The 134,513-nt window shown below is 45.8% G+C and overlaps 16 protein-coding genes, 1 long non-coding RNA gene and 1 pseudogene across 46 annotated transcripts in view; 9 read left to right on the top strand and 9 right to left on the bottom strand.

Annotated features, from left to right (window-relative positions):
* The first annotated feature begins 8,808 nt into the window (after nt 1–8,808).
* On the top strand, nt 8,809–11,355 carry LOC119116621 (G-protein coupled receptor 151). Its single transcript, XM_037242125.1, has one exon. The coding sequence runs from the start codon at nt 9,245–9,247 to the stop codon at nt 10,352–10,354; it is 1,110 nt and encodes a 369-aa protein (XP_037098020.1). The 5' UTR covers nt 8,809–9,244; the 3' UTR covers nt 10,355–11,355.
* A 2,255-nt stretch (nt 11,356–13,610) lies between these two features.
* On the top strand, nt 13,611–17,550 carry LOC119115955 (sialidase-like). 2 transcript variants are annotated; one of them, XM_037240926.1, is made up of 5 exons: nt 13,611–13,739; nt 14,650–14,772; nt 14,944–15,124; nt 15,335–15,837; nt 16,160–17,550. In XM_037240926.1, exons 2-5 carry the CDS (start codon nt 14,650–14,652, stop codon nt 16,580–16,582), a joined length of 1,230 nt encoding a protein of 409 aa, XP_037096821.1. In that variant the 5' UTR covers nt 13,611–13,739; the 3' UTR covers nt 16,583–17,550. The 2 variants fall into 2 exon arrangements, with proteins under 2 accessions (XP_037096821.1, XP_037096822.1); XM_037240927.1 differs by having other exon boundaries at nt 14,944–15,115.
* A 224-nt stretch (nt 17,551–17,774) lies between these two features.
* On the top strand, nt 17,775–22,201 carry LOC119115954 (mitochondrial antiviral-signaling protein-like). 4 transcript variants are annotated; one of them, XM_037240923.1, is made up of 7 exons: nt 17,776–18,050; nt 18,272–18,379; nt 18,715–18,833; nt 20,069–20,193; nt 20,431–20,611; nt 20,828–21,336; nt 21,689–22,201. In XM_037240923.1, the coding sequence occupies exons 4-7, from the start codon at nt 20,071–20,073 to the stop codon at nt 22,106–22,108; spliced, it is 1,233 nt and encodes a 410-aa protein (XP_037096818.1). In that variant the 5' UTR covers nt 17,776–18,050; nt 18,272–18,379; nt 18,715–18,833; nt 20,069–20,070; the 3' UTR covers nt 22,109–22,201. The 4 variants fall into 4 exon arrangements, with proteins under 4 accessions (XP_037096820.1, XP_037096818.1, XP_037096819.1 ...); XM_037240924.1 differs by having other exon boundaries at nt 18,741–18,833; XM_037240922.1 differs by lacking the exon at nt 18,715–18,833 and having other exon boundaries at nt 20,071–20,193.
* A 1,231-nt stretch (nt 22,202–23,432) lies between these two features.
* Nucleotides 23,433–26,605, top strand: pank2 (pantothenate kinase 2). Its single transcript, XM_037240921.1, has 7 exons — nt 23,433–23,859; nt 24,418–24,770; nt 24,843–25,096; nt 25,263–25,439; nt 25,558–25,681; nt 25,919–26,044; nt 26,118–26,605. The coding sequence occupies exons 1-7, from the start codon at nt 23,634–23,636 to the stop codon at nt 26,166–26,168; spliced, it is 1,311 nt and encodes a 436-aa protein (XP_037096816.1). The 5' UTR covers nt 23,433–23,633; the 3' UTR covers nt 26,169–26,605.
* A 413-nt stretch (nt 26,606–27,018) lies between these two features.
* Nucleotides 27,019–36,466, top strand: loxl3b (lysyl oxidase-like 3b). Of its 5 annotated transcripts, XM_037240911.1 has the most exons (17): nt 27,019–27,304; nt 29,018–29,361; nt 29,497–29,660; nt 29,756–29,973; nt 31,121–31,186; nt 31,801–31,851; nt 32,026–32,236; nt 32,327–32,507; nt 32,862–33,016; nt 33,353–33,523; nt 34,119–34,274; nt 34,449–34,608; nt 34,701–34,944; nt 35,048–35,163; nt 35,317–35,453; nt 35,849–35,960; nt 36,041–36,466. In XM_037240911.1, exons 2-17 carry the CDS (start codon nt 29,025–29,027, stop codon nt 36,112–36,114), a joined length of 2,553 nt encoding a protein of 850 aa, XP_037096806.1. In that variant the 5' UTR covers nt 27,019–27,304; nt 29,018–29,024; the 3' UTR covers nt 36,115–36,466. The 5 variants fall into 5 exon arrangements, with proteins under 5 accessions (XP_037096806.1, XP_037096809.1, XP_037096808.1 ...); XM_037240914.1 differs by lacking the exon at nt 33,353–33,523; XM_037240913.1 differs by lacking the exon at nt 34,119–34,274 and having other exon boundaries at nt 27,020–27,304.
* A 220-nt stretch (nt 36,467–36,686) lies between these two features.
* Nucleotides 36,687–38,196, bottom strand: mrps26 (mitochondrial ribosomal protein S26). Its single transcript, XM_037240930.1, has 4 exons — nt 37,841–38,196; nt 37,428–37,574; nt 37,046–37,169; nt 36,687–36,959 (listed from the first exon to the last, which is right to left on the bottom strand). Exons 1-4 carry the CDS (start codon nt 38,053–38,055, stop codon nt 36,828–36,830), a joined length of 618 nt encoding a protein of 205 aa, XP_037096825.1. The 5' UTR covers nt 38,056–38,196; the 3' UTR covers nt 36,687–36,827.
* Nucleotides 38,197–43,756: 5,560 nt separating this feature from the next.
* LOC119116342 lies at nt 43,757–48,100 on the bottom strand. Its single transcript, XM_037241649.1, has 5 exons — nt 48,078–48,100; nt 46,905–47,203; nt 45,407–46,489; nt 44,944–45,112; nt 43,757–44,861 (listed from the first exon to the last, which is right to left on the bottom strand). The coding sequence occupies exons 1-5, from the start codon at nt 48,098–48,100 to the stop codon at nt 44,735–44,737; spliced, it is 1,701 nt and encodes a 566-aa protein (XP_037097544.1). The 3' UTR covers nt 43,757–44,734.
* A 468-nt stretch (nt 48,101–48,568) lies between these two features.
* si:dkey-33c12.3 (uncharacterized protein LOC335380 homolog) lies at nt 48,569–50,780 on the bottom strand. Its single transcript, XM_037240928.1, has 4 exons — nt 50,096–50,780; nt 49,601–49,978; nt 49,360–49,484; nt 48,569–49,130 (listed from the first exon to the last, which is right to left on the bottom strand). Exons 1-4 carry the CDS (start codon nt 50,660–50,662, stop codon nt 49,070–49,072), a joined length of 1,131 nt encoding a protein of 376 aa, XP_037096823.1. The 5' UTR covers nt 50,663–50,780; the 3' UTR covers nt 48,569–49,069.
* Nucleotides 50,781–50,937: 157 nt separating this feature from the next.
* On the bottom strand, nt 50,938–52,523 carry LOC119115960 (nanos homolog 1-like). The gene has a single exon (XM_037240931.1). The coding sequence runs from the start codon at nt 52,410–52,412 to the stop codon at nt 51,816–51,818; it is 597 nt and encodes a 198-aa protein (XP_037096826.1). The 5' UTR covers nt 52,413–52,523; the 3' UTR covers nt 50,938–51,815.
* A 3,898-nt stretch (nt 52,524–56,421) lies between these two features.
* On the top strand, nt 56,422–64,657 carry alms1 (ALMS1 centrosome and basal body associated protein). Of its 6 annotated transcripts, XM_037240895.1 has the most exons (20): nt 56,424–56,683; nt 57,828–57,965; nt 58,059–58,179; nt 58,299–58,728; nt 58,849–59,011; nt 59,134–59,748; nt 59,832–59,947; nt 60,393–60,640; nt 60,711–61,183; nt 61,358–61,498; nt 62,050–62,208; nt 62,284–62,519; nt 62,731–62,988; nt 63,186–63,276; nt 63,353–63,499; nt 63,584–63,798; nt 63,900–63,993; nt 64,075–64,132; nt 64,205–64,304; nt 64,394–64,657. In XM_037240895.1, exons 2-20 carry the CDS (start codon nt 57,866–57,868, stop codon nt 64,451–64,453), a joined length of 3,825 nt encoding a protein of 1,274 aa, XP_037096790.1. In that variant the 5' UTR covers nt 56,424–56,683; nt 57,828–57,865; the 3' UTR covers nt 64,454–64,657. The 6 variants fall into 6 exon arrangements, with proteins under 6 accessions (XP_037096791.1, XP_037096788.1, XP_037096787.1 ...); XM_037240896.1 differs by lacking the exon at nt 64,394–64,657 and having other exon boundaries at nt 56,422–56,683; nt 60,726–61,183; nt 64,205–64,387; XM_037240893.1 differs by lacking the exon at nt 64,394–64,657 and having other exon boundaries at nt 56,422–56,683; nt 57,831–57,965; nt 64,205–64,387.
* dctn1b (dynactin 1b) lies at nt 64,548–79,084 on the bottom strand. 11 transcript variants are annotated; one of them, XM_037240907.1, is made up of 32 exons: nt 78,967–79,084; nt 75,848–76,087; nt 75,635–75,713; nt 75,462–75,493; nt 73,400–73,420; nt 72,070–72,087; nt 71,134–71,154; nt 70,843–71,016; nt 70,725–70,748; nt 70,272–70,469; nt 69,997–70,201; nt 69,836–69,914; nt 69,603–69,762; nt 69,345–69,449; nt 69,073–69,264; nt 68,882–68,998; nt 68,652–68,804; nt 68,418–68,578; nt 68,184–68,352; nt 67,946–68,014; nt 67,667–67,879; nt 67,431–67,592; nt 67,224–67,355; nt 67,029–67,157; nt 66,671–66,813; nt 66,469–66,611; nt 66,308–66,319; nt 66,000–66,112; nt 65,753–65,933; nt 65,455–65,528; nt 65,305–65,394; nt 64,548–65,169 (listed from the first exon to the last, which is right to left on the bottom strand). In XM_037240907.1, exons 2-32 carry the CDS (start codon nt 76,076–76,078, stop codon nt 65,032–65,034), a joined length of 3,738 nt encoding a protein of 1,245 aa, XP_037096802.1. In that variant the 5' UTR covers nt 76,079–76,087; nt 78,967–79,084; the 3' UTR covers nt 64,548–65,031. The 11 variants fall into 11 exon arrangements, with proteins under 11 accessions (XP_037096802.1, XP_037096793.1, XP_037096796.1 ...); XM_037240898.1 differs by lacking the exon at nt 78,967–79,084 and adding an exon at nt 77,334–77,476; XM_037240901.1 differs by lacking the exons at nt 73,400–73,420; nt 78,967–79,084 and adding an exon at nt 77,334–77,476.
* A 94-nt stretch (nt 79,085–79,178) lies between these two features.
* On the bottom strand, nt 79,179–92,810 carry LOC119115945 (otoferlin-like). The gene is made up of 43 exons (XM_037240891.1): nt 92,357–92,810; nt 91,170–91,221; nt 90,675–90,741; nt 90,435–90,561; nt 90,175–90,229; nt 89,980–90,111; nt 89,753–89,815; nt 89,591–89,675; nt 89,306–89,465; nt 89,054–89,240; nt 88,748–88,934; nt 88,457–88,680; nt 88,078–88,186; nt 87,779–87,956; nt 87,578–87,698; nt 87,401–87,501; nt 87,227–87,317; nt 86,996–87,112; nt 86,776–86,928; nt 86,508–86,697; nt 86,294–86,418; nt 86,024–86,158; nt 84,891–85,052; nt 84,570–84,689; nt 84,290–84,451; nt 83,872–84,034; nt 83,572–83,645; nt 83,437–83,463; nt 83,225–83,356; nt 83,073–83,145; nt 82,469–82,557; nt 82,249–82,386; nt 82,047–82,172; nt 81,795–81,922; nt 81,558–81,728; nt 81,265–81,425; nt 81,058–81,200; nt 80,894–80,982; nt 80,723–80,821; nt 80,390–80,631; nt 80,089–80,267; nt 79,802–79,902; nt 79,179–79,648 (listed from the first exon to the last, which is right to left on the bottom strand). Exons 3-43 carry the CDS (start codon nt 90,718–90,720, stop codon nt 79,468–79,470), a joined length of 5,346 nt encoding a protein of 1,781 aa, XP_037096786.1. The 5' UTR covers nt 90,721–90,741; nt 91,170–91,221; nt 92,357–92,810; the 3' UTR covers nt 79,179–79,467.
* Nucleotides 92,811–92,877: 67 nt separating this feature from the next.
* Nucleotides 92,878–99,024, top strand: LOC119115952 (ensconsin-like). Of its 4 annotated transcripts, none has more exons than XM_037240918.1 (14): nt 92,878–93,224; nt 93,407–93,481; nt 93,559–93,722; nt 93,907–94,006; nt 94,120–94,236; nt 94,416–94,849; nt 96,164–96,291; nt 96,352–96,557; nt 96,634–96,799; nt 96,866–97,037; nt 97,644–97,748; nt 97,876–97,926; nt 98,017–98,227; nt 98,426–99,024. In XM_037240918.1, the coding sequence occupies exons 1-14, from the start codon at nt 93,161–93,163 to the stop codon at nt 98,434–98,436; spliced, it is 2,004 nt and encodes a 667-aa protein (XP_037096813.1). In that variant the 5' UTR covers nt 92,878–93,160; the 3' UTR covers nt 98,437–99,024. The 4 variants fall into 4 exon arrangements, with proteins under 4 accessions (XP_037096813.1, XP_037096814.1, XP_037096811.1 ...); XM_037240919.1 differs by having other exon boundaries at nt 92,880–93,224; nt 94,440–94,849; nt 96,352–96,560; XM_037240916.1 differs by having other exon boundaries at nt 92,881–93,224; nt 96,352–96,560.
* Nucleotides 99,025–99,419: 395 nt separating this feature from the next.
* ahi1 (Abelson helper integration site 1) lies at nt 99,420–109,310 on the top strand. 2 transcript variants are annotated; one of them, XR_005096211.1, is made up of 25 exons: nt 99,420–99,833; nt 100,307–100,413; nt 100,631–101,049; nt 102,304–102,386; nt 102,490–102,679; nt 102,756–102,948; nt 103,042–103,137; nt 103,313–103,498; nt 103,582–103,737; nt 103,813–103,945; nt 104,016–104,139; nt 104,468–104,697; nt 104,859–104,962; nt 105,081–105,199; nt 105,277–105,548; nt 105,713–105,876; nt 105,971–106,004; nt 106,152–106,180; nt 106,288–106,374; nt 106,462–106,506; nt 106,592–106,754; nt 107,072–107,118; nt 107,404–107,492; nt 107,900–108,155; nt 108,774–109,310. XR_005096211.1 is itself a non-coding variant. In XM_037240910.1 (25 exons), the coding sequence occupies exons 1-24, from the start codon at nt 99,824–99,826 to the stop codon at nt 108,090–108,092; spliced, it is 3,273 nt and encodes a 1,090-aa protein (XP_037096805.1). In that variant the 5' UTR covers nt 99,420–99,823; the 3' UTR covers nt 108,093–108,094; nt 109,110–109,310. The 2 variants fall into 2 exon arrangements, 1 of the variants encoding a protein (XP_037096805.1); XM_037240910.1 differs by having other exon boundaries at nt 107,900–108,094; nt 109,110–109,310.
* A 2,605-nt stretch (nt 109,311–111,915) lies between these two features.
* LOC119115961 lies at nt 111,916–113,119 on the bottom strand. Of its 2 annotated transcripts, XR_005096213.1 has the most exons (3): nt 113,035–113,119; nt 112,253–112,347; nt 111,916–112,170 (listed from the first exon to the last, which is right to left on the bottom strand). It is a non-coding gene; the product is annotated as an uncharacterized LOC119115961 (long non-coding RNA). The 2 variants fall into 2 exon arrangements; XR_005096212.1 differs by lacking the exon at nt 111,916–112,170 and having other exon boundaries at nt 112,208–112,347.
* LOC119115958 lies at nt 113,118–118,702 on the top strand (annotated as a pseudogene).
* An 8,928-nt stretch (nt 118,703–127,630) lies between these two features.
* Nucleotides 127,631–132,860, bottom strand: slc18b1 (solute carrier family 18 member B1). Of its 2 annotated transcripts, none has more exons than XM_037242063.1 (13): nt 132,678–132,860; nt 131,706–131,830; nt 131,236–131,331; nt 131,047–131,120; nt 130,309–130,456; nt 129,708–129,864; nt 129,392–129,630; nt 129,236–129,319; nt 128,691–128,786; nt 128,534–128,608; nt 128,252–128,345; nt 128,025–128,074; nt 127,631–127,901 (listed from the first exon to the last, which is right to left on the bottom strand). In XM_037242063.1, exons 1-13 carry the CDS (start codon nt 132,712–132,714, stop codon nt 127,872–127,874), a joined length of 1,305 nt encoding a protein of 434 aa, XP_037097958.1. In that variant the 5' UTR covers nt 132,715–132,860; the 3' UTR covers nt 127,631–127,871. The 2 variants fall into 2 exon arrangements, with proteins under 2 accessions (XP_037097958.1, XP_037097957.1); XM_037242062.1 differs by having other exon boundaries at nt 129,236–129,327.
* A 286-nt stretch (nt 132,861–133,146) lies between these two features.
* The window catches only part of tulp4b (TUB like protein 4b), a 9,368-nt gene continuing 8,001 nt past the window's right edge, over nt 133,147–134,513 (bottom strand). The window contains exon 15 of the mRNA XM_037241838.1: nt 133,147–134,486. Coding sequence (XP_037097733.1) covers nt 134,370–134,486 — 117 coding nt within the window. The 3' untranslated portion in view covers nt 133,147–134,369. The remainder of the gene's footprint in view (nt 134,487–134,513) is intronic.

Raw genomic sequence — 134,513 nt, forward strand, 5'->3', positions numbered from 1 at the left:
AGGCATCTCAAAAGTAGCCAAACAGAAGCCAGAAGGCGTGACCCGGGAATATGTCAATCACGTGATGGGCAACTGAGTCCATACCTCGGTCGAACACCTAAACATGCGGAATTAAGACTTTTTCTGCGCCACAGGTAAATCAATGATCACCTTTTTTGGTTTTAAATCAAAAATCTAATCTAAATTGTTGCTAGAAATCGATCACACTGTGACACTACATAACGACATAGCAATGCTATTTTATTGAAAGGTGAAAATTGTGCTGTATGTTTTTTTCTGTGACTTTATCACAACTATATGTGCTGGGGAATATTTTCTAACGATAGTTGCCGGAAAGGGCAAGAAAAGTCTTGATTTTGCGCCCTGCAAAACCGTGTTTAAGACTAGCGAGCAGGACATTTTGAACATGTTTGTTGCAATCTATAAGAATTCAAAGTACAGGCTATTGCACTGACGGCAAGTGGCTCCATTGTTGGCAATTGCAACCCAGTTTCTCTCGGCACTTCGCTTTGCCGTCGCCCACGTTAGCTCAAGTGTGTCGACAGGAAATGATTTTATATTTTGACAGAAGCACTTGAGGTGACGACAGGAAACTCAACAATTGAAATTCTTCATGTTCAGTATGTAACGAAATGCAATTCATTAGTTCCAGCCTCCCTAAAAACCACATTGTGCATTTGTTTTGATAAGAAAAAATGGCACTCAATAATATTGTGCTTTACAAAAACTCGACAATTTTTTAGGGGGAGCCTTACGATATGCAAGACTGGAAAATAATACCTGGACTGACCATTTTCACTGATTATTGTGAAATTCATCAAGCAAGTATTTGCTTGCTTAGTATATACTCTACTGTGGCAATTATAAAAAAGAATTCCATGTCAGGTCTGGAACGCATCACCTATTGGTCACATAATGAGAAAATAAACATGTAACAGTGTACAAGAAGAGAGGCAATTTAAGTGAAATGAGATTTGAGTGAATGAAATAAAATGAGGCGAGTGAGCGTAGAGGCAGTTAACGAGAATTTAAAATAAAAACGTCTGACCTTTCCCAGTCTGAAATGAAATCACAAGACAAACATGCGTGGATAATTGAGACAATTTTGACCTTGATGGAAAAAAGTGGAGGACAACGTGATGACTAGTGGATAGCACATCTGCCTCCAAATTTTGTTCTGGGTTCAAATCATGGGCTCGGGCCTTCCTGTGTACTCAGGTTGCCTCCCACGTACTTCAACTTAGAGTTATTTTCTTGGACTTCATTTTTTCCCCAAGCTCTCTTGAAAGTACCACCTCCACGACTGAGGGTCTTCTTCAGAACCTCTGACACTAGCGCCGTCACTCCTGCAAAAGTTTCTAGTTGTGCCTAAAGTTCTCGTCGTGGAAACGTGCCATTCGACACGTCAGTCAGCTCGAGCAGTTGACTTGTCAGGCGGGACTTGAGCGGACTCAAGAGGCCCCCGAGACTGACGTGTAGCGTCGGCTAAAGTGTCTTCTTTGACAACCTAATCTGGCTCATTAGCAACTTCATCCCGTCCAATCGGTGGGATGGCGCGTAGATTCCGACACCGATGAGTGTCTTCTATTCCGGGATGCCGGGTGTCAATCATCCCCTCATCGGGACGCCGATCTGCATGGCACAGCTGTTACATAACCGCCGATAATCCGCATGGACGCGTACACGCACGGTGATGAAGACAATGACAGAAAGCAGCTGCCACGCGCACACACACGCGCGCACACACGCACACCGCCAAGAGAAACAGACGTAAGAGTGCAGAGTGCAAATGGCCTACTTAGAGTTTAAAGTGGCTAATTAGAAAGCTAATCAAGGCTCACTTTCTCACCCCCGACATTCGTAATGAAATGCTCCCGTCCTCGGTATGTCCCGAGACAGCTGCAGAGGATGGGCTACAAAAAAATATCAAACAAAATCACTTGTTTGGCAAAATATATTTTAGTAGAAATTTTGTTTGAGTTTTTTTAAATAGGACTTCAAGTCTCACCATCATCTTGATCACCATTAAAATACAAACTGGCAGCATGCTAAAAGTACATTTCATTTTATTGTCAGTCACTGTAGCGTTGTGCACAGATTAAAAGTGAAAACTGTCTGAATGGAAAATTAAAAAAAAAAAAAAAAAAAGCCAGCCTCATTTTGCAACTTCGAATTTGGCCCATAGCGCTTTCATGTAAAGACCCACAAAAACCTCAAAAGTCATGCTCTTTTGTCATGGCCTCATTTCATGACGCTGATCCTCCCTTGGCGTGATGAAAACATAAATGTCTAATATATCGTCTTAGATAGCTTAGATTAAGCGAGCAGCTGCCTTACTGGTCTTACTGGTCTTATTGGTCTGACTGGGCGTCATGTGTAAATATTTAGGCTACAGCCACAAGCTCAAGTATCCCGTGGGGATCATAAAGGACATATAGAACAGGTGCTTTTTGTTGTTCTTTTTTTTTTTTTGTCTAGTGAACATTTTATTCTAACGAGGATTTGCACGGCAAATGACCGAAAATCAACAGTGCATATCAAAAGTGACATTATTGTGGCATATGATAAAATGGCTCCCACCAGCCAATTAAATGGCAATAATTGGGCTGGTGATCAGGAGGAAGTGCTGGAGGACTTTTGTGTGCGTGTGCGTGTGCGCATGTGTGTTATCGAGGCCGAGGAGATTAACTCAGCGCCACAAGCCACAGAGGCGTAGCAGCACAGCAATAATCACCTGCTGCATTCAGGTGCCGGCAGGAAAAATGGAATTTGCGATACAATCGAATGGATTCAAGTCGACCTTTACACAAGGGTACTTGCGCGCCAGCTGGAGTTTAAAACGTACGTAGACATTTAGGTCCGGAGTTGGGTGGACTTCTTCTTCGTCCAAAATCAGACCCTCATTAAATCATCTAAGAGCCAGATACTGGAACTACGTATGATATCGGTACCTGGCCCAATGTAGCCACTGATACATGTTTGATATTTAATGCAATCATATTGTTTCATTCTCATGATATTAGTGTAAGATCAAGTTGTAGTAATACCGTAACCTCCGATATCAATATCTGATACTTCATATCCATAATAGCTGCTGATATCGATATTTGATCGGGTCATTTGAATACCCCAAGCTAACCCAATGCCGTCAAATCAGGACTGGGAAAGCCGACCATTGCTAAGTGCATATTTCCGAGGGGCGCCTGAAAGCAGCAGCGGCCTGCACCATGGCGCCAGGCCACCGAGGCCACCGAGACCATGGAGGCCAGCACTGCTCCCTGGAACAGCTGTGGCGGCTGGCCGTGTTTGTCTTGTCGGAGTCATGCCTCGCGTCTCCTGTGTCTCATCTCTCGTTTGCTTTAGCAGCTGTGCAGAAGACGAAGAAGGAGATTCCTCCTTTGTCAGGCGACTTAGGCGCGCTTTGTCCGCTTTACATTTTAATTAGCTGCTAAACGGCGGCCAGAGGACCTCCGGCCACCTGTCAATCACTCCCTAAGCACCCACCAGAAAAAACAACAAGCAAAAAAAAAAAAACCGATTAGGTGTCTCAAGTGTGTCTGTAACGCCACCTGTTGGTGGTCGACTGCATCTGCACAGCGTTTGTCCATGCCAAGACGGACTGACTGAAGTACACGCTCGATAATACAGATTGTAATTTAATTAAGAAATCAAATGATTGAATTATAGCAAAATTATTTATTAATACATCAGATTTACCGAAATACATTTTATTGACATAAAACAATCAAATGGATGCCACATCTTGGGTAGTCAAAGCATTTGTTATGCAATGAAGCATGAGGTAAAATATGTATTGTCTAATGTCTTTGTCTGCCTTGTCGTTTTATAAGGTACACCTAGGAGCCACTCCATTAGGTACACACACACGCCACGCCGAATGAAGACACGAATGATGTGCGCTCCGGGAGGGGATGACGGAGTTAATACGGCGCAACAAAAGCAAGGAGCGCATACAAGAGGAGCCCCCACACTCCCCCTCAAACCAGTCTTTGGTCCTTTGATGTCCCCCAGGGATGTGAGTGAAGGGGGGTGGGGGGCGCCAGAGTCCGCCGGTAAGCCCCCCGTAATTGAGTGTTTGTCGTTGCCCGGGCAGAGATCATTTCCCACGAGGGTCTTCTCTCCTGCTGCTTGTATAAAGGGAGGATTTGTCGAGACCCCTGGACCTCTCCTTCCTTTTCTCGTTGACGCCCCGCGGAACAATGAACTCACGCGCTCGCCAACCACGATGTGCGCGGCGGTGCATATCGAACCAGATAAATAGGCAATATTATGAATAGAGACACGGGTATCGTAATGCATTCCAATTTCTTTCAGGTCATTGTTTTCAAACTGGGTTGTTGAGTTATTTACATAATTTTTATATACATCTTCATGATTTGTTGTTATTGTGAAATCTTTTTGATTTCTCATTTAGACTTCAAAAACAGTTGTCTTCCCCCCAAAAAGAATCTAATTCTCCTCAGACTACCTTTTAAACAGAGAATTTTAGCCTTCAGGATTACAATAGTTTGTTTTTTGTCACGAAAACTGTCCTCTTGGAAATTTGCAATATTTGTTTCAACATATCCTACATTTATGGTTACAAAAATGCGACATTGAAGCCAAGGCTAGCGTTAGCTAGCTTTTGTGTTCATGGCCACTTTTAGCTGAGTTAACATGTTTGTTGGCTTTGTTTACATCCTGGCTTCATCATTTTCACTCGCACGTCTGGCTAAATCACTTGACAAACACGCAGCTTCTTAGCATTGTTAGCATTTTTAGCAAGCGGCCTTTTTTTCTTCTCGAATCCAGACGTGTTGCTAGCCGTCACGGTCAACTGTGGACCTCGTGGGGATTAGCAGAGCCACCGTTTGCTCTCCGGGGACCCGTGCGACCTTCACCCTAACCCTGCGCGGCAACCCGCGCTCAATGAGACACACTATCAACACACTAGCGCCACGTTAGCGTTAGCAAACTGTAGCATTTGGTCACGTTCCACCTCAGCTGTTATTTACACTTGTGGCTAGTCCAACTATCTCATCTGCATCTTAATGGATCTTTTGTGTTGGGGTCAAAAAAATTGACTGGTAGTAATCTAGGAAAAAAATTAAATTTTAGGGAGAGGAATGTAGTCCAGAGATTATGACACGCAGTTGTAATTTTCAGAGCAGTTCATTATTTATTCTTCATGATGTATTTTTAAAGTTAGTTAGTAAGTGTAACAAGAATTTAGAATCAAGGGGATTGTTTTATATTTTGTGTGTGTGTGTGTCATAAACAGAAGTCAAATGTTTTTGATTTATGGGCTTTCAGGGCACAAGAAGAGATGTTTATTTTATTCATGCGCACACGCACACACACACACACACACATGCGCTCTCTCCCTCTCTCGAACATAATCTACGTGTGCATCAGGCCGTGCGCATAATGAAAACGTTATCTTGATGCTGGCCCGAGGCCGACGCTCCCGTTCAGCAAAACAGGAGCAAGCAAACAGCCAGCCACTTGACGTCATGTGACCGGCGGGAGAAACTAAAATCGTCAAAGAATCTCCCGGGAATGCGGCGGCACGGCCAAAGCCCGAAATGGGAACAATAAGCGCAATTGTCAAGCCATTAAAATAAAGGCCAGCTTTGAGCAGATAAGAGCTGCGTGGCCTTGCCTCCATCTATTTAACATTCATTGGATTGAATAATCCCGTTTTATTATCGTCAATAGTCTGCATATTTACCCTCAATATGCTAATTTATGCTAGCTGCCAGCGCCGGACGGTTTAATAAGTTTTTTTTTCTCGTACCTGCTCCAACTTCCCCCCCTTATTGTTTTTTGTGGCGCCCCGCGGCCCCACCAGTTACATTTCAATCAAGTACGTCATTGGAAAGTCATTATGGCAAACTAGGCGTCGGTAATTGGGGCAGCGTTCTACATAGTGGCGCCCCCGCAGGCCGGGGGGCCAAATGACGACACGAGGGCTTATCTCACTTGCTTTTTAAAAGGGCAAATAATGGACAATTTATCCTTCATCTGCTTGGGGAAATAAGAACGTGTTCAATGTCGGAGAGGAGCTCACATGTCGATGACCCAATGTGAACCCGTAAATAATACATTTGTCATTGTACCAGCAAGAAGTCAGATTTTTCTCAAGAAGAAAAAACAAAGTTTTTGTGTGGGGGGCGCGTCAAATTGGAAAAAAGTCATTTTTTTCATGCGTAGTTTATGTGATATTAAGTGGCGTTGTATTTTTTTAAAAAATAATCTGAAAATTAGACACTTCAAAACAACTTTTCGGATTTTGACGTGATTTTGGTGGACCACGTGGGTTTTATGACACGACTGTTAGCATGTTTCGCAAAAGTGGTAAACAAAACTTTTATAATCCTTGACGTAAAAATAATCGTAAAAACATCGTACGCATTAGACAATGTCGGACCACATCTGCAATCGCGGCTAATCTTCCAAATGATGCCGACTGCGAGCCGAACGGTCGGCGACCTCTCTAAACGCGGTGAGGTCGAGACGGCCGCCAGCTCCCATTCGCCATCGGGATTAAAGGCGCTGCGGAGCCGTCGCGACCCGCTTGGCATTCAGGAGGCGAGCCGGCGCTTTTTGTTTGCGTTGGGATCAATCAATGAGGCGCGTTGACAAATAAGCTGACCAATGAATGCGTGCCGACGGACGCCTTTGAGTTTGACACCTTGACATCTTGGATGCCTTTGGCGTTGACTCCCGCTCGTGATGCCTCTGGCGCGGACACTACATTACGTACGCCATGTTGACACATGTCCATTTTATTTCCTAACTACTACAAAACACATTTCCAATACCGTGGACCGAGCTAAGGAGAGGAACTGTGTATTCATGCGTACAGCTGATTTTTGTTCACGTAGCATAAAACATTCTGCTTTCTCTGGATATATTTCTGTTCCCTGATTTTTTCCAAATCAAATGGTAATTTCTTTGCCAAATAGATGAGTTTGGATTTTTTCACGATTTCTGAGCAAAAAATGTGACAAATCTTTGGGGAGGTTATTTTTTGTTGATGCTGTTTGTTGCACTAGTCAGTTCCGCCCCCTATAGGTGGAAATGTCAGCGTCTGTTTTGCATGCAATTACAAAAGCAAATAACCGTCTGCTGCTCTCTCGTGGTCATTTCGAGTTATCACACACGTCTCAAACGGCAAAAACCCGGAGAGGTGTGTATTTTGAATGAAAATGTTTTATCTTAAATCAGAATAAAACATAAATATAATATAAATAAATATATAATATACAAAACAATAAAAATAAATATATAATATAAAAAAAAAACATATATAATAAATATATTTTCTTTATATGCTGTATGATATACAAAAAAAAAAAGGGCGGCTCGTTGGCCCACTGATTAGCACGACCGCCTCACAGTTAGTAGGGTGCGGGTTCGATTCCACCTCCGGCCCTTCCTGTGTGGAGTTTGCATGTTCTCCCCGGGCCCGCGTGGGTTTTCTCCGGGCACTCCGGTTTCCTCCCACATCCCAAAAAACATGCTTGGTAGGCCGACTAAGCACTCCAAATTGTCCCTAGGTGTGAGTGCGAGTGCGAATGGTTGCTCGTCTCTGTGTGCCCTGCGATTGGCTGGCAACCAGTTCAGGGTGTCCTCCACCTACTGCCCGATGACTGCTGGGACAGGCTCCAGCACGCCCGCGACCCCCGTGGGGACAAGAGGTACAGATAATTGATGGATGGATAATATACAAAATGTAAAAAATATAGTTGTATAATTAATATATTTGGAATATGTATATTTAAAAATAATCAAAAAACAATGTGTGTGTGTGTATAACATAGTACATTAATAAATAGATAGATCATATAAATATATATTTTTTAATTAACCATACATACACATTGCGATTATTAGTGACAGTTTCTCCAACCCACCACACCAGGGCGCACTTTAATCAAATTCTGGTTGGTTTCACCAGCTCCGTTCGGAACTGCACCAACCCACCGAAATTTTGGACAGGCAATCAATCAGTCATCAAGACAGGAAGACATCAAGAAGACATTCAAAAGCCCTTTTTACTCGGAATGTCCAGTTTAGTGTGCAGGTCGTCCCAAAAGTGAGGCATGTATTGAAGAATGTTCAAATTGCCCAACAACAGCTTTCGTTGTTTATTTCATTCTGATTAAAAAATTAAAAGCACCCCCTACCCCCTTTTCCCCCAAATGCACCCCCACGAGGCTGCCATGAATTATTTGCTGTTTTGCAGGCGGGAGGGGAGCTTGCCCTTTCGCCAAAGGCACCCGCTCATTTATTAGCTCTTTGCGTGATGCCTGACAACGGAAAAAAGAAAAAGAAAAAAAGCAGTCGAGCCTCGCATACTTACTGTTCGGCACCCACGGATCTTTTTTGGGGCGTGGGTTCAGGGTTGGTACGGTTTTTTTTTCACTGGCAGGAAGATATGTGGATTACATTCATCCTCTATTTGTTCAGCCTGGGAGCAGGGCACCGAATTTCCCAATTGAGAATAAAGACCATAAAAAATATGGTCTTGCCACTTGTCGCATCATGCAGGGCAGCCTCACCTCTGCGCTCCACCACGCCGCTTAAGCGACCAACGCGGTCGCCTAGCAACCGGCCTTCTCCGTTGAAGTGACAGCATTTGAGTGGGCGCCCCCTCACCTCTCCGTGCCGTCCCGTCTCATCCGCGCGCGCACCCCAGATGCTCGTCGAGTAAACACCTCGCCGTGTGCGGTCGGTAACCGTGGCAACAGTCCTTCCAACAGCTGCTCCATACGCGACCTTGATGATGTCGCTCAGAAGACTGTAAATATCTTCAGCGAAGTGTCGCAGTCGAGCGTCTGCGCGTTTGATTGGACCTCCACTCAATTAAACAGATTCAGACAACCCATAATAACAAAATAGCACAGGAAGCTCACATCCTCATGGATGAAGAGCCACGGGTTCGACACCCAAGGTTTTTGTGAATGTGTGGTGCACCACTACATAATTTATTTGATTTCTTTGCTGAATAAAAGTTGCGCCGTTTAGTGACGTCACGGTTTGTCTGCCTACCAGTCATGACGCACGCGCTCAAATGGTGTCACGCTGCGACGCGGCGCGATCCTTTCGGGCTCTCGGGCTTCATGACGTCGACGCCGCCGAAATGGCGGCGCCGTAAATAGTCCCAGTTGGCCCGCCTCACCTCAGACGCGCGCTCGCAGCCAGCCGACGACCTCCTTCGAACACTTTGCGCAAAGAAATGGATTCCGATCCCAACGGGACTTTGGTCGACTTCGCGGGAGGAGTCCAGCTCCTCGAAGGGGAGGACATCCGGACGGCCGTGCCGGCGTTGCTCGTCGGCATGTGCGTTTCCGGCGCCGCGGGCAACCTCCTGGTGTTGCTGGTTTTCGCGCGCGACTTCCGAGCGGGTCAAGGCTCCGAGGCCAAGGCTCTGCTCGCTTCAGTGGCCGCTACGGATGCGCTCCTCCTGGTTCTGTGCGCCCCCGTGCGCGCTCTCGCCGCCTACAAGCAAGCCTGGGTCCTCGGCCGCTTCGCGTGCGCCACCGCCGACTGGTTCCAGCACGCCTGCCTTGTGGCTAAGACGCTCCTCCTGGCGGTCAGCACCCGGGCCAAGCACACCTCGGAGGGCGGGGCCGCCGCACACTGTGGCTGGATCCTCTGGGCCGTGGCATTGGTGTGGCTGCTGTCCATGATGTTGCCCATCCCGCAGATGCTGTTCTCCGCGTTGCAGCCGCGCGGTGCGCACGACGTAGTGTGCGTGTCACAGATGCCGGCGTGCGCGTCGCGGTTCATGGCCGTCTTCTACAAGATCTACCCCACGGCCACCTACGTGGCTCCAGTGCTCTTCACCGTGGCTTACTACACTAAGAGCCTCCACCGGGCGCTCAATTACGCGCCAAACCCGCGCCGCCTGAGCAAGGTGACGCTGGTGCTGCTGTGTCTAAGCACCACGCTCGGGCTCATGCTGCTGCCCGAGTGGGGCACTTTCACCTGGGTCCGACTGGGCTACCACAAGCCCCCCGCGGGAGTGCTCCTGTGCGCGCAGGTGCTGGTGTACGCCTGCGGCGCCCTCTCGCCGGTCCTGCTCGTCACCATGTACGACGACGTGCGCCGCGGCTTGGTGGCACTCTGCATGGCGGCCGCCTGCCGCGGCGCCAAGGCGCCCGGAGCCTCCAAGACAACCGAGGGCAACGGAGCCGAGCTGGGCGGCGCGGGTGCCAACGCGGTGCTCGCCAACGCTGAGAAGACCTTCCCGGATGTGGAGCACTTTTGGACAGGGCGCAGGAACACGCAGGTGGAGGAGGAGCAGGACCCCATCCCCTGGGAGAAAGAAGAGAAAATGCTCTAGTCTCATCGTCGTGCATTCGAGATTGCTACTTGTCACGGAGGAAGAGAAGCAGCCTGCTCCCACATCAGGGGTGTCCAAACCTCCAAGAGGTGCCATGTCACCTCGTGTTTAGAAAACAATGGTCAAGTCAGTTTCCTATTGTATATTTATAACTTAACACACAAAAAAGGAAAAAAAATCATTGTCATATTTAATATAACAGCAATATTTATACATGTGTATTATATACTGTTTACATGTGTAGAATTTACTGGTAGCTTTTTATTCCGTTTTTATTTAAAAATTGTTATCTTGTAATATTCAATACTTTTTGATTGAGAAATACTTTGTGAATAATAATAATTTGTGAAACTGTTCATGTTTATTTTATTTTTGTGTTTAACTCTCCTGCCACGAAAGCAACATATGTTTCCTTTTCTAAATTAAAATCTGAGATTTGTGTGGACTGTTAACCTTATTTTAAAAATGATTTGCACTCGCAGTATTAAATATATCTGCATTTTTGAACGCGGATGATCAACAAAACATGATCAGGTATATGGACTCATCCCAACTAAATCCGAGATTAGCTCGCTTTTTAATCGCAGATAAAAACACACTCCAATCGTTTTCAGATATGGAAACATCTCACATCTTCGCACTGCATCCGCCACTAATCTGTCGGGTCAAAATCCTGCCTCGGCGATTACATGACGAAGCGCGGCAGCTCAAAAAAAGTCAATAGGGTGTGTGACCTCATTTTTATTGTTTTCCAGCAACTTCGACACGATCGATAGTTGCAGACTCGCATCAAGTCTTGTTGTTGTAGCTTGTGTTCATGCTTGCCAATCAGAATCTCACTTCCGCAAAATCTGCATCATGAAATGTTCCAAATTAATTTCCTATTTCAAAGTGTGCTGATACGCCCATAACGTCTGGCCTAATTAATCCGGTTGAACGCTGCAATGCGGCTTCTTGTCACGTGGTAAAACTTGTTGAATAAACAAGATATACAAGTCTGAGTATTGACATGTGTCGTACACCCAAGGGTTAATGTGTAAAAATGGGGCAGCATGGCGTTTTCCCGCCGCTAACCTTTCTTGGGTTGTGAAAGGGAGGAAAAAAGGAGCAATAAGTGGTCTTGTGTGTTGAGCCCCATGGCTGTGGCGCGACGGCTTTGACATTTCCCTCGTCTCGAGTGTAAAGAAAGGCTAAAGGTGGCGGAGGAAGACGGAATTCATGACAAAAAAGGGGGGGAGAAAAACCTCTTGAAAAGCTCTTGACCGCGATTGTGCGGCAGCACATCATTTATTCATTGATGGATGGTTGCCGCGAGCGTGCATGCGCCCTCGGGGTCGCTGCCTCGTCGCTTCTTATTCTCTCTCGTTTCGCACTCCATCAGTTTGCCACATGTTTTAAAAATGATTGCAAAAAGATTTTGCAAGTCTTTGAGTCATTATACTTGCTTGCCCAACTCACAGGCATTGTACCATATTTGGTCAATCGACACGCGTGAAATACACAATTTTACAAATCTTCAAGTCATCAAGACTGTGCACCATATGGATATGAGTTCATCCGGCGGGCGGGTCAAGGGTCCCACCATCCGAGCTAATGTAAAGTTTGTGATAATACACTGCAGCATCCCTTACGCTTGACTTGCTATCAAAACATTGACGGCTGGCCGCCATGAAAGAAAATGGGCCTGGGGGGAGAGTGCGCTGAGCAACCCCCGTATGTCAGGGTGGTGCATGGGATGCGGACTTTGTAAGATTGAAATTAGGAAGAATTTTTGTCCAGATGAAGCAAATGTTCGTCCTGCACTTTTCGGGCGACGTCACCACTGCTTTCTCCTTTCTGTCGGTTTGCGTCTCATTCAAGCGTGACGGACGCGTCGTCGCCCGCAGCTCTCCACTCGTCTATGAAGTTCCTGTCCTGTCTCGCTAAGGACTTTTTTCCTTTCTTTTTTTGTTAACTAGGACACATCAACAAATGTTTGTTTTGGTTTTTGCCCTGAGAGCAGCTTGGAGGATTCTGGGTCAAGCTACCTTGCGTTTTCCGGCCGTCCTAAGTGATTTTTTTCCTTCTGTATTCTAACAGGGTGGAAAACATCACAACATCCACATTTGCACTGGGTCAAGCAAAAACATTTTTTGGTCAAACGTCTGATACCATTTGCTTGGAAACACTCCTAATGTAGTCTGAGTTGTTCTTATTACTGTACTACTTCTGACGCCATTTTTCTGAGGTAAACGCGGCATGCTCACACTCTTGTAAAATGGACACCTGAGTTAAAAAAAAAAAAGGCCACTCGGCAGGAAAAAGCAAAGCTGTTTAATTGGAGTCTCTTTCTAAAGAGTACATATCATCATCATCTTCATCATCATCAATGACATTTACATTGCACCACTCGGCCATCTTTCATCGTGTCACCAAGTCAACATCCTGCCCGTTGACGTCAGCCCACACAATCATGGGTCCTGTTTATTGCTCTTGAACGCTTATATGCTTGATGCCTTGTTTTTGTCTACCAATTTACCAGTGTGAAAGCGGCGCCATCGTGTGGTTACAGAAGAGCACTGCAGACTATCATGGGTCCTGTTTATTGCTCTTGAACGCTAGTGCCTCATTTTTGTCTACCAATTCAGCAGTGTGGAAATGGCGCTATCGCGGGGTTACAGAAGAGCACTGCAGACATTTAGCATTTACTACATTTCTTTTTCGCCGACATCCTGTTTTATTTATAGACAATCATTTTTGGGGGTAAAAATTATTTATATTTTACTTTAATTATTTTAAATTCAATGAGTTCACTCTCAAAGCCAAGCCATTTTACGACGTAATGGCGCATGTGATGAATATTTGATTCTATATTTGATATGGTTGAGATTTAGATATGACCATAATATTTCATGTTTTTTTATTTTATTTCATATTTACTTATTTTGTTTCAATTCATTCTAAAATGTTGAGCTGTTTTTAAACATTAAATACAAACATTTCCACATATTTGTACTTAATACTTGGCGAAAATATTCAAACTGTAATAAGAATACATTATTTTTTATGGCTATGTTTCTATAGTGTGCCTCGTCCTTGTTCGTGTGCGCGGATTATCTTGACGGGATTAGCGACAGATGTAAAGCAGAAATCGAGATCAAATCTAATCCTAACCGCAGAGCCACATTGACATTGGATTAAGAGCCGTCAAACCGCACCCATTCTGATCATTACCGCACTCTGATTGGCCCTTGCGTAGACTGACGGCTTCTTCGTCCAATAGAAAGGCCGAAAGGTGGCACGGGGGCAGATGTGTGTGGAAAGGAGCAGCGACGGCGCTGTTCGGTTTTAGTGTTGTATTTGGTCTTCAGGTGACACTAGCCGCAGCAGCCCACGCACGCCAAAGGTGAGTTTGAAACACGAAAAATTTCACGCCGTTTGCTGCTCGTCGCGTCGAAGAAATTATGTTTTATTCCCGCGACTGCGGTATAGCTGTGTAGTGCTTCCGAGTCAGTAGTTCAATGTTGACCTAAAAACTTTACATTGTGAATATATGATCAAAATTGCTTTTAGGGGAGTTTCACACAGCTCAGTATCAGTGTGAGTCATAGATTTGCTGCTAAACGACTTTAAGAAGTGAATTTCATTGTTATTTATATTTATCTATTTATATTTATAATTATCAACCTTGTCAACCCGGTTGTTGTGATCATAATCATAATAATGAAGTTATAGTTGCATCAAAATGAAAAAGACACAAGACGTGTTTTGGAATATTGCACAGAGGTCAAGCATTGCCCTTGTGTTAAGGAGTTGCCACCGTCCTTGCATGTGCGTGTGCTTCCTTGTTAATCTGCAATCTGTCATGACACCACACACTCACAAACACGCACAGACGCACTTGCACACAAATCTTTTTACACAATGCACCTGCCTAACTTTAGTGTCGTGACACCTGATCACCACTTGAGTCCAGGCGAGTTGAGGCGATTGTTCAAGCCCCAAAGTGACAGCAGGCTTTTTTGGCTGACATTTACGAATGCATTGTGCAAACAAAACGAAGTGGACACACAACAAAGGTGTGTGTGTGTGTGGAGGGGGGGTGCTGTGACGTTTCCATAGGGAGCTATTAATAAGTGACAAATTTGACATTCTCCCCCTTCTTTTTTGTAAAAGATCCATGACAAATCTGACCTTGTGTTCTAAAGTCCTTTTTATGCTCACTTTTACTTTCACTTCCATCTTGTTCTTCTCTTAACATTGTTGTATCAGGAGGGAAACAATTGCGCAAATGTACAATTGTGTTCTCCTTCTAGATGTCGTTTGCTAGCGACAAGCTGTACAATGGCTACCTGCGCACTCGTATGCCAACCATCGTCACCAAGGTCAAAGTGCGCGAGATCGTGCCCCACTTGCCGTGCCTGACCGATCAGGACCGGGTGAGACTCTTATGTGCTAACGAGCCACATGCTGCTTCACCAAGTGTGAAGATATGATCTGCTTAGATTATGTCTCCAGACTTGGTGAAGCAGCATGTGGCTCATTCGTTCTGTTCCGAGTACGGTCCAAGTAACCCAGTTGAATGTTTGTCACGTGACGTGCGTTGGCAGGAGACCATCGAGGCCAAGCGGGAGATGTGCGGCAACTTTGACAGCATGGTGCTGCTGCTGGACTGCCTGAAGAGGCGGGACAGTTGGCTCGAGCACTTCATCCGCGCTCTGGACATGTGCGAGCACGGCGCCATCGCTGCCGAAATCCAAGCCGAGTATGACAAGCTCCAAGGTGCCAGTAGTAAGAGCCATTTCACTTGCTGGCTAAGTCTTGCTTTTTTGCTCGCCGTTGTATAATGTGGTCAGCGTGGATAACTGTCGAAAGAAGCCATTGTTATTTATGGCATAAGTGAAATTTTCTTAGATTTATGGATGATGTCCGCGCTTTATATTTTCATTGGCCGAGCCGCATCCACTCATATTGTGAAATAATTTGTCTTTGTTTGTGTAGACTCCGCCCCCAGCTCTCCCCCAACCAGCGTTGTGAAGGTCCACGTCGATCCTGCTCCGTCCGCTGCTCACCTTTCCGGGTCCGAGACCAGCAGCCCCAGCCAGGCTGCAACTTCCCCGTCCTGCCCTCCTCAGGCCGCCCCGGAACCAGAGATCCAAACTCCCGCACCCGCTCCACCGCCTGTATCTGAACAGCCACTTGCCTCCTCTGCCTCTGAAACAGATATGGATCCTCTGGAAAGCTCTGAATCTAACAAAGCGGTCCCTGAGGAAGTTTCGTTCAGCTGCGACGCGTCGCTTGAATCCGACCAAGCTGCGGAATTGTGCGACACAGCCCCGTGCGATGTCATTGAAAGCCCGCCGAAAAGTCCCATTGACTTGGAAGTGACCGACGCTTGCCGGAACCCCGAGAAGCGCCTCGTGCAGGAAACTGCCGCAACTGTGGAAAAACTCACTCCCGCAGCTGTTACGCCAGAAGATATTTTGGAAGCTCCGGCAACACAGGTGAGAAGAGCAAGGCTCTTTAACACATCATTTTATAACATACCGTATTTTCCGTCAGGCACGTTCTCGGTTCGTCATGTAATGTTGGCATACTGTACAATTGTTCAGCCTGTTGTTGCCTCTATTCTATTTTTATTTGCCTTTCAAGATGATATTTCGGTTCTTGGTGTTGGATTTTATCAACTAATTTCCCCAAAAAATGTGACTTAAACTCCAGTGCAACTTATGTCTTTTCCTGCTTTATTATGCATTTTATGGCTGGTGCGACTTGTATTCCGGAGTGTCTCATAGTCCAGAAAATACTGTCATTTTTCCATTTCAGATCATCGTCGAGAATTGTTCAGCAACAGGAAATCCTGTGGACCCCGTCTTGTCCGCTGCTGCCGCCTCGGTGTGCTTGAGCACACCTCGCACACTTACCAGCATCCCGCCGCAAGACGATCCCAACTCCGACAACGCCGGATCCGGATCATCGGCCGACCCCTATTCCGGTGACACGGACCACCTGGAAATACGCGAGGACAATGAGGAGGACGGGGTGCGGGTGAATGTGGTGCACATCTCCCAACAGTCGTCCGTGCTTAACTCAGACGGCCAAAGCACGGTCAACGGCGTCGCCACCAAAGAAGTCCAGGCCGAGAAGCTGAGCCCTCGCGGTGCGCTGCCTGCCAACGGCAAGTTCATCGCGACGGCGCTGGGAGTGGGTGCCTGCGCGCTGTTGGTGGCATGGAAGTTCAAGCATTAAGGAGAAGCGCTCCACCTTCAAGGCAGCGTTTCCCAACCGCTTTTTGAGCCATTCGCATTGAAAAAAGTCTCACAGCACACCTGGCCCAAAAATGTCCTAGTTAACTGCACACAAAAAGAATTGTGTTTTAGCTCATTCAGGGGGCACGCCATCGGCGTCACTCAACTGGTAGCCGAGCTCTATCTTTCACTATTTTGGAGCCTCCTTTTATGTATTTTCTGGGGGTTTTTTCCATTCATATTCGACAAGCTAGTTAGCAGACACATAGACAAGATAACACTATTCTCTGTGGCGTGACCAATTCATCTTGACATGTTATTTTCACTTTACAAGGACCTAATTGAAATTGTATAATTTTCCGCAGCACAATGGTTGGGAATCACTGTTTCAAGGAGACCAATTACGTGTGCCTTATTGTTATGAAAACCTCTGATGTTTTAAGGTTTAATACTAGCAAGTATGCATAGTTTGTAGATTTTATTTTTTTATTTATTTGAAGATATGGTATTGTTCTATGCTGGATACACACTGATATTGATTTAATGCCATGTTTAAATTGTATGATTAGCATTTTTTGTAATGGTAACAGTTTTAACCATCTTCTAATAAGGAGTGGGAAAAGCTTGTGCTTGAAGGCCACATTAGTAGAACCCTTATTATGATTATATGATTGAGAAAAAGTTTGTATTTTAAATATGTACAGTTATTTATTTTAATATTGAAGTAAAACTCAATAGATATTCATTTTAAAGTCTAAGAAATGGTCCGTTTCAGGGTAATATATTTTTTAAAAGCTGTTTAGTCACCTTTTTAAATGGCACGAATATAAAGAGAAACAGTAAAATTATGAAAGGCTGGAGGACTGCTGCTGCTTACTGTGTATAACTTACACAGTCCTGTTTTGAAGCCATTTCTTTGTATATACATAGTGATTTGTATAGTATAATAAAATTGGACCCCCTAAAGTCATATTGTCCTGTTTTGATTCGCCAGTTTTAGTGAATATTGATTAATTTGATATAAGCAGCTTCAGTGCACCAAAGATCATCTTTTCTGAAGATTTCTCTGCTCTTTTTCACTTAAAATTGTCTTTTTACTATTGTGCCTATAGAGGAAAGGCGTGTCTTTGGACATGTTTCGAGTTCTGATTGGCTACTCAGCCGTCACTCTAATGACCGCGACTACTCCACGTTGAACACAGCATCGAGGCAGGTGGCAAGATAATTTAGATTGTTAGCAGGGAAATCAGCCTCTTCGCGCACGACCGTTTCAGTCACCACCTAAATATCATCAGCGCTGCACCTGGTCACCATTAACAACCGCATTCATGTCGTAAATTAGCCCATTCGCTCGTCTTTTTTTTTTTTTTTTTAAATGGAGACCAACGGCCACTACCAGCGCGACGATTAGCGCGAAACACCAACGAAGAGGCAGCCGCGCTCCGACACAGACGTGCTCGGCGCAAAATGTAAATAGAATACAGTATTTCTTTTAATGCTTATAGTGTGCCTCGTCCTTGTTCGTGTGCGCGGATTATCTTGACGGGATTAGCGACAGATGTAAAACAGAAATCGAGATCAAATCGAATCCGAACCGCAGAGCCACATTGACATTGGATTAGGCACCCATGCTGAGTTTACTGCTTACTGATTGGCTGTTGCGTAGACTGACGGCTTCTTCGTCCAATAGGAAGGCCTAAAAGGTGGTACCGGGGCAGATGTGCGTGGAAACGAGCAGTTTTCGTGCTGTATTTGGTCTTCAGGTGACACTCGTAGCAGCAGCCCACGCACGCCAAAGGTGAGTTTGGAACCCAAAAAATTTCACGCCGTTTGCTGCTCGTCGCGTCGAAGAAATGACGTTATACTCCCGCGACTGCTGTATTGCTGTGAAGTGCTGAGTCACTAGTTCCATGTTGACTTAAAAACTTTACATTGTGAAAATATGATCAAACTTGTTTTTAGGGGAGTTTCACACAGCTCAGTGTCAGTGTGAGTCATAGATTTGCTGCTAAACGGGTTTAAGAAGCGAATTTCATTGTTGGGTTATAATTATTGTTGCATGTTGTTTGACATGTCAGTCGTTGAACAAGGAAAATAAAGATGTGGAGTAACAGTTGGTTCTTTATTTCCAAGATCTTGGGTTGTTTAATGGCGGTCAGTCCACGAGGCACTGTAGCAGACAAAACAACAACCCCCTCTCTCCAGGTTAGAAAGATTAATACTGCCCGGGAAAGCAAAAAGATGTCCTAATAAGTAGGGATGCACCGAAATAAAAATTCTTGGCCGAAACCGAAAACCAAAAATGAGGAAACCAAGGCCGAAAACCGAAACACCGAAAGAAATGATTATGTCAGTTATTAGAACCACAGCATTTATGGCTACATGTGTACTAACCTCACTAAAATCAAGGCATTGCAATAAACCAAAGTACAAAAGTATGAAAATATTTATTTAGCACTGACATTACAACAATGCACAATATAAATTAAAATTCAAAAATAAAATAAAAATAAAATGTTTAACTTGACCCCACTCGTGTACATTGAATAATAATTTACAGGCTTATAACTGACTGGCCTGCTGAAAGACTGTAAAATTAAATATGTTCTCTTATAAAAACACAAAGTGCATAAGTCAAGTGCCTTTTACATTTTGTTCTGTGTGTACAACATAAAAGTGTATCAAAACAATGGTTACCATAGCCTTTATCAACAACAAATCCACCAAGAATTGTGGATGCACAAACTTAACTTGCCTTTTCAAAAACGTCCGCCACAGACGGAGTGGGCGTGCTCGGTGTCAGTTTCCTTTTCTGTGTCGCCTTCTTCTCATATTCAGAATGGCGATCGGGATGTTTGGATTTCAGGTGATGAATTAAACCCGACGTGGAGAAACTTTTTGCAGATTGAAATTTCAGCATTGCAAATGCACTTTTGGGTCATTTTCGGCCGAAAATTTTCGGTGGCCGAATTTTCGGTGCATCCCTACTAATAAGGTAAACCTATGCCCTGCTGTCACCTTACCATTCGGTATCGGCACCTTACCATTTGGTATCGTCACCTGACCATTTTGGTATCTATGTGTATTGGAGAGTTACTACCTTGTGTGTGTGTGCGCGCTGTGTCAGCGGTCTGTGCCTATGTGTATTGGAAGGTTACAAAGCTCTGTGTACTGTGTCCGTGTTCGAATTGAGCAGTTATGTTTATATAGAATAATAAGAGGATTTGCACATATATGAACATGAAAAAGTATGAGTTTGTCTTCACTAATAAAATATGTACACATTGCTGTTTCTCCCACTTCATCCCCCCCCTTTTTTGTGCAATCCATGACAAATCTGACCTTGTGTTCTATGTGAGTTCAGTTGTCTTCTTGGAGGTTACATGCTCACTTTTACTTTCACTTTCACTTCCATTTTGTTCTTCGCTTCACATTGCTGTATCAGAAGGGAAACAATTGCACAAATGTACGATTGTGTTCTCCTTCCAGATGACGTTTGCTAGCGACAAGGTATGGAATGGCTATTTGCGCACTCAGATGGGGACCATCGCCAACATGATCAAAGTGCGCGAGATCGTGCCCCACTTGCCGTGCCTGACCAATCACGACAGGGTGAGACTCTTATGTGCTAACGAGCCACACGCTGCTTCACCAAGTGTGAAGATATGATCTGCTTACAAGTGCATGTTTGTCCTCACAAGGTGGATCAGCATTTCGCATATTAGCAAGCTCCTACACGATTAGATTATGTCTCCAGACTTGGTGAAGCAGCATGTGGCTCATTCGTTCTGTTCCGAGTACGGTCCAAGTAACCCAGTTGAATGTTTGTCACGTGGCGTGCGCTGGCAGGAGACCATCGAAGCCAAGCGGGAGATGTGCGGCAACCATGACAGCGTGGTGCTGCTGCTGGACTGCCTGAAGAGGCGGGAGAACTGGCTCGAGCACTTCATCCGTGCTCTGGACATGTGCGAGCACGGCGCCATCGCTGCAGAAGTCCGAGCTGAGTATGACAGGCTCCAAGGCGCCAGCAGTAAGAGCCGTTTCACTTGCTGGCTTAGTCTTGCTTTTTTGCTCGCTGTCGTATAATGTGGTCTGCGTGGATATCTGTCGAGAGGAGCCATTGTTATTTATGGCACAAGCGTAATTTTCTTACATTTATGGATGATGTCCACTCTTTATATTTTCATTGGCTGAGGCGCATCCACCCATGTTGTGAATAATTTTGTCTTTGTCATTGTTTGTGTAGACTCCGCCCCCAGCTCTCCCCCAACCGGCGTTGCGAAGGTCCACGTCGATCCTGCTCCGTCCGCTGCTCACCTTTCCGGGTCAGAGACCAGCAGCCCCAGCCAGGCTGCAACTTCCCCATCCTGCCCTCCTCAGGCCGACCCGGAACCAAAGATCCAAACTCTCGCGCCCGTTCCACCGCCAGTATCTGAACAGCCACGTGCCTCCTCCGCCTCTGAAACAGATATGGATCCTCTGGAAAGCTCTGAATCTAACAAAGCGGTGCCTGAGGAGGTTTCGTTCTACTGCGATGCATCGCTTGAATCCGGCCAAGTTGCGGAATTGTGCGACACATCCCCGTGCGATGTCATTGAAAGCCCGCCGAAAAGTCCCATTGACCTGGATTTGACCGACGCTCGCCAGACCCCCGAGAAGCACCCCGTGCAGGAAACTGCCGCAACTGTGGAAAAACTCACTCCCGCAGCTGTTACTTTGCCGCCAGGAGATATTTTGGAAGCTCTGGCAAAACAGGTGAGAAGAGCAAGATTCTTTTACACAACATCATTTTATAACATTCCGTATTTTCCATCAGGCATGTTCTCAGTTCGTTGTTTATGTGTCATGTAACGTTGGTGTACCGTACAATTGTTTAGCCTGTTGCTACCTTGATTTCTATTTTTCTTTTAATTTGCCTTTCAAGATGATATGTCTGTTCTTGGTGTTGGATTTTATCAAATACATTTCCCCCAAAAATGTAACTTATACTCCAGTGCAGCTCATGTACATATGTCTTTACCGGCTTTATTATGCATTTTGTGGCTGGTGCGACTTGTACTCCGGAGTGACTTATAGTCTGGAAAATACGGTAATTTTTCCATTTCAGATCATCGTCGAGAATTGTTCGGCAACAGGAACTGCGAGCCCCGTCTTGTCCGCCGCCGCCGCCTCAATGTGCCTGAGCACGCCCCGCACACTTACCAGTATCGCGCCGCAAGACGATCCCAACTCCAACGACGCCGTATCCGGATCATCGGCCGACCCCTATTCCGGTGACACGGACCGTCTGGAAATAAGCGAGGACAATGAAGAGGACGGGGTGCGGGTGAATGTGGTGCACATCTCCCAACAGTCGTCCGTGCTTAACTCGGACGGCCAAAGCGCGGTCAACAGCATCTCCGCCAAGGAAGTCCAGGCCGAGAAGCCGAGCCCTCGCGGCGCGCTGCCCGCCAACGGCAAGTTCATCGCGACGGCGCTGGGAGTGGGCGTCTGCGCGCTGTTGGTGGCATGGAAGTTGAAGCATTAAGGAGAAGCGCTCCACGTTCAAGGCAGCGTTTCCCAACCACTTTTTGAGCCATTCGCATTGAAAAAAAGTCTCACAGCACATCACCTGGCTTTTAGTCAAGTCAAGTCAAGTTTATTTGCTTGTGATTTAGGGCTATACAGTCTCAAAGGGCTTCACATAGACAAAAATTGACAATTATTCTCAAAGCATCCCCTGATCTTAAGCTCCCAAGTGCATTCAGGGGGCACGCCATCGGCGTCACTCAACTGGTAGCCGAGCTCTATCTTTCACTATTATGGAGCCTCCTTTTATGTATTTAACGGGGTTTCTTTTTTCCATTCAAATTTGACAAGCTAGTTAGCAGACACATAGACAAGATAACAACACTATTCTCTGTGGTGTGACCAATTCATCTTGTCATGTTATTTGCACTTTATAAGGACCTAATAGAAATTGTATAATTGTCCGCAGCACAATGGTTGGGAATCACTGTGTCAAGGAGACCAATTTACGTGTGCCTTATGGTTATGAAAACAGCTGATGTTTTAAGGTTTAATGCTAGCATGTATAATTGCACTCCCGCGACCCCCGTGGGGACTAAGCGGTTCAGAAAATGGATGGATGGATAGCATGTATACAGAGTTTGTTGATGTTATTTTTGGATTTATTTTTAGATATGGTATTGTTCTATGCTGGATACACACTGATATTGATTTAATGCCACGTTTTAATTGTATGATTAGCATTTTTTGTACTGGTAACAGTTTTAACCATCTTCTAATAAGGAGTGGGAAAAGCTCGTGCTTGAAGGCCACATTAGTAGAACCCTTATGATGATTATATGATTGAGAAAAAGTTTGTGTTTTAAATATGTACAGTTTATTTTAATATTGAAGTAAAACTCAATAGATATTCATTTTAAAGTCTGGAAGAAATGGTCCATTTCAGGGTAATATATGTTTTTTAAAAGCTGTTTAGTCACCTTTTTAAGTGGCACGAATATAAAGAGAAACAGTAAAATTGTGAAAGGCTGGAGGACTGCTGCTGCTTACTGTGTATAACTTACACAGTCCTGTTTTGAAGCCATTTCTTTGTATATACATAGTGATGTGTATGGTATAATAAAATTGGATCCCCCTAAAGTCATGTCCTGTTTTGATTTGTCAGTTTTAGTGAATATTGATCAATTTGATTTAAGCAGCGTCAGTGGTCCAAAGATGATCTTTTCTGAAGATTTCTCTGCTTTTTTCACTTAAAATTGTCATTTTACTATTGTGTCTATCGAGGAAAGGCGTGTCTTTGGACATGTTTCGAGTTCTGATTGGCCACCCAGCCGTCACTCCTATGACCACGCCCACTTCGCATTGAACACAGCACCGAGGCAAGCGGCAAGTTAATTTAGCTAGTTAGCAGGGAAATTAGCCTCTTCGTCCACGACCGTTTAAGTCACCACCTAAATATCATCAGAGACGCCCCTGGTTACCATTAACAACTGCATCCATGTCGTAAATTGACCCATTCGCTCGTCTTTTTTTTTTTCTTTTAAATGGAGACCAACGGCCACCACCAGCGCGACGATGACAGCGCGGACGACGAGGGCGAAACACCCTCGAAGAGGCAGCCGCGCTCCGACACAGACGTGCCCGGCGCAGGCCGTCTTCTCCAGAGCGAGGCCGACAAGGTGGCGGCGGCCGGACGTGCTCCGTCGCCCCGCCGCGCCTCTGACGCTCCTCCGAGGCGTTGCAGCGATTCCGTGAAGAAGAGCAGGCCGCGTAAGTATTGTTGTGCCCTTAACAAAATAATAATAAAAGAAGACCTTTATAATTGTTGACTAGTCAGTGACATTTTCATCTTAGATTAATGAGACACATTTAATGAATAAATGAAGGTAAATGTCGGCGTAAATTGGCGGGCTTTGATGCACACGGTAATGTCAGACAATGGCGTTACAAAGGTAAAATTTGCGTTTTATGAGGTGTTTGAAGTATGTTGCTGTTGTGCAACAAGATGGCGTTGGCGGCACACACTGTTCCTCTGGGGGTGATGGTGATGATGGTGATCATCACCATCAGTACCACTATGAGATGGATGAATGCCATCATGTGATCATCACCGTCTGACATTTTCCCTCCAAAAGGCATTTGGACACTTGATTAGATTGATACGAATGGCCTCCGAATCAATTAAAAAAACAATCATTTCAATATATTCCCATTCCCTTATACATATGTGTGCAATCTACAATGCTATTTCATAACCTATACTATATTTATTCACGTAGCAGTTGCCATCCGAAAGTCACCGTCTGCATGTTGTCATTTGAAACGTAGCATTCCCGTGGTTTGGCATGGACATCGGCGGCACACTGGTCAAGCTGGTGTACTTTGAGCCCCGTGACATCACAGCGGAGGAGGAGCAGGAGGAGGTAGAGAACCTGAAGAGCATCCGCCGTTACTTGACGTCCAACACGGCGTACGGCACCACAGGCATCCGCGACGTGCACCTGGAGCTGCGCGAGCTGACACTGTGCGGCCGCACAGGCAACCTGCACTTCATCCGCTTCCCCACGCAGGACCTGCCCGCCTTCCTGCAGATGGGCCGCACCAAGCACTTCTCCAGCCTGCACACCAGCCTCTGCGCCACCGGCGGCGGCGCTTACAAATTTGAGGCCGACTTCCGCTCGGTGCGCTAACCTTGCATGTTTGCTTGACGTCCGTCAGCTGCTGATATCACCCGATTCCTTCCGCCAACCCAGACAGCCGACCTGCAGTTGCACAAGCTGGACGAGCTGGACTGCCTGATCCGCGGCGTGCTTTACATGGATGCGGTGGTCTCCCCAGGCCCGTCCGAGTGCTACTACTTTGAAAACCCGTCTGAGCCGGAGCGTTGCGTGCAGCGGCCGTACGCGCTAGAGAACCCGTACCCGCTGCTGCTGGTCAATATCGGCTCCGGCGTCAGCATCCTCGCTGTCTACTCGGAGAATAACTACAAGCGTGTCACCGGGACCAGGTACACCCCCCCCGACCCCCACCCCCCCCCCCCTCCACACACACACACACACACTCCTTCCCCGCTAAGAAACAACGAACCAACCATATTTGCAAAACCATTCTTGTGAGATTGTCCGATACCCGCATGGACCCTGTTAGCGCTTACCGGCGGGGTGACTTTTCAGCCTGGGTGGGGGGACGTTCCTGGGCCTGTGCTGCCTGCTGACGGGCTGCTCTACCTTCGAAGAGGCTTTGGCAATGGCGTCACAAGGCGAGAGCACCCGCGTCGACAAACTGGTGCGGGACATCTATGGAGGTGACTACGAGCGCTTCGGACTGCCGGGCTGGGCCGTGGCCTCCAGGTGCGCAATTCGGCCTGTGATGAACAACAACTATGACTTTGAAGAAACAAAGTTTTGTAATATTGTGACTTAAAAAAGAAAGTAATTGACCTTTCCCTGTTTTTGGCCACCTCGATAGTTTTGGCAACATGATGTCCAAAGACAAACGCGAGTCGGTGTCCAAGCAGGACCTGGCCAGGGCCACGTTGGTCACCATCACCAACAATATCGGCTCCATCACGCGCATGTGTGCGCTCAACGAGGTGAGTTGGTACCCGTCCGAGCGGTGACTTCTGCTGACAGTTGGCGTGGTCCTGCCTGCCTGCCTTCAGCCTCTTTACGGTGCTGCCTTGTGGCGTCTTGATCAAGCAGCATTGTACAGGGCTATGAAGGCGCCGGGTTTGGCGTCTTCGGCCAACCGACTCAGGATCTCCTCCGCCGATGTTGTCCAAAAGAGCAAACGGGCTGATTAAAAGCCACAAATTGTGCTTTTCCGCAAGAACATCGAGCGCGTGGTATTTGTGGGCAACTTCCTGCGCGTCAACACGCTGTCCATGAAGCTGCTGGCCTACGCCATGGATTACTGGTCCAAAGGCCAACTCAAAGCACTCTTCTTGCGCCACGAGGTCAGCAAACACACAAACAGAATCCAAATTCTTGCGCTGTGCTGGATCTGAGACACTTATTCTATTTTTTTAGGGTTACTTTGGAGCTGTTGGAGCTCTGCTGGAGCTGCTGCATCTGACCTGAAGCAGCCGAAAGAGAAAAAAAATGGACAAGGTCAAGCTGCTGCAAAGCAAAACAAAATGTTGCACTTTATATGGTCTGAAGCGTCCAAGTCATCGCTGCGTCGTGTTGTGTTTTTGTTACACCAAAAAAATAAAAGCCTCCGCCTTCCAAACTAGTTAACCTCTTAGCCCATTATCTGATGGTTGCTAACTAAAACAGCGGATACATCGGACACCTCTACTCATGATTGATTTGGCGAGGACAATAGCACACGTTTGTGTCAGTTTTGCGGACGTGTGGTCCTGTAAAATAAAAAAAAGTGCCTGCCTTGTGAAGACAATCGCTTTTGTATACTGTGAGGAAAACAAAGCTTGATTTGAAAGAGAAGGACCTTTTTTCTGTTTTAGGTTACCTATCCAAGTGTGATCATTCCCCAATAAATAACTTGATTACTGGCACACGCTTGTTTCTTCACGCTGAGAATATGCTCACCAATTGAGTTTTTAAAAACATGTCCTTTAAAACCCCGTATTTTATAAATATTACAAATTATTATAAGAACCTCATGCTTGCGAAATAAATGAGGGCAGATTTGGAATCAGCGCAAACAAGAATCCTTATCCGTTACTTAATTGAGCATTACCTGGGGAACAGCATGACGTCATGTTATGGGAGCTACATAACAGCGCTCATAAAAAGCAGTATTTTAAAAAAAAAGTCAATTTCAGCAGTTTAATTGCAAAATGTTCCCATCTTTTAACTCTTTTTCCCTACTTACCTTTCATTTTTTCTTCCCATTACGCAAGCATCAGACAGGCATGAAAGAGTCTGTGTGTGTCTCCCAGGAATTAGACCCAGCCCTCCTCCTTTTTCTTCCTCCTCTCCCCTCTTGGTCCTTTTGCTCCTTTCCGTCGGCCAGGCTGTACAGCTGGCAATTTGCAGACACCGCCGAGTAGGCGACGTCGTGCCTACCGTACACTTTTGAACTCTTGTTTATCTCCCCCAGCCCTCTTAACTACACCGGCAATTAGACGGAGCCAAGTGTGAAGGAAACGTGAAGGATTTCTCTGCCTTGTTTCACCACTTTTTGGACCATTTATTCCCCTGCCAAGAAAACAAAAGTAGTTGAAGCGCTCCCTCCACTCTGCATCATTAAGGTAAGCACGTAGACAGCTTACAATTGCAACTTTCCAAACACATAATTCAAAGAAAATGGAAATGTTGTGTAACTTAAAGTGTAGTGTGTTTGAATGGCTTGTGTGTTTACATGAGGCAAAAAGATAGGCACTGGCTATAAAGTGAAACTTTACGTAAATGACCGCAGTATCCTGTGAGTATTCCACCGGGCATCCTCCAATTTTTCATGATGACGTCATGTTGAAAAAACTTTCAAGAAGGCAATTTCGGGGGGTCGCTGATGGTGTAGGGGTACACTTGCCTGTCTTGTGTGCCGACACCGTGAGTTCGGTTCCCGCATATAACGTTGTGTGTGTGCGTGCGTGTGCGTGTATGTGTAAGAAATGCGGTGCAGTTTTGGGGTGAAAAATGAGATTAACTATCAGGTTTATTACGTATTGAAAAATACAACTTTGTTTAAAAAGAAGCACATTTTATAAAAATACAGTTGCATCAAAAAATTTGTCTTTATCTTGGCAAAAAAATCTGAAAAACAAAGTTTTTATTGAAATACTACAATTCATTTTCCCAAAAAATCAACGTTATCTTTTAAATTACTTCATTCTCATAAAAAAAGTGTTTCTCCGCAAATATGACTGAAATATGATCTCCGTAATATTACAATTTACAAAAAGTAGGACTTTGTCTAGAAAAAGAATTGCCTGACTGTTCCGTCTTTCTGTGCGTGATGCACAGCCACTTGTGGCCAGCAACAAGACACTCCAAATCTGCTACGAGAGGAAGCGCTCTTGGGGTTTAGGCAGAGCTAGCTAGCTAACTGAACACACATGTAAACAAAGGTCCTCAAGTTATGCTATCATTCTCCTCAATTAAGTATCACACAGACTTTGCATATAATTCTATTATTTAAATATCCCATATTTCGAAACAAATCTCACTTGAGAAGTTTTTTTATGAGTGACGACCACACCTTCCAAATTGCTACTTCAGCCACGGATCAAACGAATGAATCAGTCTTGTCGAAGAGGTTTCTTTGTGGCTTCTGGAAAATATTCCCCCCCTCGTGATCCCGACCCAGACAGTCCCCACACACACGTGCGAAATGTTCCCACTGTGATGTTGAGTCAGGCCGCTGGTTTGAGCAGCAGAAGACGCACAGCTGCCGTGCGGTCAGCGAGGTCAGCAACCTCTGGCACCAATACGGGGAAACGAGCAAACACGCTGCGCCCATGGCTCAGTTTAGCACATGAGGTGTGATCGGGCCGTGAAAGAAAATTAAAAAAAAAAAAGGCTTTCTGAAGGTTTTATTTACAGGGGATGAAAGACTATCAATTTGGAATGGGCGAGTAGCGATACCAGGTATTGTATCGGATCCATGTTCTAAGATATCGGGTACTCGTGTAGAACGTCAATACTAACCGCTGATAATTAAGTCAAAAGAAGAAATAAATGAATGATTTGGACATCGAGTAAGTCCTCCTCGGTGGTAGTCGGGAAAACTCTCAGTCATGTTTTGGAGCGGGAGCCTCCCGTCTGGTGGTCTCTGTACAAACACAAGACACTACTGGATTTGTGCAGACCCCCCTGTGCCCCCCTCCCACCCTAAACGCACACAGAAAGTCGTCAATAGCACGTTTATGTAGCGTACAACTCAAAAGTCAAGCTAGCATCGTGTTCATTTGTGACGCGTATTGACAGTCAAATCAAATCTGTTTGATTTGTTTGGCATGTAGGCGTAAAATGTCGGCGTGGACCGGCAGGCGTCACCTGTCCCTCCTCTTCTTCCTGGCCTTGTGCTCGCCCTGCTGCCTCGCCCAGATGCCGGCGCCGCTCACCACCCTTCGGCCGTCGGCGTCACCATCCGCCCCTCAGTCGCAGTCAGAGAGGCTGAAAGTGCGACTGGCCGGATTTCCGCGCAAGCACAATGAGGGCCGCGTGGAGCTCTTCTACAAGGGCGAGTGGGGCACCGTGTGCGACGACGACTTCTCCATCTCCAACGCCAACGTGCTGTGTCGACAGCTGGGTTTCGTCGAGGCCACCGGGTGGACACACAGCGCCAAATACGGAAAGGGACAAGGTAGGACGTGCCCCTATCGACTGCAGCCTATTGTTCGTTTATTGCCCCCAACATATTTCGCGGGAGTTACGTTACTGCGGTGAAGTCCGCCTAGCAACAAGTCAAGTGGTCCCATGTGTGGTAATTGCGTTCAAGGCAAGATCTGGCTGGACAACGTGCAATGCGGCGGCGGCGAGTCGAGCATCAGCGCATGCAAATCTCGCGGCTGGGGTAACAGCGACTGCACTCACGACGAGGATGCTGGCGTGGTGTGCAAAGACGAGAGGATCCCGGGATTCGTGGATGCCAACGTCATCGAGGTTGCTCCGCTCGGATGGAGTCTTTGCTCCTTTTCATCAGCATCATTTCATTGCTTGTGTTTGGCAATACTTTGATTCTCGTAACCTTTCATCAGGCTCAAGTCGACGAGAACAAGCTGGAGGAGGTGCGCCTGCGCGCGGTGGTGGCGGCGGCCAAGAAGCGCCTGCCCATCACGGAAGGCGTTCTGGAGATCAAGTACAAGGACGGCTGGGCGCAGGTGTGCGACGCCGGCTGGACGGCCAAGAACACGCGTGTGGTCTGCGGCATGCTAGGATTCCCTCAGGAGAGGAAGTTCAACAAGAACTTCTACAGGTCAGTGGCGCCGGTCACCATGGTGTACCTAATGTAGTGTCCATCTAAGGCAAGCTATTCCGTAATGAATTCTGCAGTCGTCCCATTTTCCAGCGTCGCTCCCAGTCACGCGGCTCTTTCTCTTTTTTGTTATCCGGCTGCAGCAATGGGAACGACGATGACGTGTCTCGTAATTAGAGCACACAAAGAAAACACTACTAAGAAAAACAAAGCTGGAGCTTGTGCTATTTGCTCAAGTTCCTAAAAGGGCACATTTGCTCTCCTCTGAAGATATTTGTCTTTCGCATTCCAGGTGGACAGAGGAGAGAGCGAAAAATACTTTTCGTTAAAAAACGTGCGTGTGTGTCGTGCAGGCGTCTCGCAGGAGCTTGAGGAGAAGTTCGTGTGTGCGCGCGTGTGTGTTGTCTGTCAGGTGTGTGTGAAGCCTTGGTGGGAAGCAACCACATCCCGTGGCGGGGCTACTGTACATCCTGTTTAACGAGCCTTTGGCCACAAGGCGCAAGTGGTGACCTCGTTAACGATGTCGTGGAGCAATTTGTGCGTTTCAGTCCAAAGACAAAATCAAAAGCGACCATTTTCAAGCGCAAATTCAATTTGCTTTTTACTACTACGTCAACCTTCATCATTACTTCTACATTGGACCTTTTTCACCGCTTTTATGTGCTTTTACTTTTTGACACAGTTATTGGAGGCCGCTAGAGTGCGAAAACCTAGTTGCCGTGGCAACATTACAGTCAATGTTTTGTCTTAATATCAGGCAGTGCAGCATCGATTTTACATGTCACTAGATATTGTGGCTATCGATGTATAGCTAGCAAGAAACTTTCATTGGAATTTTATCAGGTGGTGAGCGGGTGGAAAAAAACGTGTTTTGAGTTTCTAAATAAAATAAGCCACACAAGCCTGAAAGGTGGGTGCTAAATGTTTGGAATATCTACGTCGTTATGTTTGACCTCAATTTGCGCTGCCGACTGGAATGTGAGCGCCGCAATTCACTGATGGTGACCTGACCCCCCCGCCCCCGCTTTGTCCCATCCTGCTGCAAAAAATGTACGCCAAATATGGACTGTAAGAAACTTGAGCTGGAACTCAAAGATAAAAAATACACTAAGAAATGTGAGCGCATGTGGCTGTGTGGTGGTTGCAGACGTTTGAGAAAGCGCACCGCCAAGAGGGTGTCCAGGTCAAAGGTTACCATCACAGCAGGCGCCAGGTACTCTGTCGCCGGGAGGAAAACGTGCCCGCCTCGCCGTCCGTGTTCTCGTTTTCCTCTTAGAGTAGCTACTAACACTTTTCATAACTAGATGAATGTGTCAATAACCATTTGTAACCCGAGTTTAGACTCAAGTCACACACAAGTTGACTTTTTACAGTATTGAAGAAGTCAACCTGTTCTGCGTGAGTGTTTGTCTATTAAACTCATGCTCATTTAAATGCGTTTGCATGTCGGAAAGACTTTGTGATGTGATTGATTCTTCAACAACAAACAACTTGGTGGCATTGTATTTGAGAACTCAGGTTCCAAAACTCATAAAGTTGTTCCAGTTCGGCAACTAAATGGACAATTGTGGGAAAATTTTGAGTTTAACTTTATCCTGCAATTCTAATGGTTTTGTTGAAGAACCCTCCAAAGTTCTCCTGGTAGGTCATTGAGGTGGTCGTACACTTGTGCTCTTCACATTGATTCAGGATGCGTCACTTTCAACCAGCCTGTTCTGACTAAAAAAGAAAAAACAAAGTGACACATTCCTTCTGAAACAAGTATTCCAAATGCTTTTAATGCCGTGGGGCTAAAATTGTGCAGTCTAACGCGTGTTTACCTTACAGGCAGACAGCTAAAGCTAACGCTAAGTCTAAACAGAGCAACCCCGGCCCAAGGTAACGTGAGCACTTGTAAACGTTTTCTCGTGGTTATTAAAAAAAAAAAAACAGCAACAACAATTGACTCAAAGCCGACTGATATGTGGACTGATTTTACAAAAAGGACCCATGGTCAACATTTACTCCCGGTATACGTGACTCAAGTTGACAATGCGTCCGGTGCCTTGGCAGGTTGTTTTTGGAGCGGCAGAGGAACGTGTACCGCGTGCACTCGGTGGCGTGCGCGGGCACCGAGGTGCACTTGGCTGCGTGCCCCATGGAGTTCAACGGGCCCAACACCACGGCGTTGTGCCGCGGCGGCTCTCCCGTCGTCGTCAGTTGCGCGCCGGGGCTGCTCTTCATGCAACACCACGCCGCACTGAAGAAGAAAACCAAAACTTCGGTAAGGGCCCGCTTGCCTCCAACAAACTCTGACTCGCGGTCGTTACACAACATTATATGAGCCCCTTTTTTTCTCTCTCTGTCTCGATAGAGCACGGTGAGGCTGAAGGGCGGGGCCCGGCTGGGCGAGGGCCGCGTGGAGGTGTTGAAGGGCGGCGAGTGGGGCAGCGTGTGTGACGACCGCTGGGACCTGCAGTCGGCCAGCGTGGTTTGCAGGGAGCTGGGCTTCGGCAGTGCCAAGGAGGCCATGACGGGGGGACGCATGGGCCAAGGTGAGCCTCACTTTCTTCACATGGGAGGCTTTTGAATGTCTTGAAAACACAAATCTACCCATTTTAAAATACATCGGCAGACCGCTAAATCTTGCAGACTTTCCACTCTGGTGAAGTCAAGCGAGGGATTGTTCCTAATTCCATGACGAGGGTCGTTTATGGTACAGTTCCTCTTTTCAGCAAATCAAGGACAACATTTTTTTCCCCACGAACGTGTTGTTTGCTAACGCTTGCTTAAATAAACCTTCCTGGTTCAAAGTGCTTTCCCAGTGCCTGTAAAAAAATATAAACATCATGTTTGTTTGTTTGTTTGTTTGTTTGTTTGTTTGTTTGTTTGTTTGTTTGTTTTTCCAGGAGTCGGTCCCATCTACATGAACGAGGTGAAGTGCTCGGGCCTAGAGCGTTCCATCTGGAACTGCCCGTTCAAGAACATCACATCGGAGGACTGCCAGCACACAGAGGACGCCGCCGTGCGCTGCAACGTTCCCTACATGGGCCTGGAGAACTCGGTCAGAGCGACACCTCTCTCTTTGGGCCAGCACGTTAGTCACATGTCACGTGTACGGCTCTTGTGATTGGTCACTCAGTGAAATGTCTTTTTTGCTACTAATATTTTGTGATGATGTCATGCCGAGACATGATCACGCCAATTTAGTGCCTAGTTGACTAATGTGATCACAAAAATACACTAACAAACTCACATGGCCTCATGATGGACGTCACGATTTCCATACTGCCATGCAATTGCTCTCAAAGGCTCCAGTGGGATCCCTCCCAAAAAACGAGCTTTTGGTTCCGATCCCTCTGGATCTTTGCACTAACCCCGGCTGGGCCCCGCCACACAGATCCGACTCGGAGGGGGGCGGACCCGCTACGAGGGCCGCGTTGAGGTTCTGGGTACCAACGCCAATGGCACGGAAGGCTGGGGTCTGATCTGTGGCGAGACCTGGACCACCAAGGAGGCTATAGTGGCCTGCAGGCAGCTAGGCCTGGGCTATGCTAACCAGGCTAACCAAGTAGGTTGCTAACACCTGACGTAGCCGGCTGAATTTATTTGGGCGATTCTTTTATTATTTTTTACTGGTTGATGGCCAAACGTGTTCTTTTTCATTTGTGCTTTCTGCTAAAAATGTGACAGTACATAATAACTAATAGCTTTTCTTTGTGGCGTGCAAAGAAAAACATCCCGCGTTCCTGGTCCGAGGACTGACCTCATCCCACCCCTGCAAAAAAAAACCCCGCTTACATTCAATCTCGTGCCTGGCACACGTCTTTCACTGCCTGCACACAACTTGTGCCATTTGAGGTTGAATTTGAATTCCTAACGCATTGATATATGAAGGTAAAAATTGGCATGCAAAAAATATCAATTATCTCCCCAAAAGAATCAAGGTAAAAACAATTTCAACATCTCAAAAAATGAAGTCTTCACATTCAAACATGAGATGGCACAAACGCAATCAAACCATTGTCAGTTTCTCCGATATCAAGTTGAGCTCCATCGGTCATGTGACACTGAAAGTGACAAGGCCTTTCAAAAAAGTCAGTATTAGAATTTGCGAATGAGCTCGGATGGCTGAGTGACTCCCAGCAGGGCGTGTGGTTCCGCAGATCCGGCTAGTGGGCGGCCGCAGCACGTACGAGGGCCGGGTGGAGCTTCGGGTAGGCTCCAGGTGGGGTACGGTTTGCAGCGCAGGCTGGAGCACCAGGGAGGCCATGGTGGCGTGCAGGCAGCTCGGCCTGGGCTACTCCATGCACGCCATCACCGTAAGAAGACCATTGTGATTAGTGAATTAAATGTTTTGCTTAGCCCATCTACAAATCTGTCCATTTCAAAATGGCCACCTCTGCGCTTGCGTCTTCAACTCGCGATGACTTCCTGAGCGTGTGTCTTCTATGCTCTGATTGGCCGGCCGTTCTGTGTTCGCCCCACCTCCCAAGGAAACGTGGTACTGGGACAGCAGCAACGTGACCGAGATGATTTTGAGTGGCGTCAAGTGCACCGGAGATGAGATGTCGCTGATGCACTGCCAGCGACACAAGACGCTCAATTGCCAGAAGGCCACCGCCAAGTTCGCAGCCGGCGTCATCTGCTCAGAGAGTGAGTGACAAGGGAATGTTTTTTTTTTTTTTTAATTCAATAATGGGTATAACTTAAGTAGTCTAAAAGGTGTTTTTCCGCTTGGGGTGCAGCGACGTCCGACCTGGTCCTGAACGCCACGCTGGTGCAGCAGTCGGTCTACATCGAGGACCGACCCCTGCACATGCTCTACTGCGCCGCCGAGGAGGACTGCCTGTCCAAGACGGCCGCCAAGGCCAACTGGCCCTACGGGCACCGCCGCCTTCTGCGCTTCTCTTCGCAGATCCACAACATCGGGCGCGCTGACTTCAAGCCCAAAGCTGGACGCCACTCGTGGGTGTGGCACGCCTGTCACGGGTAAGAAAAACAAAACAAAAAACACTCAAGTGGCAGCCATTTTAATATTCATTTCTCCTGGATGTTTCTTGAAAGCTTAAAAGGTACTCCTGTGTTTTCTCAGACATTACCACAGTATGGATATTTTCACCCATTACGATCTCCTGAACGCCAACGGAAGCAAAGTGGCCGAAGGGCACAAAGCCAGTTTCTGTCTGGAGGACTCTGACTGCGAGGAAGGTCAACACAAACTTTTCATGCCGGTCAAATATTCTGAAATACGTATATGCAGCATTGTGGTTGCAGTTCATGTACTGTCCTTTGAACGCATTATATGCATACAAAATAATTTTTGGGGATTTTTATCCAATGATGACCTTGCACCACACGCAGGTGTTTCCAAGCGTTACGAGTGTGCCAACTTTGGTGACCAGGGCATCACAGTGGGCTGCTGGGACATGTACCGCCACGACATCGACTGCCAGTGGATTGACATCACAGACGTCAAACCTGGAAATTACATCATGCAGGTAGCAAGCGCACACTCCGTGGCACACATGCTTCTGATTGGGTCCATTTGGGCCACTTCCCTTGTCGGGGGGAGCCGCAAATGGCTGCTTGGAACCAAAATGGCTGCTTCTAGTTTTGGGCATCCTGTCATGTATGCCCAATTTTGTGTTGCCCGCTACGACTGGTGTCAGGGGGAGTTCCTCAAGGAAATGTTTGAGGTCCATTCAGTTTTCATGGCATTTACTTTCTAGTGGTGGAATGTGTTCCAAAATCTTTCTCCAGGTAGCATGAAGGTTGTTCTTGTGCTCTGCAGTGGTTTACTCGTGTTGCAAAAATAAAAGAGAAGCATTTTTATTTTTTTGCCCTTCATCTCCTCATCCAACCCAACTTTGCTTTTACTTCCCGGTCCACGCAGGTGGTGATAAACCCAAACTTAGAAGTGGCCGAGAGCGACTTCACCAATAACGCCATGAAGTGCAACTGCAAGTACGACGGCCATCGGATCTGGTTCCACAACTGCCACGTCGGTAAGTTGCCGCCGCACTCTTTTCGGGATGATGAAAATGGCTTCACTTTGTTGAAACCGCAATCATATGTCCTTCCACAGGTGATGCCTTCAGCGAGGAGGCGGAGAGAAGGTTCGAGAAGTACCCAGGACAGTTGAATAACCAGATTTCTTAATCCCAACAAGCGACGGGTGGAAGGAGATATCACGGCGTACGTTTAGGGCACTCGCCGTTGTTTTTCTTTCCTCTACGTAGCAAGGTTTCAGTGAGGAAGCGTCCATTTTGAAAATCAGCGCTTGAGCTGTTTTCAGTCATTCTTTTTCTTGTGAATGTATTTATTTCCCGTTCAAAGGTGCTCCAAAGATTCCCAGGATTATTTTGTGAGATGCGACGCTGTTTTATTTTGTTTTTTTAAGATTTTACAACAAAGTTTGGACAATGGTAAATAAATAAAAATGCTGTATGTACACTGATATAATCACACCTGCTGCACTCAATTAAATGAGATGATGAATTTGTAAGAAACAGTTTTCAATTTATTACGTAACATCCGTGAACACATCGATTCACATCCTGCCGTTGGTCGGTTCTGCTGGTAAGTTCTCTTCTCAAAAGTTTTTGAAATTACTTGGCTGAGTTACTAAAAGTTCGCAGTTTTCCAGCGACTTCGAGCAGGATTGGCAAGAGCCGTACCAGAAGTGGGGAAACGTCATCAGAGAGGCAAACACATCAGCTTTACTCATCGACTGGCTGCTTTTCATCCTTTATTGGCATGACATTGAAAACGACGATCAGAAATGTGGACAAGAAAAGCCAGCCATCAAGAAGTGGTTGTAAACTAACTTTTTGATGGGTGATCCTTGCAAATGTCTTTCTTGTCCAAAATTGTCACCGCAACACCGTCTGTTTAACGACTCGACCTTCCTTATCCACAGCAAAGTTGTAATTCTTGGGGTTGTCCAAAGCTTCCTCAATGCGTTGGTCCAAGTTGGCCAACGTGATGAAGTTCTTTGCCTCTTCCTGTGGCCAAAAGAAAAGAAGAAACATATGACCAATACCAAAGACATTGTTTGACCAAAAAGACAAATTTGGGTGAAGATGTGTACCTGCAGCTGCACAATTTCATCTTCTTTCTGCCTGACGAATTCTTGCTGTTGCTCTTCTTGCTGAAGAGCTTCTTCTAGCTTCTTGCGTTCAGCCTCTTCCGTTTCCTTCTGGATCCTCACAAGTCTGGAAAACAACAATTTTTTGTGACTTATTTTTAATGAAATATTTTCGTAAAATGTTTTTGAACCATTTTTCAAGGTTCTATTTTAAGTAATTTCATTCTAAGTCTCTGACTATTGCAAAAACTAGTCTTATTTATTACATAGAAAATAATAAATTTGTTTGTGCAATTTGTGTTTGTTTTTACTGATGTATAATTCCAATAACATGGCATTTAAATAGTCAAAACTGTTGAATCTTCAGCATTAGCATTTGGCTGACCGAAGTTGGAGCAAGCGCAGGTTCTCTTGACGGTTGAAGTCCATCAGATTGCTGTGTTCCTCAGCCTCCTGCCGTGCTCGCTCCTCCGCCATGGAACCCGTCTCCTCCTCGTACTTCCTCCTTAGCACCTCCTCCTTGAACTCCACACTGAAATGACCAACACAAAAAAATAAAGGTTGTTGGCTGGCTCACTGTGCCTTTAGATTTTTAACAATGACTAATATACTTATGGGGAAAAAAAATACATCGGACAATAATGTTTAATCATCCAAAAATACCATAAGCACAATTCAATTTTCTTCTCAAATATAAACATTATACCTGAACGCCTAGCATTAGCATGACTGCGTTTACCACAAAATGAGGCCAAAATGTCCAATTAAAACGTGTGATCTGTAACGTTAGGGTGGTACCGCAGCGCCCTCATGATGAGCTTGTAGTCGGTGTATCTCTCCCGCAGCACGACCATCTCCACCGGGTCCACCGGCGGTGGTACTTTGATTCGCCCCAGCTTGGACTTGGCCACCGGGTCGGTGCGCGACTTTCGTCCGCGTTGCGCTTCCACCAGCGCGGTCCTTCCAGGCGCTAGCAGCCGTGCAACTCGCACGCTTCGGAACATCGCCGCCATCACCGCCGGTTGTCAGCCGCTTGCCGTGGCCGCGTTCAGAAAGTAGAACAAGTCCAAATGTGTCACATTGACACTAAAGAATAACAACTTTCAATGTCCGCAGGTGGCGGCCATCTTGTGCGTGTCCTCTGACACCAGGAAACAATCGGATGGTGGAAAGACTTTTCATTGACACTGTCGCCGTCTAGAGGTTAGGATAAGTTTTGCATTTAAAGTCAGTGAACATCTCTTGTCCTGTCGTTGGTGCGATGTAAAAAAAATATGAGAGGAGAAGAATAAAGCGTGGCTGTACGGAAGATACGTACTACGGAAGAGGATTAGGGCCAGTGAAGAAAAAAAAAACGACTGGTTATGGAGATGTCGTTTACTAGGGGTGACCGAAGGGGGCCGGGAGGACCTCCGGCCCACGCTGGGCATTGCTGCTTTTTTCATTGCAACTCAAGGTTTTGTGCTGTTGTCATCGTTAAATACCGGCAGTGGCTCTCAATTATTGCAGAACCCCTGGACGCTGACCGGGGCCTGGAAAGGGACTCTGAGAACGGTGAAGTGGACATAAAGATTTTGGATGGATGACAGGCCCTGAGCAGTGATCCCAGCGCAAATTCACTACTGAGCATTCAGTGGACTGGACTTTGCATCGACAGGCACTTACATATGCAAGGGGGGGCAACACAGAGGGCGCTTCAACGTTTCAGTATGCTGTGATATTGCGTCAATATTACATCCTTCATTACTTTATCTGATGACTACATGCCGCATTACTTTATCTTATTCGTTTACCTCATATATTAACATTATGACAATGCAGTTTGACTGTTTAGCAGTCGATGGACATGTCATTTCTTTTTCTAACTGTTTTGTGAGCTCATACTGTTTTGTGGATTGTGATATGTGCCAGGACTCCATGTACCTGGCTGACGCCAGGTGGAGGGAATCACTGGGGATGTTAGAAAGGACCTCCCTCTTTTTCCATGTCATTAGACTGGCAGGGTTTTTTCTCGAGGGAGGGCCGGCAACTTTTTGAGGTTTCTAACGGACCACGCCAAATTCATTACTTCACAAATTATCGACGGTATTACCTAAGGGGGGTGGTTATCATCATTTGGATAATGTGGACTTCAATTTTCTTTATTTGTGGTTCCTGAGAGGCCTCAGATTGCTGTCAGGGAGCAATTGGATACCAAAGTAGTTTGAGCTTTCCTAGTTAAAATAACCTTAAGTAGCATGCCTTGAGCGTATTGTAGGCTGTGCAGGTATAGGCCAAATTGTAGACGTGACCATAAAAGCAGTGAAGCAGATGAGGATGTGGTCTGAGGGGGCCATGGAGGCACTCCAGGACTGCTTTGAGTGCTCTGACTGGGACATGTTCAAATCAGCAGCAACATATGACAACCAGATCGACATTGATGAGTACGCCATGACTGTCAGCCTACATCAACAAATGCACCGAGGACGTCAGCACCACTAAGAACATCATCACCCGAGCCAACCAACGACCCTGGATGACTGAGGAGGTACGTCATACGCTACGAGCACGGAACTCAGCCTTCAAGTCTGGCGACAAGGAGGCACTGAGGACAGCGAGAGCCAACTTGAACCGTGCCATCAGGTTAACGAAGCGAAGCCACAGTCGAAAAATTCAGGATTTTTTCCACGACGCCAATAACACCAGGAGTATGTGGCAAGGCATACGGGCGATCACTGACTACAACTTACCCTCCCCCCCGGTGGGTGAGGTTGATGCTGACTTCCTAAATGGTCTAAATCAGTGGTCCCCAACCACCGGGCCGCGGACCGGTACCGGTCCGTGGGTCACTTGGTACCGGGCCGCCAAGCCGCACAGAAAGAAATAAAAAATTATCGACGATCAATTACCGTTTTTTTCCGTGTATAATATGCAAAATTTAACTAATTTATTGTCCTAAAATCTGGGGTGCGCATTATACATGGGTACAAATTTTTTTAAATTTTTTTTTTTTTTTTTTTTAAGAAAATCATGGTACTGGTACGAGTATTGATTTATGTATTGTTCTCTTCTTGTCATGTTGTGAAAGAATGTGGGTTGAATAAATACCGAAAGAACAATAGTGTGTTTGTACTGTGCTCTGGTCATTTCGTCAAAGAAGGGATAATACTCCTCTTCTCTTCTTGACTGACAATGAATGTGATAGTTTAATACAATCAGCAAATAACAAAATGTGTATTACAGGTAATATTTTATTTCACAACACTTTGCCTTGTTCCTTTCGTCTCTGCTGTTCACTTCAAACACGCTCCATACGAACGCAATGCTCTCGTATCAGACGCTTGCTTGATCACCTGCTCGTTTGCTGTCACAATGTACCCTACACAAATCCGAAACATTTGTTGCGGCTCCGAGTCACGACGAGGGGCAAGTTTTGGTTTCCAAGGGTGTTTTTATTCCTCTTCAACGTCTCTCCCATACAGAGCCGCCTTTTTCACATGTCCGCACGTCACTTTCCTCTCTTTTCATCTGATCGTGGTGGTGCCTTTACGGGCAGTCGGAGAAATCAACGCCAAAAAAAAACAAACATCCAGCCTAGTTAAGACCATACCAAAGACTATAAAAATGGGACCCATTGCCTCCCTGCGTGTGTGACGATCATTGGGACTTAAAAAAAAAAAAAAAAAAAAAAGAAAAAAAAAATTGGGTGCGTATTATACATGGGTACAGGCTTTTTTCCAGCATCAACATGCCATTTTTAGGGTGCGTATTATACATGGGGGCGCATTATACACGAAAAAAACCGGTAATTCAGGTCAAAACACTCGTCCCGGTCACGTGACATGTTTCCCCAGTCGAGCCCGCAAAGCTAATATGTGGCGACAGGCTAACTAACCAGGCAATGAAGCATTCAAAACTGCTTCAACACATGGAGACCAAGCATCCTGCAATAAAAGACAAACCTTAATCACTTCGGGTGTCATTGTCTCCGATTACGTCTAGATGGGACCGGCTCGTTTCTGAGAAACAAACTCAGTGCTCCCACTAATTCAACGTAATGGTGAGTTTTATTTTTGTCATTTGTACTTGTTTTTATGTCAGTCGTATCATTTTATTTCATCGTATTTATATATTTATTATAAATGTATTATTTATTTATTTATATAAATGTATTATTTATTTATATAAATGCCGGTCCGCGAAAATATTTCTTCTCTTCTTTCGTGTAACGTCAGATGTCCAACTCGGTGTCGCGTAGCCATGCCCGCATCTCTGGCCCTAGGTCGAAATATTTCTGACATGTAACCGGTCCGTGGCGCAAAAAAGGTTGGGGACCACTGGTCTAAATAACTTCTTTGGGCGGTTTGAGGCACTCAACACTACATTTATTAATAATACATAATAAATTAGTTATTGCCCATTACTCACAGGACTTTTGTTGCATGTGCAGTGTCATGGTGAAAGTGGTAGTCGTTGGCTCTCTTCAGTCCATACTTTGCATGCCCCTCTCTCATCTATGAGTGTTGTCAGTCTCTCTCTCTCACTCTCATTCTAGGGAATACAGTAAGTTTAAACATAATTATATTATATTTTACCAAGAGCATATCAAAGTCAAAGTCAAAGTCGGCTTTATTGTCAATCCCTTCATATGTCAAGACACACAAAGAAACCGAAATTCCGTTTCCTCCATCCCACGGTGACGAGACATACAAGTAGGCGACACAAAACAGACCAATAACCCATTAAATAAGAGGGGCAAAACCGAGCCAGTGTGCATACAGCAAGAACAGGACGCTACGCCGAAAGGGGGAGCGAGTTCAGGATCCTAACAGCCTGGAGTACGAAGCTGTTGGAAAGTCTGGTGGTGCGGGAGCGCAGGCTCCTGTACCGCCTCCCAGAGGGCAGAAGTTCAAATAAAGAGTGAGCGGGGTGACTCACATCACTCACAATCTTGGTCGCCTTGCGGGTGAGATGGGAGGTGTAAATGTCCTTCAAGGAGGGGAGAGAAGCACCAATAGTCTTACTAGCCGTTTTCACTATGCGCTGCAGGGCCTTCAAGTCGTGGTCAGTGCAGCTGCCACCCCAGACAGCAATACAGCTGGAGAGGACGCTCTCAATGGTGCCGCGGTAAAAAGTAGTCATGACGGCCGGAGGAGCCCCCGCTCGCCTGAGTTTCCGAAGGAAGTACAGGCGGCGCTGGGCCTTCTTCGCCAGCGACGCGGTGTTGGTGGACCAGGAGAGATCCTCACTGATGTGCACCCCCAGGAACCTGGCGCTGCCCACTCTCTCCACCACAGCACCATCGATGGTCAGCGGCAGGTGTTGGGCGTGACCCTTCCGGAAGTCAACAACAATCTCCTTGGTCTTGTCGACGTTCAGCAGGAGGTTGTTGTCCCTGCACCACGCGGTCAGAAGGTCAACCTCCAGCCTGTATTGAGTCTCGTCTCCCTTGGTGATGAGACCCACCAGAGTCGTGTCGTCAGCAAACTTCACTATGCGGTTGCCGCTGCAGGTGGCTGATGAGACGCTGCGGCACAATGGTGTTGAAGGCAGAACTGAAGTCCACAAACAGCAACCTCACATACGAGTCCTTCCCCTCCAGGTGGGTGAGGGCCGAGTGGAGGGCAGAGCAGATGGCATCCTCAGAGCATTTTAGAGTGAGTTCTAGTGGTGAGATCTATTTTATAATCAAACGAAACATCCTATTGAAGAAATGCCCCACCACTGTCAGTCTACAGCAGCAGTGTGTAAGGAAAAACTTACCATAAATGTTGTGACTGAGTGCAGAAACAGGTCCACGTTGAAGGAGGACCATGCTGACAATAATATCACCACTCAATTTCAGGACCTTTGGAGGTGTTTGGCTTGGCCTATTGGAAGGAGAACAATAGTTTGAGGTTTGAGACTGATGTATATCTGATCTAATGTATATCTTCTAAATAAGTTGCCAACTTACCAGCTCAGTTCCTTAACATTCCACTCCACCCCTCCATACAGTTGAATAACTGAACATTTTAGGTGTTTTTTTAGGGAGGGATAACAGGTCAAAAGGTATTCCATACAGAAATGGTATATATAATGTAATAATTAGGAACCTGAAGATTATCCATCCATCCATTGTCCGAACCGCTTAGTCCCCACGGGGGTCGCGGGCGTGCTGGAGCCTATCCCAGCTGTCATCGGGCAGTAGGCGGGGGACACCCTGAACCGGTTGCCAGCCAATCGCAGGGCACACAGAGACAAACAACCATTTGCACTCGCACTCACACCTAGGGACAATCTGGAGTCTTCAATCGGCCTACCAAGCATGTTTTTGGGATGTGGGAGGAAACCGGAGTGCCCGGAGAAAACCCACGTGGGCCCGGGGAGAACATGCAAACTCCGCACAGGGAGGGCCGGAGGTGGAATTGAACCCGCACCCTCCTAACTGTGAGGCGGACGTGCTACCCAGTGCCCCACCGAGCCGCTCCCTGAAGATTATCTTACTCATAAATATGTAATAAACATTGTCCAGTCACCAATTTAAGTTTAAAGTATATAAAACATTAGAACATTACGATATGATTAGATATGAAGGACATGACAAATGTAACCATTTTTGACCAGTTGAAAAGGGATAAAAAATTATTCACTTTAACATGCCTAATTAGACACCAAGACTTCGGGAAACACCAGATAAATATTGGGATTTGGTTTAAAAAACAACTGGATAAATCTATAAGAATTTTTGTTTCGGCGACTGGATGGGGAGCACTTCTCTTATGTGAATTGCTTAGAAATTCCCTTATTGTTAACCACCCATCCTCTAAATGCTCAAGGTCTCTTGTTTGTGGTTGTATGTCATTCCCCCACCTTCCTGTCAATCTTAGGCTGTCTCTCTCAAATAAAGGTTAAAAGCCCAAAAAATATCTTGAAAGAAAATGGCCATAGCTGTTTTTATAGCATCAAAATTTAGCTAAACCTTATTTACCCCTTTCCTGGCAACCATACCCACTTCTGTATAACAAAAAGCCTCAACAGCATATGAGAAGTTTTTTTTTAGTTTTTTTTGTACAAACTTTATTGACAAAACTCCATATAACAGCTTGAGTTTTGACTCAATAGATTGAGTCAGGCTATTATGTGTAACTCCGCAAACAGTCAGCAGCTGTGTTACAGTGAACTGTAAATTGCATTTAATAATCCCCTGGCAGACAAATAATCCACTATGACTCTCTGAAGGAGTGACTCACATAAGCGTGATTTACATGGGACTACAATATTTTCAACACTTATTCTACTCAATAAACCTGAACGACCAATTGGCCACAAAAAACATGTTCTTCTTACATTTTGAAATATAGGAAAGTTATTCCACTTCTGTGAAGTTGCAAAACAGCATTGGTTTGAAATTGTACAAACTATAGAATTCACCAAACAATTACCTTAAAGACTGTAAACGAAAAAAAAGTGCCATCAAAGACATTTCTGGATTCATTAGCACAAATCCACTGATCGCTCTCAGTGAAGCTAAACACGTACCTTTAGAAACCACCAGACATTTTCCAACAAAAAGTTAACACTGGCTTTCAATTTACCTTGTGGTACAATTTTAAAACCAAAATAGGTACAGTGTACCATAACATAATGTATACTTGAACATCCAGTATACCTGAACATACATTAACCACTCATACCTTAACCACTTGTCCCTAAAGGGTTAATAGGGTGTGTCTATGTCCACTCATGGTCTGCGAGGTCTGCAATCAGAGTGAGGACTCTAGGATTGACTGAGAGTACTTTCTTTTTTTTATTCCGCTCGACTTTGGTGCCTCTCTCAGGATTTATTGAGAAGAAACACCTTCATAAGAAAAAAAAACAAAGAAGTAACAATTAATGGGTGAAATCAAATAAATTATTGCTCTAGCAAAAAGAAACTGTACCTTTGGAGAAACTCTAGTGTTGATCGTAGTTCCACTGGGTAGTGTATGTTGAAGCAATAGAAACTCCCAAACAGCAGGCAAACGGCAGAGGTGAAGGAAGTGATGTGGTCGTTGACAACCTTTTGGTCAATGCTCAACATGAATGTGTCAGCAGAAAAGCAACAGGACCCTGAAAATATTAACAACATAAAAAAACAAAATGAAAAAATAAAAAAAGGACTTAAATGTCAGATATTGACTAAAATACAATGGTGCTTATTACATTAAACATAGAACAAGTGGCACAAAAAAAAACAAAAAAAAAAAACATTTTACATATATATATATATATATATATATAAGTAATAGTATATGGGCTGCAACACAACATAGCCTTAAGTAAGCTAATAGTATAATTTGATGTCAGTATACATATAGATTTAGCTGCAGGGTTTGGTTAGACATTTAATTTGTGTTTACTTACCACACACAATTATGCAGGGTGTTGCCGGCAACTTCTCTATCTGAACCTCTTGGGCCAGGCATGTCTCCTCAACGTATTGGAGCAGGTTCTCCTCCTTCTCACCAAAATGAGCCAGTAAAAGAAGTACCATCTTTACAAGGTCTTGTGAGCAACCATCCAAATGGCCCAGCTCAGTCTGAAACTTGAGAAGAGCATCCAGGACTTGTTTGCGTTTTTGTGCATCAACACTCTTGAAGAAGTTTAAGAGGCGTCTTCCTTTTTTCTCCACATTGCCAAGGAAAGTATCCATTAGACTCAGACCAGTAAGTTCTTGGAAGTGTGCTACCATACCAGCTTCCTTGAACAAAAAGGGCCACTCTTGGCTGAGTTTCTGGATGCTTGTCCCCTTGTTGATGTCTTTACGCTGTGTGTAATAGGTGGACTGTATTAACTTTTTCACATTGTCTGCATTGAAGTCAATCTCTTCAAACATCTCCTTCATCTTGTTTTTTTTTTCTTGCTGACTCTCCATAGTCTCAGAGAGTGGCAAATATTTCGGCTCCCAGTTTATACAGCCATATGTGTCTTGAACTCTGGCTTTTTGTTCAGCTGGAATTTCTTCAGTATCAGACTCATCTGGTGCAACCTTGCGTTTTCTTATTTTTGGTGTGTTGGGTCGTTTCACATTTTCAACTCGTGCTTGGAGTTGCTTTACCAGTGAATGATATCCAGGTCCAATGACATCACCCTCTATGACATCTTGGAGGGCTTCTGGATACTTGGCCACCATTCTTTTGCCTATCTCTGTAGTGTTGTGTTTGGTTGGATTATTACACATCTTCATGATCTCAGAAACCACTATCCTTACCATCTCTCGCCGCAGCCGCGGACTAGGTCTCACCTTCCTTTCTAAACTCTGCACTAACTCTTCAGGGAGCTTCTGCCATGGTATCTGGAATGTCTCTACCCAGTTTGCCACAAAAGTGGAACAGCTACCTGAGGGGGATGAGGTGATTGAGGAGGATGATGGTGAGGGAGAGACTGAAGGTGGAGAGGAACAGACGGACAGTGGAGAGGAAAATGCTGCAGTTGTAGTGCTTGAGTCTGTAACAGAAGAACAGGAGAAACATTAAACCTTGAAGGATGTCGTGCTTCTCTGTTGAATATTTTATGTATTGTTAATATGGCTGCAACTAACAATTTTCATTGTCAATTAATCTATTCGTTGTTTGGTCCATAAAATGTTAGAAAATAGTAAACAATGTTGATCACTGTTCAAGGCCTCAAGTGTCTTGTTTGTCCATAATATTAGAAAATGTAGTAAAATATTTGAGTTTTCATATTAATTTTTTTTCCCTTTTTTAAAAAATTGACTCAAAACAATGATTAAAATAATTGTTACTTAATTTAATAATTAACTGATTACTTGTTAACTGTTAAATAACTGGATAATGTGTGCTATGCTGTTATGGCAATGTAGAAATTTTGTGAAATTATGTTAAATTTAAAAAACACTTACTGTTCTGGGCCCAAGCAGCAACAAGTCTTCTGGCTTGGACTGGCTTCAACACTGGCAGCAAGTCTCCTTCTGTAATGTACTGCAGATCATCTATGGTCTCTGCACCAAATCCCTTCAATGTATCTTCCACTGAACTAAGAACTGCTTGAGGAAGGTCTGGAAGCACTGCAGCAATGGCACTGCTTATCGTCTTAAACGAGTCCCCAAAAGTGTTTTCAGCAGCCTCTGATACACTGGCAGTTTCGTGCACGGTAGGGATGTTTTGCTCATTTGTAGAAGGACTTTCTGAGTTTGTATCTCTGAATTGGCCACAAATCACATTTGCTGAACAATGTCGGTGTTTTCTGGACATATGAGAAGTAAATGAAGACTTCACAGTAAAAAGTGAGGTTTTGCATCCTCTCACTGGGCAGTTTATGGGGTGTCCCTTTGCTATGTGCTCCTTAAGGTGAGCAACCAACTCCCTGACTCCGTCACACTGGCGCTCACAAAGTGCAACCGTGCACTTCAATGTAGCTAAAGCCATAGCATGATCCGGAGCAGCCAACGAGACTGCACGATGGTGGCGATAGAAGTGCGATTTTAATGCTGCATATCTAGAAAATACCTGCTTACAGTCAATTTCCACACACTTGAAAATACAACGGGGCTCATTGCGATGCCGTTTACAATGCAAAACATATGCTTTAAGAGACTGAACAGATTCTCCACAAACACAACAAGAATACATCTTACAGGTCAAACAGGGAAATATCAACCATAAAACCTAATCTAAAAATCATATAAAACATCAACCTTGCCGTAGTAAGATGCTGAAAATGAGCAAAATCCAAAATGAGAGTAGAGAAAGTTTCGACGCTGTGGTGCTACTGCTGGCCGTTCGTTACTTCCACTGGTAGCGGAGCCAAATGCAAGGCGCTGATTGGACGCCTCGTCAAGATGCAAACAATCAGTTTGAATTCAGGCGCCCTTTCTTTCTTTTAAAAAAAAAAAACTGTAGGCCTATTTTATTTTGCTAAGTCCTTTTCACCTTTGGTGGTTATTGAACAGGTTTATTGCAAAATAAAAAAATAAAAAAAACAGAAAAACAAGTGCAAGTTTTTTCAATCTTTTTTTTTTTTAAACGACTTTTCACAATATTGGACCATCTATAAATGCAAACTTCAAGCCTACATGCTTGCTCCTCGAGCCTCCATGATGCTCTGTTAGCCGTTAGGACGCAGTCCGTCGCGACTTTTTCTCGGCTTAAAACACTCTTCTCCGAGTTGCTCCTGGGCCCATAACCTGTTGAGCTTCGCGCCGCTGTACTGCGTGTGACTCGGAGAAAGAATGCGTTGGAGACAAAAAGGAGCTTTTCTTTTGGGCTCTTCTTAGCCGCTTTTTATTTTGAACTATATACACACGCACAAGGTTTCTCTTATTTTGCACACTTGCGCCCCCTCAATGTCAAACAGATTACTGCATCTGAGTACACGAACATAACTTAATCTTAACATTATTGCTCAGTTAAATTATGATTATTTTTAATTGTTGGTTCCTGATTGAGTGTATTTTCTTTATATGGTCGTTGCATTTTCATTCTGATTGCAGTCATATTTTTATATTTTTATACAACCACCAAAGAACACACCCCTGCAAAAAAAAAAAAAAACATTGAGTCATAATTCAGTTCTTATTTCTTTATTGGACTTGTAACTTGTGGTTACAGTTAGCTTTCATTCAGTTTCATGTTGGATCTGAGCTTAGCTTAGCATGATTTACCAGTTCACAATAAAGACTGTATAATGGAGAGAAGACGCCAGCGACAGTTAGGCTTCCTCTGCATTTACATTTGCTCGTCTCTTAATTTTCTTAATTTGGGCGTAAATGCAGAAGAAGATGTAAAATAATGGTTTAGGGTCACTGGCCCAACTACTCCGACACAGTTATTAAAGTTCAAGCACTATTTGCAAAGACTTGCTCAAGTGTTTGTACAAAGTGTTTTGCTTGGACTTTAAGGGTAACAATTCTTCATGGAGTGCTTCTATATTGTATTTGGAAGTCAGAATGTGTGGAGAAAAAGGGGGACTTGTGGTGGAATCTTTATTTTTCCTCTTGACATGGATGACATTTGACTGATGGCTTGTAAACATGGCCGGGGTGTTTTCAAGATGGCGGTTGGGTGTTTAGTGGATGGCGGGAAGGAAGGGAACTGATAGCCACTGCTCTTCGCCCTCCAGGAGCTTCCTACAAGCAAAAGAATATTTAAAGTTCTGGATGATCTTTTTTTTATGCAAATCAATGAATTGCAAAATTGTGTTCAAGATGTTTTGATGAGCCGCAATATGCGAATTTGCAAAAAAATTCTAACCCTTCCAAATTTTATTTAATTTAATCAAAATTTTAGAGGTATACTGTCTTGCAGAAATCACCCAACTATAATAAGAACGTGCGTGTTTGGGTGAAACCGCGTCACCTGTAGGCAGCTATTTCGATATCCAGCGCCATTTTGACATTGAGCAGGTCTTGGTACTCTCTCATGAAGAACACCATCTCCTGCTTGGCGTCGTCGATGTCTCGCTCCAGTTGGTTGATCCTCGTCTGGGAACGGAAAAGCAAACGCTCAGATGCATTTACCAAAGACGGACTACGGATTCTGTTCGATGTACAGCTCATTTCTGCCTTCTGCTACAAGATCATGATGTGTGAAACTTGACCTGGTACTTGTCCACCTCCGTGGCCTGAGTCTCCTCCAGCTCCCCCAGCTGCTTGTTGAGCACCTCAACGACGTTCCGTAGCGCCTCGATGTCGGAGGATCGGGCTAGGAGCATCCTGCGGTACTCGGATGTCTCCTCTCGGATGGCCCGCGCAGCCTGGTGCTCCCTGCCGGCCACGTCCGCCGCCAAGGCACACTTGCTCCTGTACCAGCCCTCCATGGCTTGCATGTTTTCGCCGGCCAGCCGTTCATACTGCACCCGAATGTCCCGCAGCGCCTCCCCCAGGTGGGGCTTCGCCGCCGTCCTCGGCACCTCCTCCGCGCTGATGTTGGCAACCTCCAGCTGTGATCGCAGCTCCACCTTCTCCTCCGCAAAGACCTTACAAATGACATGTACAGCTTTGAAATTATATTTTCCAGGAATGTCCTGGGACGAAACTCATTCTCCCTAGGTTCTGGATCTGCTGAAGCCAAGCACCCGAAAACAGCTACAGACCTTCTTGAGGAAGGCCATCTCGTTGCAAAGAGACGCCACGGTGGTTTGGGCATCAAGGTAGGAGAGCGCCGCCCGTCCCGCCTCCTCCCGGGCCTGCATCAGAGCCTCCTGGGCGTCCTCCCGCTGCCGGCCTTCTTCCTCGCAGCGTTCTCTCACCCTCTCATGAAACTCCTGAAGGTAGTCCCTCTCCGCCTCCATCTTCATTTTCTCTCGGATCTCTGACTCCATATCGGCCCTCAAACTGCGCACCGCCTCCTCATAAACGCCCCGCAAGCGGGACGGGCGGCCCCTTCGGCCACGCAACACCTCCAGCTCTGCCATCAGCGCCCGGTTCTGGAACTCCAGGAGTCTGACCTTCTCGATGTAGCCTGCGAAGCGATCGTTAAGATCCACCAGCTGCTCCTTCTCAAGCAGCCGAGAGCTGAGGACTCGGGTCGGGGAGAAGGACACCCTCGAGGGCCTCCCGTGAGACTCGGGTGTTGTAGGTGAGGAGTAGGACGGGGACGATTTCAACTGGGAACCTCCGAAATCATCCCAAGGTCGACGGCAGAAGACGGAGGAGCTCATGGTGATGTTTTTTTCTTGATGGGAGTGAAATGGATGTTCTCAGCAGAAGTCCCCCTTGTCCTGCACACGACGAGTCAGCAGGAGCACTGCGCCAGCTCGGGGATGCTGCAGAAGCCAGACTTTTATATATAGTACCCCCCCCCCCTTTTTTTCACACAAGCGAGTAACGTCACCAGCCAGTCGCCCAATAGCGGACTGCTGCAGTGAAGACAGCGCCGCTTGTGTGAATTGAAGGCACAGAAAATAGCTGTTTTGTCATGTTTGAATTTGTGACGTCATTGTTTTTAATCACAACATATGCAAAAAAAACAAATCTTGTTTTATTCAGAGTTTATGCACAGTGAAAATCCCCCCTGCTCTACACTTAAGTAAAAAATAAGTACAACAAAACATTTGCTTTTAACATGTAGAAACTTTGGAATGTTGCTCTTTAGAACCTTTTGAGACAATTACAAGATCCACTGGAGCATATTTAAGACAAAAAAAATCTGTCAACTGCATGGTCACGTCTGCATTCTGTCTTTTTTAAATTCCATAATGCAAAAGTCAAAATGCTGTATAGAAGAGTCTGCATATGTGACCAGGTCTTGCATCAGAATAAAAATCTGAATATAGAGCTGAAGTACAATATTTGACAGAATTATTATTTTAAGATTCGTTTCTCATAAACCATATAGAGAAATTTACATTTAACATAACACCAAAATGTAGACAACCAGATTAAACTTGGTTTAGCGTTAGATCGTATAACCTTTCACTATATGCTATCTTTTTACCTCTGTAAACCATCAGAACAAGTTTCACTTGGTCCAAATGTGCCAAGTGGATCGAATCTGGATTAAACTTGACATGAAAATATACACAAAAAACACACTTGACGTATTTTGTTCAAATTGGATGAAACATATAACAGAACGCATCATTGGAGAAATATATTGGAGAAATATATAAATGGGTAGTTTGGTGATTATTTATGAACATCTTGTTTCTTATATGTAACACTTGGAATCGCTCTAAATGTGGACTCGGGATTCCATTTAAATTCAGTCTAAATGTGCAATTTGGATCAAATCCGAACAAAAGATCATTTTGGTCAAAGAAGAAGTGAGAAAAATACGTAAACAACGATGAATGTTTTCCTCCTTGGACGTTTTCAGGAGAAGAGTTTGAGTCTCTTGCCGGGCGCTCTCCTTGCTTTGGTCGGCAGCACCATCATCCTGTGGCCCCCGGGCGGCTCCCTGGCGGAGAGCGGACAGTACTTGATGGTGTGCGCGTTGTCCCCGTTGGCGCTGCACAGCGGGCAAGTGTACGCCCGCAAAATGGGGCACAACACCCGGCCGTCGGCTGTCTTCAGAATGTGCGTGCCGTACACCTCCTCCGGAGCGCCGTTGTTCCGGCAGAACACGCACACCCTGTGCTCGGCCTTGCCGCGCGACGCCTGCTTGCGTCCTCGCTCCGGAACCTCCGTGAAGCCGCTCCTCGCGGAGCTGGCCGCGTCGTCTCTGACCCCGGCAAGCCTGAGGTCGCCGAGCGGCGGCCGGCGGAGCGGCCAGAAGCGCTCCTGAAGCTCGCACGGCGAGTCGTCCAAGCCCAGCGTTGCTTTGAGTGACTCCGTTATGGAGTTGGGGCCGTTACTCGCAGGGGCCCGGATCCGGTTCGGGGCCACGAGGGTGGACAAGCCCAGGTAGTCGTTCCAGAAGTTAAAAGTGTAGTCGTAGGGAGACAAGTAGCGGCGCTCCACCGAATCCATCCCGCGGGCTAAAGTGTCAGCATGGGCGGTGGAGGTTCTCCTCTTCTACTTTGTTCTTTTCGTTTCTGCTGCTGCAGTCTCTGGTTCCACTGTGCGGGACAGTCAGCGTGCAGGCGCGGTTTAGTGGCGCTCCTCATGAGCAGCGACAAGGGGGCGTGGTTTTGCTTCAAGTTGATGATCACGCAGAAGAAGCACCAACAGGGGCATCGCTACAGCAGAGTGGGTGGGCACGTGTTTGCCCCCCCAAATATGTATTATTATACAGTCCTGCAGTGTTTATTTTTCATTGACAACTAATAACACACTCGCCCGAAACATAAAATGATGACTTTCTAGTGAGTGAATGTGAAGAGGTAACCCCCCCCCCCGCACCTGTTCTGCCTCACCCTCACACCTCCCTTTGTACCTCATTGTTTCCACCTCACCACGGCAGGCCGCTCATTAATATGCATTAAACCTGATACAGACTTCATGCTCACTGTGTGTGATGGGGATTGGGAGGGGGGGGGGGTGTCAATGTAATTAAGCTATGGAGGAGAAGACAAGGAAACACAACAGACAAGAGATGAAAGGATGGCGCAGGAAAAGAAGGAATAGCATCTTGCCCTTCATCCAACTTGAATGAAAAAATGAGCAAAATGCTTTTTCATGAAGACCTCTGTGTATGTGCGTGCCAGCTAAATAGAAGCCCCCCCCCCCGCTCACACTCACCTCGCCCCCCGTCCTGCTTTAATAGCATAAACTGCATAATGTGTCATCTTTGCGTGGATGTCCCCAGACACACGGGGCGCATGGTGTGGAGTCAGATGGGCGGATGGGGGGGGGGGGGTTTCTCTGATCCCTGACCTCTTAACCCACCCCACTCGAGGGACGATGCAAGTTCGTCTCTTAACGGTTGCTCCATCTGCACACCCTCAAATCGGGACCCAGACGGGTGTCGGGGTCGCCAGAAGCACGCCGGCAACAAGCCGAGGTCGATGGGGAATTAAGGCCTGCCTGCTTGCGCTATGCTCCTTTGCTATTACTTAACCCGCAGTCTGCCCCCTCTCGACCCCCTTTTGTCTTTTTAAACACATGCATCCCCCTGATGACATGCATGGGGATCAATTTCTAGAAGCCTCGTTGAAAAAAAAACAGCATGCTGTCCACTTTGGCGCGTATAAGACCACAAACACCGTAGAGGTCATTGTTGATAAGCTTCTCGTGTTCGCGATGCATTGAAGTGCAGTGGCTGTCGGCTGTTGCTCCCTCGCTCTATCAGGTTCTGTTCAACCGATGATCTAAAATAGTTAGAGTTAGGGCCCGTGGGTCAAGGGCGAGGCTTGCGGTTTGTTAGTTGACAGGGAGCGCAGCCGGACGGTGGCGCCACAGCCGGGGCGTCCGCCAGATGGGCCACCCCGAGAGGGGCTCCGGTTACCCACGGCCGAGACGAGAGTCTGCCACTGTGCGCGGGGGAATAACCGCCGTGGCGGCTTGCCTGAAAATTTGAACACCAATCCAAAACTTGCCAGCGAGGAATGCATCAAAACAAGCTGTAGGGACGAGGCCCACTGAAAGACAAACGGGAGGTCGAATTCCCCATGTGGCAAAGGTCTGATAGCGGCGCCGCATTCCTGCTGAAGTGGACCACCGTGCACAGAATGTGGACGCCCATCTGGACGGCAATTCTCTTTCATTTCATCCGTGTGTGGCCAATTAGCTTCCGTGACCTCAGAGACACAACGACGTTATGATTTGCTCAGCTGAGCGACCAAGCAGCTTTTTATGAACAAAGACTTTGTTGTCAATCTCGTGTGACAGGTGTGCTGCGCTTGCAACGTTGTTCTTATCTTTCCTTTTGCGTCCTCTGGTCAACTCTTTTGTTTGCCGGGATCTGGGTTGCCACGGCAACCAACCATCCCTCATCTAAATAGTTATTATCTATGCTAATGAAATGGCGCGCACATGAAATGGCCATTATCTGGCTTCATGAAACACTCTGTTGTCTCTGATTACATACCAGGCGCTTTATTTCCCTTTCAGCCTGTGCGTTGACTTTTTGAGCTTTGTCCGCGCACACGCACACACACGCGTGCCCACTAATAGGAAGGGTGTTCTGTTGCTGAGAGCAGCCGTGCTATGCGGCTCATGATTGCACTAATTGGACGCCTCGTGACGGCTCTGTGCTGCCTGGAAGGAACGCCTTCCACGCCTGCCTCCAAACGGCTGAATAATACATGAAATTATGTCATGCAAATGGCGGCTTCAATACCCCCCTCCCGCCTGCTTGCCTGACAGTTGCGCACCGCAGGGCCAGACCGAAACGGTTGGAGACTTCCCCAAGCCAGAAAAAAATGAAAGGATAGAGATACACCCCCAAAGGATACGGAGGTTGGGGGTTCAATTCCCAGCCATTGTGACCACGCCAAAGTGTCATTGAGCAAGACACTGAACCCCCAGTTCCTCCCGATGGCATGTCATTAGTCAGTGAATGAGGAAGCGGTGTGAGGCGCTCAATAAAAGCAGCCCATTTACCATCTCACCGTTTCATTGAGAAATTGACGTTCTCCTTTTACCACGCTGCAGTAGCGCAAAAACCCAATTAGGGGATTGATTGCTTGCCTTTCATTGTCCTCGACGGCATCAAAGGCTGCTCGCTTCGTCTTTTGTTCAGGAAGAGATTGACTCGGGCAATCAGATGTGGCCTTTATTTGGGGGGGCTCGAAAACCTCCCGCAGATTAAAACATGCACCCCTTTCTCGCGTCAAAGGCGTATGCATTTGTGGCTCTTGGCAAGGACAATGTAGGGAAAATATCATTCATTGACTGTCTTGTAAAATTGATAAAAGCAAACAAGCAGCAAGTTGCTTAAAGATGTTTTGTTTGTTTGAATTCTTCGTCTTATATTTTCTCATTCGTGTATGTTTTCATGAATTGTTCTATTTTTTATCTTAGTAGTTTTCATCTAATATTATTTTGTATGTTTGAGCACCTGTTAGGAATTATAATTCGTTCCAACTAGCAGTTTTAGGCTATATTCAATTAGCTAATGCCGTTTACGTTCATGAAAAGATGCAGTTGCTTAACTGTTCTGTACAATCCACAATGCACCAAACTTGCAATAACTGAACCACGACATTGCGAGAGACGACTGTATTTCCTGTGAGGACAATTTGTTTTAGCAGCACTCCGGAATGTTTTTGTGTGTTCGCTAAAAGATTAGCGTTGTTGAGCTCCATTCGCCATGTTTCCTTCCCGCTAAAATAATTAGACTGCCATCATTCCATCCTCTTGTCAGCTTGTATTTCAAATAATAGCAAAGCAGCTGTACCGACATTGTAAATCTTCTCATTGTTGCCGGGGGAAGTTGGAGAAAAAGAACGCCTCCAATAAACACCCGGGGTTGAAAAAGCCACAGCAGGGCAAAATAATGTCAACATTAATTGCTGATTTATGACAGGAGACAGTTGGAATAAAATCTTGCAGTTTTTAAACGGTGCACTTCCTGTAGAGAAGGAATGTGCTTCCTTGAATGTAGATAATCGCAAGGCAACAGTCACTATTTGAGGCACTCCACCTGTGAAAATTACTATTATCTGACATGCATAATGGCCTATACAACGGGTGTTAAGGAATTCCCCAACTATTAATTAAAAAATACACTGACACAGTCACCCTTTTAATTTACAACTCGAAAATAGACAATTCTGAAGAAAAAAAAAAAAACGTGAATCAAAAAGGCCCCTTTGCCAATAAATTGATGGAGGGTCAACAGGCAAACAATGGCACGAACACATCTAGTATGGTGAGGAATACTGACGTAAACATGAATGTCTCCTGTTAAAATAATCTTTAAAAAAAAAACTATAAAGTTTTATTACAATAAAACTACTTATATATAATATAAAATGATATAAAGTTTGCTTTGTTTTTGGCCAATGTACGCATGCGCAGTATTGCTCGTGCGCCGTGATAGGGGAAAAAAAAAAAAAGCCCCTAACGCCACCTGTCGCTCTGGAGGAAAAAGGCACAACGTTGAATGACGATTTTGGAACGACAACACGTAATTTTGATCAACTAGGATTATGGTAGTGAGGGACTGGATGCTATTTAATTGTACTCAGGTCAGCTTGTAAGCGTTTATTATCTTTTAACCTACTTGCAAATCTCCTTAGCAACGCTCCTTGGATACCGACAAGTGGAGTCAGGAAGCGCGCGTCTCGAAGCGGAAATACACCAAAAACAACAACAACAACAAAATTGTCACCGCATCAAATGTGTGCTGTTCAAAGGTAATTTTATGGACGTCGGGTGATTTTAAATGTACTTCGTTTGGGCTTTGCCGTGTGCTTTCGTCTTGTGTTTACCCTACCGAGCGGCACACAACGCTGCCACCATATTTAGGCGGGCAAGCATCGAAGCTAACGTAGCTTTGTTGCTTGTACAGCCGCGTTAGCCAAGCTAGCTAGGTGGCAAGTTTAGAGTGCTCGCTTCTTTTAAAGTCATCAAAATCATATTTGCTGACACAAAGTTATCACGCAAGACTGGCATTGTCGGCACAGTTGTTAGTTTCCCTGGTCGCTTGAGCTTGGTTTACCATCTAGTTGGCGTTAGCAACCTGTTGCACTTTGGCTAGGTTGCTAGCATGTTAGCGACTCGTTGTAACAACACTTTGTTACTTCAAAATATAAACTGCCACGGCAAGTGGCAGTAGGTCATACGTCCAGGCAGTCGTTTGGCATAAGTAAATAATTACAACAACACTGGAAGCCAACAGAATATTCTGCAAAGACTCAAGGTCTTGTCAATTGCGTTTGGATTCATTCATTCATTCATTCACTTTTGTTTTTGTGTTCGGGTTAAAGCAAAAGTTTCTTTTTGAGATATGTAATGCATTGCAAGCGTCGTATAAGCAGACACAGATCTTAAGTGTTCTCACCCGCAAGGCGACCACGATTGTGTGTGATGTGAGTCACCCCGCTCACTCTTTGTTTGATCTTCTGCCCTCTGGGAAGAGGTACAGAAGCCTGCGCTCCCGCACCTCCAGACTCACCAACAGCTTCATACTCCAGGCTTTTAGGATCCTGAACTCTCTCCCCCCTCCACCCTCGGCTGCATAACGTCCTGTACTTTTGCGCTATATTCTGACTGTCTGCTGTATGCACACTTGCTCCACTTATTTATTTATGTTATTTGTTTATTTATTATTTATTCATCGCTCTTATTTGTTCATTGTTTGTGCCTTCTTGTTTTTACTTTTTGTGCTGTTTACTTGTATGTATATTGTGTAATATGTCTTGTCACCGTGGGATAGTGGGAAACGTAATTTCGATCTCTTTGTGTGTCTTGACGTGAAGACAATAAAGCAGACTTTGACTTTTTCACTTTGTAATGTTACATAATTGTTATATATTTGTGTGTGTGTGTTTTCCCCAGCAGGGTGGAAGTGTGCCGAGCTGTCGGACGATGAAGATATGAGTGTGCCTTCTGGAGCAGCGGCAAGCAAAGTGGACAAAGCAGGAAGTTCCCACAAGAATGGCAAATTGAAGACCAGTATTCCGCATTCGCAACTCCGTAAGAAGGAAAACCTTTTATAGTCTTCAAGTATTGTATTCTAGATTTCTGGGGTGGTATAAAATGTGCTGATGTTTCGGTGACGTTGCTCAGAATTCCAGGACAGTGCTTTGTCTCCGGCGCTCGCCCTGTTTCCCGCGAACACCGCCGAAGAAGCCAGTGTGACGGACGACTCTCTTTTCCAGAAAAGTGATGCGGAATTTTTGCCTTTGAGGTAAAAAAAATGTTTACAAACTTTTTGTTATTCTTTGTTAATGTGTTACTTTTGACCTTGACGTCAGAGAATGATTAGTCAGAATTGTCATTATTTCTGCATTTGTTTTGATTTTTCAGCGCAAGTCTCGACTTTTCGGCAAGACACGACTCTGATGACGGCTCGTTGTCTCAGCACCCTCTAGCCCAGGAGACCCTGACCTCCGTGGGCGAGAGTACTTTAACGCAGCGGGAAGCGGACACAGTCGGCGCCAAGGAGTTGTATGAAGAGCTGCTGTCCCAGAGCAACACGTCCACTTCACAAATGGCCCAAAGCGGGACCAGCGCCCCGGGATCAGAGCGTGACGGTGCCGAGACGTCCTGCCTGGGTGTTCAAGATGCCAAGCCCTCCAGCGACCTGTCGCTGGATTCGGGGGTGACGGCTAATCCCAAGCTGGGAGCTTCGTCTTCTGTTGTCAGTTTGGAGGTGGACGACTACGCTCCCTGCTGGACCTCACGGCCCGCCTCACCGTCCAAACAGGCAGAGCTCAACATCGAAGACAGGATTCCAGTACGTATAAAAACCTAAACCGCTGTTCTCTCAACAATGTTAGCCCAGCAGTGGAGGGGGCAGGGTCATTTGCATAAGCACCGAGAGAATTCTGACACACGCTTCGTTTCCCTTTCCTAGTTGTATCTCCAAAACCTCGGTATTGATCAGTCCCCCGCCGACATCTTGACCCCGTTTGCGCCCAGGGGACCGATCAGGGAGCCCGAATTCTCACCCACTGATCTCAGCACCATCAAGGATTCTGCCGGGGGGACGCCGATGAAGAGCGTCACATCATCAGAAGGTAAAGCACCTTGAACGAATTCACGTCCATGAAAGGACTACTTTCAATCAATATTTCTAAGGTCCCTATGTAGATCATGCAACATTCTTCATCGTTAACAACTTCTCATTATTTTATTCCAGCTGGCAGCCCTCTGAGAGCCGAGATTTCCGAATCCAGTACATTGTTATCGTTCAGCCAGGACGCTTTCCAGGAAGTGCCATCACTTGTGGGACAGACCGTGACATCATCATCATCACCACCAACCAACACCCACCAGCTTGCCCCCGGTTCCCACAAAGACCCCCGTCGTGATATTTCAGGTCCCCGAGCTCGCTCCTCGCTCTTCGTGCTCCGATCGCCGTCTTGTTTGGAGAAACCCCAAGAAAGTCCCACCCAGCCGGCCCGCGTGAGCTCCCTCACCGTCGCGCCGCCCGCCGTCGGGATCCAGGACAGTTTTTCGCCTCGACGGGCTGAGCCGGAAGGCTGCAGCGCCGCCTGTCAGTCGCCTCTCGCCGTCAGACCATCGCCGGCTGTGGACGAGCAGGAGCCCGTCGCTCTTCCTGCACACGCGCCTGATGAGCGGGACGAGGCTTTGCTGCCGGACGATCTCGAGCCGCTTCCTGAAGACTCAGAGGATCAGTCGGCGATGAGCGACGACAGCGGTCAGAGTTCGCTAACGGTTAGGGTGGCCAAGCTTCTGCGGAGTGGGTCGCAGGCTGAACACATCTCGGACCAGGCGGACCCAAAACACAAAAGTGAGACCCTTTGTCTGCTGTCGCAAGAGTTCGCTTAGTGTAGCTCCCTGATCACTGTATTTTTTTTTATCACAAATTTGCAGAGCACTTCATCCTGAATCTGTCGGAAGGCCGCTTCGACTCGTTGGAGTTGGACCAAGAGGATCGGCGACGCATTGAAGAGATCAAGGCGGCGATGCTCTCCAACCACTTTGTCACGGTGAGGAGGAACGAAGCTTGTGACAAAACATTGGAATTTGACCATCAGGCTTACAAACTCATAGGCATAGAAATGTGGGACTTTAACAAGTTGATCATTTTGAGGCTGGCGTAAAACGACACAGCCACAAATTCTCAAATAAAAGGGCTTGCTAATTACTCTTAGTTGCCACAAGATGGGAGCAAAGCGCAAAGAACAGAGGCCTTTATGTTGCAAAGGTATTTGGTTGGTAAACTCACCTTTTGGCGTTTACGTGCTACACATTTTTAATGCTACATATTTATATTGTTATCTTTGTGTCACTTTGATATGCAAATCAGGTCAGCCATGTCATCCACCCCTGTCTCAGGTAAAGTTTGAGAGTGTGGCGTTTACAAACTTTGCAGTGTGGCCGAACGCATCCCTCCTTGGTGCTTTATGACATCACCACCTTGTGCCCCCCCAGAGCGAGAGCAGCACAGAGACAGAGAGCACGGCGGCATCCAGCGTGGCGGCGGCACGGACTGCGCTTTCGGACCTAGCAGGCACGTGGGCGCCTTCCTTGCTCGCGGACGCCGAGCAAACTGTCCCGCAAGGTCGCGGGCGCGACGGCGTCAAGGCGCACACGTCCATCACCATTGCTGCCCATAAGCGCCCCGCTGCCTCCTCCCCGCTGCCACCTGAGCACCTCCCGCCGGCCCGGCTGGACATGAGGTTTGTACGCAAAGATGCAACCGAACGGGGAATGTTTGCGCCACCTCATTTCGACGCGTAATCTGCGTAGGAATGCTGTGGACAGGAGGTCACCGTTGGCGGTAGCGTTGGCGATAGACGGAAGCCAGAATGCGATCGAAGCGGAGTCGAGCACTGGCCTGGAGGAGCGGGACGGCAAGGAGGAGACGTCCCGGCAGCGGCACGTGGCGGAGGACACCACCATCCCCTTCGCTCATGTGTCGTGCGCCCACCTCACCTTCTCGCCAAAAGCGCCCGAGGCAGCCCCCCGTGCCGCCTCTTCCTCCACCTCCTCGGCAGAGCTCCCCGGCAACAAGTTTGTTCCGCTGAGGCGCTCCTCACCCGCCGCCAGCAGCACAGACGAGGGCGTCGGCCCGTGCAGCCCCCCGCCCAAGTGGGATGAACGCAGTCGCCAGACATCTGCTCTACATGCCCCGCCTCCTCCTCATTGTCATCATCTTCATCATCCTCCTGCTCACTCTGTCACTACCAACGCCATGAGGAGCTACACACCTGAAACACCAGGTAGGAGAGCGTCGTCATCACCTTTCTGACAGGATTGTCATTTCTTGTCCAAAGTTATTCACACACTTGTATCAACACTTTTTTTTAATTGGAGCGCACATGCGGAGTAGTGGTTCCCAGAATGAGTACGTGTAATTTGCTGATCATTGCCTAATCATCCATTTGTTGTCCAAGTCAGGGACGAGTGCGCCCCGCATGCGTCGGCGCCAGCGCTGCGTCCGTACAAGCCCCGCAGCGCCGACCAGCTCTTCTTCATGCCTCAGGCGGATGCTGACGCCTCCTCCTCGTGCACCACCATGGAGAGCTCGCGCACAGGTAAGCCAACGCGCAACAAACTCGTCAATATTTCATCAACGGGATCAGCTTGTCGGAGCTCTTCTTTTCAGTTCTCTTTGTCGTTGGGTGTTGGTTTTCATATTTCTTCAACAAAATCTTCAATACTTGTAAAATTAATACTGTGACTAAACTAAAAATATTAAGAATTATTTTAATATTAAAAGAAGCAATTTTTCATGTATTTAGTCCTTTTTTAAATTATTAATTTCGGTAGTGAATTATATACATTTCATTGTTAAAATAATGTTTTAAACGTATACATATATACTATATATATATATATATATGATAAATAAAATATATATAATGTATTTCTTTTTTTATATGTATATATATATATATTTTTTAACATGACGTGAGCCGGCCCATCTGTCTGTTTTAAAAAACTAAAAGTGTCCATTTGGCAGCTGCCGCTTTGTCATGGGCACTGCTTCATTATTGATGCGCTATACAAGGGGTGGAAGACGAAGAACCTCCCACAAGCCCCCCCACCCCCACACAAATTATCACCTGTGAGTTCTCTTCGGCAGGTTTTGACGACGCGGTGCCTCCGCTGTTCAGCCCCGAGGTTCTGGGCCAGCAGGACCCAGGCCTGGATCGCGGCGTCACCATTAAGCACGCTGAGGGCATCTACAGCAAGAGGCGCAATAAAGCACGCGCCACCGCACAGCCGCCGCCTCAGCACCCAGGTAAGCTGGCAAGGCCACACACACTAAGATTACAACAGTAAGATCACAGTGGGAGTTTGTGTTTGTTTGTGCCACTAGGTGGCGCAGTGGCGTCAAATGAAGGATTTCCTCATGCAAGCCAGCGCAACAGTGCCATGATGGAATGCCTCAGAGCGGGAGGCGGAGTCCCGCGTGAAATGGACCAATCGCCACTCGTGCCCACAAGTAGGGAGGCGTGGCTACTGGAGCAGCTGCAGCGCCTATCTGATCTCATCCTCTCCACTGGAGGCACCCATGTGCCACCCGCGAGGATGTTTTACGGCAGGACTGAGGTGAAGTGTCAACACATCTTTTTAGCAAATGGAATCAGATTCCTGAAAGAACACTCTAAAATCCTTTATTTAATTTATTTTTTCTTCAAAATTAGATTATTTTTGTTCTATTCACCTTTTGGGTATTGCAACTATTATAGTGCAATCGTTGTGGTTCCCATTGCGGTGGTGACACTTATCGGTCAGCAACTCTTTCTTGTTTTGTCGGCAGGCTTGGCCGCAGCGGCCGCGCGGTGCCTGTGCTCTTTGTCCTGCCGACAGAGACGAGTCCAGCACCACTACATCAACGCTGGACACGGATCGCCTCATCCGGGCCTTTGGCGCCCACCGCGTCCAAAGCGCCAAGACCTCCAAGAGCTCTGGCCGCCTCCACAAACTCTATAGGGATGTGGCCAAGCAGCGGGAGCAGTGGGAGGGGCGGAGCTTCAACACCACTCATTTAGAAACCACCGGCACTGACCCATCCAACGTACGTTTACTATTTGGTTGAAATTATTATAATTATTTTTATTATTTAATTTCTGCAGTGTTTCCATTTTTTTGCATTTTTTATCCATAAATCACAATTTTTGTCTTCAATCATAACGATCAGCAAAAGTCAATAGCAAAGTTTTGCTGAGAGTGGAGTGAAGTTGTGTTAAAGTGAGATGTTGTTGCATTTGGCAGGTGACGGGCGAGTCGTCGTCGACGGGCTCCTACGCAAAGACGCCGCAGCGCAGAACCTCCAAGAAGCCCGTCAGCAGAGACATCCAAGCAGGCAAGCTGCTTTCTAGTTTCACATGCTGCGAAAACACTCATGATCAAACGCAGCCATTTTTATGTTGTCCTCTCAGGCGAGGTGGAGATTGCGTGCAACAACATGCTCCGTCGCACGCGAGATGTGGGAACCATGTTCCCGCCACCGGGGCGAGCGCGTTGGAGCTCGCAAAAAGGTCACATGACCCCCCTCAAGCACAAGAAGACTCGAACGCCACCCAAAGGTGCAGTGAACATTTGTGTTTATTAAAAAAAGTTTAAATTCATACCAATGGGCTTTTTTTCATCATTGTTGGACAACGTTTCAGCGGTGTGGTGGTTCATCCCGTTGGACGACTCGTCCAAGGAGAATGAGCCGGACGAGCTGGAAGCGGCGTCGCCTGGGCCGAGTACCGTTTGGTACGACCACGCCGCGGCCAAAACGGCAAGAGAACCTCTGAAATCTCGACAACAACTCGACGACGACAATGAAGTCGCTCACCGTGCGTCCTCCACAAGCGACCACCAAGTCACTTCTCTGCAGGTTACGTTTCAAATGAACATTTTTTATTTGTACTTAAAAGTGAAAAATGTCTCTGTTGTATGTTGATGGAAGCCGCATGTTGTTTGTGTTGTCCCCCGCAGGAAGCGCTGGCCATGCGACGGCCAGATTTCATCTTGCACTCACGTCAGCGCGTTCAAATCTTGAGTTGGCGGAAAATCAACGCAGGACTGCCAGGTCATTATTTGCTTTTTGTTGCACAACTATAGAATTTTTATGTTGTTGGTTCTCAGTGGTGGCGTTTTTGTGCGGATGCAGGCAGCAGCATACCGAGGAGGGCGGTGCCCAAGAAGGAAATGATGCAGCGCACCAAACAGTAAGGACATCCCTCTGCATGCATTCATTTTGGCGCTTGCTCCTTGAATGTCCAAACTGTTTTGTGGTTCAGGCTGTGTGAAGGACTTCCAGAGGTTCTCTGCAAGCTGGAGATGGAGCGAAGGGCCGCGCAACTACGACTAAACCGGCTCAACCTCCAGATCTTCAATAGGGTGGGTCAGGTTCTACAAAAATGTATGTCTTTAGGGAATCTAACAAAAAAAATGATTGAAGATTGACTTTTTTTTTGTTGTCTTTCCAGAGAATCAATAAACGTCGCTTGGAGAACCGCAAGACTGTCCAATATGAAAAGCTTTGGTGATTTTAAATATTGGGTTTTTAAAAATAACATAACTTGTGACGATGATGTCATTTTTAGAAATGTTGTAATAATAAAATATTCAAAAAGAAATGCCTAGGGTTGGCAAGCCACACTTTATTGATCAGCGGCTTGCGTAAGTATGCTACAGTACACACACACACGCACACACGCCAACAGCTCCAAATATTTTTTTTTTGTTACAGCTAAAAACAATAAAAATGTCGTTTTGGAGTTGCCACATAGGAAGGCCAGAACATAGTAAGGCCAGAAATTCTTGGGGCAGACTGTGCTACCTTCCAATGAAATCATTTTAAGTATTTTATGGACAAAGTGCAAACTGCATGAGGACGTCCACTTGGACCTTTCTGGTTGTTGCAACAAAAAGACTGGAGGTGTCACAGAAACGCTGTCAGCTAACTAACTTTGTTTTGATGCGCTAATGTGCAAACTTAGCTTGAAAAAAAAAAAAAATCCACATTTGTACTCTGGTCTAACAAGCTCACACAATAAGCCAAGAGGCGCAAAAGCTGCTGGCCAGTTCCAGGCGAGCATAAGGATGAGAAAGATGAAGAGGAGGCTCAATTGCGCAAGAGGAGGCTGTGGACATGGTGGAGCTGACGTTGTGTCAGGAGTACACGGTGGACCTGCTCCTGACCTCTAGGACATGGAACCATCACCCGGCCCACCACGCATGAGCCTGCATTCTCTTCCTTGGCCTGAACAACACGCAGGCACATTCAAAGACATCATTTACATGCGCTTCAAAAAAAAGTACTTTGACATTGTACATATTTTAAAGGTCATTAAATTTCTGCATGTCTGTTGGAAATGAGACAACAAGTACGACTGACCTTAACGAAGGAGGCGGAGGGAAAGGTGGCAAAGTCGGAAGACACCCTGGCGCCGGGCTGCTGCTTGACCACGTGTTCGGCCACCTCGCCCTGACACCAAAGCGCAACCTTAGTGTGTGCTCATTTGTTTGCGTGTGCGCCCGTGCTCACCTTGAGCCTGTCGAGTGTGTCTCGCAGCGACTGCAAGCGAGCCGTCTGCTCCAGAAGCTGAGCGCTCGGCGTCACTGCAAGAAAAAATAAATCACTACGGTTTTTTTTTTTTTTAATGATATAGTGCAGCTTTAAATAAAAAATACCATGTAAGCTTTTTTATTTATTATTATTTTTTTGTAAATGACCATGTATTGTAAGGATTTAGGGAAACAGCAGCACGACTTGGACTTTGAACCACCGACTTTACTGGTCAGTCTGCTCTACCACCTGAGCCACAGCCACCATACTTTCTTACCGGGACATTTCCCAGTAATGTCGACCACTTTGACGTTAGCGCTCATCTGCAGCAGGGTCTCCAGCAGCTGGTCCGTCTTCCTGTAGAGGGCGCCGGAGAAAGGCGCGGGCCCGTCCCTGGATGGCAGCTTGGTGACCCGCAATGGTGGCAGCGCCGCCAGCTGGCTGCGCATTTTCTCCGCCTGCAGGGGGGGGGGGGCGTGGTTGAGGAAAGTAATGGCTTTTGGGGTGACGCGGCTGCAGCTTACCTTCAACCAGTTGTTTTGGTTCTTCAACTGCTTGATGCAGAGCCTCTGAGCTTCCAGCTGATGCGTCAACAGCGGTGAGTCCACCACCTGGATGCCCGCGCCCGACAGGTTTGCTACGGGGCGTGACACACAGAATGAGAACAAAACATGGAAATACACTAGACGACAAAAAACGACAACAACAAAATAAAATCTAAGACAACATGACTACGATTAATAAAAAGCACAAACGGCTGAAAAACAGAAACGCATTAGCGTGCAAAACGGAAGCAGATGGCATGCAAAAACACTTGCATGCTGCTTGCTACCTTTTTGCTCCTCTGCACATTTTGTAAGAGAGTGAGAGAGAGAGAGGGGGATTAGAACTGACATTTTTCAAAACACTCATTGCTTTTTTGTGTAAAACAAGTGATTTCTATAAAGGAAATGTTTTCAGTGTTTGTGCAACTGTAGAATGTTGCGTCTTCACCTTCAAGTCCAGGCGGGCCGCTGGCCCTTGGCCCGTCACCGGCTGTCTTGGCCTGTCCGCCGACACGTTGCTTGAGCTCGGCCTTCTCTGCCTCAAGCTGGTCAATGTCGGCCTGCAGGGCGTCCATCGTCTCCTCAAAGTCCCTATGGACGGACGGACAGCGTGAGGCAGGTGCCGGGCCGCCAGCGCCAGGTTGACTCACTTCTCTTTCTTCTTGAGGAGGTTGTGAGCTTCATCCAGTCGGGTTTGGATTTTCTCCACGCGCTCGTCTGCATCTTTGGACGAGCTGTCCAGCTTCTTCTCCAGCAGGCTCAGCCGCACGTTGGCCTCGCTCAGTTCTTCGCCCTGAAAAAGACCAAAGGTGTCAGGGACGCGCAATCAAACACGTTTACTTTTCCTCAAGATTTCTTTTTCAACCAAATTTTCTTTTCTTTCAAAACGTCTATTCCAAACAAAAGTAATTGCTGTTGTTTTCAGGAAGGAACACATTGCAGTGAGTTTGACGACCGGAGAAGAGTGTGATTGTCTTGACAAGTAATCAATAAGTAGCCGTGAGTCACCTTAATCTTGAGTGACTTCTTGAGCTCCTTGATGACCGTCTCTCTGTCCTCCAGCTTCATCCCCAAACCTTCCGCGTCCGTCATTTCCGCACGGAGAGCCGCCGCCCGCAGCTCGACAGGGGGCGGAGCCTAAAAAAAGAAACACCGGGCATCAGCGTCTCGTCTCAACGGAAGCATCCGCAGGTGTCAAGTCACCTTGGGGTGAGGCCGCTCGGCGTCGTACTCTCCCTCCTGCATGGCAGTGGCCATCTTGTTCATGGTCGCTATGACGACGCAGCATGACTGACGCAGACACTCGTAGGGGTTGGCGCCCGGACGGCCGTAAATCTGAGCAATGGCGATGACATGCCGGCGTTAGCGCGCCAACTTGTAACGCATTTTGGGAAGAAGACCGCAGCCGACCTGCTCGGCGGCCTTGAAAGCCACGTCCTCCAGCTTGACGGCCGCCAGCCCCTCCTGCTCGCCCAGTGGCGACATCATCTGAGCGCCGGCCGCCGCCACCTCCTGCAGCAGCGCCACCGCCCATGTCAGCTGCTTGCGGCATTCGCGCAGCGTCTCTGACACCTGCGCGCAAACGAAGAAGAACTTTGGACACGTTTGGAGGTCCCAAAGCGTTTGGCTGAGGGGCGGCGGCTGACCTGCTGACCGAAGGCGAGCGCCGACGGGATGCCGGGCGCGTCGGTGCCAGGCATGCGTCGTCGGATCTTTTTGCAGAACTGCTGCACGTCGCCACAGGACGTCTCCAGGTCCTTGAGCAGTGCGGCCAGCTGGGCCTTCTCCTGGCCGGCGTGCAGGAAGGCCCGCAGGCGGCCCGCCTCCACCCACATGCAGTCCAGCGCGCTCTGCGTGAACTGCACCACAGCGGCGTTAGCGGCGCTAGCCAACCAAGCGTACTTTTTTAATTGTTTTGCTCTCACTCTGATGTGGTCGGCCAGCTGCATGGTGCAATCCTCATCCTGCTCCGCCAGGTGGATGCTGTACAGTTGCTGCGGAGACACGGTTACAAGACGACTTTGAAAACAAAGTCCCAATTTCATGACTGTATTGATTGTCCCCCAACTTGTGTTTTTGGGTTGGCCTCAGAAAAAAATGGACTTTCTTATTGAAGTAGCGCTTGACCTTGTTGAAGATTGGAAATGGCCTCGTTTTGCTCACCTGGTAGTACTTGATGGCCTTGGTGAGCGCCTCCACGTTGACGGTCTCGTCCAGCTGGTCCTTGCTAAGCAGCCCGATGAGGAAGTCCAGCGAGCGCTCGTGGACGCTCATTTCCGAGTAGAGCGAGCCGATCTTCTTGTACACCTCCACGCTGCACTCGCACAGTGCTCTGAGCAGAATCCGGAGCTCATTTTGAGGACACGTCGAACCACCAGGAAGACACCTGCGACGTACTGCTCGTATTTGTGGAGAGTGGCCTGCAGGAGGCTCAGCGAGTAGACCAGACCGCCGGCGAAGCTCAGCCGCTCGCCAGCTGAGCCGCGCAGTCCCGTTCGCTCGGCGCTGTTCTCCTTCAGGTCGAACTTCTCTTGTGCTTGTTTGCTGATCAGCTCTGCCTACACACACACACACACAGTGTTGAGCGCCACAAATGTAGATAGAGCAGACAAGGAATCTGATTTGAGGGACCTTGCAGACGAGTCTGGGGATGAGCAGCAGCACTAGGATGCAGTCATGGTCGCCTCCGTGGCGCAGGAAGGACTCTGGCATGAACGCAGTGAGCAGGGCAACATGCCTGTTGGCCTGCGCCACCTCCATCTTCCTCAGCTCCATCTCCACGGCCTGCAGACATGCCACAACTTCAAATGGGTCGCATTCTCAGTCCAATTGTGTTCTCTTATTGGCCGCGTGTCGGCAACCTTGGCGTGGGCCTTTGTCTCGGCAAACTTGATCTTGAAGTCAAACATCTCAGCGGGCGGCTGCTGCTGGAGCTCGGCCGAAGCTTCCTGCTGGCTGGTCAGCTCTCGGTTGACTTCCTGCGGGCGCCCGCCAGAAGGACCAATCAGGAATCGGCGGCGGTGGCGGAGACAAAGTTTGAAATTGGCACGACCTGCAGGTGAGCAGTGAGCTGGCGGTACTTGCTGATGGTCTGCTGGTAGTCGGCCACCGTCTCCTGTGCCGCCTCCACTCGCTTGTCGGCCTCTCGCACGCGGGTCCCGCTCAGGTCCAGCATCTCCCGCAGCTCTAGCTCCGTCTCGCGGGCGTTCTCCTGCAGCTCGTCGTTCATCTCGTTGATGGCCTCCTGCGGAGGAAAAAAATATTCAAGCCACAACAAATCCAAACAGGAGGCCTCTTCAGATGTGGAAAAAAACAAGCACGCACCAGGTCGCTAACGGTCTCCCTCAGCTCCCGCACTTTCTCCTCCAGATCCAAGTTCCTCTCCGTCAGGGTCTCCACCATCTCCTCCGCTCCCAAAGCTGCATCCACCTGATTGTCATCAACATGATCAATTGTATGAGTTGAATACTGCATTCTTATCATCATAACGCAAAAGTGTTCCTCTAATATATATATATATTTTAAATATTTTTTATATTTTTGATCATTTATTTTCCTCATGAAACAACCAAGAGTGTTTGCCTGCTCTTTGAGCTCGTCAACGGTCTTCTCAGCCGCCGCCATTTCTTCTTGCAGCTTCTCCTTGTGGGCCCTCAAAGCGTCCAGCTCCACGTTCTTCTTCTCCATTTGCTTCTGCAGTTTCACGTGCTCCTGCTTCTCCGACGCTGACAGATCTCGCATCCTGACATCCAGAAGAAACTAGTAAGTCATGAGTTACTAGTACAAGTTGTGAGCAGGAAGCCCCTTCTATGTACCTGACCAGAGCTTCCTTCAATCTGCCGTTTTGCTCCTCCAGCTGTTTGACGTGATAACTGGACGCAGCGCCATCCGAACCTGACGGCGACCCAAACGAGACCTCGTTGACAACTTTGCTTCATTTTGTCGCCACATGTGAGGAGAAAGGTGGCGTCCGCACCTTTCTCCTCGATCTCATGCTTGAGGATCTCCAGGTCCATGGTGAGCTCGTCCACCTTCTCCTTCATGGAGTCCACCTCCAGCTGCAAGGACTCGGCGCGCTCCTCGGCCATCTCCTTGTCCAGCGTGGCCATCTCGATGGCGTCGGCCGTGTCCGACATCTCCTCCATGTAGCGCTCCTTGGCCTCCAGGGCTTCCTTGGCCTCCTGCCGGCAGACGTGTCACGTCACACCATTCCACATCACACACGAGCGTCCCGCCGGACCTTCCCCGTACCCGCTTGGCCTCCTTGAGTTGCTTCTGCAACTCAGCCTGCTGCTCCTGCATCTTGCTCCTCCACTCCTGCAGCTGCTCCAGCTGGATTTTGTGCTTCTCCAGCTCCTTCAGCTTGGCCTTGTCCTCGGTGCGCTTCAGTTTCAGGGTCTCCAGCTTCTCCTCCAGGTCCTTCACTTGAGCGTGCAAGGCCTCCTCCTCCTGAAACAGGCGTGACCGTACGAGAGACGCTATACATGAGAAGGAATCCAGATTCTGTTTTGAAAATTTTAACACAAACAGCAGTCGTGTTATTCACGTGCAAAACATGACACGTGTTAAGACAATGACACCACCGGCGACGCATCGAAGCAAGCTAAGTTCGCCGAATCCTCGACGAAATGTGTATTTTTAGAAGTGGCACCTCAGCCAGGCTGTTCAAAGAGACAAACACTTTTCGGTGCGAGCGTCACGCACCTGCGTTGCCATGGCGATTTCCTCCTGAGGTGGAGGTGAAATATCAATGAAGTACAATATCGCCACTTTGGTAGCGCGACACGAATCCTAAGGTCGGTTCGGAGCGTCTCATACGGACCTTGCTGGGTACGGGCGGCAGCGGCTTCCCCGGCGAGTGCAGCGTGGGGATGACCGGGGCGGCCAGCGGCGTCTGCGCCGGCGTGCTGGCCTCACTGCTGCTCATCTCACCGGTCGAGCCCGATGCCGAGCCCGACGCCGGAGCCTTGCCGCCGGAGCCTGCGGGACGGCTTGCCTGATGGAGGAAAAACATGTCAAAGTTTTCCTTCCTAGAAAAGCAGTCAAGTGTGTTTGAATGATGTCCAAGTTGGGAGAAAAGGAGGAAGCCCTGAGGAGCTGCACAAGGGCTCACCTTGGGCCGTCTCGCTGTGGTCTGAGGACCAGGAAGATGCAGGAGGAGGAGGAGGTGGAAGAGGAGGGCAGGTAAGGAAACAAACAGGCGGGTTTAGTCATTGAAGGTACGAATGGAAACAGGAGGAAGGCTCAGCGTAAGGACGAGTGAGTCAAACAACGCGACGCGTGTGGTACCCAGCACCGAGACAACCGGACCTGAAACGCAACACAACACAAGCCAAGCGTATTTGCTGCTCTCATGCAGCGCCGACCCGCCGAGCTGGAGCATCTGAAAGGCTAGCGTAGCGTGACTGGCAGCGCCGGCGCCACCAGCGAGCTAAATGGCCACATTGTGCGGTCCAGTCGGCCGGGAACGTGACACAAGCGCGACAGGTGCACATGCAGGTTAATTGCACCTTCTGCCATCTTGTGCAACAAGACGCAATATGGCGTAGGCAAAGACAGGTAAATTTGTTCCGGATTTTACAAAGCTGGATCCTTTTCTGCAGCAAAAGCGACGATGAGAGAACTTGTGTCGTAAATTGGCGCCGGTCGAATCAAATTGAATTCAATTCTACTGAGTTGGCCCAAGCCAACTGCTGTTCAAGATCAAGCAGGAAGAAGATGAAAAGAGCTTTTTATGCTTCTCTTTTGTTTCTGACAAATCTGTGAATGCACAAAACTTTCCAACATCTCGCCGTCTCGCTCCGCCTGTCGCGTCGGATGCTTTATTGGATTACAGTGAGACCATTCAGCGGAATTTAGCCCGACCTAACGGCGCTGCCAAACAAGAGCTGACAGCCTCTTAAACCCGAACGTTGTATACCACACACTCTCGACTGACCTAACTGCAGAAAAAAAAGTAAGCATGACAAACCGGGGAAAAAAGGGACGATAGCAGAAAACTAGAAATTGCAGATGAACGGCGCGCGAGCGTCAAGGCGGCGGTCGGTACCTTTCGAGGAGCCGCCGTCTGCCTCATCATATTTGCAAGAGAGGAGGACACACAGACAGATAAATTGACAGACAAACAGACAAAGACGAGGCGTTCAGGAAAGACAAACAGAAAAAGGCGGGCGGGCAGGCGGGTCGTCGAGCTGCAGCGGTGCAAATTGCCACGGCGGTGTTTCCTGCAGCCTCCCTTCCTCGTCCCCGTCCTCCGCTAATCTCAGCGCCTCAGCAGCGTTCTCACATCTCGCCGCCTCGCCCGCGTTAACCTTCCTCCCGCCCCCCCCTCTGACCAGCCCTCTCATCCAATGCCCTGCTCCCGCATGACATCACCGCGCAGCCTCAGCCCTCCCCTCCATTTCACCCACTCATCGCCACGGCGACCACAGCGGGGTTGAGGCAGTGCTCTGTTAACCGCTCCGGGTGGGACGAGGATGCAAAGAGACAATGTTTGATAAAAAAATAAAAAAATAAAAAACAACAGGGGGGATGGAGCGGCAAAATGAGCCGGGACTTCATCGATGCGAGACTCCCCCCGCCCCCCCCCCCATCGTCTCCTAGCAACGCCAGGGCACCCTTTAACAGCTGCAGCCACAAGTAAGCTTCCATGTAATAAAAAGGGCTTAATACTACTGTTTTTATTAAAAAAACAAAACAAAATATGTTTACATGCAAGGCGTATTTCCACCGTCTCTTTCAAATTAAAAATAAAACACCCAAAAAAAACCTGTTTTGACACAGGTGTCAAATTTCAAGGCCCCGCGGGCCAGAGCCGACCCGACAAATCTTCCTTGACAGTTCAAAAGTGTCTATCAAATGATAAAAATGATAAGAAGCAGCTAATTATTTGCATGCGTCTCAGGTTTCCCCTTCAGAGCATATTTCAAAGGTGCATAAAGCAATTGTGTGGTGGACGCATTTGGGTGCTGGTCGCTTTGCATGCGGGCGAGACCAAGTCGTTTTGATGACTTCCTGTCATCCACACTGTGATTTGCCCTGCGAGGGAAACTTGATACGGCTGACTGCGGCATTCTTTGGTCTTGCTTACTTTCCCTTCCACTATTATTATACTGTAATATCATTTTCATAGCATATCGTCTGCTCTACGTATGACACGAGAAGCTGAGGCCAAACTGCAAAAAATAAACAAAAAATAAAAACAGAGCAAACAACCAAGCTGACAAAAAAGGCAGGCCAGAGCCGAGAGCCTGGTCACGTGACGGGAAGAGTGCTGCCTCTTCCCGTCATTGTGGATGATAGCGTGGTGAGCGGGCGTTTTCTGTGCTACGGTTGTCATGGTTAAGACGGTGTCGCGAGGCGAGGGAAACATGCCGCACCTTTCTGGCCTTGATTCCTCGCTGCGTGAAGGAAGGAACAAAGGAAGGAAGGAAGGAAGGAAGGAACGAAGGAAGGAAGGAAGGAAGGGAGGAAGGAAGGAAGGAAGGAAGGAAGGAAGGAAGGAAGGAAGGAAGGAAGGAAGGAAGGAAGGAAGGAAGGAAGGAAGGAAGGAAGGAAGGAAGGAAGGAAGGAAGGAAGGAAGGAAGGAAGGAAGGGTTAATGGGAGGAAATGGGTGAGGGGGCAAGCTTGACGTCTGAATCTGGCACACACAAACGCCTCGCTGCCAGCTGACATGTCATCAAGTGCACATTGGAAAAAAACTAAATCTGCTGGATTGACATAAAAAATATCGACATTGGTTGCACACTCTGACTATTGCAAAAAATATATCTAAACATTCATGCAACCAATGCTAACAGACTACCGAGTGCAGAATTAGGGAGACATATCATGCAAAATCCACTTTTTCTCTCCAGGTGCTACAGAGATACTTTTATAATCTGTCCGGGGATATTTTTTTACTCTGTTCAATTTTTTCCATTTTCTATTATGTATTTTTGCCTATTACGTCACAGTCTTTGGGGCGGCACTACCAAACAAGGTAATGGGTGCGGCCAAACGGTTTCACAAATCTGCCATCTTTATTACTTATTTGTAGTCCAAACTCAAGGATGCCAAAGGTACAAGTGGAGAGATCAAATTGTTCCGTTGTTGGATACATTAATCCACACAACTCATCATTACACCAGCATCAGAACCTCAAAGAAGTGCCTGGTTAAATTAAATTTTTTAGGAAGAAGTTCCCACATCTGTTCAAGGACGAGTGTTTCAGAAATCTCTTGTCAGTATCGAGAAGGATTTGCAGAAAGACTTCGTTTAATCAGTTCGTTCAATCTGTGGAAACGACGGACACGGCAATGCGGTAAGCTTCAGATGACACAAAAATCATAAACTGTATTTCACTTACATATTATTGACCTTGTTTTCATAGCATTAGCATCAGTCTTTCTGCTGATTTTAGCGCTGTACGCTCTGTTTTCTTTTCTTGTGGATGTATTTTGAGTAGTTGTAGATGAATTGCATCGAAAGTGCTGTTTTATTGAGTAGTTGTAGATGAATTGCATCGAAAGTGCTGTTTTATTCTCGGGGAACACAATAATGTGTTATATGCATTTCTTAGCTTTTTGCTAACGCCAGCGCTAGCATTTGCTTACTACGTAGCTTGACCGCAGTGCTTGTTCACAAGACATGTTAATAAATATTGCGAGGGGATTTTTTTTTGTCACGTGTTATGTATGTATGGACAAGTCTTCTGCTGTTCACATCTTTTAATCGATCAAAAAGTGTGCGGCGCAAGTAAACTCTACCTCCGCTAATAAACTACAAATATGTCCGACCGCAAAGGTGTGGAATATCTCATTTGCATTTAAAGAGACCACACCAAAACGGCTGTGATGCTATGATGACGAGAAATTCTGACAAAAGCTGTTCCACTTTCACTCAATAGACCACAACTGAGTCACTGAGTAAAATGTAAAAAGGAAGTTTTTATAAGCATGCTATGGCTATTTTAAATTCATTTTACGATTGCATTGACTCCTGGGATTTTCTCACGAACGTTGGTGTCTTCAACTTATTGAGAATTAAAAAAACATGCATGCACAAAAAAGCAAAATTTTTGTAATGATTTTTCATGTCTTTTTGTTGAACGCAAACATGCGCATCATTGTGAGGGAAAATAACAAGAAATGTCGTCATGACCGGTAAGAGATGAAATGTCTCCCTCTGCTGGCGGGATAAGGCCTCATTCCCAAATGACAATGTACCGTCATTTGAGAATGAGTCAGCCAAATAAAACTTTGTTTAAATAGAATGTTTGACCAAAGTGAGGCCAGCCCTCACACTGCAGCAAAATATTTCATGGAACAACACCGAAGAAGCGACACAAAGAAAAGTGGTAAGGCCGGATGATGTTGGGCATGCGAGCATCCAGTGATGATGAGGGGCGTCTTTCTTTTCGGGCTTTTTGTTGCATGTCTGTATACATCCAGATGACTCACCAGTTTGGTGGACTTGGACGTGTCCAGGATGTCTACGGGCATAGAAAGAGGAACAGGGATGTTAAAGATCCTGCTACAAATAAAAAAGCTATAAAAGAGAGAGAGCGGGTGGACCGTTGCGTCGTAAAACAGGAGCTCAAGATGGCTGCCAGAATGAAAGGGCCAAATGTTACCTCGTTTGGGCACCTTGGTGGCGCCGGGCTCGGGCGTTTCCGGGGACGTGGTGTCGGCGCCGTCGTCAACTAGTTGGATCTGAAACAAAAAAGGGAACCCATCAAGAACTTCAGCAGGGTAGCTTTTTATTGTCATGCCAACAGAAGAACATGGAGTTGTCAATATTTTGGGGATTAAGGTTTATTCGTGGATACCTTCCACAAGACTTGTACCTGTGACTGTCTGACAAAAATGCCGTGGCCGTCCTGGCAGGTGAAGTAGCGCTTGCCCTGCACGGTGCCGTCGTTCTTGCCCTTGGCCTCGTCCAGGATGACGCCCACCCACTTGCCCGAGGCAAAGAGGGTAGCGCCCATGTAGGCCACGGTGCCGCGCTGACCCTTGCCGATTACCTCCACCAGGGAGCCCACCTTGGGGGGCCGCCCGCCACCGCCGTCCGAGCTCATCCTGGCCGTCTGTAGAAAGATCAGCCAAAAAGTTCAACCCTTAAATGTGTTTTGTGCTGTGGAAGGGAGGCGAAGCGTCATTATGGGCCACTTTTACAAAAATACTTTTTGTGACTACTGTTAAGCGCAACATCCACCACATCCGTGTTGAGAAACAACTGTTGCTAAACTTCCGCGATGCTGTTAAATCCACCTTACAAGAAAAAAAAAAAAAAAAACCATACACAACGCATAAGGAAGGTTTTGTTGGGTGCCAATCCCCCAGGGAATGTTAATGAAGATAAAACCACGGCAGCTAGTGGATGGCCAAGCATGAGCCCGAGTGCAGGAAGGACAACAAATATAATGGAAGGAAGAAAAGAAAAGGAAAAAGGCAAAACAGCAAGTCTGAAGTGAAAAAAATTAGGTAAACAAAGAAAAATGTGAGGATGCATAAAACGTGGGATGAAGGAACGAGGGAGAGAAGGCAGGAAGGAAAGAAATGATGCTCAAATAAATTAGGTGTGATGAGTTGGAAGAAAGGCGGAACTGAAGACAGGACCAAAGAAAGGAACAAGGGAAGAAAGTAGGTCAGGAAGGAAAGAGGAAAAGTTGCTTTGTGAGCGGCCCACGTTAGCCACACGCTGGAGGCAGCTAACGCATACCGGTCGACGAGGCTCACTGAATTATTGAGCGTCATTCGATTCTGTGACCACTGCAAAACATATACAGGTCAACAAATATGAAAAAAAGGGACTTGCCTAAAATTTTTGGAAGCTGTTTTACTTCAAATTAGAGATGCTCATTTTAAAAAATGTTTTAGGGCGATTCCAATACGAGTTCTCACTTCTTGAGTAGTTGGCGATACCGATACCAAGTACCAATACCATTAGTAGTTTCGATACATGAAATTCCCTCCCAAAAAAATTGACATTTTTTTCACTATAATTTTACTTTTAAAATTACACTTAATAGCAAGTTTATATGCTATAAATAAATTATTTCTAGTTACTGATAAAGAACGCTATGCCATGTTAAGCTAAAATGGGCTGAGATTATTATGGACGCTCCAAACAACCTTAAAGACGCCATAGGTAATATAAGAAGTGTGACCAGTGACATCATCACTCAGTGACGTAACCTGCCGCTGACCAACAGGAAGTCCTCAAGGCCCCTTAACAAAATAAAACACACCTGGCGTACAAACTGTCCTGAGCACCTGAGTTCAAATCGGAACCAAGAGTGGGCACTGCCGTAGAAATTGTCACGCACTCACCCGGCTGGACGTGGTCCTCTTGAATTGTGACATGTTCCCAAGTCGTCCAGCCCCTCCCAAACAAAATAACGCTACGATTCAGCTTGCAAGCCACAATCACTTGCTTTCACTTGACGGCTCTGATGTAAATGCACAGGCTGGAAGCAGACTGAGGACATCAGTGTGTGTGTGTGAGAGGGGGGCGGTCAGGTCCACAAAAAGGTGCTGGGTCCTAAAGGCAACCGTTTCACATCAGTATTGCAGTGCTTGTACAAGCGTTTGTAGGCAGGAGGTGAGTTTTGTACATGATTGTGCACAAATTTTGGCTCGTATGGTGGAAGTGATTTTGATTGGAAAGTACAAGTCTTCAAGACTTCTGAATTGGTGAACTACCACCTGGTAAAAAAAAAAAGGTAAAGACCCAATGATTGTCACACACACATCTGGGTGTGGTGAAATTTGTCTCTGCATTTAACACCCCCCCGAAGGGAGCAGTAGCAATGCCGCGCCCAGGAATCATTTGGTGATCTAACCTCCCAATTCCAACTCTTAATGCTGAGTGCCAAGCAGGGTGGCAATGGGTCTCATTTTTATAGTCTTTGGTATGACCTACAACCTTCCAGTCTCAGGGCAGACACTCTACCACTAGGTCACTGAGCTGGACAGGAACACTTGAAACGATCATGTTGGCAGCAACAACCAACAATTGTACTTGCAGTCGATAAGGTGTCAGCAAATGGATGTTCAGTTCGGTAGCGCGGCTCGATTCAGTCCGAGGACAAAAGGCCGACGTGATGCGCATCAAACGGTAAACAAAAGCCAGGATTAACTTGTACTGCATGCTCTGCTTTTTTTTTTTAATTCCTTTTGTCCAATGGGTGCGAGGCCCAGTTTCCAGGAAGCGCAAAATTTGTCCTCACAGGCAGCTGAGTCACGGCTTGATCAATTTTGCACCATCATGGGCTGATGCCAAGGACAGTCAGCACCCTTCAAAACGGGCTCATTTCAGTGTGAGAAAAAATAAGGTGTGGAAAGTGTGCTTTTGTTTTTTTTTAATTATTGGGTATTTTAACAGAAATATGCCACACGGATCTGGTAAGTGATTTAAATTTGATGCAAATGCAAAATATGTCTTCTTTGGTGAAGTGATTCCTGCTTCGTTCATCATGCGACGTCTAAATATGATATTTGGCGCCATCTTGTGATTGTAACTTGCACATAAACTCTCTAAATAGAGATACACTTGTCACGTAAGGCAATTCAAGAGTCGTTTCATGACTTGACAACAAATTTTGTGCTCCGACAATGTAATGATGATGATTCGGTATTTTTAGAGATGAATAAAACCAGCATCGCTAGTCGAATCTAATCTACGTTTTTGTCAAAACTAACATTAGTGGTGCTAATGCGACAGAATCGAGCAACTCGGGGTTTATGTGTACTATTTGTCTGATATTTAAATTCATCGGACGGGTGTTTTGGGGTGGGCGGCGGTCCAGCCGGGACACTCCCTCGGCTAACCAGTTAGCCTCTGTTAGCTTGCCTCTGCAAACCACTCACGAAAGACAAACGTCGTAACGAGCCCAAAGAGCTCGTGGCGCATCTTACGAGGCAGAATAGTCCTTCGCACTAGGAGCGAAGTGTCGCAGCGTACCTGCTTTTATCCGAAAATGTCACTAGTTGTTCGGCTCGGGCCACTGGCGTTCATCCATCCGCGGAGGAGACCAGCTGGTTGAGGTGTCCTCGCTGCTGCCTGCCTGACTGACCGCAGCCGCCTGCCACTGACAGGCTCACACTCGCTTCCATGCATAACCTCAAATTTTGAATCTTATCATCTTAACAACAAAAATACACATTTTCTTAAAGTATCTTTTAGGTTATTTATTCACAAATTTCAAATATCATACAATGCACAGCCCGGCTTTTTCCTGCCCCATACAAACAACATGAGAAAAACTGTTTAAGCGACAAAATATAAATTGTGGACCAAAGCCAAACACTTGAAAGGTGCAAAACATGACAGAACACCACATTTCACATCAATTGAAGTCTCGTCAAAATGTCTACAACTAAACATGTCACAAATGGCATGCCATTTTTTTCCAGAGAAAAACATTCCAAAAACCCCCCAACCATAATTGTTATAATGATGAAGTCAAGCTCCTAACATTTTCTTCACCATGTAACCAGGCATGTTGTAGAGGAAGAGCGCCAAGATGGCCAGAACCAGCAGAGCACAGACGATCTTGATGGTGAGCCAGCGGTACTGGTCGCACACTAGGTGCTTGGCTGCCTTTAGGGGGATCAGGAACCACAGGAGGGCAATGTCTGGACGGCTGGGGGCACACACGTATACAGGCGGTTAGAACCAATTTATCGAAGACAAGGTAATAATGGCATCGTACGTATGATCAATAAATTCTAGAGGTTAAGGTGATGGAGCGCTAAATTGCTAATCCATTGTGCAGAAAACAGAAGTTCCTTCATACTTGGGTTTCTCCAGAGGTTCAGGCTCATTGCGTCCTTCGCCGGCCGGGCATTTCTCTGCCTCTTCGCCGGTCAGAAGGTGAAGCTCTGCTTCCACTTTGCCCTGGAACGACACGCAAAAACATGGCTCAGTTATAAAAATTGCAACGATCAAACTAACCGACTTAGACGATCCAGTGAAGTTTGCAGACCAAAAAGAAAAGCTGAGGACTCACTAAACAGACTCACCAGAGAAAAACTGAAAACTGTTATTGATGAAGTACGTGAGCAGGAGAAGATGTACGCCTACCGTGAGTTCAAACTCGTCGTCCTCGTTGCGGGCCACAAAAGGCCACCATCCTTTGATCCTCTTCTGCTTGAAGATGGACACGGTGGGCATTTCGGCCTCGTTGGTCACCATATCGATGGTGCACTGCTTGGCCGATTTTGCGCCGCGTGGGAAGCGGTTCAGGTCCAGCTCGATCGCACCTGTTAGCATGTTAACGTGTTGTGGGCTTGACGAAAGAGAAAGCTTCGCGTGGCTATCGGCCGTGATGGAAGTTAACATCTATCTGATCTGCCTATCTCGACGAAGACGGTTCAGAGGTTACCTAGGAAGTCGTCGGCAGAGAAGTGGTCGGCATCCCACACTTGCAGGTTGAGGCGGGCCGGGATTTTGTACTCGGTTTCGTCCCAGGCGAACATGGACTCCTTCTTGGAGATGACGATCTTCTCCTCGGCCATCAGGTAGTCGAAGGGGTAGATGAACCGCCAGTTGAAGTTGCCCTCACCGGTGATGGAGTGGTAGTGGACGTCTGTGTCCTGCTTGTCCTCCTGCTGGCCCTTGAGCCAGCTGCACCGGGAAAGAAAGAGGAGAAATTAATCCTAAAAAAACAACCAAGGTGGTCCATTTGGAGCTAAAACTCCAAAGCTGGTTGTTTTACCCTCTGACGAAAATATCGCTGGACTTCTCTCCAGTGAAGATGTCATCGTCCTCCAAGACCACTTCGTCCGTGTTCCAAATGATAACCCTCAGTTCAAACCTGAAGAGGAATCAAAACTGCTTCACTGGGTGCCACGAAATGCGTTGAGCAAAAGAAAGATCTTAAATGTACTTTTTTGGTTTCCTGGGTGCGATGTCCAGGGCAGGACCAGGTGCCGTCATGTCCTTGGGGAACATGTCCACCCACATCTCAATTCTGCCCTGAGGATGAAAAGTGACCGCCAAAGTCACCGACCAGCAAAAGCCGATGAAGATGCGAAGTGACTGGCCGCCTACTTGTTCGATTCCCGGTTTGTCCGGGTGCAGGAGCGGCCTGTTCTCCACATGCTCTGGCACCAGTTTGCAGCCCACTCGCGGGATCTCCTCCCAGTGATTGAGCACGGTCAGCGCCAGGTGCTCGTTGGTCTGCTTCTTCAGGCCTGACCGCAATGTCGTTTTTCTTCAGCATTTGGAAACCAGCGTGACGATAAGTAGAAGCGTTACCGTTTTCATCCTCGAGCTCGGTGGGCGCCATGAAGACGCGGTTCTCCACTTTGACCCGCCCGCCGGGCCCGTAGTGAGGCCCGTCCAGTTTGCCGTCCTTGCATAGCTTGGCCAGGATCTGCGTGGGCTTCATGGGGTCCCTCCAGATGTTGTAACCATGCCTACGGAGCAGAAACGCGCAAAGTGTGTACGCAGGGGCAGCCTAGACTGAGTTTTAGTATTTTGGGCTCTGCACTGTCCCTCAAAATAGTGAATCCAGGCTGGCATAAGGTCAAACGGCGCCAGTTGCTTACGTGGCGTAGCTGGCAGTGATGCCGCAGGTGGCCCTGTGCTTGCTGTAGAAGCGGTTCTCCAGGTCCAGCTTGGTCTCGCCGATCAGGTCGTCGGTGCCCACCAGGTCCCAGTCGTAGATGGACACGGTGAGGGTGGAGTCCATGGGGAACGTGGCCTCGATGTCGAAGGACCTGCGGGACGGAAGGACGGGCGGCGTGAGAATGCTGCTTTCAAAGTGGCGCAGATTTTGTCCTTACTTTCCAAAAAGTGGATTGAGCTGCTTGGAGATGTAGTTCTCCTTATCCTTCACTTCGTTCTTCCCCAGTTTGATGACGATGTACGGATCGGCTTTGCCGTTGATGTCCGCCGGGTGAAGATCGGTCGCCTGCCGCCACAGAGCTATTTTATTTCTTTATCTCTTAAGCAGCCGTCCATCGGAAGGAAGGAGGTCAAACTCGCACAAGCAAGATTGGAACCTAATTATGATCATGATTGGGATGCTGATTTACCCTGATGACGTAAACCCGCACCAGGACGTTGATGGGATCATTGTGCGGAATATTCTGGAACATGCCCATGTTGGAGTCAAAGTCTCTGGGCAGCTCGTCCGACACTTTGTACATGCACAGCGAACCCTTTTGTGAGATGGAAATGTAAATTTCAAGATTAGGAAAAAGCGGGAAGTGTTTTTTTTTTTCCAATTGAGCTCACTTTGAATTTGCCAACAATCCTGTCTTCATCTGAGCCGTTCTGGTCGTCATCGTCGCCGCCTTTCCCCCTGAAGAGGTTGAAACTGTGTAGCCAGTCCTCAAAGTTGTCAAACTCACTCTCCAGCTCTTTAGGGTACACCTTGTGCGTCAAGAATTTTTTTTTTTAAAGAAAAAATAAATAAATGTAATCAGACGGCGGTGCGTTCAATGACGCTGCCTACTTTGAGCTCATCCAGCTTTGGCTTTTTCTTCTCGGCCGGTTCGACAGTGGCCTTCTTCTTGTCCTTCTTCCCTTTGCCCCTCCTGTTGCCTTTTACAGGAGAGTTAGCCATGTTTTAGTCCAGGGATTATCAACCGGTGGTCCGCGGCCCTCTACTGGTCCATGAGAGTATTGCAGGAGGTCCGCGAAGTTGGTAATGGATAATAATTGTAACATTCTTAAAACTAAAATGTATTCATTATGTAGACTTGATTTATTTTCCAACTAATTTTATCGATCATTCACTCGTCCAAATTATATCAAATGTATCTGAGATTCCCAAAATAGACATACAGATGCAAATAAATAGCAAATAAATAGCCTACAAAATAAAATAATATTCCACCAAAGCAATGGTCCCCGAGATGCTTCTCGTGGTGGTCCCATGGACAAAACCAGTTGAAAATCCCTGTTTTAGTCCAGAAAATTGACAGCTTTGTTTTTTGCGTTAATTTAACTTTTTTTTCTCATAACTGTTGCATCTTTTTGAACAATTATGAATTTCCAAGTAGAATTTCCGACTTTGCTCTTTTAAAGGCATTTATGAATTTGTTTATGTTTGGTACCTCCACCATCTGCAAGGTCCACATCTTCTTTGTCTTCTGAATCCGACAGCGCCCCCTCTTGACCCTTTAGCGCCTAAGAAGAACAAAGATTGGTTGTAGGCCTTCAACGGCACTACTCTAAGACAAATCCTAAATATGAAATAAGACAGCACCTCTGTCAGGGTCTCGATGGAGGCAAAATATTTGGACCACCAATCCAGCATGCTCTCATCCAGGCCGTCGTCTTCCAACTCGTCGCCCTTCTTCCTCTTCTTCTTCCTCCCTTTTGCATCCTTGTCGTCGTCCTTTTGTGCGGCAAATGCATTCATTGAACACTTTTTATGTTCATGATAGTAACGCAACGTAATGGCGGCACTTGACTCACCTCAACCTTCACCACGGCCTCTGAGCACTACATGGAACAAGACGAGATATAATTACAACTTTGGCTTGGAGCTTGATGTATGACTTTGTTTTCGACTTCATTTAAGACTTGAACAGAACAAGAGTGAAAAGTTACCGAATCTAATTTGACCACCGTGTCCACTTTCTTAAAATTGCCCTCAGGTTCCATGTTGACCACGATGATTTCCTCTGAAAGACAACATTTCACTGCAAATGACAAAACATGGGTTGCCCCTGTTTCTGCATGGTTGCAGCAGACAGCCAAGTGGGCATGACCGGCAAAGGTACAAATAATTAATCGCTCTTTACGACAGAGCAGTATGAAATATCTGTCTAGCGACAAGTGTTACTTGAGCAGGAACAGGAGCAATCGCATGTATTCATGTTCCTGCGGGCTGGCTGGCTCCAATTGTACCTGCGGCGGACCAGTTGTTGGCCTGCTTGTCAGAGGGCCTGTAGATGAACTTTCTGAGGCTGGTGACGGCATTGGAGCCCACCAGGGTGTAGCGGCCGAAAGCCCTGCAGTCTACCACGCGGATGTTGAGAGGCGGGTGAAGCAGCTCGTTCTCCGGCAAATCCTGACAGACGCAAAACTTGATCAGGATTATGCTTATGAACATAAATGCGCTTTGAAAGTTGCGAGTTTTATAAAAAATTGTGACTTTATTATATTCCTTCGCTTTACCTTTCAAGATTTTTTTTCACACAAATTTATTACTCTCGTCGTGATATTGCAAAAGTCTTTTTTCAGTTACCGATCTACAAACCGGCCCCCCCAACTTATGACTTTGCAAGTTTTGGGACATTTTGGACATTTCAGGGCAAGAACGTACGACTTCAAAACACTTGACGAGCGTGCTGAAGTTGGGGTTCTTCTTGTAGTTGGGAATAAGGGCCGACTGAACGCCCTTCCCAGCGCATTCCACGTCCACGCGGGGCCGGTCCACCTGAGCCAGGTTGACCCTCTTTAGGTCCCTCAGACCCCAGAATAAGACCTGGAGGAGCACAGGGAATGGATCATTTGATGGATCCTTTCAACATTAAGTCCTTCCCGAACACTAATTACTACTTTCCTACAATGAAGGGACAAAACACCACAAATGTGTAACATACCTCAATTCGGTACCTGCTGAGAACAGGTCGGATTCCTATCGGAACGGGAAACAGTGGACCGCGGTCCATGTCCGCGGGACCGTCGATGGGCGGGAGGTCAGCTTTTCCATTCGGGCCAATCTGACAAAAAAGAATAATACACTTTTAAAAAACTAGTTAAAAATATGGATTTGTTTTTTAAACCAATAAGAAGATAACAAGCCTACATTTCATTTCTGCTTTGCCCGAAATTGGTTCCCAAAAATGGATTTAAAATATAGAAGGAAAACAACGTAGCCTTCCAATCATTTTTGGGGGGGACATTTTGAAAGTTTCTGTCACCTGCAGCAGCTCAAAGGCGGCCAGCATCTCTCCAGCCATGCCGTTCCCTCTGTAAATCTGGTAGTACTCCAGTTGAGGGGGGAAACGCGGAGGTTCGTAGTGCTCCTCGGCCATCTTCACCACTGGCTTGGCGAAGGTTCTGCCCATGAAGTCGGCCTTACCCTGGGGGGGAGCCAGTGAAAGACGTCAATAATAATAATAATCAAGTAGCCACGCCCAAAAAGACGTAGGAAGGAATCCTCTTGGTCATTTTCATCTTCAAAGGTGAACTACTTGTAGAGGGCTTGACCCAGTTGTCCCAGGTGGGAAAACAAAACTGGAAAGATGGGCTCACCATTAGTTCTGCAATGCACACCAAAAATTATTTTCATTCAAAAAAATAAAATCAGCCCCCAAAGCCAGATTCACTTTGCATCCTAAATTAGCAGACCCACAAAAAAATCCCTCAAGATGCATTCCTTTACGGCTCACCTCCTCAGCGGGGTTTTGTGCGATTGCTGCCAAATTGGAATCACGTTTACATTTAAGTCGATGACATTCCATGTGGGCGGAGCCTAGAAAGCTAAGATTAAAATGCCATCCCGAGGTATTGATGAAACATGGCTCGGGATGCGCATGTTTCCAGGCGGACTCTTCATAACAATGCAATTAAAAATACATGAAGGACAAAATAGTAGGTTACAAAATAACCAGTGAACTGCAAAACAGACTGATGCCGACACGTGGTCACGCCTAAAAGTGTGTCGGAAGACTTCTCTCTTGCAGTTAGTGGTTATAAGTCAAGAAAAAAAAAACAAGAGCACAAAATCTGCACAAAGGAATGCAACAGGCACAAGTTGGTCAGGGACCGTTTTGTCACTTGATGTGCTTCTTGTTCCTCTTGCATGCCTTTTTTTTTGGGTTCTAACTACACATTTAAATTCAGTGTCACGACATCCAGACATCTCACACTCTACTTATCCAAAAGCGTCGTCCGAAACAATCGCGTTGGCAAATGTAAAAAGCAGCAATCAGCAAAATGCAAATGTGATGGATGTACAAAAGGAACGGAACATTACGTCATCGCCACCTAAAATGTGACTTGATTAGGTGTACGTGCGCATCTGGTCAGAATAATATTCGCTTTGTCTCACCACCGTGTCTTGATCGTAGAGCTCGATGACGATGATGGGAGGGTCGTCTCGTAGCTCGCCGGCCTCGCCAAACAACTCCACGTTCTCGAAAAGCAGCAGCTGATCCCACGTCGGGCACAGCGTCTCCGGCAGCACCTGTCGCGTCCAAACTTTTGTTTGCATTTTCAAGTCCAACACATTGAATCTTTTTTGTCTTTGAAGTAGAATTTTCTTTTCAATGAAAAATGGAAATGATCATCTCAGAAATGTTGCTGTCAGTGTGGCGCTCACCTCGGTGACTTGGCTTTGGGTGGAGAAGAAAACGCGCGCAAATGGATCCGACAGTCCGGTACTGTCGGCAGCGAAGAGGCTGCGTGCTTGGTACATGTGCACCCTCAGCTGGAAGATTTGCTTCACTACACACACACACAAGCTTGATCTGTGTAACCTCCACCTTCAGACATTTTTAGTTAAAGCAAAAAGCAAATGATGTTTTTTTTCTTACTCATGTATGTGAGGCTGATGGGCGGCGAGAGGGGCATGCCGGGCCCTTTGGAGAGCCGATTCTCCTCGAATCCGTTGGGAAGTCCGCACAGGTAGTCTTTACGTTGGCGGTTCAGGCCCAGCCACAAGTAAATCTCAATCTTCGACTGCACCGTCCAGCCCGCCGGGCCGAAACCTCGCTTCCCCGGGATCTTGAAAGAGGAGAACATATAAAGTCATTATATTCATAATACTACATTTTTAAAAGCCAATGCATGTGTGAAGCGCACCCGCAAGAAGATGGTTTTGATTTTGCCGCAGTCCTTGCCTCGCTCCTCGTCCATGCCTGAGTACAAAATGTCCTTGGAGGCGACGCGAGCGTACGCGATGCGCTTCCCGTTGCTGATCATCCAAATGAAGACGTCGGGGACGCTGTGTTGAGGCTGCCGGACGCAAACATCATTTGCCGTGTGCACGCAAATTTGGGGAATAAAAAGTGTTACATCTTACTTCGTCGGCCAGGAATCGGAGCTTCTGGAGGAAGTGCTGAGTCAGTTTGACCTTCTCCCGCACCGTGCTCTTCTTCACCTGAGAGCGCATGGCTTTGGCCTGCTGGCCCACGGCCTCCTACCAAGGCAAACGTTGACACTCAAAATCCAGATTGGAGTCACATTTACGTTCAATCGGATTGAAATGACGTCATTTGATCAAACCAAAGCAAAGAGAATAAAAGTCCAGTACCACTTCGGCCATGCACAGCTTCAGCCGCTCCCTGTCCAGTTTGGTCTTGCCCGTCAGGTTCTGGTCCGTATTTGCCAGCACCAGAAACTGACTGAATGGACAAAAGTCTTCATTGAAATTTTTCTCATGGTGACTTTTGGTGCTTGGATTGGCTCATTCTGCGGGTGTCTGGACCTGCATCTCTGGCCCAGGTCCTCTAGGACGCCCCTCAGCCTCCGCTCGGGGTAGGCCTTCTCCGTCTTGATGATCTCTTGCACATCGTTCAGACCTTCCTCCTGTGCGAAAACCGAAAAAAACGGCGTTGTGTCAAAGCGTGTCTTGTGGTCGAGCGTGGCGAAGAGCGCCGCTTGCCAGTTTGTCGGCGATGTTGTCGATGATGTTGGCGTTGTACAGCCGCCGCCGCTGGTCCTGCCACCAACTCTTGATGTAGATGCACGGCTTGCGCTCAAAGTACGGCAGGTGAAAGTAGTTGCTGCAAGGCGGCAAATCCAACACGGAGGTTCAGGGCGGGGGTTCAGAAGGTTCGAAATCAGACGGTTAGCTGCTGCCGACCGGTCAGTGACGACGGGTTTCATGGGCGGAGTGGTCGCCACAGAGGCCACATCGCCGTCGTCGTCCAGCTCGTCCTCACTGGAATCCCGTATGAGTTCCGTCTCCTCCTCGCCGTCAGCTTTCTTCTTCCCTTGCGATTTGGACTGGTTGGCGCCATCCAGCTCATCGCCATAGTAACCTGAGGAGCGGCAGTGGCATAAAAATGAATTAAAGAAAGATTTTTAAAAATATCGGTCGATAGAATTCACTCGAACAGAATTGCAATAAATAAAATGGACTGAAATGAGGTCGTCTGATACCTATGGTGACCTCAAAGTTGATGGGCTTGTCGCCAATCTTCCTGTCAATCATGGTGGCCTCCAGGAAGGAGCCAAAGAGGAAGAATTCCTCAATCTTCCCGGTCGCGTTCTGCCAAACAAACAAACAATGTAAACCGTCGTGTGTCCATGATGAAGGCGTAATCTTCAGAATAGGACAATTTGGAAAGGTCCAGGTTGGGCATGGCCTAAATCAGGAGCTAGAGTCTGTTCATGGTCGTGTGAGCATCTGGGCCTATAGTAGCTCCTTGTAAGTGTTGGACTGCTCGCCCCGTTGAATAAAATAAAATTATTGCTATGCCAAACAAAAAAAAAACTCCACAAATGTGTAAGTTAGGAAACTTGTAAGTCAAGGTAGCACCTCTGAGATGTTGGGGATGCCCTCCAGCTGCACATCTGTGGAGCTGGAGGTGTCAGGTGAGGAGGGGTCCAGGATCTCCACCGACAGGCTGATGAGCAGGCGCGCCCTGAAGGACACGCCCTCGCCCAGACCCTCATTCAGCTCCTGGTACTCGTCCATCAGTGTGTAGGTGCGCGTGGAGCCGTACATGTTGACCCAGGCGGGGCCCAGCGTGGGGAGGAAGCCTGGAAGGAGGTCAATAAAGCGCTTGCTGGTGAGAAGTTGGAGTTGTGCACATCCGGCGGCGCTCACCTTTGTCTCCGTCGTTGGAGATCTTCCTCAAATCCAGGAAATGCGTCCCCATGGCCACGTCGTTCACTTTGTCCGAGTCTCGGATTTGGATCTTCATGCGCTTGCACAGCGGCGGGAACATCTCGGTGAACACAATCTGCTCGTTCCAGATGGGCTCATAGCAGCTCTTCTGAACCGACGTCTTACCCTGGAAACACACTTGAAATGAAAATGTGTCTGGCTGCCTGGTGCAAGATGACATCCTGTCATTCGAGTGTTGTCAAGGAACTGGATTTTGATTGCATTCTAGAGGAGCGAACTTGGTACCTTCTGCCCGGCAAACTGCACTTGCACGTAGGGGTCCACCAGGTCTTTATTCTCCCCGATGAAGGCCTTCTTAACGTTGGCCATGATGCTGGTGTTCATCCTGGGCAGCCCCTCGGCCCTGTACACCTTCAGGTAGTAGCGGGCCCACTGGCGCTCCGCCGGGACCCCATCCGGGATCAGCAGGTTGCTGGGCGGAGGAAAAAAAAACATCGTCAGCCGAAACGGGGCATCGAGTTGATTAGATGACCTTACCCCTCAATGTCGTCTTCGTCCGACTCGCTAGACTTGTGGGGGGTCTTGATGGTGTCCCCCTTGGCCACCACGGCCACGTCGCACTTGACGTAACCCTTGCAACCGGCCGTGATGTCGTCCGGGTCGGACAGCAGGGCCCACTTGCGGTTAAACTGGTGGTCTACGACGAGGAAAGAGGAAAACAAAAATGATTACAATCTTGTGGCATCTGAGGATAATTAATCAGGTCAACAAAAATGTCTGCGATAAAAGAAATATCAAATAATTTAGCCTTCACCAAATCACCTGGTTGGGAGTAAATGGTGCCGACGTCCATTTTAAAAGTCCCCACCAGCGTTCCGCTTCGCAGGAGGTTTTTGGAGTGGATGACCTGTTGAAGAAGAAATACTTCAAACATTTGACACTTTTAGACTAACAAAAAAATGAGGAAGCACAACGTGCACTTACGGACAACTTGAGAATTTTGTCAAACATCACATCCGGAGGGACGTGGAAGTCAAAAACAAAATACTGCAAAATGAAAATCCAAATGTTACCATCATGAAAGTTGTATTGATCTTGTGACAAAACACATTTATCTATGTACTCATAGTACTGTAAAATATTCTTTTATTAAAATTTCTCATATATATACACGTGTGTGTGTGCGTGTGTGTTTTATCATCTCAACTGGCCTCGTTGTAGTAGGGACAGTTGGTGGACTCCTTCATGGATGTGTACTTCTTCTCCTCCCCGATCTCCACGCACACCATGGGGTCCATGTTGAGCCCCACCAGCTGCCGGGCCTCGATCACAGTCACGCTCACCTGCAATCAAATGTATTTTTTTAAGGCGATATAATCCAACTTGTGTGTTATCTTGAGTTTTACTTGGTAATCCACAGGCCGTCCGCTACTGGGCTCCATCTTGATGTCAGGTTTGGACCTGTGTATCATAGAGCTCGGTCAACACAGCAACACATGCAGTTCGATGTACGTTTACTTGGGTTTCGCAGCTAACCTTTGGAACTTGTTCAATTTTAGTAACCTTTCAGCGTGTTTGTGGACATTTTTTGGCTTTTGGTCAATAGAGAGCTGACTTATACCTTCTAAACATTATCTTAATATATTGTGGTTAAACATGTACAAACCTCTTGTTGGACACATTGGTAGTGACGGCGGTGACTGAGGCCAGCGAGACAGTGTCCGGGTCAAAGTGTCCTCCCATGAATGTGGCCTGGCGGTCCAGGTTCTGTGTTTCCAGGATTGCCGGCTCATCTAAACGAAAACAACAACATGGAGCTCGGTCCAACTGCTAATATGCAAAAAAGAAAAAATGGCCGCTCTTAACCCTCCTAGCAGCTGTGTTTTTGCTTCTCATTGGTCCATACCTCCATTCTTGTCCTGCTTGTGTCCACGGTGCTTACTGCGCTTCATGATTGAAACTCTTCACTTGACCTGGTTTTGACAGAAATGTTCATGTTGTGATTCTCAAAGTGTAAGAAAACGAGTCTTGTCGTATTGCCTGTCGACATGTATTGCTTTACCGTTTGTGTTCGAATCTCAATTCAAATACTATTACTGCGGCTCGCAAGCCAAAGTCTCAGTTTGGAAAGTTGTTCTTTATAAATGTAGGGTTGCCGCGCCCTGCTTCGGCCATGAAAAGGTCTTTGAATTATTCAAAGGTGTTGGCGTGATCATTACAGAGGATACATTTCACATGCATTGTGAACAAAAAAGACAATGCCCCAAAACTGTTAATGCACAAAACTGTATTGCAGACCATTTAACTCGCTGAGTGAGTTGAATGTAAGCTAACTTTGAAATACAACAATTCGACCGCCTCGCTACTTGTGTCATAATTCAAATGTATGAATGATACATACCAGTTACTCCCGTGATGCGTCGTCTGCACCGTCCTGAGACTTTAACGTTCCCCTGAAATGAAGTAAAAAAAAGATTTTTTTTTTTAAAAAGTCTACAAGAACATTTTGGACGCAACAAAACGCGCGATACGAATGAGCTTGACGAGCGGTCTCGGAGAGATGTGATCCGTGCCAGATGAATTGTGCATGAGCGCCAGCCGAACACGACACTTGTAACTATAACTTGGAGATGGCCAGTGACCAATCAGCGCACGCCGCACACGCCTCACACACAAAAGGCCACTCGACCAGATAAAAGTGCTGATTAAAAAATGAATGTTATCGACGCAAGTATAACATCATCATACATACATCAAGAGATGCAAGCTTTTTATTTTTTTGAACTAGGCACAGTAGCCCTAGACCTCAAACTGTAGGGGCACAAGTAGAACATTTAGGCGCAAACCTGAATCTCAAAGTGATTTGCAGAGTAAATATTCACATTTCTATTCATTTTTGGAACAGAACCGTCACTTTTGGCTACTCTCAAGTTTGGGGGATTTGACTGTGCTTTAAAAAGGTGATTTGGTGAGATATTGAATTGAATCTGTGGTGTCACATTCCAAAAATGCTAAAAAAAATGGAACATTGTACACACCCAAAAAATGGTGGATATGTCAGATGAAGGTATAAAAAGAAAAATTGGTGACAGAGTTGCCGTCTTGAAGGCGGCCTGCTCCATGTCATCGTCTCATCAATTACACATACGCGCTAAGTCTTAAGTTGCCGGTGTCCGATGAAACAGCGCTCAATTATTCACACGTTACACTCGCCGTCACTCAATCACTCAGTGACACACAAAAAGACAATTATGATGACTGTCATTATCCCACTGGGTAGATCATCGCACATCTCTCATTTGGGTTCTTCCGAACATTGAGATGATCATATTGAATAGTTGTTGTTTGAGCACACATGGACGCTGCTAGCTTGCGATGCTTTGTCCACTCTGTCGCTCTTAATTACTTTGCTCAACGGTGACGGCTGCTGTCGACAAAAGCGGCCGTGCGCTTAAAACTGCGATAATGAAAATGACTTAAATACAATGATGGAATATTTTGTTACTCCTCATCACTATTTTTAAGTTTTTTTCTTTTTCCTTTTTAACCACACATGGTTGGGTCACGGAGGCAAGTGTGCGGTCTTACTTCAAGTCCGCAGCTTGCTTATTTGCGCTCCGCCGATTTTGCATGACGGCCACGGTGTCAGGTGTCCTCGTGACACATTTCAAAAGTGCCATCCAGGTCGGGCAGGTGCAGCTGATCTGAGGGAGGACTGGCTCCATCGCACCCGCCAGTCACGACCCTAAAAATAAATAAATGACATGTCAGGTATTTCAACAAAACATTTTATAAGTCCATAACTTGAATTAAAATGGCATGATTAAGAATTATTATTGGCGACCAGTCCAGGGTGTCACCTGCTTTTCATCCGAGTTAAACATGCATTATAAAATAAAAAAGTTCTCGAAACAGAGGATGAGTAAAAATGGTAAATGAATGGTTAAAAAAAACAACAATGGCATCTCTGCCTCATCAGCTGAGCAGTTGACGTCATCCAATCTCTGTTGTCATGGTTATGCCCATGACGATGCAGACGGGGGAAAGGCTGCATCCCTGTGGCCACTTCCGCCTTTATGAGTTATTAAAGTGACACTGGCTTCAGCCCCCCATCCCCGCCCCTCCCTCGTCCTTGCCGAGCGAAAGTAAAGCGGAGCAGCACGCCAGGGAGGAGGAAGGCCTTTTTATAGCCGCCGTACAGTAGCGTAAGTGGAAGAAGAGGAGCTCTGTTCGGTTCGCCGATGGCCGAGCAGCTGACGCAGTGGGGTAGCGTTGGACCCCCAGGCTTCTTCAAATAGAAATTGAAAGGAGGAGGAACGAGCGAAGGAGGCGGCGAAGAAGAAGAGGAGTGCGGAGCCGGAGTCGGTCGTTACGCAAGGCTCCAGAGCCAGCATGCCCGCGCTGAAAAGCATCGCTTCTGCCTGGCAGGGTCCGGTGAGGAGGACCGCGCGTGAAGGTGAGTCCAAACAACCGTGCATGACTCCACACGATGATATCACACCATCGTTATTTTGCACCTGGAAAAAAACAATAAAACTGGATAGCGTCCAAACCGATGCGTTCCATCACGAAAGCCAGACTGCGTGATGACAACAAGGCAGTAACTGAAAAGAAACGTCCTCGCGTCTATCGTTGCAGTGGCGAGTGGCACAAATGTGGACGAGAGGCTTAAAGCGGCCCGGGAAAGGAGAGAAGAGCAGCAGAGGTTACTCGGTACGTGGCTTCCTACTCGTAACAGTCAAAATATGTGACGGACTGGGACGAGAAAACGAGTGACGCCGTTTCTACAGCCTCGCGGGTGCACAGCAGGTTTGAGCGGGAGCGGCGGGCCAAGCTCCACTATGAGCAGCAACTGCAGGAGCGCCAGAAGAAGCTGCAGGAGCAAAAACTCAAGGAAGACATGAGGCGTGCTGCCGTGGAGGAGAAGCGACAGCAGCGTCTCAAGGAGGAGAAAGTGAGTTTGCAAAACGTCAAGTCATGGCTTGGGCTAACTGAGTCTTAAGTCATCAAGTCATGCAAACTCGCTACGTCATATATACATGCTCATGTTGGTCGCGATGTGGCGGGGGATTTTTGACAATAATATTGCACATCCAGCTCACGGTTTATGTAGGTGACCGTCTTTTTCCAAATATAAGGAGCGAAATGAATCCGCCGTGCGCCGGACCCAGGAAAAGAGCCAAAGAGCCCAAGTAAACTTCAGCCAAAACGTGAGAGGCAGGAAGCCCGCTAAAAACGGTAACGGAGGAATCGAACGTGCCTGTGTGTTTTTTAACTTTCTGTTCTGACGTGGCTTCACTTTTCCTGGCACGTCTAATCTTAAACTCCACGCTGCTCCGTCCACACATTAGCTCCACGTCACATAGTGCTCAGCACATGGGAGAAGAACCTGGTGAGTCGCCTGCTAACCCCCACAAGCTCTTATCTGGCCCGGAGCAAGAGCGCTGTCGATCAGTCGGCAGAAGAAGGTACTGACCATGCATGGTGGGAATGGCTTGCCACATTTTGTTTTTCGACTAACTTCTTCGGCGCTCTTTGATGACTAATGCTTTTCTTCTCCCTCTTTCCTCACGCCTTCCTATTCTGTCCACTCTGCTTCCTTCTAACAACCCCTGCACATTCTCAACGGTCATGCCGATGAACTCAGTTGTTCATATTTGTCGCCGTGCAGTTTCATTTTACTCCACGACCAGTAGCAGCCCAAGTCGTACCCCGCAGAAGCTCCAGGACAACAGGCCGCAACTCAAGAGGCCCCCAAATCAGAGAGCCCAAGACCAGAAACCCCAGATTCAGAAAACCCCAAATCAAAGACTCCAGATTCAGAGGCCCCAGATTCAGAAGCCCCAAGGCCAGAGATTACAGAACCAGAAACCACAGATCCAGAAACCCCAAGTCCAAAGATTACAGAACCAGAAACTGCCGATCCAGAAACCCCAAGTCCAAAGATTACAAAACCAGAAACCCCAGACCCAGAGACCTGTGATCCAGAAAAGCCAGAACCTGAGACCCCCGACCCAGAGGCCACCACCACCACATCTGAGTCCCAGCCACAGCCAGAGACGAAACACCAGTGGTTTACAGGTGACATTTTGATATGAACAAGAAACGTTCACATTCAGAGAGCAGATGACTGATCAGACTATAGATCAGGGGTGTCAAACTCATTTTTGTCGCGGGCCGCATCGTAGTCATAGTTTCCCTCAGAGGGTCTTTATGATTGTCAATGTCTACAAAACAAACTGATGAATAACTAGTTTTGAAATCAGAGACTAGTAAAAACTGTTCAAATATTTTAAAAAGACAAATGGTAATAAAAATTGCACTTTTAAATGTGAAGACAATTTGTAATTTTAGTAATGACTCAAAATTGATGCAAAATGTGTCTTGGCGGGCCACATAAAATGATGTGGTGGGCCGTATCTAGCCCCGGGGCCTTGAGTTTGACATCTATGCTTTAGATCAGTGTTTCCCAACCACTGTGCCGCGGCACACTGGTGTGCCGTGAGAGATGTTCAGCTGTGCCATGGGAAATTGTCCAACATTAATTACGGAGCGCATTGTAAACAGTATCGCCAAACCACTGGTCAGTTAGCACAAGGCCTGGTCAGCCACTTGCTAATTGTGCATGCGGGGCAAATCGGAGAATCTTGAGATTTCATGTTGTGGCATCGGCACATACTCAGTTTATGTGCGTGTTGCTGTGTGCTTTTACTAACAGTGACACTATGACGGCTGTGGTGCGTTTTCGGTCCGATGGAAATCAAAGCAGGTAGTTCAATGGGAGAACCTGGATTGTTCATTTTTCACCAACATAAAATACACAGTCAAGTCGAGACACCTCGACTGTGATAGCCACTCAGCCGCTGTCAGAACAGCAGAGCGTCTTTAAAAGTGACTTTGTTCTTAATGTCGCAATATTTATAGAGCTAGTCAAAAACAGTAAACAAAGTCATTTGATTCTTTTGGATTTTGATCACAATCACTTTCAATAGTTTATTCCTTATGCTGTCTAAAACCTTTTTTCAAAAACTGTCACTTTTATTTACAAAAGAAATACAATTTAAAGAATATTTAGTATTTATTTTTATTCAATTAGTCGACTCTCCATACATATATAGGAATAGAACTTTACGTCTTTTGTTGTAATATAACTGATTTTAATATAGAAGCTGGTGTAACACTTAACAGATTTTTGTTGGTGGTGTGCCTCGAGATTTTTTCCAATGAAAAGGTGTGCCGTGAATGAAAAAAGGTTGGGAAACACTGCTTTAGATGAACACTGAAGGCAAGATTGAGGACGATTGTTAAGCATCGCAAGGACTTAACGGGATTAGTTGTCCTGTTGGTTTATGTGCAGGAATATCTTTTTAACATTTATGACTGTTTTTGGTTCAGCCCAAAGCAACCACGACACACAACGCTAATAAGAAGACTCCAAATGTGGGTCCGAAAGCTCGTTCGCCTCCAAACCACAATAGTGCAACTAAAACAAGCAGAACAGCATCGTCGCCATCTCCAGACCGGTAGGTGAACACGATGTAACGGCGCAACACAGCAAAACATCTTTTAATCTCCCTCGGAAGGGCTCACAGGAGATCAAGCCGGCGGCATTCAATCCCTCTTCAACTGGACCTCGAGTCGGTTCCCGAGGAGGACGTTCCAATTTGCAACTCTGCCCTGTCACCTGGCAACTCCAGGCCTGCCAGAGTCTCCGCCGAAGACAAAATAGAGGACTCGTCTGAGACGCTGATCTACGAGTCGGAAGCTGAGAGCAGAACTGCGGGAGATGGCAGTAAGTTCCAACAAGGGAATTGGATCTTGAATGAGATGCGGTGATGACAACAGAAGTTGTTTTTCTTCATCAGGTCCTTCCAGGATGCTTTCCCCTCCACCCGAAGCCCCGCTAAGGCGCTCGAACGGTACTTCCGACCCAGAAGAGGCCTCTCGCTCGTTGGCCGTGAAGAGGCGAGAGGCTCGGCTGCTCAGGGAGCTGGAGGAGCAGGAGAGCTTGGCAGCGGCCGAAGTTGAAAGGTAAGTGTTGAACCGGAACCACAGCTCGGTCTCATCTGATTCATTTCCCCTGGCCTCCGCGTCCAGGCGCAGTCGTGAGGAGCTGGAGCGCCGCGAGGCTGAGGAGCGAGCCCGGCAGCAGGCTGAGACTGAGCGCTTGATCGCGGAAAAGCAAAGACGTGAGGAAGACGCGCATCGGCGTGCCGAGGAGGAGGAGAGAGCTCAGGCCATGCATGAAGCGGCGCTTCTGCACAAGCAGGTGGGTGCCTCGAGCACAGCCGACATCCCTGAACATTGCTTCACAACTATTAAAACCGGACCCTAGATCAACAAACCTATTTTGGGGGTCCAACCCTACCCCGGAAATCAAGGTCTTGGCAATTGTAAGTCTTGGTGTAGCTCCCAAACCTGAACCTGGGTTCTTACCTTGACTTGGCTCCAAACTTAAATCAGAAGTGGAACCCAAGCTCCAAAATGAGCCTGAATCCCAAGTTCTTCTGATGTAAAACTACAAGAAACTCGTTGCGCCATTCCTTCTCAAACTGAGCCATACCATAACGAATCGTAATCCCATCGAAAATATGACCAAAAAAAACTTTCAACGTAATTACGGATGTGTTTGTACAACTGTAAAATTGCCAGACCAGATACAGAGTGCAACAAGCTGATGATGTGTGACGATAACTCGTCTCAGGTCTTGCTTCACACAAGCCATGACTTGACTCCACATGCATAAAATTTGGTGGCCACTCGACTGTCCTTGCTGAACGGTCACTTGGGACTTGCTTAAAACTCCCAAGTTATTTGAGATTTAACTTTTATGACTCACTCTGACCTGATTAAACCCACACCGCGTCAACTGCAGAGGGAGGAGGAACAAGCTCGAGAGCGGGAGAAAGCGGCCCAGGCGCAGAAGGAGCGTGAGCTGGCCGCGCAGAAAGAGGAAGCAGAACGCCAAGTTCGGAAAAAGGTGATTACCTGTACTTTGCTACCTACACAAAGTCCGAAGTGTCTGTTCCTCGTACGAGCATTCTATCTCGCTTGAATGTTCTTCCAAATGCAAGCATATGACACTCAAAGCTCTTTGGCCCCTGCAGCGACTGGAGGAGATCATGCGGAGAACCAGAAGAACAGTTTCTCCTGACACGGTGAGACTTGGCCAGCTGGGTCTTGTGACCCACACACACATTGCAGTTCATTGTCTCAAACCGCCTGCTTACTTTTCCTTGTACTGACAGAAATCAGCAACGGTGAGCATCTTACCCAAGGAGAACAATGAGACTCCTGTGCAGGATGCCGTCAAGCTCCCGGCGGGTTCCAGGCCCTCACAGACGCTGATGGATGATAAAGACGCCAATGATGACATGGTGCCTGTGGTGGCCTTCAAAGAGCGCAGGTCTCTCCGGACTCTCACGGGTCTGGAAGACATCCAGACACACCAACGAGCAGGTGAGACCATGTCAGCAGATCCAAAATGTCTTGAATGGCCTTTGCTGGTGTGTACGTGGGTTCAAAATGTGTTCCGCCATGATTTTTTCTGCTACGTTACTGCTTTTAGATCATCAAATTGACGCGGGAGCATGCTTAATTATGAATTTCCTCATTCATTGCTGATTCTTATTTTATTTTCCTGCTGTTTATTCTCAGAGGTCATTTGAGTTCCACATTCTTAGACAAGCACGGATGTCAGCACCATATTGTGAGGACTGCGATAACAGCCATCTTCTTCTCCGTCTGATTTCAAGGAAAATGTCCTTAAAGCATCAATTCCGCACAGCAAGATAATCAATTAATCGTGGCTTTTTTCCCTGAGACTTCACATAGCAGTCTTGAACACTGTCGTCTCCGGTGTAGTGACAATCACTTTGGTATTTGTTGCCGTAGAAGCGCTTTTTGTGCAGGTCGCACCATAACACACAATCCCGTCTGTAGTATGAGCAAACACATTTACAAGCTGCTAAAGAACCCTTAAGTAGTTCCCAAAGACTTTGCTTTTTTAAAGTGTTGAATAATGTATTTTTGCACAAATAGAAGTGGCTTTGCTTCACATTATTAATATATGCAATCTCTATCAAAGTAATCCATGGTCTTTTATTATTGTTACATGAAAGCGTAAGAAACAAATCAACATGTTACGTTTTGGTCATTTGTTGGCAAATAGGTTCAAATAAACTCTAAAAGTTATGCTATTCATTTAAGGCTATGTCTTTGTTGAATGTAAATTGTATTAAATTCACTAAATGAGATACCTGCCTACATTGTCTGTTATGTACATTACCACAGCTTTTACCAACCTTCAAGAGCAGGAATACCGATTATAGTCACAAATGGGGAGTAAAAACGTCCAAACCGGTACAAACAGAATACTCAACACTTTTAAACATGATGTCTTTCTAAAGTCAATTGTTAAATTACTACCCGTTCGACAGCCTCGTAACAGCAGGCTTTGGTATCGTTATCTTGTGTCTGTAAACTTGTAGTTACATTTGTAGTCCTGCTGGGGGCACAAGCACAGAGAAAAGGACGAGGAGGAGAAAAACACAAAACGAAGAAGACAAAAAAGCGTCGCTCGCGCAGCCATGTCAACGCTCAAGTGTTTTGCTGAGGATGTCGGTCTACTTTTGGCCGAATAAACCACTCGTAGACGGGGGAAAGTACCGATAAAACAGATACTAATTGGTGTCGTAGTGTGTGGGGCAGGAAAAGCGCAACGGCTTCGGACCACCGTCGTAAGCTCGTTTATTCACAATGAACGGTCTCAACGGTGTTGTATATGCACTGATTCATTACACTGAACCCCAGATTTACTGAATTACTACGCGAGCGGGCTTATCTTTTTTTACACTTTCTGTCGTGGTTATCGCTATGTTAATATTCATAGCGTATTTATGACCGCCTTTGGTCGCCAACCGGGTTAGAGTTCACCGAGAGGTCGTTTGAACGCCAAACTGGACACGCATTAACCCTTGCGTATGACGTCACCGCCGGCAAAGCTGAGCTAACGTTAGCACGCTAACGTAGCTAGCTAAATGACAGACGACGGTGATGCCTGCAGGTAAGTTATTCTTTAAAATTTGTTTTGAAGAATGATGACTCAAAATTTGTAAAAGCTCAAAAGTGTAAAAGCTGCGTCTCTCCATATCCCTCCTATGGTTACGTCATCGTGGCGTCACACGTACTTCCGGGTGACAAAAGCGTTTGCATTCTTGATGGCACCACTTATAAATAAACACTTCCACGTGCAGGCAGTCTTGCGGGCCACTCTACATATTATTTTTGCAAAGACATTGAAGAATAAAAATGATTTTTGGAGACATACATTCAACAAAGTGCTAATCACACTTCTTGGCGATCTGGTCCATATTTGCATGCTAGAATTACTCTGTTGACTAGTAACCTAATAAAGTGTCGGGTGCATGTAATCTGGAGGAGTCAATCTGTTAGTCAAGTCATTTAACCTAATTTACGTTGACTGTGCAGCATTTCCAGTAGCTGTTGTCTGATTTGTGTACTATATTCCCATTAAAGGTGGAAGTACCTGGACAGCGACCCAGGACGGATTGGACAAGACGTTAGAGAAGCCAATTAAGAAAAAGTCCAAGAAGAAAACCCCCGAAATTAACGAGAGCATTGTGGTAAGTCATTTTCCTCGTCTATGTGTTGCCTTACATTTCAAGACTACTGCTTTTGTTGGAATATATTATGCCAAAAATAACATTTAAAAAAAACTTTTGATCCAATTCACTCATCAGATTTAATTTGTTTTTCTTAACGTCAGCACATTTCCCATACTTGACTTCAGCTGCGTATTCTTCCAGAGAATGTTCAATGAACGATTTTCCTCCTCTCCAGCTTCAGACTCTCAAGAACCTCCGCGTCACAAAGGGCGGGCAGTCCGATGACGACGACGCGCATCATCTGGAACACGATGGCCGTGAGTTTGAAACGGCCACAAACGGCAACAACGAAGAGGACACTCGACCATCAAAAGCCAAGAGGAAGACTAAGAGGGAACTTCCCAGCCGGCCTTTGCCCGACAACGCCGCTGGCCCTGAAGCGGAGGGCGAGCAGAAGGAGGCGAAACGCGGGAGTAAGAAGGGCAGACGGAAAGACGACGCCAGGAGAGATGACGACAAGGACGGCGAGGAGCTGCTGCGGGAGTACCAGCAGCAGATGACGCCAGAAGACGAAGACACGCGAGGTAGTGACGACGTAGGGAAGAGGAAAAAGAAGAAGAAAGTGAAATCTGCCACCGCCGAGTCGGATCTTGGGTGGGTTTTCATTGTTTGAATTTGATTGCTGTTTTCATATTTCAAATTACCATTTTTTTCCATGTATAATGCGCCCCCATGTATAATACGCACCCTAAAAATGGCATGTTGATGCTAGAAAAAAGCCTGTACCCATGCATAATACGCACCCAAATTTTTTATTTTTTTATTTTTATTTTTTTTTAAGTCCCAATGATCGTCACACACGCATCTGGGTGTGGTGAAATTTGTCCTCTACATTTGACCCATCCCCGTGTGATTTTGATCCATCCCCTGGGGGAGAGGGGAGCAGTGAGCAGCAGCGGCACAGCGCTCGGGAATCATTTGGTGATCTAACCCCCCAATTCCAACCCTTAATGCTGAGTGCCAAGCAGGGAGGCAATGGGTCCCATTTTTATAGTCTTTGGTATGACTCGGCCGGGTTACTTAAGTCCGTAAACGTAAAATTATTTCAGAAAAAAGATCATCTTTGGGAACAACCGGATGTTATTCTGCCGGTCAGTATCACTGCGCATGCAGTAGCAAACTCGATAGCGAAGAAATATGTGAGACTCTCAACGGGATCACCAATATTTGAGTGATGTTCAAGTTATTTATCACAATTATTTATTATTATAATAATAATATATATAATATATATAATAATTATTTATTTATTATTCACAATTGTCATGGTGATCTTTCTGGTGATTTCTTAACTAGGCTGGATGTATTTTTTTTGTTGGCGTTGATTTCTCCGACTCTCCAGAAAGGTACCACCGCGATCAGTTAGGTTAAATGAAAAGAGAGGAAAGTGACGTGCGGACATGTTAAAAAGGCGGCTCTGTATGGGAGAGAAGTTGAAGAGGAATAAAAAAAACCTTGGAAACCAAAACTTGCCCCTCGTCGTGACTCGGAGCCGCAACAAATGTTTCGGATTTGTGTAGGGTACATTGCGACAGCAAACGAGCAGGTGATCGAGCAAGCGTCTGATACGAGAGCATTGTGTTTGTATGGAGCGTGTTTGAAGTGAACAGCAGAGAAGAAAGGAACAAGGCAAAGTGTTGTGAAATAAAATATTACCTGTAATACGCATTTAGGTAGAGAACTGAACTCTTGCTCTTTATATAGCTGACGTGTCAAAAAAAAAAAAGAAAAATTGTACCCATGTATAATGCGCACCCCAGATTTTAGGACAATAAATTAGTTAAATTTTGCGCATTATACATGGGAAAAACGGTAATATTTTGGATTGATAGAGCTTCTCTCCATCAGAGATCATGACCAGGACGGCGATGTGGAAAGTGACTCCAAGGAGAAAAAGAAGAAGAAGAAGACGACGAAGAAGAAGAAGTCAAGTAAATGATACTTTTTATAGAACAAAGCCTTTGGGATTTCCGCTCCCCGGCAACTTGTTCTACCATGGCCACCGCTGACATAGTTTTGACGGATCTTTTGCAGCCTCGGAGGAAGGAAACGCCAATGAAGTGCCCAAAAAGCCCACCACCAATAACGAAAACGACGGCCTGGTGCTAGGGGTGTACGTGCACCAAACGGATGGCCTCAAGACGGACTTGCGCGTCTCGCATCCCATGGTGAAGGTCCACGTGGTGGATGACATCACAGGCCAGTACGTCAAAAAGAAAGACAGGTAAGAAAGCCCCCCCCCCCCCCTTAAAGATAATCTAACACACAACATCCTAGACATTTTGATGTTTGGCTTTCAGCCATCGTCCGGTGTCATCGTTTTACGAGCAAGACACGGTGGACCACATCCTTCCCATCATGACACAGCCCTTCGACTTCAAGAAGAACAAGTCGGTCATCCCTGAGTGGAAGGAGCAGATCATCTTCAACGAGCCCTTTTCACACTTTGTAGGGCGGGACCCCGAGAGCCCAAAAGTTGTCCTCTTCTTTGAGGTGACGCACACAAAAATGCTCCAACATTTAAAACTTCAGAGCCTTTTTTTCCAGTCGATAATTTCTTGCCTTCCTTCCTTCCTATCTCAAAAGATCTTGGACTTTCTAACCATGGAGGAAGCCAAATCCAATGTTGACGTTGAGACGCATGAGCGAGGATTCAGAAAGATCGCATGGGCCTTCTTGAAGGTATTTTCTTCAACTCCGAATTGCCCTTTAATGGGGACTTTTTGTGGAAAAATTATTTTTAATTGCTTCTAGACAATGGATGGATTTAATTGTAAAAAAAAAAAATACAACAAGCTGTGTCTCTTTTTGCTCATACTTTTCCTTGCTCTTTTTTATTTTTATTTTAAACGTCCAGCTAGTCGGCGCCAACGGCGTGTTGAACACCGGCAGCAAAATCCGCCTGCAGCTCTATTGTCCACCCTCGTCGGCCAAGAGGCAGCCTCGCACCGTCGAGGTGGTGGAGTGGTGGCGGCGTTACCCTCGCGTCAAGTACGCGTCCACCCTCTACGTCACCGTCAAAGGCATCCGACTACCTCAGCACGTAAGTAAGACAACAAAAAGAGCTGCCATGTGACGGAAAAATAAACACATGCTACGCTTGTCCCTGTTCTCAACTGCATTCAGGTGGACCCGAGCGTGCGTTCCATGATGGCGCTGCAGGAGGAGCGAGGCAACACTTCCTATAGCGAGCTGCAGGACGGTGCCACCAAGAGGACGTCCTCGCTGCACGCTGAAGGGACGAGCGCGCCGGTGTTGAAGTGGAGCCGAATTCCCGGCCAGGTCAGTGTCAACAAGGCCTCGTTTGTGATCGGTGTGGCTTTGGGACCAAGGAAAGGAAATGTTGTTCTTTTGAAGGTGTGTCGCATTCCCAACAAGCCCGTGCTGGCCTTCCGCGGGGGTCAAATGGGCTGCTTGGCAGTGCTCTTCTCTCATGGCGGAACGCTTCTGGCCACCGCGTGTGCCGACAGAGATTTGTTCCCAGTTGTGGGTGAGTGACACGTGGCCCGAAAACCTCACAACAATTTTGCTGAGTATCATAAATGTCGTTTTTGTTGCAGTGTTTGAGATTCCCTCTGGGAAAGCCTTGGCGGCCTTCAGCGGCCATCTTAAAATCGTCTACGAACTCTGCTGGTCCGCCGACGACAGACGACTTTTGTCCGTCTCCTCCGATGGAACCGTCAGGTGCGCTGCTCACGCTCGGTGTACTTATGTGAACAATATTTGAGGAGGGCGTTCTTTGTCTTGCGTAGAGGACACATCCGGCATCTCTTAGGAAGGACTACCGCCATTTGAGGAAATGTTATTATTTGAGGTGAGGAGATGTATTGTATTAGAGAGGGAAGGCTTTTTTCTTTTTTTTAAATCAAGAGGTGAGTTGCTTATGTGTGGAGGCAGAGGACACGCTCGCGGTTAATCGAAATGTGATGTCCATGAGACCGGAGGCCACTATGAAATCAAACCACGGACACAAGCGCAAAATACATCGTGGTGCTCTTACTCGCTTTTGCAGGGAGTGGGATGTGGAGCAGTTCCTCCCGACCGCACGCAAGGTTCTGCCGCACCCGTCGTTTGTGTACACGGCCCAGTACCACCCGGCGGCGCAGCATCTGGTGCTCACCGGCGGCTACGACTGCGTTGTCCGCGCCTGGAGGCTCGATGTTGATGACATCAACGGCCTGCTCCTGCGCGAGTTTGAAGCCCACGCTGCTTTCATCAACAGCATTTGCTTTGACGCCCAAGGTAGAGAACGTTTAGCCACGACGTTATTTGTACTTCTGGGTGACGAAATCTTAAATGATGAAGGGGGCCACCGTTTATCATCAGGATCTTCCTAACTTGATATATGACAAACATGGGGGGAAAAAATTGCCTGAACAATGTTGCTTTCCGCAAAACGCCAGGAGACAGGATGTTTTCGGCGGACAACACGGGCAGCGTCGTCATGTGGAACACTTCGGTGAGCGATGACGAGCAGCAGCCTTGGCATCACTGGTGTGTGGAGAAGGTAACGCTCACCTCCCTTCGGCCTGGCCCGGCTGATGAGGCTTGAAAAATAAAATCTCTTCATTGTGAATACATTCAAGTGATTGCTCAGCCAACCCTGACTTGAGCGTGTCTTCCAGATTCACACGGAGGCGGCCCTAAAGGGGATCCCCATCAACATGCTGCAGGTCCATCCCAGCGGCCGCTGCCTCCTCATTCACGCCAAAAACAACGTCCTCAGGAACTTGGATCTCAGAATGTAAAACTCAAGTTCACCATTTTTGTTGACAATGATCGATCACTGATCACTCATGTTTCTGTTTTTGTTTGTCTCAGTATGACAATGAAAAAATACACGGGAGCCACCAACCAGTGGGAGAGGATCACCAGCACCTTCACGCCGTGCGGCAGCTTCGTCTTCTCCGGCAGCGAGGACGGAATGGCGTACGTTTGGAACGCCGAATCCGGCGACCAGGTGGCTGTCTACTCTCGGCTTTGCTACAGCTCGCCCTTGTGCGGGGTGTCTTTCCACCCTCACGAGAACATGGTGGCCTTCTGCGCCTTTGGGGAGGGCCAGCCCGTGCAACTCTACCTGCACGACCGCAAAGGTAGAACTGGCCGCTCTATCTTATCATGACTTTTATTTTTGGAAACTTGGCTCAAATGTTGCCAGCATGTTTGTAAATGACTTTTATAGAAAAGGCAGCGACTGTTTTTTTTTTTTTTTTGTCGCCCCCGCAACGGCCCACGCTCGAGCTTTGTCCATTTGCAGTGTCCCAGCTGGACGTGCTTGGCATGAAGGAGCTTGGGCCGGCGTCAAACACGCCCGAGCCGCTTTGCAGCACGCCAACCTCCCTCTCCATCGGCCGCTTGGGACAAGCTACCAGGCAGGCGTTGAAAATGCAGCGAGTCAAAGAGCAAATGGATTCCGTCCTGGTAGATTTTGCAACCCCTACCCTTCTTTATGCTGTGTAACATCTAAGCTGACTATGTTGTTTGTTTGTTTGTTTGTTTGTTTGTTTGTTTGAAGGATCCACATCGCAGGTCTTCACCTTTTGAACCAGGTACTGCTTACTTCAGTGGCTGTTAATATCACTTCAAATTCTTTAGAATTTTGTTATTATGATGCATGATGACGTTTACAATCATTATGGAACCTTTTATTATTTTAACATTGAATTACATTATTATTTTGTGTTTCCCTGTGACAGGAAGGAGCCTATTTTCAGACATCAGCACGGTACATCTTTTCGTTATTCATAACCTAGTACAGGCACTGGCTACTTTATTAGGTACACACTTTTGCGCACATTTTCCATGGAACTAATGTCTCCCTCCCACCCTCAGATAAGACCCAACACCTCGCTCCCTCCTCTCTTGGGCGGCTTCAGTCCCGTCGGGCTACATCGAACGGGAACGTCCAGGCTTCAGACGGTGAGGACGCCGTCTCCAAATTTACAAATTTGTTTCACAAAAGATCTCCTCCTCACACTTACCTGCTTAACATTTGTCACACTACAGTCTCTGCCCAGCTATGAACCTTCGCCAGACTCGTCTCAACATGTGGTAAGCGCGCACTCCGCCTTCCGCTACGAAAATAATGCGACTGCCGACCTGTGGCCATCAGCCGCCATGCGTCTCTCTCCCGCAGGTGGTGTCGCTGTACGATTACAAGGCCAACCGCTCGGACGAGCTGACGTTGCGGCGCGGTGACGCCATCCGCGTGCTTTATAAGGATAATGACAACTGGTGGTTCGGCAGCCTGGCGGACGGACAGCAGGGCTACTTTCTTGTGGCCTACGTCGCCGATCCCAGTACGACGGATACACTCGCACTCGCTCCTACACTTCCGAATAAGAGGCAAGGCGTGCTCGCTTCAAGTAGTTGAAGTTTACTGTTCAATTTACTGCACAAAAGACAATTCAACATAAAAGGTTGCTGGTGTCATGCCAAACGCTCAGAAATGAGCATTGACATTATGGTCTTTCTAAACCTTTTGGTTGACACTGCTTATACTCCCAGCACAAAAGCCTTGCCTCTTAAAGCACACACGCACACACAGATCCTGCAGTAAACACTGAACGGTATTAATGGCGATCAGCTTTCATGCGGAGCTGCTTTGTGCTCGTAGGAGACTCTGGTGAAGAGGCGGCCGTGGAGAGGACGACACCGACGAGAGTGAGCTGATTTCCTTGTGTACTTGTTGCCACGTTGCTAATTCATAGCAAACGCTTTTCTAACGGCCACTGCAAGCTTTGTCCTTGTAGGAGTTATATAGTTCTGTAGTTGCAAGAAAAGCCACAAGAGGGCAACTCGATACCAGATGACAGCTTACAGCGGTTTACAAACTTTTTTTTTTTTTTTTTTTGCATTGGCCAGGGTTTACTTTTTCATCCCAAAAATGAAGACATTATTGACACTTCATCATGACTATGTAACTATGTGCTCCTGTGCCATTCCCAGGTCTCCACTGCATTTACTCCTTCTGGAGAACTTCGGTTTCTCTCTGAGCCCACCTTAACCGACACCGAGCCAGAGTTGACGGAAGCCAAGTAAGGACCAAATTGCTTTTCAAGTCTCCCTGCTTTTGTCTCCACATGAATTGAAACTGCTCTCAGTGATGAAGCAATACAGTTGTAACACCGACGCAAAACCACCACAATGAGTCACAGTGAGGCCTCGCTACTAAGGAGGACCAAGTGGAAATATTAGAACTCACTTTGCAATATTTTGGGTTAAGGTATATGCCTTAACCCAACCTGTTCAGCCTGCGATTCATATATTTGTAGTAAAAATCAAGGGAACAAAAGTCATTCCATTTGTTCTATTTTTGGGAATTAATTGACCGATTAATCGGTTGCCATAATTTTACTCTGCCAAATATCGGAATTGGCTTTAAAAAAAAAAAAATCCATATTGGTCGTGCCGTATTAATTTGTACATTTTCCTTTTGGCACAGACTTAAAAAGAAAAAGAAAGTGAAAAAGAACTTGAGAAGGATACCGCCACCACCAGTGCCCGCATCATCTCAGGCCACGTTTTCCGATCCGGACATCGGAACTGAGTCGGCCGACAAAGTCCGACCGGCTCGTCGCCCACTCCCGAAGAGACCGACTAAGAGGCCCGATGATGCTGTGTCACTCGACGCATGACGGTACACTTTTTGTACAGTAGACAATCACTTTTTTCTATTATTTTTATATAAAATGTCAACCATTTTAAGTCAAGTCAAGTCAAGTTTATTTGTATAGCCCTAAATCACAAGCAGTCTCAAAGGGCTTCACATAGACAAAAATTGACAATTATTCTCAAAGCATCCCCTGATCTTAAGCTCCCAAAAGGGCAAGGAAAAACTCAAAAAACCCTGCCAGGGGAAAATGAGAAACCTTGAGAAGGGACCACAGATGGAAGATCCCCCTTTCAGGATCACCAGGTTGAAATGGATGCAGAGAGGGCACAAATAATTCATAGAGAGAAAACAAACTCCGGCCGAATCGGCCACTACAGGTTAGTTAAAGGCCATGTCATAGAAATGTGTCTTTAAACGTGTCTTAAATGTTTCTACTGAGGTAGCAGTCCTAATATCCATTGGTAGGGCATTCCAAAGCTCTGGAGTCCGGATAGAAAATGCTCTAGACCCTGCAGACATTTTCTTGGCCCTCGGTGTCGCTAAAAGGGTAGCGTTTTGCGAACGAAGGTTACGAGACGGAACATAAGGAACAACTAGGTCGACGAGATATGAAGGCGTTAAGCCATGCAGTGATTTATAGGTTAATAGAAGAACCTTGAAGTCGCATCTTAAATGGACCGGGAGCCAATGTAAGTTGGCTAATATTTTGACATTATTTTTTAGACGGGTTGAATTTCTGCATAGTGGCACTTCCAAAGTGGGACAATTCATTGTTCAAATTCCAAAACAAATTTCTCCTCCATAGAAAATAATGTTAAAGCCACTTAATTTGATTCTCTTAACTTTAACTCACTTCTAGCCAGTGTGTAATACAACAAAAAAATTGTTTACTCCACGCTAGCCGTTAGCCACAAGCTATTAAGCTATTATTTACCTGCTTGATAAAAAACAAGTGTGATTTATCATGAATTTGTTGTATTGAACTGAGCAGCGAGAGCATCCATTGCTGCGTGGCAGTAAGTTCCATTTCCTGTTCTATGGTTATCATCACTTGTGAAATCAAACGAGATTTGCCGAAATCCCCCGTCGTGATACTTTCAAGTCCCAAATCGCACAACTGTGGAATTTGTGCTCAACACATGTATTACTTATACATTTCAGGTTAAAAAAAATATTGTTACAAGAAATTATATTAAACAGTTAATTTTTATACAGTATTAAACTTTTTACCATTGTTTGAGTTGCCTCTGTCATCATTTAAAGTGCATCCGGAAAGTATTCCAACAACACATAGTGTTGGGAAAAACATACCGTAATTTTCGGACTATAAGTCGCACCGGAGTATAAGTCGCACCAGCCATAAAATGCCCAAAAAAGTGAAAAAAACCCATATATATGTATATAAGTCGCTCCTGAGTATAAGTCGCCCCCCCACCCAAACTATGAAAAAAACCCGCGACTTATAGTCCGAAAATTACGGTACTTTTTATCATTGGATTCTATGTATCTACTTATTTGTGCAGGATTTTCTACAGGATGTGACATTTTGACCTCGTGATGTTGACTTGGGAGCATATGGCTGGCTAAGGAACTTATGTCTGGAGTCACGAGTCGCGCTATACAATAAGCCCCATTGTTAGCTATCCATAAACAGGACATGAGGTTGTCATGCGATAGCTGAAGCAAACAAACGTCCTATTTAAGTGGAGATCATGAGACCGCCACAGGGGTATCCGTCCCATTTGTCTAGCTAAAGTCACGAGCCGACCATACCGCTTCTGTCCGAGATAGTATCCTGTTGTGCTGTGGAATGTCCTTCCTGTCTAAAGAAGCTATGCATTCATGTACACTTGCCCCATTGTTTGTTCCTCAATAAAAGGCACGACCAAACTGAGGGAAGGCGCGGATCTCAGCATACACATATCCCGCCTCTGTGAGATTCTGTTCAGATAAATGTTGTGAACCCAACATTTTTGGGGGCTCGTCCGGGATTCCTGAAAATCTGCTCGCTGATCCGAGGAGTGTTGAAGACGCCGAATCCGTGCACGGCAGAGGTCCCAGGACCCTGAAGGAAAGCCCTGGGGAGCGATGTTCATCCACCAGGCCGGCGAAGTCCAGTTCAGCACCTCTCGGCGGCGACGATTGACGGAATCTTCAAGAGAAATCTTTCAGAGATTCGGTGAGACCTCTTCGTTGGCTGCGTGGTTGGGGTATTTTAGTCCCCGGAAAAAAGGGTACCCGGGTAAGGGCGGCGGAGTCCTTGTGAATTCCAAGAAATAGGAATTCGGTCTACAGATGGAACTTGTAGACATAAATACACCTCGTTGTGTTAAGAAAATTCCGCAGTGTGAATGTGTGTGTGAATGGTAGCACGTATGTGCTGCATGTAATATAGTGGGAAGAAATAACGAATTTCTGTGGAAGCACAGGCAAGGTTTCCTCACCAGGAAACTGGTCAAAGCAGGAATTACCACAGAAAGTCGTTATCCCACTAAAGAAACATTCCAGCTTTAGAAATCCCTAGGATTTGGCAGTTGGACTAAATTCATCAAAATAGGGGGCCGTCAAAGTGTTACTGACAATGTATAAGGAGATGAGAAGTATTTATGTTAAATAAGTTACCAAACCTGAGGCAAGTGTCATTAAGAGCGATGAGACCGCAAGTATGTTTGTCAGACAATGAAGCCACAGTGCGCGGGCGCACTGTTAAGCAGAGGAGCCTGAGGCAAAAAGCTCTTTCTGCTCCTATGCAAAACATGCATCTAAATTTAAAAGATCTGTAAACTCCCCCATATAATAGCAAAATATGTCATGGTCAGTCAATTAGAACTCCTGTACAAACAAGAAGCATGACGAAGGCTGTTAAGTTTCCCCAAAGTATAAACGATGCTGATGTATGCGAATGATACAGGTGTCAAACCTTATTGAAAGATAAGGCCACTAATATGAAAAAATAAATAAAAATAGTAAAACCAAAACATCAAATAGATGAAGACGTTTGCGCAGCGCTGTTTGTTGATGTTTGTGTATTGTGTCTTTATTGTGGGCCCTTGTCTTGTCCTTGTGTTTTCTGTGTGTTTATGTGTGTCTATGTGTTAAAATTATGAAATTGGCTAAAATAGTGTGCAAGGAAATTTACTAGACTGCGGTCTATTCGATTTGCACCACGACACAAAAAGGCAAAATTATTTTGAAACAAGAAAATGCAATTTCTGGAGAAATTGCGTGTGAAGGCATAAAAGATTCATAAATACTTAGAGGATGCAACAGAATGATGTTGGAGCAGAATTGAATCAGTTGGAAAAATGTAGAAATTAGAGGTGAAAAAATGAATTTTGTGAAATTTTGCAGAAAATTTAATCAATCTTTTATTGGCCAAGTTTGAGGATTAATAAGTTAACGTGAAAACATAAATTTTTTAATTTAGCGATTTTGGGAATGTTGAAAACTTTCCCCGGTGTGACTTGAATGGGCTGAATGATGTGAATTTCAAACTGGGACAATGTAAATGTGAAACGTGGAATGTGCCATTAGGAATGAATGGAAGAAAAATTGCCATAAATTTGCAAATTTTGTGGAAATGAAAAGCTTATGGAATCAAATGAATGCAAGCATCTCTTGCGTGAATTTTTGGAATATGTCAAAATTGGAATGAGTGGGTTGTTTTATCAAGAACCTTGAGATGGGACAAATTCAAATGAGGATCGTGAATTGAAAATAATGTATGACTGTGTGAACAGCTTGAAGAGAGCTTGAGGAGAGTGAGACCAGTGTATAATGGAGGCTGTGTGTGTGTGTGTGTGTGTGTGTGTGTGTGTGTGTGCGTGTGTGCGTGTGTGCGTGTGTGCGTGTGTGCGTGTGTGCGTGCGTGCGTGCGTGCGCGTGTGCGTGTGTGTGCGCGCGCGTGCGTGCGTGTTGAAGCAGGGTCACTTGTAGGTTAGTGGAACGACACAGGAGATTTAAGTGATGGCAATCCTGGAATTTTTAGATGAATCCTCAGCTTTTCAAATCCACTTCAAGCATTTTGAAGTGCAAATGGTCACTTCTGAATTCTAGAATTTCATTGTGTTCCACTAAGAGGCCATGGAACAAATCAAATCCTGGTAACAAGAGTAATAAAAAATGGAATGTGCTGAGTTATTCAGATTATGGTTTGATTTCCTGTTGTCCTGGTGAGCTTACTTTCTCTCAGTTGACTTCATGCAAAAGGCGAAACGCACCCTGGACTCCTGCTGAAAGACAACATTCATACTCAGATTCCACACCATTGCCGACGCCTGTGTCAGACAAACAAAATAACACTATCAGTGACATCAGTAAAAACAAAAAATAGTTTGGCCAGATCATCTTATCTTATGGAAAACTGCAAGCACAAACAAGCCTCTGAATTTAATTTGAATTACAGGCAACCTAAGACTAAACACAGCACTACAATGACCAGTTCCTTGATGATACGTATGTGCAAAAAAAGAAATAATACGTTTATAGTATCCAAAACATTCATTTCCCTGCATATTTCAAATCATCTATCCATTCATTTTATGTCGTGCAAATTTTCATTAGGTTCCCAGGTGGTCTTTCTGAAATGACAAGAGGTTGTGCACGACACGAAAGGAAGCCAATATCTTTTGAACTAAAAGCATAGAATATTTTCAGTCATTATCCATTTATCATGACCTTTCTTTGATATCAGACCATGGGGTCAATTGCAAGATTTTGCTCTTTGTGTTTGAGAAATGCATTTACTCTTTGTGCTGCACAGGTATTTTCCAAGTCATTTAATTGTGTACACATAAAGCTAAGTTTGCATAGCACTTTGAACACCCTCAATCAAAAGAGCTCAAAGTTAGAACAACAAATGTGAATTATTAACCAATTACCTACTTCTCCCTACTGATAACTTTTTTTTTTTTTTAATAAATAACTAAAGCCTAACTCTACTTGTATCATTTTCGGTGTACTACACAATATAAACTTCAGTTCCTCCCTAGTGGGATTGGCTCCGCCTCTTTCGCTGGCGTCATAGCGTCCAGCGTCCTCCAGTGATTTACTCCGCTTAAAGACTGGAAATGAAAGTCGGCGCGACTGTTTAACTAAACATAACAACGCAAACAATCAAAGTACAGAAAGCAACAAAAAAAACAAATTGCCTCCAGACGATCGATTGGTCCAGCTCATCCAGAGGACATGGAAGTGCCGTTGTCAAGGTAGGAACCGTGAGGCGCTTAAATGTAAGACCGGTGAAGCTTAAGGAACAAATCAGTCAATACACAATTGATCAGCTCCACTAAAAATAACAGATTTGACATATGACGTAAATTTTGATCCTATTTACGTTCACGTTTTATGCACCGTCGTGATGTCGCCAAGGCAACAATTTCGGATCAGCCTGGAGGATCGATCTCTGCCAACAGGCAGCACAATTAAGTCGAATGGCTTGCAAAAATATGTACCCGGTATTTTTTACCGTTGTGAACCAGGTTCGTTTTAACTTTCTGGTCCACCGATAGTATCATATCTTGCCAAACGCGCAAGCAGTGACTCGCCGAGCTGAGCCGAGCGCTGAAAGCGGGGATAACTGACAGCACCACGGAGAGCTCCAGGCCCACTCCCCAGCGCTGACGTCAAAATACCCTTTAGTTTTTATAAACTGTAAATCACCTTGCGCAGTGTTTTCCAACTTTTACTGGACCATTGCTAATATTTTTAATCACAAAAAAAGTTATGGGACAGCCCCCCCAAGGACAATTTAGCCAGCAACATTTTGGGGAAAACAAAACAAAACAAAACAAAACAAAACAATAAAGGTTCATTTGTTTCATCTGTTTAAAAATAACTTTTTTTTTTACTTTTTAAGAAAACCAAAAAACGTATTGCTTAATAAATCGTTTACATGGGGTGGTACGATGCTAAATAGTTCATTTAATAATTAAATATGGAGTGTACGAATTGTTTTAACTGTGTTTTGATGTGATGCCAATTAAAATATTTTTTTAGTCAAAAAGTTAGGAAAACCCTGTCTTACAGTATATTTTCTGTTCTCTAAGAAAATGAAATCTCTTCTTTTTTAAGTGCTTTTAACTACTTCTTGTTTTGCTTACTCATGTTGGCTAATCTTTAATTTGACAGTGTTACTGTCGTTGAATAATTTATTGAGCAAACTAGCAAACTATCTTATCACTACAGTTTCACTTTTGTGTTGCCTCAAGGTGAATCATCTGTGTGCTGCCGAACTGGCCGGCCAGCAAATAAAGCGCAATGAAACAAATGACTCACGTGTAAGCACACTGATCTTTGCAGTTTTGAACTTCAAACAGAACGATAAGCATAGCTGCTTGGATCAATTCTGAGTATATGAATCACAGACGAAAGAGAATGCTGGCATCTAAAATGAAGGCAGTGCGGTTATCCATTACAACAGTCTGATGATTCAGCGTAGTGTGTACAATGCTGCCATTAACACTTGGGATAAACGTGAAGGGCAACCTCTGCAAATGACAATCTATTTAATCACTTTCTTGTATGTGTCGCAATAGCTTGTCATCCTAAACCAAATGAGGAAAATGCCTTTAAACAATTAGACTCTCTTCCAAGAATGCATTCAAATAACAGAGGAAGTACTTTGTAGCATGAAATGAACATTATGAACGAGTCATCACACAAGTCTTGATTGTATTACTAATGCCCTCAGTCAAATATTCAGGGCCAAAGAACCAGGCAAGTGCAAAGGCGCTCTCGGAAACACTGTCTTTTTCATTATTCTTCCATTCGTTGCCATTTTGGAGGGCCTAGGCATGCCCCGAAACATTCCAGTGGTTGTAAATCCGCATCTTCTAATGTATGCAAAGTACTAAGTCATTCACATAGAGCCAGGCAGCAGTTTCATTGATGGACATGAAATTCAGTGGACAAGTCTATGATGAGAGGATGCACAAAAAAGTCTTAAATGGATCCATCCCAAGAATTGAACAGGGAGTTGACCATTGTGAATTCCATGGCTTGCACTTACCTAAGAGAATTTGTCCTAATTAAAGTAGTTATCCTAAATCCACAGGCCGATCTAAACTACAAAAGATTTCAGCCTGTGCCATATCATGAGGGTGGGGCTTAACATGTGTTTACCGATCCTGACAAGGATTCGCCATGAAAAATCGAGGGCAAGGGCTTGGTCACTGCATTATCGTTCCTACCTCTTTATTTTGTTTATTTTTGTCTGGATGTGTTTTTCCTCTCGCCTTGTTTACTGTGCATATCTTATATTGAAAATGTGTCCTTTGGCATTAATCATTATAATTCATTTGACTTTAAGATCCAGTTACGATGACTGCAAAGGGACTGCCGACTGGCTGCTGTCCCGCATCAAGCACAAGCCCCGAGTTGCCATCATTTGTGGGTCAGGCCTGGGCGATTTGGCTGACTTAATAGAGGATCAATCATTTTCCCATATAAGGACATCCCGGGTTTCCCAACTAGCACTGGTACCTTTTGATTTGTTTTGTTTTCATTTGACATTTTAGCAGAAATGTGTCAGAGGAAAACTCAGTTGGTGTTTCTACTTTTTATGCTCTGTTTAGTGGTAGGTCATGCCGGACAACTGGTTTTCGGGAAGCTCCAGGGCCGGGAGTGTGTCTGCATGCAGGGTCGATTCCACTTCTACGAAGGCCACAGCCTACACAGTGTAAGAACTGTATCAGGTTTTATGGAAATTCATAGATTTTACAAACTGCTGCATTTGGTTGGTGTTCCACCTAGAGAGAATTGTAAAATTGTGCTGAAAGATCAGCTGGAGATGAGAAGATGCTTTTCATTTGTGTCAGCATTGGATTGACCTTTGTAACATTGTTGAGATTGTATTATGGTTTAATCTTATCACCAGTTGTGATAAGCCTATTCACATAAAGACAATCATAAAACCCAGTTTCATATCTATAATAAACAGAAGTTATACAGTATATAATATGACAGTTTTGGTATCACCCAGTTAGGACTTTAGACAGATTTTGCTCTTTGTCCCATTATGACACGGGTAATCCAAGATAGCCAACTAAGCAAACATTACGAAGAATAGGTGACAGATGTTCAACATAGAGTTCATATACGTGAAGCAGTCAAAGGGTTTTCAGCCACAATGAAGGATGAGAACAGTCTTGAAGTTCTGGCTGCATCCTGATTTGAAGCAAAATGTTAAATGTTTTTGCTGGCCCTGCAACATCCCCTGCACATATGTATTTATTTATTATTATTATTTATTTATTTGTTAGTTTGTTTCCTTATTTGTTTGTTTGTTTATTTTTTTGTTGGTTGACTGATTTCTCCCCTTTCATTCAAGTGAGGAAATAAACGATGATGACAAAACATCAGGACTCACTCATTAAGGGTCGCTCATCGTCTTCGAAAGTATTGTTAAAAAAGAAATATCCACTTCGTAGATATCAATGCAACCCTCAGTGATGCCACACACATACGTATATATTTGTATCTATATTTGTCAGACGTTGATCAAGTAATAATGGAACATTCTGAACATATTGAAAGCAATACATTAATTATAATGCACAATATTTGTGACTGTAGGTGACGTTCCCTGTGCGAGTCTTCTTCCTGCTGGGTGTGGAAACTCTGATTGTGACAAATGCAGCAGGTGGACTCAATGGCAGCTACAATGTGGGGGATATTATGGTCATTAAAGATCATATCAACTTGCCCGGTTTTACTGGCCAGAGCCCATTGGTTGGGCACAACGAAGACAGGTAACACTCAACATCCAATATAATCTCCAGTTTGTAATATTTTTAAGGCCCACCCAAAAGAGACGAAGTAATGTGACAAAATGCTGCTCAACTGTCCTTTCTTCGTGTTATTAAAATATATAAAGGAAACATGCTGCTTTCCTGAAAAATACGCCATTATGTTTGTGGTACAAGGCGGCACGGCGGTGCACTGGTTAGCACGTCCTCCTCGCAGTTCAGAGGGTGCAGGTTCGGTTCCACTGCCGGCCCTCCGTGTGTGGAGTTTGCATGATCTCCCCGTGCCTGCGTGGATTTTCTCCGGGCAATTCGGGTTTCCTCCAACATCCCAAAAAACATGCATGGTAGGCTAATTGAGCACTCCAAATTGCCCTACGGGTGCGAGTGCGTATGGTGGTTCGTCTCTGTGTGCCCTGTGATTGGTTGGCAACCGGTTCATGGTGTCCCCCGCCTACTGCCCGACGACAGTTGAGATAGGCCGTGACCCCCGTGGGGACAAGCGGTGCAGATGATGGATAGATGGATGAAACCAGGAGTAGCAGATTTTCTATGGCATGGCAGGAGGCATGTGTTCTAGTGTCAAATGCCAGGTGTGAGTTCAGTTAAGTTGCATTGATCGGCGTGCAACGGCTTTAATAAAAGCACGCAATGTCTTCTTTTTTTCTCGGAATCGTACCTGTACAGCCTCTCGTTTTCTCTATCTTATCTATATGCCTCGTCCTCAGGTTTGGAGTGCGTTTCCCTTCCATGTCAGATGCCTATGACCGGAACCTGAGGGCTTTGGCCATTCGGACAGGACAAGAACAGAAATGTGGCTGTTTCATGCAGGAAGGCGTTTACTGTATGGTAGCTGGACCATCATTTGAGACCATCGCGGAGTGCAACGTCCTGCAGAAATTTGGGGCAGATGCTGTTGGTAAGTGGAGATACTCTCCTCAAAAGAGAAACGATAAAAAGTGAAAAACAAATTGCACTCACAATGCAGTATGGTTTCATGCATTTTAAATGAAGTGGGATTATTGTTCTTTTTGTAATCAGAAAGTTTTGATTCGGCTGCCTTGTGATGTTCCTTAAAACATCGAGGCTGCACACATCATGCACATGTACAGTATGATGTACATCCCGATCCTGTATAACAGGGATAACATAAACAGAAGGTTAAATCACATGTAGTAAATGCTGTATTTTGTTGTACATCTTACTTCTTTTTACTTCTATCTTTTAGGTATGAGCACAGTCCCAGAAGTAGTGGTGGCTCGTCATTGTGGCTTGCGTGTCCTGGGTCTCTCATTGATCACCAATAAGGTTGTGACAGATTATGACACTCATGAGAAAGCAAACCATGCGGAGGTGCTAGCGACCAGCAGTCTTCGTGCAAAAGATCTCCAAAGGCTTGTAAGACATCTTGTCACCAAGATCTAGCAACTTCAGTCCAAATCTGCTGGAAACCTAAGGGTACTTACTCATAGTCACCCCAGTTGTTCAGTTAGCTGGGATTCAAGTAGGTGGTGACAAACTGAAACATGAAATAAGAAGCACATACTCTGGCCCTCGGGCTAAAGTGTAATTATACTTGGCAGATAATTGACGAGACACAAAAAATGACAATACCAGATATTTATCAAACTTTACGACATTAGTCCCTTTATCCATCAAGCCTGCAATGTGGGTGCGCCGGAGGTACACGTTTTACACTCATTTTAAGCCTATTGACATCTCACTCTCATAGTGATATAACTTTTGGTGCTCCATTTGGATTCTCATTAAGTCACAATGAAAATAAGCCTTTTGGTTTTGTTTTAATTCACACCATGCAATTATTTTTGATAAGGAAAATCTGCATATAAGAGTGAATGCTGAATAAATTCATAACTGAAAACACCAATTCATGCATCTTTGTTGTGGTGGTTTCTGATCATCATTGTTGATTTTCAATATTGTCAATGCCATTGTCAACATTTTTAGTATATTTTATTTACTTTTATTTACAATGATTTTGGATTACCCTGGATGTTTTTATGCCACAAAGATACAAAACAATACTCTATTTGGTGTTTTTAGGCTACAGACAAATCTTGGTTAGTCGGTTAAATTGATTGTTTCACTGTATATTGTATATTTGAAGAGCTGAAGTCAAAGCTCTCAATCAGCAGTGATGTACAAGGCTATTTCTCCCATACATGCAATTTAGATATAATTTTAGACCAAGAGACCACAGCAGTGCAATATCAGGATGACGTGTTACAATCTTGCAGTTTTCAATCACATCTGATTTGGTACCTGCTGTCAGGTTCCTTTGACCGTTCTAATCATTAGAGCGAGAAAAGCCTTTATCAGCATTCCACTGTTTGGACCATTTGTATTGCATAATGCAAATGGCAATCTTTAAGGGGAACGTCACAAAGAAAAACATTTTTATACCCCATGTATCATCATTTCATATGAAATGCTGCATTTATTATATATATGCACATTTGGATGCTGGTCCATTGCTCTGTCATCGTTTTTGTCCGTTTTTTTTGTCCCACATGCCGAACACACTCAGGAGACTGAGGAGCTCTTTAAATGTTTATTGAGGTGGGGAGGAAATAGCTGAGCTGAGGGTCCGGGACAGGAGCAACAGAACTGGTCGTCCGAAGGCGGAGTGAGTGCTGCCAGGGAGGAGTGGAATCTGTCAGGAAGTCAGCGAGGGATCCAGGAGAAGCAATAGATCTTGTTGGATGGCTCGATAAGAATGCGGCGGTGGGCGAACGGGCAGACCGGAGTGCCAGGTGATGCAGCGAAAGCGAGCAGGGTAGACCAAGCGTGAATGAATATGAGGGCATGGAGGTACCTAACAGTGGCAAACACTCAGGCTAGGATCTGCTGGCTGCAAGCTCCTTAAGAGCCTCCCCTTAACGGATTCAGATCAGATCACATATGGATCCTCAGCCACCCTGCTCATGGACGCCACCTGTGAACAACAGAGAAAACTCCTGGACCCTGACATGCTCAAACTGAGACAAATGATATTGTTGGATTTGGTCCACAATTTAGGGAGCGCGCTATCTGCGCCTCACGGCAAAAGCCATTGCCAATCACCTGTTATCCAATTTACTCACTGCGTGCTCGTTTAATTTCTTCAGATTTAGGAAAATGCAAAGACACTGAAGCAGAAATTAGACATACACAGGTTGGTTGAGTTCAATCACAATTCTTGTTAAGAAAGCTCTGTTTTCAGGAAAGTACAATACAGCACAGGGCCTTTCAAGAGCAGAAAGTCTCCATTCAGAAAAGGCAACGTTCAAGGTTCTTTGGTCAGCTTATATTCAGTTGGACAGGCCGGTGTGTGGCGAGTTTGATGGGTGATGAGTCGTTGGGGTGGGGCGAGTTCGCAGTAGAGTTTGATTCCATGGGAGTGGGTGCTGGTTATGGACGATTCGGTGTGTGTGTGGGGGCTGTTGTCTTCCATCCCGTCTTTCGGCCTTGGTGATCATCTTTGGCCGAGTCCTTGGCTGTCTCCTTCTGGCACCAGCTGGTTTTTATCTCCGAGTGACCTTCCTGTAAACATTCTCCTCCATCCTTGCACATATGCTGTCGTACCTCATTCTTTCACTTTTGTCATTTTGTACGAATTTATGTGAGCTTTTTGGCTGTAACATCATTAATCTATTACTGTTCCCTGACTATGCAAAGTTAGTTCTTTTGATACTCCATGTCTTTGCTCACATCATTATATTCTTAGTTTAATCATGCTTCCCACCATATCTTTTCTTTGTTAGGCAAAATATTTCCCTCTGTGCAGAGCGTTCAGTAGTAATCGAAAAGCTGGCGTCTCGCATTAGGCGACATATGACGTTTAATCAAAACACAAGATATAATCAAGTACTGTACGGTCAAGACGACTCTGGCCGTGTCCATGATTTAGAGAACAAACATCAGGCATGCATTACACAGTTCCTTAAGGGTCATTAAGCTATTTAAGCAACATATCAAAAGACATTTATTTTGCAGTGCACAGAAATACATATTGAATCGTGAAGTTGTAGCAACCTCTGTTATTATCTTATATCAAAGAATGTCTAGTTATGTCTTCTTTTGGTTGACTCCATGAATATACTTGTCTGCTTATATACTTTATCCAAAGAGATGTGAGCGTATCTGTTATTGTGGCTAGGCGGGTTTTGTGTCTTTTGACCCTATTCCTTCAATAGCAAAGGCTATCTGCAAGACCATCATTCCCAGTTATGGCATCCCAGAGACCATTTACAGTGACAACGGACCACATTTTGTCAATTCGGTCATTAACCAAATGCATGGCAGAAACTGGAAGACCATGGCCCGAATGTCTAGATTTGGTAAAACTCTATATGAGGATTATGCCCTGTGGCAAGGGTTTAACCCCTTATGAGATCATTCATGGCAGAGCATACAGGCTCCCTCTGATCTCACATGATCAAGACAAAGACACAGAAGAGCTAACTCTAGCTGACTACATGATCAAAACCATGCAAACGAAAAATGTGTCAAATGCAAGTTTACTGCCCTCCACTCCATTATCTCCACAGGATGGCTCAGCAAAACCAGGTGACTGGGTCTTCATCAAAGTAATCAAACGAAAGACGTGGTCTTCACCCCGATGGGAGGGACCATTCCAAGTCCTACTCGCCACACCCACAGCTGTGCAGAAAGACCCAGCTGGATACATCTCAGCCACTGTAAGCTGCAGAGAGTGCTTGGCTCCTAGGCCCCGGTCAGGGCGAAGTATCCGGCTGCAAAGGGGTTGCCAATTATAGTTTGGCATCAGTCTCAAACCGGTGAAGAACTAAGAACCCTGACCATTTAGCTCCCTAGGGGTTCAGGTGGCTCTGTGGAACTGAACGGAAAATGGCACTCAGAGGAGTGCTTGTCTGTGCTGTGGCTGTAGCATGCTTGCCAATAGGGGTGTAACGATTCATCGATACACATCGATTAATCGATATAATGCTCTACGATTTATTGGCATCGATGCTAAACGTAAACATCGATTTATATCGCCGTGTTTGACCTCTGACATTAGACGCGACTTTATTTTGAAATCCAGTTCATTGTTGCTTGCTTCCTCTTTCCGGGAGCAGTACGCGGCGTGCTGTGTTGTGAGCAGAGCAGGCACGTGAAAGGGGAGCCGACAACTACGCGGCTCCTGGGCTGGTGCTTTGGCTAGTGTCCAAGAAGACGAGGAAATTCGCTCCCCTTTGGGCTTCAAGTCATTCGTTTGGAAGCACTTTGGATTCCAAAGAAAAGATGGCTCAACGGACAATTAAAATTATTGTAAATAAATAGTTCAGTAATGCACTTTAAAGTTAATGGTATTACAAAAAAAGAAAGAATATTCATTTTTCTTTACTTATATGAGAAAAAATATAGGAATTCGATAAAGTTCAGTGTTAAAATAAGCACTTTGTATACTACAATACTCTTGTAATTTCCTAAATAAAGAGTTTGCAGTACCTTGTTGATTTTGCGTATGAATTGTTATAAATCAGGATATTGTTCTATATTTTTTAGTTAAAAAAAATCACTAAAAATAAAAATATCGATCGTGGAGCACTATATCGTGATGTATCGTGAATGAATCACAGCAGGCTTTAAGATATCGGCAATAATCGTATCGTGTCCCTTTGTATCGATATGATATCGTATCGTGACAAAACCCGCGATTTACACCCCTACTTGCCAATGACATGGAGTGTCCAGGGTCCCCAAGGGGAAAGTGGAACTTCCGCTCGAATCAAGAGAACGACGACCGAACTGTTGACAAAGTATATAAAGATAAACCCAGATATACCACATGCAGACAACATGTGGTACCAGTATGTGTCAATGTTGGCCAAAACATACAATCAAACTGAATGTTATGTATGTTCCATAATGCCACGATCAAGTCAACATGCCGTCCTACATGCCCGACCCATGCCAGAGAAAGATGGATGGTGTTTCGCAATACTAAGGGCTTTTGGGTTTAATCCCCTCAAAGGACTCAGACGGTCGGGAATTAATGAGGCACAACTAGCCGCCCATCCCTGTTACAACATCTCAAGGCCATTCACAATAGTGTCAAGAAGTTCTGTCGTCACACCCGCACCAGTGACTCTCGAAGTGAGTGAAACCATCTCACATCCCCTGTGCTTCCGACGAAGACGTGTTGATGGAGTAAAAGTGGGAGATACAAAATGCTGCATCACCACCGCACTTCTAGAACCTTCCAGCGAGACCTCGATGAATACCACAGTAGCAATCCGACAAATCCTAGCAGGAGGCGAAAATCCCCACTCTATCATCGAAGGGGGATGGTGGCTTTGCGGTCGCCGAGGCTACGCAGTCCTTCCAGGACAATGGGATGGCACATGTGCCCCCGTATATGTGTCAGATCACACTGTGTTCCTCAGTCTGACACATTTTCAGGAACATCATCAGCGAAAGACACGTGCAGCTGTTGCTCCCACCTTCCGTCCCTACGACAGTGTCTGGGGCTCAGACGTACCAGATGAATACAAGCTTTGGAGCACAGGACAAAAGGTGGCTCTCACACTCTTCCCACAGGCGGGTGTGGCTAAGACTATTCTTCGAATAGAAACTATGGACTACAGGTTGAAGACCTTTGCCAATTTTACTCTAGAGGCCCTTACAGGTTACCAGACGGAGTTGCAAGCCCTGAGACGAATGACACTGCAGTCCCGAATGGTTTTGGACCTCCTGACTGCCGAAAAAGGAGGTGTGTGTGAAATAGTTGGGACCTCCTGTTGTACCTACATCCCAGGAGAAAATGACACCAACATCGAGTATGCCCTACAAGGACTTCGGAACCTCCGTAGGGCTATGTCCCAGGACAACTCCGTCCAAGGATGTCCATCCCTTTTGGTGGCTGTTTTATGGCAATTGGAGGCAACTTCTCTTGAAAGTCGCGGTTCTTTTAGTTGCCATACTGTTATTTCTCTGTATTTTTACATCATGCATCATACCTTGTATTCGTCACATGATGACTAAAATGTTGACATCAGCGTTTGCTGTCCAGAATATCATGTTGGTCCATCGTGAACAAGATGAGTGGGACCACCTTGCGTAAATCGCCTACCTATTTGTTTTTTTTTCCTTTTTGATGGTCCAGAACAAAATACATTCCATTATGACGAACATGGCCAAAGCCGAATGGAAAGCTGTAGTTCTGATAAACTCTGGAATGTAAACTTTCATACTTTTTGATGTTACTATACTATATTGTGTAGGCGTATACTCATTTATACACATATGTAGTAGGGGTGTAACGATTCATCGATACACATCGATTAATCGATATAATGCTCTACGATTTATTGGCATCGATGCTAAACGTAAACATCGATTTATATCGCCGTGTTTGACCTCGGACATTAGACGCGACTTTATTTTGAAATCCAGTTCATTGTTGCTTGCTTCCTCTTTCCGGGAGCAGTACGCGGCGTGCTGTGTTGTGAGCAGAGCAGGCACGTGAAAGGGGAGCCGACAACTACGCGGCTCCTGGGCTGGTGCTATGGCTAGTGTCCAAGAAGACGAGGAAATTCGCTCCCCTTTGGGCTTCAAGTCATTCGTTTGGAAGCACTTTGGATTCCAAAGAAAAGATGGCTCAACGGACAATTAAAATTATTGTAAATAAATAGTTCAGTAATGCACTTTAAAGTTAATGGTATTACAAAAAAAGAAAGAATATTCATTTTTCTTTACTTATATGAGAAAAAATATAGGAACTCGATAAAGTTCAGTGTTAAAATAAGCACTTTGTATACTACAATACTCTTGTAATTTCCTAAATAAAGAGTTTGCAGTCCCTTGTTGATTTTGCGTATGAATTGTTATAAATCAGGATATTGTTCTATATTTTTTATTTTAAAAAAATAAATAAAAATAAAAATATCGATCGTGGAGCACTATATCGTGAATGAATCACAGCAGGCTTTAAGATATTGGCAATAATCGTATCGTGGTCCTTTGTATCGATATGATATCGTATCGTGACAAAACCCGCGATTTACACCCCTAATATGTAGTTATTAGTTGATGTTTTGTTTTCCCATGAATTCCAATGTTAAACAGGGGGGAATGTTGGGAAAAACATACTTTTTATCATTGGATTCTATGTATCTACCGTATTTTCCGCCCTAAAAGGCGCACCTAAAAACCTAAAATTTTCTCAAAAGCCGACAGTGCGCCTTATAGGCCAGTGCGCCTTATATATGGATCAACTGATGAATTTGTTGATCCATACTGGTTGTACACAGTGCTCTGCCAAAATGTTTCAGTACGTTTTAGTACGACTAGTAAATTACAAGGTCGCATCGCTTCCCAGCATTACGGCAACTGTAGTCAGGGGGCGTCACCGAATAGCTGTTGTACCCGCGAGGCTATTTCATGTCAAAATAGGCTGCTCTGTTAATGTTTCGAGTAAATCTACGGATCGATATGGAAGGGAAACATAGGTAAGTAGTACCAATGCGTTAGATCGAACTTTAGTCAGTTCCGATCATTTTATAGGAGATCGTTTGAGAAACGCGATTGTTTACACTTTGCTGAGGCTCATGGGAGAATGCGAGCTGAGGCTCGTGAGACTTTGCGGATGGCTAATGCTATTGCGATAGCTGCTATACGTACCAGGCTATTTCATGTCAAAATAGGCTGCTCTGTTAATGTTTCGAGTAAATCTACGGATCGATATGGAAGGGAAACATAGGTAAGTAGTACCAATGCGTTAGATCGAACTTTAGTCAGTTCCGATCATTTTATAGGAGATCGTTTGAGAAACGCGATTGTTTACACTTCGCTGAGGCTCATGGGAGATTGCGAGTTGAGGCTCGTGAGACTTTGCGGATGGCTAATGCTATTGCGATAGCTGCTATACGTACCAGGCTATTTCATGTCAAAATAGGCTGCTCTGTTAATGTTTCGAGTAAATCTACGGATCGATATGGAAGGGAAACATAGGTAAGTAGTACCAATGGGTTAGATCGAACTTTAGTCAGTTCCGATCATTTTATAGGAGATTGTTTGAGAAACGCGATTGTTTACACTTTGCTGAGGCTCATGGGAGATTGCGAGCTGAGGCTCGTGAGACTTTGCGGATGGCTAATGCTATTGCGATAGCTGCTATACGTACCAGGCTATTTCATGTCAAAATAGGCTGCTCTGTTAATGTTTCGAGTAAATCTACGGATCGATATGGAAGGGAAACATAGGTAAGTAGTACCAATGCGTTAGATCGAACTTTAGTCAGTTCCGATCATTTTATAGGAGATTGTTTGAGAAACGCGATTGTTTACACTTTGCTGAGGCTCATGGGAGATTGCGAGCTGAGGCTCGTGAGACTTTGCGGATGGCTAATGCTATTGCGATAGCTGCTATACGTACCAGGCTATTTCATGTCAAAATAGGCTGCTCTGTTAATGTTTCGAGTAAATCTACGGATCGATATGGAAGGGAAACATAGGTAAGTAGTACCAATGCGTTAGATCGAACTTTAGTCAGTTCCGATCATTTTATAGGAGATCGTTTGAGAAACGCGATTGTTTACACTTTGCTGAGGCTCATGGGAGATTGCGAGCTGAGGCTCGTGAGACTTTGCGGATGGCTAATGCTATTGCGATAGCTGCTATACGTACCAGGCTATTTCATGTCAAAATAGGCTGCTCTGTTAATGTTTCGAGTAAATCTACGGATCGATATGGAAGGGAAACATAGGTAAGTAGTACCAATGCGTTAGATCGAACTTTAGTCAGTTCCGATCATTTTATAGGAGATCGTTTGAGAAACGCGATTGTTTACACTTTGCTGAGGCTCATGGGAGATTGCGAGCTGAGGCTCGTGAGACTTTGCGGATGGCTAATGCTATTGCGATAGCTGCTATACGTACCAGGCTATTTCATGTCAAAATAGGCTGCTCTGTTAATGTTTCGAGTAAATCTACGGATCGATATGGAAGGGAAACAGGTAAGTAGTACCAATGCGTTAGATCGAACTTTAGTCAGTTCTGATCATTTTATAGGAGATCGTTTGAGAAACGTGATTGTTTACAGAGGGCTCGTTGGTTATTGGCTAGTGGATGCATACCGCAACCCTAGTCAACCTCAGTTTGATGCAGTATAGCTTCTATTTTATGCGCCTTATAATCCGGTGCGCCTTATATATGGACAAAGTTTTAAAATGGGCCGTTCATTGAAGGTGCGCCTTATAACCCGGTGCGCCTTTTAGGGCGGAAAATACGGTACTTATGTGCGCAGGATTTTCTACAGGATGTGACATTTTGACCTCGTGATGTTGACTTGGGAGCATATGGCTGGCTAAGGAACTTATGTCTGGAGTCACGAGTCGCGCTATACAATAAGCCCCATTGTTAGCTATCCATAAACAGGACATGAGGTTGTCATGTGATAGCTGAAGCAGACAAACGTCCTATTTAAGTGGAGATCATGAGACCGCCACAGGGGTATCCGTCCCATTTGTCTAGCTAAAGTCACGAGCCGACCATACCGCTTCTGTCCGAGATAGTATCCTGTTGTGCTGTGGAATGTCCTTCCTGTCTAAAGAAGCTATGCATTCATGTACACTTGCCCCATTGTTTGTTCCTCAATAAAAGGCACGACCAAACTGAGGGAAGGCGCGGATCTCAGCCACACTCGCTGTGTGTCTGGGGTTGTGCCCTTCTGCAGAAGTCGCTTGCCTTCGAAGACATATCCCGCCTCTGTGAGATTCTGTTCAAATAAATGTTGTGAACCCAACACATAGTACTTTTTTTATGCCCTGAAGATAAAAGTACAATGGAGCCAGCTGACTATTTGGCATTTACATATATACAAGATTTATTTAAAAAAAAAAAAAAAAGGGTCCCAGGGTGCATTGACTTGAAATTGTACATGACAATCGTGTCCCGACAAGTACACAATAATCAAAACATTTAGTGTGTGTGATGTGACATTCATCTGCTAATGGAGGGTAGGCAACCAGGCTGCTTTCACGCACATTGGAACAATTTTACTCAAGTATTTTATTCATGCAATAGTGGGAGTCTTTCATCCGTTTGTTGCCGCTTGTCGGGAAGCCTGTAGATGGAAAAAGGCAAGCAAGGTTTTATGTATTTGGTTAGATGTTTAAACTTTTTTTGTCTGCCAACTTTCGGCACATTCTGTACTAATTAGTTTGTGCTGTTGAAACATGTCGCTTACTTTTGCGGCGTCCCCGGATGTGAGACGTAGTAGATCGCCAGCAGGAATGCCTGACAACACATTGCATCACACCATCAACACTTGAAATGTGTGTGCCTACTGTGAATGCGCTTGTGGAAGTCCACAGGCAATAGCAACAATTTTATTTGTTTAAAAGCTTGACACGGGAAAATAACAATTGGAGAGAAAAAAAAAACTACGTATCAAAGGTGACACGCCAGGATTACCGCCAGGAATGCCAAGCCTCCTTGGATGGCGGCTGCCCACTCGAAGTTCAGCCGCTGTGTGATGACGCCACCCATGGTGGGCCCGTAAAACATCCTACAAACGGGTTACAAGCATACGTCTTAGCTTCCCTATTTTTCTGACCAGACTACTTTGCTGGTTAATCAGTCTAGTGCTCTGCATAAATTGAAGCCTTGTGATTTTTTTTAACCTCTCATGGATTTCTAAAGCTCTGCACCCTGATTTCCGTATTGATCAGATCCGACGAGTTTGACTTAACTCACCCTGTAGACCAAACCGCTCCGAACAACCCCGACACCATTCCTAAAGTGCTCAGTCCCTCCTCGAAACCGTTGTCGCTACACGAGAGAAGGCAAGAAACCAATGATCTCTCTCGACCTTTGCAATGTAAGACTGCAAAACGTCACCCCGGGCACTCACTAGGCGCACTTGATGACCTCTGGGAAAATGGGGATGGCGGTCATGGCCAGGGAAAAGCCGATTACCCCCAGCATAACAACCAGCAGCCACAGTTGCCTGAGAATGGGGATTGAGAACACGAAGACACTTGTATTAGGGCCGCATTGAAGGTACGTGCATTCATGTTCCGAAATCTAATGACTATACAACTGTAATATTTTCACTGGACATGTAATAATTGTTGTCTTACAGTAACTTATTTTTACAATTTAAGAACCAAATGCGGCCAAGTGGATTTTGCATAATCTTTCTTTGCCGCGGGTTTTGACCTGCTTGTTGCAGGCCTTTCTTTGGTATGCTAATCAGATGAAGCTGGAGGAGGTCACAATGCTAGTTTTTTTTTTGACCTCCTAACTGAAAATAAAGCACATAACTTTGTGCGTTTTGGAATTAGTTTGATTCATTGGCTTTGAGCTTTATCAGTGTGTGTGACACTTTGTTCCAGTTGGAGTTGTTTTGAAAGTACTTCATGAATAGTGCTGTGCTTCCACATAGTTGCAAAGTACCTTGGTATGTTGAGGAAAGGGGCAGGCCCCATCAAGAGGAAGCCAGCAGCCGTGGCAACGCCTCCCATCACCATGAACCAGCTCCTAGACGCCTAAAGGTCAAAGGCTGACGCTTAAAAAGAAGACTCGTAAGAAAAGATGGCTTTTCATACTCACGGGGTATTTATCTGTGAAGAAACCTATCAGCGGGGAGCCCAGCGAGTACGGGAAGGACAGACCCAGCATGATGAGGCCCACATAGCCGGCGGACAGTTGGAACTCCTCCACGGCGTACAGGGACAAGGTGGCGTCCAGGAAGCCCAGACCCGAGCTCAGGGTGAAGATGACGTAGCAGAGCAGGATGATTTTCAAGTTTTTGAGAAGTCTCAGAAAGGAGCTCTTTGACGAGGCGGCGTCTGAGAAGTGACTGGCAGTTTACTGATCAGACCTGACTACTTTGCTGGCTAAGCTGAAAACCAACATGGGATCATACCGACAGAAGGGAGGATGTAGATGTTGAGCGGCACCATAATCACCAGGAAACAGCCGAGCACCATGAAGGGAACCTCGTATCCAAAGGACTGGTAGAACCAGCCTCCCACGGGTGGTCCCAGGATGAGGCCCAGGCCAGTAAACACTTCCAAACTCCCCTGCATGGAAAAAGTGCTGTAATCAGTCACATGAGCATTTTCCACATGTCAACTATGACAAGACACAATGAATAATACTGTTTATGGAACAAAAAAAGGAGCTCAGAACCCGTGGCCGTGTCCAACTAAACTGCCCCTCTGAACTGATCGCCAACGGTTAAGGCAAGGACTAAAAAGCTCGTTTTTGGCTAAATCAGGTTGCTGTTGATTGCGTGTATTTTTAAAGCTCAAACTGAGTTGCATAATTTCCCCACAACAGATTCCCTATTGATCAAACCCGACCAGTTAATGCCTCACGCAGTAATCCTTACATGCTTGCACTGGCGAGCATTTCCCAAGGAAACAGCCGACGGGGAATGCAACAGCAGCTCTCAAACGTGAGCGCTCGTGATCGCACCGTGTAAACAACATGCCAGACCAAGACAAAGGGACGTCTACACTCACCAAAACAGTCGCAACATTGTTTGGGAATACTTTTGCCGAGAGGGCAAATGAAGAGGTCATGGCGGCTGCAAAGCCGACGGCGTCCACCGACCTCACGATGATGCACAAGGCGATGAAAACGCTACCGGCGGGAACTCTGTCCAGCAGCCTGTCAGAAGAAATCAAACCCAGTCTTTTAAGTTAGTGATTCTCAAACATCAGCGAGTCATAGTCTGAGGGACCGCAAATTAATTTGGACTAAATTACCGTAATTTTCGGACTATAAGTCGCGGTTTTTTTCATAGTTTGGGTGGGGGGGCGACTTATACTCAGGAGCGACTTATATACATATATATGGGTTTTTTTCACTTTTTTGGGCATTTTATGGCTGGTGCGACTTATACTCCGGTGCGACTTATAGTCCGAAAATTACGGTAAGTCATATTTGATGAAAAATGCATACCTGCATATCCATAGCATTTTTTTATTTATATATATGTACGTATATATATGTACGTATATATATATATATATATATGGTATATGTTATTTTTCAATAACTTTTTTATGTGGACAAACTACGTCTTTGTTCTTTGCACTTTTTTTTCTCAAAAAAGCAGCAGTAGTTATATTTACTGTAGTTATATTGGATTGATTTGATTGCGAGGATTTTGAGGAGGTCAACGGGAAAAACTCCCTGGCGGCGGCAAAATTTGAAGAACCCTAATATGAATTCTGATTGCATAAAACGATTGTCACCCAAAGAGTATGGTGCAGCCTGACGACACAAAGAGTCCCGTGATGAGCATCATTTTCGCGCCGATTTGAACAATCTGATAGAGAGGGGGGAAAAGAACAAAGACGCAGTAAGTGTGCATGTAGTGAATGCACATCCAATCATACACATTACACACATACACAACATACATAAGAACATGCTGTACTTACATAGCGGCCCAAGATCAGCGAGCCAATCAGATTGCTCACAGCGTAGCAGCCAAAAATGACGCCCACCATTGTCTGAGATGCGCCTTTCTTTTCTGCCTGGGCACAAACATTCATTGCGCACCAGAACTCTTAAATCTGTGTGCCAACCGGGCAGAGGATAAAGAATATATGTCTGTGTATCATGATATTGTCTCGCTACAAGGGTTGCAGCACCCTATGAGTTCAAATATCCGTTGCTTATGGGTTATTAATTGTGTTTTGCATCATGTTTTCAATGCACAACGTGTACTTCTCTTTTTTTTTTTCCTTTGAGAGTATGTATCCATATATGTATCCTATCTAGCTAGCTTGGCACTTCTTTCTCTTGAATACTGATGCAAGCACTGAGAGAACTCATGAAGGTTATTTAAAGCCCTTAACTGAGATGCACTTTTTAGGGTAGCCCTGGGGTCCGGTTTAGGAGCATGTACCTCTATGGGGAAGAAGGGTCCCAGTATGGAATAGCAGATCATGGAGCTAAAGTTGACGGACGCCATGGATATCAAGGTGAGGATCTGCTGTTTTGTCATCCTTGCCGGAGGCTGCCTCGACTCCTCTTTTTTCAAAGAAAAGTCGAAACATTATGTTTGTATATTTGGGCTGCGTTATTACAAATAAATAATAACATATTCAAGAATGTCCAATTTTCTGAACAAACATGCTATTACTGTCTAACGTCACTTGCCCTGGATCCAAACAACAGATGCTGATCACTAGCTGAAGCGCATCTCCAATTGTTGTTCTACTTTCCTCTCTCAGTGGTGCACTCCCTTGTTATTTTGACAACTGAATGAAGGTTCAATCTTACGTTCGCCCCCTGGTGGTTAGCTGGCTACTGCCTGAGAAAGTCCTTAGATAATGTAGCAGAGCATCAGCATACCCATTAAAATTGTGACAAATTGTGCAGCCTTAATATTTAATGGAATAAAATGCTAATGTAAAATACACCACTTTATTCTGGGAATGTTATGAATTATTTATTGTCATTTTAATCTTTTTTTAAACAAAATATTCAACTTGGTTCTTGTAAGAATCATTTTCAAAAATACACAATTACGAAATCAGCTAACATTGTTTCATCATTGTGAAAAAATCCACACTATAAAATTAGCAATATAAATGCACTTATATTGAAGCTTATTTTCCCCTTGAAATTATTTGTTCTTGCATTAATTAATAATGAATTAATTAATCATTAATTAATGATTAATACAACTTGTCTCTTTTAAGAATCCCAAACTGCATACAATCAGTGGCACTGATGTTTTTATATTAATCATCAAAATCCCTAAAACTTGGTTGCAAATCAGATTGAATCCCAAACCTCAAATCTGTGCGGTGCCAATAATCATGATTGCACAATGCTGCGCCTTATCAAATTGCCTCGGGCAAAAGTAACCAACCTTGTGACTGAAGGTCTGCCTCCGCTTCGGGCTGCATTTTCGTTCTTTAGTGAACAACTTGCAGCGGGTTGCTGTAAAAATGTTGCGATAGTCGAAAAGAAACAAAAGAGAATTTGGCTGACATTAACAAGCACTCGCGAAAATTCACACGCCGAAGCTCACTTTCGCTTGCTTTACTTTAACTTCCTGAGTTAAGACAGAACCGCGGCTGCTTCCGGGAGCGCCTTCAAACTAAAAGCACTGGCAATTCTAGTAATAATTAGCAAAAAGCAAAGACTATCTAGCGTAATAATAAGTTATTTAGGTGAGTTCATGAAAAATATTACAATGAAAAACATTCTATAAAAATAATTAAGTTCTAAATATAAAAGCAACCATCTAATTTTTTTTTTTTTTTTTTAATGGAAGTTTTGGAATTCTCCAGCATTTAGATATGGAAATCAAATAAGACAAAGTGGAATGCAAAACCTTTTGAATAAATCTTTAATTTACCTATTTACTTATAATATTTTATCCAGCCTATGGGTCCATTTCAAATTTAAATCTATTGTCACATCTCATATTTGCTTTTTTAAACACAAATTAATAGGAGAAAGAAAACTTAACAATATCTCATAAATCAATATTGCAGATCACTGACACACACGTAGTCACAAAAAAACTCGAGAGCAGCATGACATTAAAGGCAATTTTAAGCGATCGTGAGCAAAGTAGTTTCTGTGTACATTAGCACCAGATCTAACAGTTGGTCTTGAAAATGCACGATTATCTGATGTTGAATCCTGTTGCAATGTTTCTATGCTGACATCTTCAATAAACCTTTATCAGTGCAAAAGTATAAATCTATGCGTAAAAAGTGTACAGTGTTCCGCCACATATTCATCTAGTCACAGATTCTTATTTCTAACATTGTAGAAAAAAAGTGCTTTGCTGCCATGTTGTGGCATCCATTGGCATTACCTTTGAGGGTGCCGGGGGGTGAATAGAGGGGGAACACTGCACTTGGAAAAAAAAACTGCAGCAAGTAATTTTTTTTGCAGGTGGTAGCACACAATTAGCACTGACTGACACATTCCAATAGAATATTTCAAGTAGCGTCACAACACAAAGCCACTTCTTGGTTTTTGCAAAAACGTCCTGTATGAATGGTTAAAAATGATTCAAATTAACGTCCTTGACACTTTTCTATTTGTTCTGTTACGATAAACACATCTATCAAATTTCGTGTTGATTGTTGAAGTTGGTGTCAGAGGCTGGACTGGGATTAAAGATTAATAATATATGCACCACTTCATAGAAGTACAATGAATAAAAAAAACAACCTCTGACACTCATTAATACATTCATCATAGTGTGTGAAAAATAGGTAAACAAAACGGAAAAAAAAGTAGAAATATATTTGATAAGACTACATTTTCTTTCAAACAAAATCCCAAATAATGCCATTGCGTCTCAGTATGGAATTTGTAATACTGTAGTTGACCTAAATATAATTCAACCTTATAATTGGGGTTAGTTAAAATGTAGCTTATTTGTGGGAGGCTCAGACTTGTTTTAATAGAATATTTCGAACATTCATCAAAGTGCTCATGTCATAAGTGTGACCATGTAAAATGACGCTAAATGGCCCAAAATGGTACAACAGATACTGGTAAGATGTGTCAGCGTCATTAAAACAACAACAACAAAAGTTCACTTAAGTCGTTGAGTCACATTGGCCAAGGCCACGGCAAACGCCTGGACCGCCGAGAAGGGATACTGGAAATCCAGGATGTAGGCGTTCCCATCAATGCGTCCGAACTGCATCACCTAAAGAATTGTCAGGATGTAAATACA

The sequence above is a fragment of the Syngnathus acus genome, chromosome 22 (assembly GCF_901709675.1).
Source record: "Syngnathus acus chromosome 22, fSynAcu1.2, whole genome shotgun sequence".
Lineage (NCBI taxonomy): Eukaryota > Metazoa > Chordata > Actinopteri > Syngnathiformes > Syngnathidae > Syngnathus > Syngnathus acus.

Coding starts and splice junctions, on each gene's coding strand:
- LOC119116621 (XM_037242125.1), top strand. CDS start 9,245: ATGGATTCCGATCCCAACGGGACTTTGGTCGACTTCGCGGGAGGAGTC.
- LOC119115955 (XM_037240926.1), top strand. CDS start 14,650: ATGTCGTTTGCTAGCGACAAGCTGTACAATGGCTACCTGCGCACTCGT. Junction 15,125..15,334: donor CAAGCTCCAAGGTGCCAGTA/GTAAGAGCCATT, acceptor TTGTTTGTGTAG/ACTCCGCCCCCAGCTCTCCC. Junction 15,838..16,159: donor TGGAAGCTCCGGCAACACAG/GTGAGAAGAGCA, acceptor TTTCCATTTCAG/ATCATCGTCGAGAATTGTTC.
- LOC119115954 (XM_037240923.1), top strand. CDS start 20,071: ATGACGTTTGCTAGCGACAAGGTATGGAATGGCTATTTGCGCACTCAG. Junction 20,194..20,430: donor GCCTGACCAATCACGACAGG/GTGAGACTCTTA, acceptor GTGCGCTGGCAG/GAGACCATCGAAGCCAAGCG. Junction 21,337..21,688: donor TGGAAGCTCTGGCAAAACAG/GTGAGAAGAGCA, acceptor TTTCCATTTCAG/ATCATCGTCGAGAATTGTTC.
- pank2 (XM_037240921.1), top strand. CDS start 23,634: ATGGAGACCAACGGCCACCACCAGCGCGACGATGACAGCGCGGACGAC. Junction 23,860..24,417: donor CGTGAAGAAGAGCAGGCCGC/GTAAGTATTGTT, acceptor TTTGAAACGTAG/CATTCCCGTGGTTTGGCATG. Junction 24,771..24,842: donor TTGAGGCCGACTTCCGCTCG/GTGCGCTAACCT, acceptor CCGCCAACCCAG/ACAGCCGACCTGCAGTTGCA.
- loxl3b (XM_037240911.1), top strand. CDS start 29,025: ATGTCGGCGTGGACCGGCAGGCGTCACCTGTCCCTCCTCTTCTTCCTG. Junction 32,508..32,861: donor GGGGGGACGCATGGGCCAAG/GTGAGCCTCACT, acceptor TTGTTTTTCCAG/GAGTCGGTCCCATCTACATG. Junction 35,454..35,848: donor CTGGAAATTACATCATGCAG/GTAGCAAGCGCA, acceptor CGGTCCACGCAG/GTGGTGATAAACCCAAACTT.
- mrps26 (XM_037240930.1), bottom strand. CDS start 38,055: ATGGCGGCGATGTTCCGAAGCGTGCGAGTTGCACGGCTGCTAGCGCCT. Junction 37,575..37,840: donor CTCATCATGAGGGCGCTGCG/GTACCACCCTAA, acceptor TGGTCATTTCAG/TGTGGAGTTCAAGGAGGAGG. Junction 36,960..37,045: donor ATGAAATTGTGCAGCTGCAG/GTACACATCTTC, acceptor TTTTGGCCACAG/GAAGAGGCAAAGAACTTCAT.
- LOC119116342 (XM_037241649.1), bottom strand. CDS start 48,100: ATGGAGGCTCGAGGAGCAAGCAT. Junction 47,204..48,077: donor GAGGCTCGAGGAGCAAGCAT/GTAGGCTTGAAG, acceptor TGGCCAATTCAG/AGATACAAACTCAGAAAGTC. Junction 45,113..45,406: donor ACCCTGCATAATTGTGTGTG/GTAAGTAAACAC, acceptor TAATATTTTCAG/GGTCCTGTTGCTTTTCTGCT.
- si:dkey-33c12.3 (XM_037240928.1), bottom strand. CDS start 50,662: ATGAGCTCCTCCGTCTTCTGCCGTCGACCTTGGGATGATTTCGGAGGT. Junction 49,979..50,095: donor AGATGGCCTTCCTCAAGAAG/GTCTGTAGCTGT, acceptor GTCATTTGTAAG/GTCTTTGCGGAGGAGAAGGT. Junction 49,485..49,600: donor CGGAGGTGGACAAGTACCAG/GTCAAGTTTCAC, acceptor TTCCGTTCCCAG/ACGAGGATCAACCAACTGGA.
- LOC119115960 (XM_037240931.1), bottom strand. CDS start 52,412: ATGGATTCGGTGGAGCGCCGCTACTTGTCTCCCTACGACTACACTTTT.
- alms1 (XM_037240893.1), top strand. CDS start 57,866: ATGAGTGTGCCTTCTGGAGCAGCGGCAAGCAAAGTGGACAAAGCAGGA. Junction 62,989..63,185: donor CCGGCACTGACCCATCCAAC/GTACGTTTACTA, acceptor TGCATTTGGCAG/GTGACGGGCGAGTCGTCGTC. Junction 63,500..63,583: donor GACTCGAACGCCACCCAAAG/GTGCAGTGAACA, acceptor ACAACGTTTCAG/CGGTGTGGTGGTTCATCCCG.
- dctn1b (XM_037240898.1), bottom strand. CDS start 77,366: ATGTCACAATTCAAGAGGACCACGTCCAGCCGG. Junction 70,470..70,724: donor AAATCGCCATGGCAACGCAG/GTGCGTGACGCT, acceptor CGCCTGTTTCAG/GAGGAGGAGGCCTTGCACGC. Junction 67,880..67,945: donor AGCTGGCCGACCACATCAGA/GTGAGAGCAAAA, acceptor GCTGTGGTGCAG/TTCACGCAGAGCGCGCTGGA.
- LOC119115945 (XM_037240891.1), bottom strand. CDS start 90,720: ATGAAGCGCAGTAAGCACCGTGGACACAAGCAGGACAAGAATGGAG. Junction 86,159..86,293: donor CCCAAAGCCAAGTCACCGAG/GTGAGCGCCACA, acceptor TGGACGCGACAG/GTGCTGCCGGAGACGCTGTG. Junction 82,558..83,072: donor GGACCTTGCAGATGGTGGAG/GTACCAAACATA, acceptor CTCCTGTAAAAG/GCAACAGGAGGGGCAAAGGG.
- LOC119115952 (XM_037240916.1), top strand. CDS start 93,161: ATGCCCGCGCTGAAAAGCATCGCTTCTGCCTGGCAGGGTCCGGTGAGG. Junction 94,237..94,415: donor CGATCAGTCGGCAGAAGAAG/GTACTGACCATG, acceptor CGATGAACTCAG/TTGTTCATATTTGTCGCCGT. Junction 97,927..98,016: donor GAACAGTTTCTCCTGACACG/GTGAGACTTGGC, acceptor TTGTACTGACAG/AAATCAGCAACGGTGAGCAT.
- ahi1 (XM_037240910.1), top strand. Junction 101,050..102,303: donor ACCGCCGAGTCGGATCTTGG/GTGGGTTTTCAT, acceptor TCTCTCCATCAG/AGATCATGACCAGGACGGCG. Junction 107,493..107,899: donor CCAGAGTTGACGGAAGCCAA/GTAAGGACCAAA, acceptor CTTTTGGCACAG/ACTTAAAAAGAAAAAGAAAG.
- slc18b1 (XM_037242062.1), bottom strand. CDS start 132,714: ATGCAGCCCGAAGCGGAGGCAGACCTTCAGTCACAAG. Junction 130,457..131,046: donor GGCTGCACCATACTCTTTGG/GTGACAATCGTT, acceptor TTCTTCTGACAG/GCTGCTGGACAGAGTTCCCG. Junction 129,865..130,308: donor ACAATGTTGCGACTGTTTTG/GTGAGTGTAGAC, acceptor TTTTCCATGCAG/GGGAGTTTGGAAGTGTTTAC.